The sequence below is a fragment of the Eschscholzia californica genome, unplaced genomic scaffold (assembly GCF_041429995.1).
Source record: "Eschscholzia californica isolate CP2 unplaced genomic scaffold, dmEscCali1.0.p SCAF_6, whole genome shotgun sequence".
In the NCBI taxonomy this organism is placed as follows: Eukaryota; Viridiplantae; Streptophyta; class Magnoliopsida; order Ranunculales; family Papaveraceae; genus Eschscholzia; species Eschscholzia californica.
In genome coordinates this window covers 40,919,753-41,038,698 of record NW_028238483.1, presented here as the reverse complement: position 1 = coordinate 41,038,698, position 118,946 = coordinate 40,919,753, and the positions used below count along the sequence as shown (strand labels likewise).

At 35.4% G+C, this 118,946-nt stretch overlaps 19 protein-coding genes and 1 pseudogene across 29 annotated transcripts; 14 read left to right on the top strand and 6 right to left on the bottom strand.

Annotated features, from left to right (window-relative positions):
* Positions 1–1,889: 1,889 nt before the first annotated feature.
* On the bottom strand, positions 1,890–3,437 carry LOC147534941 (ethylene-responsive transcription factor ERF014 pseudogene; annotated as a pseudogene). The gene has a single exon (XR_015227310.1). The product of XR_015227310.1 is annotated as an ethylene-responsive transcription factor ERF014 pseudogene (transcript).
* A 4,178-nt stretch (positions 3,438–7,615) lies between these two features.
* LOC147534940 (transmembrane emp24 domain-containing protein p24delta3-like) lies at positions 7,616–11,635 on the top strand. Its single transcript, XM_086646162.1, has 4 exons — positions 7,616–8,492; positions 10,090–10,302; positions 11,007–11,083; positions 11,188–11,635. Exons 1-4 carry the CDS (start codon positions 8,280–8,282, stop codon positions 11,330–11,332), a joined length of 648 nt encoding a protein of 215 aa, XP_086502288.1. The 5' UTR covers positions 7,616–8,279; the 3' UTR covers positions 11,333–11,635.
* Positions 11,636–17,068: 5,433 nt separating this feature from the next.
* On the top strand, positions 17,069–21,054 carry LOC147534939 (WAT1-related protein At4g08300-like). The gene is made up of 7 exons (XM_086649052.1): positions 17,069–17,520; positions 17,827–17,889; positions 18,568–18,684; positions 19,395–19,632; positions 19,868–20,026; positions 20,222–20,373; positions 20,566–21,054. The coding sequence occupies exons 1-7, from the start codon at positions 17,309–17,311 to the stop codon at positions 20,810–20,812; spliced, it is 1,188 nt and encodes a 395-aa protein (XP_086505178.1). The 5' UTR covers positions 17,069–17,308; the 3' UTR covers positions 20,813–21,054.
* A 1,312-nt stretch (positions 21,055–22,366) lies between these two features.
* MEE9 (maternal effect embryo arrest 9) lies at positions 22,367–23,255 on the top strand. Its single transcript, XM_086646161.1, has one exon. It carries the CDS (start codon positions 22,533–22,535, stop codon positions 22,983–22,985), a length of 453 nt encoding a protein of 150 aa, XP_086502287.1. The 5' UTR covers positions 22,367–22,532; the 3' UTR covers positions 22,986–23,255.
* Positions 23,256–25,469: 2,214 nt separating this feature from the next.
* LOC147534937 (ChaC-like family protein) lies at positions 25,470–28,351 on the top strand. The gene is made up of 8 exons (XM_086646160.1): positions 25,470–25,853; positions 25,941–26,017; positions 26,315–26,368; positions 26,941–26,997; positions 27,082–27,122; positions 27,214–27,285; positions 27,774–27,853; positions 27,963–28,351. Exons 1-8 carry the CDS (start codon positions 25,745–25,747, stop codon positions 28,040–28,042), a joined length of 570 nt encoding a protein of 189 aa, XP_086502286.1. The 5' UTR covers positions 25,470–25,744; the 3' UTR covers positions 28,043–28,351.
* A 692-nt stretch (positions 28,352–29,043) lies between these two features.
* Positions 29,044–31,161, top strand: LOC147534936 (uncharacterized). The gene is made up of 2 exons (XM_086646159.1): positions 29,044–29,174; positions 30,637–31,161. The coding sequence occupies exons 1-2, from the start codon at positions 29,125–29,127 to the stop codon at positions 30,875–30,877; spliced, it is 291 nt and encodes a 96-aa protein (XP_086502285.1). The 5' UTR covers positions 29,044–29,124; the 3' UTR covers positions 30,878–31,161.
* Positions 31,162–31,484: 323 nt separating this feature from the next.
* On the bottom strand, positions 31,485–34,994 carry LOC147534935 (G-type lectin S-receptor-like serine/threonine-protein kinase At5g35370). 2 transcript variants are annotated; one of them, XM_086646154.1, is made up of 3 exons: positions 32,565–34,760; positions 31,851–32,160; positions 31,485–31,775 (listed from the first exon to the last, which is right to left on the bottom strand). In XM_086646154.1, the coding sequence occupies exons 1-3, from the start codon at positions 34,683–34,685 to the stop codon at positions 31,654–31,656; spliced, it is 2,553 nt and encodes an 850-aa protein (XP_086502280.1). In that variant the 5' UTR covers positions 34,686–34,760; the 3' UTR covers positions 31,485–31,653. The 2 variants fall into 2 exon arrangements, with proteins under 2 accessions (XP_086502280.1, XP_086502279.1); XM_086646153.1 differs by having other exon boundaries at positions 31,485–32,160; positions 32,565–34,994.
* Positions 32,574–41,697, top strand: LOC147534933 (uncharacterized). The gene is made up of 6 exons (XM_086646158.1): positions 32,574–33,817; positions 38,836–38,989; positions 39,235–40,023; positions 40,121–40,258; positions 40,433–40,847; positions 41,006–41,697. Exons 2-6 carry the CDS (start codon positions 38,849–38,851, stop codon positions 41,569–41,571), a joined length of 2,049 nt encoding a protein of 682 aa, XP_086502284.1. The 5' UTR covers positions 32,574–33,817; positions 38,836–38,848; the 3' UTR covers positions 41,572–41,697.
* Positions 35,939–36,628, bottom strand: LOC147534934 (uncharacterized). The gene has a single exon (XM_086650153.1). The coding sequence runs from the start codon at positions 36,626–36,628 to the stop codon at positions 35,939–35,941; it is 690 nt and encodes a 229-aa protein (XP_086506279.1).
* On the bottom strand, positions 37,257–49,662 carry LOC147534932 (G-type lectin S-receptor-like serine/threonine-protein kinase At5g35370). 2 transcript variants are annotated; one of them, XM_086646157.1, is made up of 4 exons: positions 47,256–49,467; positions 44,877–45,626; positions 44,205–44,607; positions 43,277–43,984 (listed from the first exon to the last, which is right to left on the bottom strand). In XM_086646157.1, exons 2-4 carry the CDS (start codon positions 45,619–45,621, stop codon positions 43,345–43,347), a joined length of 1,788 nt encoding a protein of 595 aa, XP_086502283.1. In that variant the 5' UTR covers positions 45,622–45,626; positions 47,256–49,467; the 3' UTR covers positions 43,277–43,344. The 2 variants fall into 2 exon arrangements, with proteins under 2 accessions (XP_086502282.1, XP_086502283.1); XM_086646156.1 differs by lacking the exons at positions 43,277–43,984; positions 44,205–44,607; positions 44,877–45,626 and adding an exon at positions 37,257–37,870 and having other exon boundaries at positions 47,256–49,662.
* A 1,472-nt stretch (positions 49,663–51,134) lies between these two features.
* Positions 51,135–54,581, top strand: LOC147534931 (glycine-rich protein). Its single transcript, XM_086646152.1, has 4 exons — positions 51,135–51,282; positions 53,915–54,018; positions 54,103–54,250; positions 54,337–54,581. Exons 1-4 carry the CDS (start codon positions 51,264–51,266, stop codon positions 54,369–54,371), a joined length of 306 nt encoding a protein of 101 aa, XP_086502278.1. The 5' UTR covers positions 51,135–51,263; the 3' UTR covers positions 54,372–54,581.
* Positions 54,582–57,167: 2,586 nt separating this feature from the next.
* Positions 57,168–59,648, top strand: LOC147534930 (flavonol synthase 1-like). The gene is made up of 3 exons (XM_086645706.1): positions 57,168–57,968; positions 58,555–58,882; positions 59,240–59,648. The coding sequence occupies exons 1-3, from the start codon at positions 57,490–57,492 to the stop codon at positions 59,450–59,452; spliced, it is 1,020 nt and encodes a 339-aa protein (XP_086501832.1). The 5' UTR covers positions 57,168–57,489; the 3' UTR covers positions 59,453–59,648.
* Positions 59,649–61,804: 2,156 nt separating this feature from the next.
* LOC147534929 (flavonol synthase/flavanone 3-hydroxylase-like) lies at positions 61,805–65,625 on the top strand. The gene is made up of 3 exons (XM_086646151.1): positions 61,805–62,596; positions 64,133–64,460; positions 65,193–65,625. Exons 1-3 carry the CDS (start codon positions 62,115–62,117, stop codon positions 65,403–65,405), a joined length of 1,023 nt encoding a protein of 340 aa, XP_086502277.1. The 5' UTR covers positions 61,805–62,114; the 3' UTR covers positions 65,406–65,625.
* A 4,544-nt stretch (positions 65,626–70,169) lies between these two features.
* LOC147534928 (uncharacterized) lies at positions 70,170–74,042 on the bottom strand. Its single transcript, XM_086646150.1, has 2 exons — positions 72,641–74,042; positions 70,170–72,573 (listed from the first exon to the last, which is right to left on the bottom strand). The coding sequence occupies exon 2, from the start codon at positions 72,546–72,548 to the stop codon at positions 71,289–71,291; it is 1,260 nt and encodes a 419-aa protein (XP_086502276.1). The 5' UTR covers positions 72,549–72,573; positions 72,641–74,042; the 3' UTR covers positions 70,170–71,288.
* Positions 74,043–82,927: 8,885 nt separating this feature from the next.
* On the top strand, positions 82,928–84,643 carry LOC147534927 (flavonol synthase/flavanone 3-hydroxylase-like). 2 transcript variants are annotated; one of them, XM_086650739.1, is made up of 4 exons: positions 83,024–83,423; positions 83,454–83,617; positions 83,696–84,023; positions 84,232–84,643. In XM_086650739.1, the coding sequence occupies exons 1-4, from the start codon at positions 83,106–83,108 to the stop codon at positions 84,442–84,444; spliced, it is 1,023 nt and encodes a 340-aa protein (XP_086506865.1). In that variant the 5' UTR covers positions 83,024–83,105; the 3' UTR covers positions 84,445–84,643. The 2 variants fall into 2 exon arrangements, with proteins under 2 accessions (XP_086506864.1, XP_086506865.1); XM_086650738.1 differs by having other exon boundaries at positions 82,928–83,617.
* Positions 84,644–84,996: 353 nt separating this feature from the next.
* Positions 84,997–87,538, top strand: LOC147534926 (ubiquitin-fold modifier 1-like). Its single transcript, XM_086649342.1, has 4 exons — positions 84,997–85,212; positions 85,300–85,397; positions 85,842–85,874; positions 87,339–87,538. The coding sequence occupies exons 1-4, from the start codon at positions 85,148–85,150 to the stop codon at positions 87,413–87,415; spliced, it is 273 nt and encodes a 90-aa protein (XP_086505468.1). The 5' UTR covers positions 84,997–85,147; the 3' UTR covers positions 87,416–87,538.
* Positions 87,539–90,395: 2,857 nt separating this feature from the next.
* LOC147534925 (uncharacterized) lies at positions 90,396–93,200 on the top strand. The gene is made up of 2 exons (XM_086649595.1): positions 90,396–91,857; positions 92,357–93,200. The coding sequence occupies exons 1-2, from the start codon at positions 91,122–91,124 to the stop codon at positions 92,983–92,985; spliced, it is 1,365 nt and encodes a 454-aa protein (XP_086505721.1). The 5' UTR covers positions 90,396–91,121; the 3' UTR covers positions 92,986–93,200.
* Positions 93,201–96,549: 3,349 nt separating this feature from the next.
* LOC147534924 (uncharacterized) lies at positions 96,550–102,803 on the top strand. Of its 2 annotated transcripts, none has more exons than XM_086647970.1 (3): positions 96,550–96,924; positions 99,152–99,210; positions 101,553–102,803. In XM_086647970.1, the coding sequence occupies exon 3, from the start codon at positions 101,566–101,568 to the stop codon at positions 102,586–102,588; it is 1,023 nt and encodes a 340-aa protein (XP_086504096.1). In that variant the 5' UTR covers positions 96,550–96,924; positions 99,152–99,210; positions 101,553–101,565; the 3' UTR covers positions 102,589–102,803. The 2 variants fall into 2 exon arrangements, with proteins under 2 accessions (XP_086504096.1, XP_086504097.1); XM_086647971.1 differs by having other exon boundaries at positions 96,731–96,924; positions 101,110–102,803.
* A 586-nt stretch (positions 102,804–103,389) lies between these two features.
* On the top strand, positions 103,390–106,186 carry LOC147534923 (uncharacterized). 4 transcript variants are annotated; one of them, XM_086647966.1, is made up of 2 exons: positions 103,390–103,662; positions 104,729–106,186. In XM_086647966.1, the coding sequence occupies exon 2, from the start codon at positions 104,908–104,910 to the stop codon at positions 106,009–106,011; it is 1,104 nt and encodes a 367-aa protein (XP_086504092.1). In that variant the 5' UTR covers positions 103,390–103,662; positions 104,729–104,907; the 3' UTR covers positions 106,012–106,186. The 4 variants fall into 4 exon arrangements, with proteins under 4 accessions (XP_086504092.1, XP_086504094.1, XP_086504095.1 ...); XM_086647968.1 differs by having other exon boundaries at positions 103,423–103,662; positions 104,779–106,186; XM_086647969.1 differs by having other exon boundaries at positions 103,655–103,770; positions 104,779–106,186.
* A 253-nt stretch (positions 106,187–106,439) lies between these two features.
* Positions 106,440–118,601, bottom strand: ESP (separase). 3 transcript variants are annotated; one of them, XM_086646147.1, is made up of 27 exons: positions 117,784–118,601; positions 117,444–117,630; positions 117,250–117,357; positions 116,640–116,774; positions 116,487–116,530; positions 116,244–116,355; positions 115,988–116,113; positions 115,106–115,420; positions 114,910–115,023; positions 114,484–114,705; positions 114,250–114,357; positions 114,037–114,165; positions 113,577–113,942; positions 113,385–113,471; positions 112,701–112,955; positions 112,496–112,619; positions 111,722–112,402; positions 111,316–111,553; positions 111,027–111,129; positions 110,431–110,631; positions 109,354–109,409; positions 109,029–109,258; positions 108,682–108,922; positions 108,199–108,586; positions 107,595–107,834; positions 107,331–107,418; positions 106,440–107,148 (listed from the first exon to the last, which is right to left on the bottom strand). In XM_086646147.1, the coding sequence occupies exons 1-27, from the start codon at positions 118,470–118,472 to the stop codon at positions 106,616–106,618; spliced, it is 6,120 nt and encodes a 2,039-aa protein (XP_086502273.1). In that variant the 5' UTR covers positions 118,473–118,601; the 3' UTR covers positions 106,440–106,615. The 3 variants fall into 3 exon arrangements, with proteins under 3 accessions (XP_086502273.1, XP_086502275.1, XP_086502274.1); XM_086646149.1 differs by having other exon boundaries at positions 116,244–116,360; positions 117,784–118,579; XM_086646148.1 differs by having other exon boundaries at positions 108,682–108,901; positions 117,784–118,579.
* Between the last annotated feature and the right edge of the window lie 345 nt (positions 118,602–118,946).

The following is a 118,946-nucleotide window of genomic DNA, read 5'->3' as shown; positions in this document are numbered from 1 at the left end:
CCACAGGTGTAAATAACGAATATGAAGATAGTGATAAATGATCACAAATTCCATGGTCGGATCTGATCAGTTGAAGTGTCTCCATACCAACATTTAAGTTCTTACCAGAAATGAAAGTAGTGTGCTGTCTCCTCATTTGAAACACAAAATCCAAAAGGTACCAAATACAATGTATGTACACTTTTTTTTTTTTTTTTTTATGATAAACTAAAACACAACAAAACAATTAGGGTTTTGGTTGGGTGATCGGCATTCACATGTAACCCTCAATTATTCTTGTTCCTTAGTCAAACATGGTCAACTAGCTAGATCACTCATCATCTACCCAACGACCTATGTGAGATGAAGAATGTATCACTAATTAGGGTTTAAAAACAATTATCAAATGGATCTAAAATTTCAAATCTTCTGTAATTACAGTTGTAAAAAAACCATCCCACATAACCTAATTAGGGTATTTCAACAAAAATAAATAAATAACCTAATCAGGGTTAAAAAACACTCACTAATTATTCATTTCACTCGAGTATAGATGAGGTCGCTTCGCGAAAGACATTGCTTAGGACCAACGGGTCACACCACAGGTGCACGATCGATTTTGCACGCTCCACCCTTCGGCCCTTCACCTATCGGCTTGGAAGGCAAGCTACCTTGATCCGTCCTACTAGGGTTCATTGGTTGCAAGAGAGGAATCAAAGTTGACCCAGTCAAAGTCAAGGCTATTCTCGATATGCCATCACCGTCAACATAAAGAGAAGTTGGAGGACAGTCAGCTGGCTGCTTCTTGGCCACGCCCCCCTGCAACTAGATACGAGATACTTGATCGAAATTCTCAAATAGGAAATTGCATACCATTAGCCGATATACGTATAGGAACATGGGTACATGATATTGAATGTAATCCAGGTCAAGTCACAAAGCTTTTTTTTCCAAACCCTTTTCACACCTAGGACATGACATGGCAAATAAATCTACCTGTCAAATTAGTGAACATGTGGATTGGCCATGTGAATATTGTCATAAGCCAAGTGACAATCCAACCCTACCACACATTTCCACCAAAGAAAATGATGATAATTGAAATTTTAGATCTAATTATTATTGAAAATTAGATATATGAAGAGAAATTCATTTTTTCAAAGTATCCACATGGAGGACCCCTTTGATCTTCATGCCCCTCCTTATTTCACAAAGAAACACACTAAATTTCAACCCATAAATTTGACTTAAAAAGACAAAAAATAGTTATCTTGATAAAAACTTCAACTACTTTTGACAAAATAAATCAAGAACCCATATCTAGCAGAACCCTTTTGAGATTCTTTGTCCAGAATGAGATATAGTTAGGATGTATTCTCTAAATTCACCTCAAGTTTTGTTATAATTGGCCAAATTGATATAATGATATTAGTTACATGCTTTTTTTAGTGGGAAAATGCCTTAATGCCAAGCTGAGATGAACAGTCGGGATAAGTGTCGAACAGAGCATCACAGTTGTTTTCAGTGATAAATCGATTTGCTAGTTCAACACGTAATACTATAGAGATTAATTGCCATTTGTAACTGTGTATAATGATTCAAAATCACCATTTAGTGGATCCCGAATTTTTTAACTACCCTAGCGAAAGAGAACTATATACATGTTGAAATTTGTCGGGACGAAAAAAAATTAGACCACATAATAAGATTTTCTTTGTTTGTTATAATTTGCAATAATAAAAAAGTGACACTACATGTTGAATTTCTTAGTGATGTCTATTGAAATTTATTCAATTAATCGACTGAAATATCTCGAAATGTAGTACACAAAAACAAGGAAATTTATAGTATTTAAGAAAAGAAAATGTGTCACACAAAAACAAGTTAAAGTTTAACACAATAGTAAAATGTACATATGAAAAGATTTTCATCACTAAATTTTCCAATTTAATTGATGTGATTTTATCTCTTATTACAATGCAATAGAATTATAGAAGATGTAAAGAATTCATGAATAACAAGACTCTATTCTATCACATAATTTTGTAAGTTAACTTAAAATAATATAGATATGCAAACTCATAGTTCAACATACATTTAAAGACAATTAAACAAGTAATTGTATAAATTAAATGAATAAATATGAATTAATGTAGGTAGTCAGTGTTAGTAAAAAAAAAAAATATCCATCCTCTCCATAATCAAAACAAGAAATCATGAGATCCAAATAATAATGAAGCTTGTAGCGAAAAATTCTTCTCTCGCTGACCGATACTGTAACTGGTATTCCTGTGATTTATTCACTTTAGCGTGTAGGTACTGTAATTGGTATTCCTGTAATCGGTTTTCTAGCAAAAGTTCCATAGACGAATATCGCCTTCTTCATAGAAATCTTCAATGGAGGGAGACTTGAATGAAGGGTATGAATTGAGAAGTTGATCAAGAAACTTAGGTGATGGTAAATCACCACATAAATCCATCCATGGATCAATCACATGTCTTGATACTTCTTCTTGGGTTATACCAACACTAGTAGTCCTAGTACTCGTATTAGTATAATTATCCCAACATTTCATCAATGAGATATCATCGACATCGTGGTGATTAATCGTACATAATGAAGAAGATGGAGAAGGCGACGAGGATGTGGAGATTGATGGTGTTGGTGAGGATAATGAGGTTGATAGATCATGTAATGGAGGAGATAGAGAAGAATAAGAAGAAGAAGATAATGGTGTTGTAGGAGTGATGGTGGCATTGGTGGTGGCAGCTGCTGCAGCTGCTGCAACTCTTTGGATTGATTTAGGAGACATGGTAATGGAGTTATTGGTATGATCATGAAGAGAATGAGGAAGAAGAAGATGGGAAGAATTAGGGAAGTTGAGATTAGCTGAAGAACCTTTAAGACATAAAAGTGCAGCATCATAAGCCCTAGCAGCTGCTTCTGCTGTTGAATAAGAACCTAACCAAATTCTTGTTTTTTGATTTGGTGCTCTTATTTCTGATACCCATGATCCCCAACTTCTCATTCTTACTCCTTTGTACTTCTTCTTCCTTATTGATGATGATGATGTTGTTGGTATTGCCATGGATTTAGATGTTGTTGTTGATGATGATGTTGATAATGATGATGATGATGATGATTCTGATTTAATCATCTTTTCTTCATTCTTCATCACCATTGGTTTTAGGGTTTTCAAGATGATCAGAGTTTGAATCTTACTATTTAAAGAATAAAGAGGACTAATCTAGTTTGTAGACTCTTCTTGGTTTCTTGTGATAGCTTCTATTCTTCTTCTTGTGGTGTAACTACAAAGTTGAATGAGATAGAATGAGAGAGGAGAGTAGAGAGGGTTATTTATAGAGGTGGGAAGGTTGAGAAGTGTATGTAGTATCTATCTAGTAAGAGAGAGAAAGGGAAGTGTGTAGTTTCTAGAGAGAGAAAGTTAGCTAGTTTCTTCTTTAATCTCCATAGTACTACAAAGACTAGTATTAGTAAAGCTTCCACATGTACTTTAATTTGATGAAAATATTTTAGTATGGGTAGTCCATTAAAATGAACATCTCTTTTATCAAAATGACTTAACTGTCCTCCTTCCACTAATACAATTATAAATACACATTTTTCTATCATTTTATAGAAGCTAGATTCTTTTTCTTTCTAGATCATCTCAACTTTAATGCCTTTGTGACCATTGGATCAATCTTTTATTTTCTTTTTTGCGTCCCTAAAGTAATCTAAAACTATAATAAGATGATTATAGTAAAAGAAAGATGTGTATCATGAATAAGATCAAAATACATTATTATTTTTATTATTATTGTTAGAAAAACAAAACAAAAAAATAAATGTAACTTTCAAGCTAGCTATACAACTCTGGATCCCATGTGTGTGTCAAGTGAGAATGACAGAAAAGTTGAATTTAAAGTTCTACTTTGAAGCTTTAGAGTTTGAATTACTTGGATAACAAGAAACCCATTAAAAAGAATATCATAATGGTATTGATGCTCATCCTATTATGGTATAGTTCCTACTCATGATCTAATGTTTTTGGTTTTTCTTTTAACGTTTTGGTTGATTTACTTTACGTCAACTCACAAATGCGAGGCAACACATGAACACTCATAATTTTATCGGAAATCACACTCATACCGCATAACCTACAAAGTAAATTGACTTAACAAATTATCGCCCTTATTACGCAAATGGAACGCAAAATGACTAGTCAGTTGGAAATCAATGGAATTTCGATGGATAACACTAACAAGACTATTAAGTTACATAAACAAATTACTAAACATTATCTTACATCCCTATGCATTAGAATTCATAAAATAAATAACCTCATTTCAAGGTGAATTAGGCTTGATAGGCTTCAATAATAATAGAAAAAATGCAGATTACATGTATATTGTAGGTAATAGAAGTAAATATAAATGAGGGGTAAAGGAGTCATTTACACACTAGGGTATTTTCTATTAATATAAATATATTAATATTGTGTTTATGTTGGAAGATTGGAAGGAGATGGAAAAAGACATTGGATTCTATTAAGCAGGCAACTTCCAGGATTTGGAGAATGATAGAGAGAGAGAGATGATGGGAATGGAATGAGAGAGAAAGTAGAGAGAGAGAGAGAGAGAGAGAGAGAGGGCTATTGGGGTAAAGATAGATAGATAGATGACAGAAGCTAACTAACTAAAACACGCAGTTTTGACAACAAGGTTATAAAGAAAGAACAAAATTAAGCTCATGCTTCTAATTAGCTTAGCTGTTTCATCACTGTCCCCCAAAGGCCAAAGCTAGTAGAAAAAAAAAACAAACGCGTTATTTTTCATATTGTATTTTCTTTTTCTTTTTTCTTTTTTTGTTGAACTTTCATATTGTATTTTCTATTAATATAACTTGAGAGCTAGCTAGCCGTTTTCCATATTCTCTCCCATCCATGCTTACACATGCCTCGCTTGACTTCTTATCCCTTTTATAACACACTTCTTTTCTCACTCTCTTATCCCTTTAACTTTCTCTCTCAAAATCAAAAATGGAGTGGAGGGCCACATAAGTTAGTACCCATGCGGCCATGCATATGAAGGGTTCTTTTTAGACTTTTAATTTGGAAGTATTATTTTCTTGGTAAAATGGTAAAAGATATACAGTAGAAGGACATTTTAGAATAGTACTCAAACGATTATTTGAGTGAGTCTTTGTAGAATCGTAGCTCAAGTGATGACGTTACATGTTTATTTTTTACTCCAGACACAATATGTTATTATTCGGATTATACTCGAGCAAGAATCTCCGATCCAGTAACATTTTTCATAAAGTGTATTCATTTAGAAAGAAAATTTAGTTTGAAGTATATACATATATGCCATCCTCTTCCCATCTATTAAATTTTCGGGAAATGACAGAGTGTACAGTTCGGTGACCAGTAAAATGTCCATATTTCCTCGTTCAGTAAAATGTCTTTTAGTGAATCCCACGGTCACCCTAGCATCCCCCTAAATTTTCCATTCCAAAATGTTTACTATGGAATACTCTAAACCCCATAATTATGTATAGTTAGATCTCATCTTCAATTTGAGGAAGCATCCCAAGTATTTTTTTTGTCATTTTCTTTAGACCTAGGTGTTTCAAGAATTATTGGAAGTCAATTGATTCTTACGAATTGTTGTGTCATTTCATTCTAGCTACTAAAATATATTTAGCATGTGTTTCTTAGAAAAAAATGTTCTCCCTTAGTCACATTGGTATATGATTTGTCACATATTCTATTGGTTTATGTACTTCACGCTAATTCAAATGGCAATGTAGTTAGTGTGCTCGATTTAAGTGGAACGTGAAAATGAAAATTGTGCATAAACTTTTTAATGTAGATGAAACAATAAAAGAAGCACGATGTATTTTTAGTTCATCTATATCGTTCTTCAAAATTATTTCTTTTTTCAAATAAAAGCGTCTATTCTATTATTTATCTTTTTAAGACAAACATAAGAAGGGGAAAAAATCCTATAAGAACTAACTACATATATAGTTCAACAAAAAAAAAATCTACATATATAGAATGGAATGCCAATGGGAATGGACTATATATCAAAGTGGTAGTTTGTGGTGGAGGTACATCTATCCGTACCATAATCTACTGTCCTTATTAATTCTATCTATTTTATACTCCAACTTGTTATTGTTAAAGCCAGTTTAGAAAAAAAATTTCTCACTGAAATCGAAGTCTTCCTAGATTTCAGTTTCGAATAAGAAAATCAAAATGTATGAGATACTGGTTTATTGGGTTCACATTAAGTCTTTCATGATAAGGAGTAAATGTTTTGATATCTTATTTTGCTCTTATACCGTCCTTAACTTGTGTGTTTTATAGTAGGAGTGATAATACAATCACTTAAAGCTTAGGTCTATTTGGGAGAAAAACTCGAATCAAAAGCTGACATTTTCTCACCATTTTGAAAAGAAATCCAAATAAAATTCACCTATCAATCTGGACCGTCAATTTATGCTTCTCTGCCAAATTAGTTTTGACTTTCGTTGCTAGATCACTTTTCTTTACCCTTTATTATAACTAGTAAACTCTTTAGTCTCTTAATTCAGAGTTCTATTAATTAGTACATTTCAGTTTGTACTTTGTAGTTTACAATTTGTTCGCGATATATAGTCTAGTTGTAACCCATGTCGATGAAAATGTCACTCAACCAAGTTATGATAATCTTGTGTTAAAGTTTTTTATTATCTAACTCAAAATCAATTAACAATGAGCGATAAAAACCAACTTATTATATTCTTAATTATAAGAGTACATTTTGTCCACGTGAGACTATTCTCATGTCTTGACATCCCATTTTGAGGGTGAAGTGTCTCCATTTATGACCCATACCCCATTTTCTAGCATCCCACTTCATTTCTACCCACATTCTCACATTCTGCATCCCACTCCAAATATTATCTATATATACTTCTCCCTATGTGAATATGAAAACTTGTATCCAAAGAGATCGTGAAAATGTGAAATATAGATCAAATGACAAAAATTTATGAATAAAATAAAGCAAGGAAACATGAAAAAATGAAAGATAGATGGGCCAATGTCATGAAAGGGTTTTGAGAGAAATTAAGGATGTTGGGGGTAAAGGGGCAATTCCATGTGAGAGTACTACAAAAAATAGCATCAGATTCTCTGTCTCTACTATTTCTTGTAACAATATCACACAAATATTATTGAAAAAAAACTCTATCTTTTGTTCTTTTTGAGTTTTTTTTGGTGGGTTTTATTGTTTTCATACATTTATTTATGCATATAAAATTAGAATAAATGAGAGAGAGAGAGAAGAAGATTCATGGAACTTAGACTGAAGGGCAAGGGATCACTTAATATTGAGTTTAGATTGGGATAAGGGTAGAGAAATTGAAAGTTCCCTGAAAGAACAATTTCATTATGGCCTTGTGGGAGGGGAGTAGTATCTACAACCTCCATATCCTTTTTTCTGATAGGTTGTTCAACATTTTAGCCCCAAAAAAAGGGAACATTATCTAACTAGTACTATTAATGGATTTTGTTGTTTATTACTACTAGTTTTTATCTTCTATTCTATATATACTTGGCCCAATCTCCTGCTTTTGGCACAGTAAAAATTTAGAAAAAGAGAATGGCTTATAAATTTAGTTTAAGAGCTGAGTGTGATTAAGTATGTGTGAGTGTAGTTAAAGAGTGTATGGACTTTGAGTCATAAGTGTTAAGTGCTCGTACTTTATCTTTCTTTCTCTCCACTACATCACTTATTCGTCTTCATTAAGAAGGTTGCCAACAGAAAGTCGTCCCGAACGACCAATATTATTGCTTCAAACAAACTTCTAAATGTCCCTGACCAGTTGATTTGAGCTTTAAATATAAATAAAAAAAAAATTGACAAATTTTGAATTTTAAGTAACATTGAACCTGAGGCCATCAACCTTATTATCCATAGGTCAAATTGATAAAGAAGTTAGCTTCATTGCTAGAGGAGCGCTGTTAAAAGAGAGGGTCTTTTAACAAAAACAAAAAAAAATAGGGGGGCCTATAAAACTGGAGGGAGGAACATTATTAGTTAGGCAAAGATTACTAGAATAAAAATTAGATCTTCAGGATCCAAGACGGTCAACAACACCACGAGCACAAGTTGAAAACGTAAGAGTTGACAAACTAGAGATCTGAGACAAGGTTGGTTTTCTAGACTAGACTAGAGAGAGAGAGAGAGAGAGAGAGAGAGAGAGAGAGAGAGAGATCAAAGACTGTGGGGGGGCTTTAGAAGGAATGGCGAAGGAGATAATCATAGGAAGAAGAACGGTGCTTCTATTCTTGAGTCTTATTCTTGTACTTCCGTTAGGAGGGCAATCAATTTGGTTAAACCTTCCGAATTCAGGAACCAAATGCGTCTCTGAAGAAATTCAAACAAACGTCGTTGTTGTCGCTGATTACATTGTCATCTCTGAAGAACGAGGTCACAGCCCTACTATTTCCACCAAGGTTTATTATTTCTATCTCTATTCATTACATTGTTATAATCCTTGATTTGTGTGTGTGTGTGTTTATATCCTGTTGAGTTCTAGACCTAATCTGTTAGCTAGGGTTTGATGATTTTGTTTGGAATTTTAATTTGGGGATTAATTTTTTAGGTTTTAGAGTAAATGGGTTGTTGAGGTTTTAGTATTAGAATTATTGGTATTGAAAGATTGGATTTTTATATGTTTTGGGCTCCTAAAGAAGCTATGTTCATCAAGTAGAAAAGGGGTTTTGCTTGTGGAGAGCTAATTTCACATATTTGAACCCCATTATTATTTAGAATTAGGTTAAATAGGTTTTTGATAACGGTACGAATATTGACACATTGATCTTCAAGGGAGAGAGAGAGATTTGGAGGTGTGGTGCCACGCCTTCGGAAGACGAGGAATAATGCGATTTTGTATTTGAAGAGGAAGTTATCATATAAGGTTTTCGTTTGTAGTTGAGGCTCTTTGGTGGCGGTATTATTGGTTTATCTCTTCTTCCATTGTTGGGCTCTTTTGACTTCCTTTTAGTCTGTTCTTTCTTTCAAGGCGTCTTGGGGCTATGATATCGTATTCTTACCGTCGACTCTTCTAAGTCTTTTTTAGTTTATACTTTCTCCGGAGACAGGTTTTGGGCCTTGTGTCTGTTGTATCGTATTTTCCCCCTTGTGAAATTTTGTTATCATTACTTAGTTTCAGTATGTCCATTCATCGTTTCAAAAGATAAGATAATGTTTAAACTCACTTCCTATAGTAGGATATGTACACTACTCATCATAGACAAATCATAGGGTTGTATAGTCTTTTAACTGAACCCCTTTTATTTCAAGTGCAAACGAAGCATCAATTTGCATAAATCTCAATAACATTTGCCTTGGGAAAGCACTACGTGATCGAATTACTATGTGACACAGTTAATGTTTCTGCCTTTAAGGTTTTGCAATATTTGAATTTTTATCAAGGAGTATTTTCTCATCTTATGGGAAATAAATATTTGCCGCTGCAGGCGCTGCTATAAAGATTGCGATAACTGTTAAGCCAATAAGACAAAGTTTGTGGTTGTCAATCCATTTTCTTCGATGTTTCCATTGATTTTGTTAAACCCGGTGTTTTAAATCTTAAAAAACTGAGTATATAATGTGGACATTCCTTTTTAAAAAATCTTTGTCGTATTAGACTCTCCAATACTTCTTTACTCGCATGAAAACTTGGATACTCCAATTACTTCATGAAATTACTACCTCAAAAAAAAAAATGGTTCCCTTAAGTTACATGTTAAACACTGGTTTTCTTAATATTTATTTAAATTCTAATTCAGGGTAGAAAGTAGTTGCACATATGATTCATTTAGGACACAGATGTCTTGGTTGTGATTCGAGGGAATGGAATGCCTTTGCAAAGTACGAACACCCTCAAATATCAGTCCTTGTGGTATTTAGGAAAACCATCGACTCATCAACATCAAATTTTGTGTACAAAATCAGTTCCTTGAATAGTGTACTTGGAATTTAAGAACCTGTAATGATCTCATTGAGTCTTCTTGGTAGTCAATTAAGCTAATTTTTTTTCTTTTATAGGTTACATCTCCTTACGGTAACACTCTTCATAGTAAAGACAATGTGACCTATGGTCAGTTTGCATTTACAACAAGTGAGGCAGGTAACTATCTAGCATGCTTCTGGGTGAATGAGCATAGCCAAGGAGTCGGAGTAGCAAGCGTCAATCTTGACTGGAAAATTGGTATTGCAGCAAAGGACTGGGATTCAGTTGCAAGAAAAGAAAAGATTGAGGTGAGTAGGTGACCCTTATAAAAGTTCAAATATTCTTTTCATATACCATAAACTAGTACTCTCTTTCATCATCTTTTACTTATTTTAGTCCTGGAAAAAACCTAATTGGTTATAGTTAGGCACCCATTTTCATTGGGTTCTCAATCTGTAAAACACTAGATGTCTATACAGCTTGGGATTTGAAACTGAAGTTTTCTGTAGCCAGACCTTCCGGACTTCGGGACGTAGCATAACACCATATCTTATATATTGTCTATGCCTTTTGGGTGGATATGGCGCCTAGTAAGACAGGGAAATAGAGAACCTGTGGTATGGTCCAGGGCAAGCCGCAAGCCCATGCCAAGGAAAAACTTTGTATAATGTGAAACTACTAGTCGGCTAAGGTGGTGTCCAAATCAAGGACTATATGGCTGATATTGGGACAGGTGTCATCAGCCTGCAATCTTAGCGTTCTTACTCTCCAACTTGAATTGATGTATGGGATTAGAGAATGAGAGAGACTACCCATCTAGGTTCAGGGTTGGGAACTTTGGCACGTTTAGAACAGGGGACACGGGTTAGCATTGAACAGTCTTGGAGTGCCTTGCACTATATACCATTATCAGCATGCGGTCTATATACTTAAATTGCATGTATTACGTATGCGTACAAACTTTCACACATCATCTCCAATTTAAAAGCTGAATCATTTCTATTGTTTGTAGGGTGTTGAACTTGAACTAAGAAAGCTCGAGGGAGCAGTGGAGGCCATCCATGATAATTTACTCTATTTGAGAACCAGGTAAGGCTTTTGTGCTCATATTTGATAAATTTGAGTTATCTTTGATATACATAGTAGTATTATAACCTCTGGTTTGTTTACAAATAATTTTGTCGATAAAACAGGGAAGCAGAGATGAGAGAAGTGAGCGAAACGACCAACGCAAGAGTAGCGTGGTTTAGCATCATGTCATTGGCTGTCTGTATTGGTGTATCGGCATTGCAGCTGTGGCATTTGAAGCATTTCTTCCAAAAGAAAAAGCTTATCTAGGTTCTTTCTTTAGTTCTCAATTTTATAACCTTTTTTCACTTCTAGATTTTCTCATACTTCTTTCCTTCTAAACTCGCAAAAAGAAAAGCTAACTTTCATAACTGCATTTGAACCTGTTAGTAAAAACTTACAAGTTCATTTAGTTTGTTTACTAAGAACATATTTATACATCTTGTTCAAGAAAAAAAAAAGTTTGGTTCACATGAAAAATCAAACTTTGAGACAATAACCACATGTTAGCAAAAAATCAAATATATATGTAATAAGGACATAATTATTGTTGGAAGGACAACATTTTGCTTACTTTATCAATCCCCTCATAACTAATTTGTTTTGAATTGGATTCCAATAGACCTAAAAATTCTTGATCTTGGTGGAGGGTGTTAGTGGTGGGTGGTAGGATCTAGTGGTGGTTGGTTTGTTTTTGATGGTGGATGGATTTGATTTATTTGTTCTTCCATTATAAACTATGGGTAAGAGGTAAATCTCTTGGCTAATCCACATTTTTCTTTTTCACTCTACTCTTTAGTATGGAGATATTTTTTTCATTCTCCAAAAAAGAATTTTTTTTTTGTTGAACATTAAAAAGGATTATTAGATCATATTATTGGGGATCTAGTTATTTCTTGTCTTTCTTTCATTTGTGAGTCATGCAACCATTACATGCAAATATTCTATCAAAAGTTTTTGCTTCAAACTGTTTCAGTTCTCATCAGAAAACTATTTAAAATAATAGTTGATATGCCACTTCATCTTAGTGGTACATGAGCAAGAGAGAGAAAGAAAAGAGAGATTAGAGTAGTAGATAAGGAATGCATGAAGTATAGAGATTTTTTCATTCTTTTTAAAGAAGTATTTGACCAGTTCAACAAAAAAAAAAAGTATTTGATCATAAAGTATCAAGATGTGTTTTATAAAATACTAATTCACCATTTTTTTTATAAACACTAATAAAAATGATAAGTCTAAGTATAAAAGTAAATTTTGTACACCATTTATACCCTTACTAGGGTATAGCCCGTGCCCGTAGGGCACAGAGTTTTCTATAAGTATTTTACGTTAAATCATCGACATATGTTTTGGTCATTAAGAAATTTTCAAGTGGTCAACAGTTGGTAGCCCAAGTGGTTCCAAGGTGTTGACATAAACTCCAGAAAGCCCTGGAGGTCCCATGTTCGAATCCCAGAGAAGGTGGAATCTTTGGTTATTTGAATTGAGAGGGTGTAAATAATGTTGTTGGGCTTTAGGCCATGTCTTGTTGGGCTATAGGCCCGGTTCTATTAGTGTTTGAGTGGGCGGTTATCGAGCTTATCACATCTATGATGTATCAAGTGCCGAATGTAACGACATACGTAAATCGTAGTCGACTTTCAAAAAAAAAAAAAAAAAAAAAATTTCAAGTGGATAAAACAAAAATGATAATTGTAATAACGTGAAATTTAAAGAAAGAAGACAAAAGAAAGGTGAAAATTTAAAAAGAGAGGAAATAGGGAGAGAGAGAGATAGTGTGAGATTTTATAGGAAGTGGGTAGTTTATTTTGATTTTATGTCTTTATCTTTTAAAATGAAGGGTCGTGATTTACAAAAGAAAATTGTACGACCGAGATTTATAAACCAAAGTTCTGTCATGGCACCAAAACGTATGTCATCTGTTATATAGATTATACATGGCCAGCGCTTTGGGGAAAGCTAAATAGTTTCCGGGGTGTGAAGACTTGGTCAAAAATTGGTCAATTTTGTTTGACAATTTTATTTTGTAAATTGTTAGGGGAAAATAAAAAATCTCCACCTCACCTCTCTCTCTCTCCACCTCACCTTATCATCTTCACCGGCGAAGGTCGCCGGCCGGTCAATTTTAAAAATTAAAAAAAAAATCTCTCTCCTCTCTCTCTCTCTAAAAAGAATTTTTTTTTTTTTTTTTACTTTAAGACCTAGATCTGGTATGTTCAGACCAGATCTAGGTTCGTTCTGTTCGTGAGGAACAGATCTGTTCCTCACGAACAGACCAGTTCTGTTCTGTTCTTCAAGAACAGACCTAGATCTGGTCGTTCTTCACGAACAGACCTAGATCTAGTCGTTCTTCACGAACAGACCAGTTCTGTTCTGTTCTTCAAGAACATACCAGATCTAGGTCTTGAAATAAAAAAAAAAAAGAATTTTTTTTTTTAGAGAGAGAGAGAGGAGAGAGAATTTTTTTTTTTTTTTAATGTTTGAAGGTAGCCGGCCGGCGACCTTCGTCGGTGAAGATGATGAGATGGAGGAGAGAGGTGAGGTGGAGAGTTTTTTATTTTTATTTTGAACCATATTCCCCATAAAATATGTTTCCCCAGAAACTTTTCAAAATTTTGCATATTCCCTTTAAAATTTCACACCCCGGAAACTATTTAGCTTTCCCCAAAGCGCTGGCCATTATACATTTATACCCCATTTGGCGGGCTTTCTCAAAAAAGCTTAAAAAAAATACATATATATATAAATTAGACAAAGACAAATGTTTGAAACTTTCTTCTAAATAAATTGGGATTTTTTTTTGGTGAAAGAATAAATTGGGATTTCAAATAGGATTTAAATCTCACTCTAAGAAAAATTTAATACAATATTAAAGAATATACTACTATTTTTTATGCAATTTAAGCATCATAAGGCATGGGGTTCCTCCCTTGTGTTCTTTTTTGCCTTATGCAGTATGCATGAAAATATTCTACCAATAGTTTTTGTTTCGAACTATATAAGTTCCAACCCCCAACTATTTCAAATAATAGTTGATATATGGCACTTCATCTTTAGTGGTAGATGAACAGGAGAGAGAGAGAGAAATATATTATTCCTTATAGTAAAAAAAAGAAGGAATGAAGTACTATTTGAAGTGTATATTATGGACCCACTAACTACACCATTGATGATCAATACTATATCTTTTTAGTTCGATTTGAGCTGAAACAATAATTGTAGCTTTCTTATCCAATTCCACAAGATGGCCATATATGCCTCTAATATGGGCAATGGTTTCATCACTAGAAAATGATAAACAAATAAGTTTCGACATATCATTCTATCAAATTATGATTTGGTAAAAGAAACACTCTCAACAGAGCAAAAATCAACTCGTGATTTCCTCTTAATGATATTCTATCAATTCCTATCTTTTGTGGTTGGTTCATATCTAATTTTGAAGATAGTGAAAGGATACGGGGAAATTTGGGGGTCGGGCCTCTCCAACAAAAATCACTAGCTTTCCATCAGAAAGAAAAGATCACTAGCTACAACTATCTTTTTAGGTGTATAATGTAATACCTTCAATATTATACCTTTCACCCCTCTTCAATCCATATGTATAATTACATTTCTCCTTTTCTTTTGGAAAGGTAAAATTGTATTCCAATTGCTGAGGAGCAATGAAGTAAATTACAGGAGATCAAACTAGATTGGCAAAAAAATCTTGTTTTATATATGAAGGCATATGATGTGTAGTGTGTAGGTATTGCTTTTGGCTCCCAAAATACACACCAAGGCGCCTAGATTTTTGCTTGTGAAGGGGCACCAATAACACTAGTAAAAAGCGCCTATAAGACCACCCATATATTAGTACATATAGAAGGCGGGTCGATGTACGGAAAATGTCCTACCAAATGTACTTTCCATCTAAAAAAAGGAAGATGATAAACTATTGGGTAATTTTAAAAGTGCACACAAAGTGTTATTGAGGCCCCTTCTCTTAATAAATAGCTTAAAACTTACATAAACTACTTTATTTATACCCGAATTCAATATTTTTGGATTTGCACATCCATGGATTGTTTTATATATGAAGGCATGATGTGTAGTGTGTAGGTGTTGCTTTTGGCTCCCAATATACACAAGAAGGCACCTAGATTTTGCTTGTGAAGCGGCACTAATAACAATAGTAAACTACCTTATTTATATCCGAATTCAATATTTCTGAATTTACACATTCATGGGATAGAACCTAGAACCTCTGCATTGCAGAATATACACAGTGACCAACTAGGCTACCGGTGGTTGGCCTCTCTCTCATTTGTTTTGTCTAATTTGTAAGAGTAATGTTAGAAAATGTTAAAAGTCAAAATCTACCGAGACTTGAACGAAATCAACTCTTTTTATTTTCGACTCAATTCTTCCTCTCATTAGATGAATTACTTTGGTCAGGAATAAGTTTACTCTACTAGTCTTTTATATCGCAATTTATATTGTGTGTGTCGTCTAAATGAAAAAGTAACTTAGGCTTATTTTGGATCAATTCGATTAAGAGAATCCAATCCAGATTATAAAATAAAATAATTGGAACAAGTGTTGTTGATCATTTTGTGTGTTGATTGCTGGAATACACGTCGGATGCTTCTTTTAATTTTCAGCCACAACTATCCATAAAACAAATGTTTCTTTTTGTTCCCAAACAAACAAACTTTTCTTTCCTTTTCTTAATGGGTGTTTTTTCTGGTGGCTGCCTGGTTCTAGTCCTTTTGAATGGTACTACGGATTTGATACTCCGCCAATCAAAATCATGACACGTGTCATGTAATATTTGACCTATGACTTTGATGTCATGGCATATCAGCTAATTAGGTTTGGAAACACCACAATCAAATGGTTGATGCGGTAGTCCCAATCATGCTCGATCCTTACGATCAGATTATCAGTACAAGATACAAATAAGAAATTTCAGATAATATCCCTTTGGGCGATAGAATTGTCTAATTTATAGGTAAAATCCTCGAAAACCTATTGTTTCATCTATGAACGGTTAAATACTTTTTTTCTCTATGGAGAAACAACATAAACACTTACACTAAAAAGGACGAAAAATTATTCATCACCATTCGATGATAGTAATATGTGTGAGCTACCTAGTAGTAAAACAAGTAGGAATAGCACTAGAGCATCACCTAATATTTATCTACCTTGAATCCATTTGACTTAAAAATCCATGACAGATTATCTTGTGAACCAAGTGTCATGGTGATGATATTAGACAAGCCACTAGATTATCCTACATGTCTTATTTAGCATATGGTGTAACAAAGTTTGGTGTTTTAATAACGGAATTAATAGTATTAATGTTGTGAAACAAAAAAACCAGACAGACTTTGCACAAAAATAGTATGTAGCTTGCAGTTCAATTTCGTAATACAGTAGATCTGAATTATAGAAAACGTGAATCACCACAAACCATATAAGATTTATGTTCAGATTGTGCCCCGTATTATTTGAAGTTATTATAGGTTTGATTAATTCCATAATCAAAGAGAGACAATTAAGGTTGGAATCCAAAGATGAGCGCACCAAGAAACAAACCCTATGTTTGTAAACAGTGCCTTGTCTCATTATTTGCATATTAGCACCCTTAAAACACTAACCAAAACTACCACAACATCACTATCAAGTGAAAGCTACTCCAAATTAAATTTAATTGCATCATCAAAGAGCACTAAACCCTAATCTTATTAGGTGGTCAAATTGATTTACACTTTCATATCCCACTTAACAAAAAATATGATATGAAAAGAAACCCATCTCTCTCTCTCTCTTTCTTTCTCTCTCTCTCTCTCACACACACACACACACACACAACAGAAGACAAGAAGATTTGAATCTTCTTTTTCTAATTAGAGTCTATCATGAAAGTAAGATGATTCTTGTTGCTTGTGAAGTGGGTGGTGAATTGAAGTAAATGGATAAGGGAATCTAACTATGGGTGTTTGCTTGCTTAGACTATACCAAGTGCTTTGATGAAATGGGTTCTCTTTCTATACCAATAAATTTATCCATATATACATACTATCATATATTTTATTAATTTTGTTTTCTTCTTGAATTGAATTATTGCATGCTTTCCTTTTTGGTATAAATAAGAAACACCCACCTTACAATTTCATTTGTAGCTTACATTTATTCAAGAGTAAGAGTAGTACTATAGTAGAAAGAGAGATAGTTGTAGAGAGAGCTAGCTAGAGAAGGATGGGAGACCAAAAAACAGGTGAAGTTATGTATGTAGCTTTCAATAAGATCAAACCTTACTTAGCTATGATTGCATTGCAATTTGGTTATGCTGGTATGTATATTGTCACCATGCTTTGTTTGAAGCGTGGAATGAGTCATTACATACTCGTTGTTTATCGTCACGCCGTTGCTACTATTGTTGTGGCTCCTTTCGCTCTGTACTATGAGAGGTAACTTTTCAACACACTCTCCATCTCTCCACTCTGAAACACTAGTTCTGATACTATGTTAGAGTCAGTTCGGTCAAACCCTGATAAAAGACGAATTTGTAGAGAAAGATCGGATTGTCTAAGTAACTTCTACTTTACAAATCTAAATACTCAGATGACGTGGGATAATTCTACGGATTTGTAGTTATCAATAACATGCATAATTGATGGAGTAATTATTTTTCTTGCTATCATATGCATGGACACATAATTTATTACTTGTGATCTTGGTCAATCTAACTTTGTTGAATCTATTGCTTTGGGCAGGAAGATTAGACCAAAGATGACCTTGTCTACCTTCTTAAAGATATTGGCTCTGGCTTTTCTTGAGTATTGCTCCTAATCTCTATTACTCAAAATTTTGAAATATATATTCATTATTGAGATACTTGACAAAAAATGTTGTATATATTTCAATTTTCAGTTTCAATTATCTGAAAAATATATCTCATAGGTTAATAAATAAGCTAAATTCAAATATTAAAACCATAAAAATGATTCAAGTAAATGAAGATTGACAAGTAGTTCTACTTTTCACTTTTCATGTTTTATTTTTATCCTTTTGAATATTTAATCTTTATTTTTTCAATAATAAGATTATACATGTACGGATGTACCGGTATCTGTTAATAATTATTCTAAATATTGGAGAATAAATAGTATTAGTATATTACTAGAACTATAAAATAAAGTAGTGGAATATCCATAGGTGCCTTGATCGGTTGATGCACCTAAAAGGCCGTTATCAAACTACTATGACTATCGCTACCACCTCTACCACTATCGTCAATAACAACGAATACAAAGTTATATAAATACTGATCGAGTTTGGACCTCTAATGATCCTACTGGAATGAGATAATAAGAATTCCTATAGACTTATAGACGAGACATCCCCAAAGCATTTATATATATATAAACTATGACTTAATGAATTGGCATATACTTTCTTGATAAAAATTGAAAGAGATTTAGTTGCACTAATGGTTGTTTAATGATGAATTACAGGCCAGTGTTTGATCAAAACCTGTATTATGTGGGAATGAAGTATACATCAGCAACCTTTGCTTCTGCAATTGTTAATATTCTCCCAGCTATCACTTTCATCATGGCAATTTTGTTTAGGTAACTTTATTTACCGAAATTATATATATATATATATAGATGGCAATCCTGTCACATGAGAGAGCTATCTGCAAGCCTAACCCGTGGGCGACTTGCTTATAGCCCTCTTACGGGAGAGGGTTGTATGTACAGACGGGTCATTCCGTCAGTATACATAAGACTGACTGCCTTTTAACTATCACATCTCAGTGGAACCTAGTACCAATGATAGAGTATATGTGGACCAATATATGAATCCATAAAATTACAAATCAAACATGAAGCTTTGGTTAGAAGGGTGTTAATTTTTTTAATACACTAAAACAACAAATTTATAGTGGGAATAATTCTTACCTAGGTTCTCTCCCCTTTCCCAAACTTAATTGTCAACCTTTTGACAAAAGATATTTGATTTTGTTCATATAAAATATTCAAAAAGCTCATAAATATTTTATTTTTTTGGAAAAAGGTACATTTCATTATTAGAAAGAAGAGTTACAAAAGAAAAAATTTTGTGCAACCAAGATGGTTGCAATGAAAAATTCCCAAAGAAAAACAGAGGACAAGATAGCAATAAAAAACAGAGGACTAAGTGATGAACCTAACACTAAAAAGCTCATAATTTCTATAACTCTTTGGTATCTCAAAATTAATTCAACTGTGCTATATATTTCAAATCTCGATTTTATAATCGCATTTAACCCATGATTGTTCTTCTATCTTGGTATTAGGCTAGAGAAAGTGAAGATAAAGAACATACACAGCATAGCTAAGATTGTGGGAACCGTTATTACCTTGGGTGGAGCCATGCTGATGACATTGTATAAAGGTCCTATTATGAACTTATTTGGCTCAAGAATTGCTCAACACGAAAACACTTCTTCGGGTGACAACAATCACAATTGGATCGTGGGGACCCTAATGGTCATTAGTAGTTGCGTTGGCTGGTCCGGTTTCTTCATATTACAAGTAAGTATTCACACGTATGCTAAACGTACAAATAATTCATAAATGAGAGGTGAATGTGTACAAACGTCTGTCACTATCACATGAAAGGTGAGGTTGGCGGGTTGGGTGGAAAAGTCCGCTGGAACCAGACATACAAGCCCCTCATGGCTCATGTGAGACGTGCAAATATATATAAATGTAGTGCGGTATTGGTTCTATACTATTATTGAAGTTCTTGTGTAACTTGGTGGTGCAGTCTTTCACACTGAAGTCATACCCGGCAGAGCTGTCTCTAACTTCACTTATATGCTTTTTCGGAATGATTCAAGGAGGAGCAGTTGCCCTAGTAATGGAACATCACCCTAGTGCTTGGGCATTGGGTTTTGATTCAAGAGTCCTTGCTCCTGTTTATTCTGTAAGTTCAATTCTATTCTCCCATTAATTAAAATTATCAAAGATGTTACTTACATTCACATTTCGACTTGAAAATGTCTTTCCACGTGGTCAGGTAGTAATAAATGTTTTTTTTTTACTGGGGACTAGAGTTTGAATCTTACCGTTTTTTTGTCACAACATTTGATCTCTATTATATGTGTGTTTGGTTGTACAGGGAATAGTTTGCTCGGCGATAGCATACTATGTACAAGGAGTAGTGATAAGAGAAAGAGGACCCGTTTTTGTCACAGCCTTTAATCCTCTCTGTATGATCATTGTTGCTGTTTTGGGTTCTCTAATTTTGGCTGAACAAATTCATCTTGGAAGGTATGTACAATACCCCTACTCATTTTACACCCAAAATCATTAACTTTGGCCTAATCATTAGCCTAGTATCCAATCTCTAACCTAGCAAAACAGGCGAGGAAATACTAATCAGAGTATTTTCTAGTTTGTAGTTCATCTTTACAAAAAATTACACATCTAACCATGTTTATGTTACTATCGGTGTAATTACAGTGTAATCGGAGCCATAATCATCGTTATTGGCTTATATTCGGTTATATGGGGTAAAAGCAAGGATTATAAAGGTCCATCATCTTTAACAAATAGTGATGAGAAATTAGGAAATGGAGATGATCTTGAATTGCCAATTTCAACAACAAGAGGAAACAAGATGAAGACTATTTCAACATCAACTAACAACAACAATGAAATAGATAACAAGACTGAGATGATGGTGAACCCAATCAAAGCCACCAAATAAATCAGAGATCATAAAATCAATGTTCTATCTCCTCCCATTGCCTCTAAATCAAATGAAGTGGTTGCTATTTGTTATATTTGGTGTTGAGGGCATTTTAGTATTTCATTATGTATGTATATATTCTATATAGTACTAAGTATCTTTAAGAGCTCTTCATCAAAAAAAAAAAGTATCTTTAAGAGGAATACCCAAATGTTGTAACTACCTCATTTCCCATCTTAATGCCATTATGTGTTATGAAATGTTGTTCGACTATACTTAGTTATTTTTTCAAATTTCCAAAAAAAAAAAAACTCTTTAATGCTTGTTGTTATAAGTGCCAACCCAACCTGCGTAAACCTTTGAATACGAACTCATTTGACTTATTGTAAGCTACATATGGTTGTTCATGTAGCACTTCTCCGGAAATTCTAAACAAAGAGATGCATCGACTATTGAAGCTATTCAACATTACTTGTGGGATGAAAAATGATAGTCACCTTATAAGTGTGAGGGCTTCATCTCTTAAGCTAGTTTTTAGGGTAAGAGTCGGCAAGAAGGCCCAAGACCACCTTCGAATGGTACCATCGGGTTTTACCAGATAGCCATCCAGATCCAAGTGTGTGAAGTAAGAGGTTGTAGAAGGCCCAAGCCCACACTCCCCTAACCATGGTCAACAGATGTTGCCTCTGCAAGCAAGAAGAACAAAAAGAAATGAAAGAGGAAAGTTCTATAGGCGCCTCCATTTAGCAAGTTGTTTGGGAAACAGCAGATACCCTGGTAAAGTTGTGGTCGGTCCATTTGGAAGTAAAAGGACAAGGGAGGCCCACCAGCCTTTGGCCCACCATTATCAATCAATGGTGGGTGGTAAATTTGTCAAAAGAAAAGGTTCCTAGACAGTAGTCGTTTAAAGTCATCATCTCGAGGACCCCCCACTCATTCAGAATTCCAGCTGTTCGTTTGCCAGAACAAAAAAAAAAGAAAAATATGAAAGCTCTCATCTCTTTCTTGTTCCTCAAAGATTCTTCCACTATGCTATCCAAATTCACATTACAATTATACTCCACAAATTATTTAACTAATCTGCTATAGATTTTCACCTAATATGAGATGACAATTCTCAAAACTAGTTAAGAAAAAAAAAATCATGACAGGTCGTAAGCGAATTTTGTATACTTTTCTTATGAGATTGTTTTTAGTTTGTAAGGGACTACCCGACACTTAATCACATGTAACGTTTTTTTTTTTTTACTTTAAACAGATGTTTTTTGTTGGGTATACATATGACCTCTACATTTTTTTTACTTTTGAGTCTCCAAAAACGTGATGATTGTGCAATACTTTTTTCTTGAATATGACTAGTCTAAATCTGAATCGTTTGATTCAAATAGATCAAAATCAACTCAAATTTATTAGCAATTTAGGCATTGAAACGTCTCAAGCCAGATAAAACTAACATCCTAAAATTTGACTCGTGTCAAATCAGACATCTGATCAGATTTCAGGCTTGACGAAGAAAAACACTAAGTAAACGTAGGACTATTATATATTACCTGTGGAAATGGTATGCATACATTGGTCCACATAGGAGATTGGGGGTTGGGTATTATAAGTAACCCTCACACCAGCCTACCCAATCAGATCATCTAAACAAAAACCCTAGCTTTACATACAAGTTACAACACACTTTAACTTCTAAAAACACAACAACAAGAACCAAAGAAACACACTACAAAGAAAAATGGAAGCTCTCCTCTCTCAATTCTCCTTCTTATCAAACCAAGCTTTAGAAGATAAGAACTTTGATCCTTCAAAAATTGAAGATCTAATGAAACTCTATGAAATTGAAGCTTATAACTCATGGGCAGCCATGGAAACTCAACTTCAAAAAGAAGTTCAAGAAGCTGAAATCTCCATGAATGATGCCGAAAACTATCTTAACTCAGTGATGGAAGATGCCATGGATGAATTTCGACGTTTTGAAGAAGAATTAAATCGTACTTCTAAAGATGAACTTGATAGTCTTGTTCGTGTCGCCGACAATGCAAAGAAGATGGGTGATTCTATTGAAAATGCAGCTACTTTCGCTTCGAAAAAGTATATGGAAGCTGCTCTTGTTTCGGCTAAGGCATCGATGAGATCGGCTTGGAAGGGTCTTTCTTCTAACTCCCCTAAAAAGGTTCATCCTTCTTAATCAAGACTTAAACATTTCTCAACTAATCAATCAACAAGAGAGTGTCCCTACCTATATATATATAGATGATAGATCTATATAGAAATAATTCACTCTTGTTTGATACTTGATTTGTATGAAAAGTACTACATATTGGTGATGGTGGTGTTTGTTTAAATTCAGTTGTGGGTAAGTTAGATTAAGTACCAAAATTGGAGTAAAACCAGAACCATAAATCAGGGTTAAATTCAGGAATGAACTATATCCAAAAATTTATAATGTTATTGTTCATTACTATTTGTATTGAAGTTCATTAACAGATTCAACCATCATAAATTGTATTGACCTTGAATCATTCTTTTTGAAGAACGGTGAGCGGAACACTACGGCTGCCTCTTCTTCTCCATGTTCCAAGGAATCAACGTTTTACGTTGTAACAAACACAAACATGGGGTGTTTGTTTATCGATTTGTCTTGTCTTAACGAGACTCAGATGAGCTATGTCAAAAAATAATAAGTGCCCTTCGTAAAATAGGTTTTTTTTTTTGTAGTTCCAACCATTCAACAATGTGTTTAACTATAACACATTATAAGTACTTTCTACTTCGTATTGTCCCGATGAATTTATATCCGTTATAACTATCATACTATCGATTATATAATGTTAAATAACTATTTTACATCACTGATAAGAATTAGAATAATGTGACTTTTTGGTAGAATTATTCTTACCTATCAGATTAAAAAAGTATACATATCAATATGCCCTTAGTCCTTAGATAATGTTTATATTGGCCCAAAATCAAAAGGAACAAGTATAGAACCGTGTGGAGAGGCATTTCATAAACAGATCAATAGTTTGGCTTTGCTCGCATATTTCTACTAGTTTCACTCTCTTAGGTTGTATGTGTGGGTTCGTCTAAATTGCTCGCATATTTCTACTAGTTTCACTATCTTGGGTTGTATCAGTGGGTTCGTCTAAATTGCAACCGGTAATTTTAAGTCTGATGTTTTGAAATTAAGAAAAATTTCTAGAGTATAAAATTCGAGGGAATTTTTTTTGTTTACCCCACACTCCTTCCGTGCCGTTTCCTCTCTATCTTTCAATCTGCTAAATCTCTTTCTGATTTCCGTTTCTTTACTCTATGCTCAATTATTTCTATTTTTATCTTCACTGTTCCGATGGAGATAAGAAGTTCCTTTCCAGGAACCCCCTTAGTCTCGAGTGAAAGGGGAGGGTTTTGCCTGAGACTAGGGGTGAACATCGGTTGGATAATCGACTTTTTGAGTCTATCCATAGTCCGATGCAAAGGATTCTGTTATTGTAAATCTCAATCCGAACCAATCCGTTAAATAACCGAACCAAAGATGAAAATTTTGCCAAGAATAAATTATCTCACAAACCCTCAGACGAAGGGGTTCCGGCGAAGATAAAGAGAGAGTCAAACTTTTGTAGAGAGATATGAGAGAAACTGTGGTAGTGGTGGTGGTAGTAGTCAGAGGTGACGGAGACGAGGAAGAATTGGTGTCGGATATTTTTCACCAAAGATCTTTATACCACGAACTATCATCTTCTTTATACCACGAACTATCATCTTGTTTCTTCAAATATTGACCAAAAATTAACCGTGAAAACATTAGCAAATTTCTTAAATATTCGGTAACTAAGACAAACTAGACATGGTTACAACCTCATTTCTTGCTCGATTACATCGTCCATTTTTTAATATTATATGTTAGAGAACAAAATAATAGAGTACAGCTTTAGAATTGTTCACAACCAACTGAGCTATTAGTGAATATGGGAATTTGAATGGTGTAACCCAATAAACATTCGTGCATTTTCAACGACAACAAAAACTTTATGTAGTGCATTTAAAATTCCAAATACCTTTGGTGTAGTGGTATGACATCCCTCTTAAGCACGTGATGTCTTGGAATTGAATCTCGGTAGAAGCAGATCATCACCAAGATTTATCTCATGTAATTTAGGCACTAAATAAAAGTAGATGTATGTCGGACTTTAAACTCTTTATTGTCGAGTTTTAGGCCTCTTTAATCTTTGATTTACTTAGGAGGTTATCGTGTTTATCACATCTTAATGATGTAACGACTAACATAGATCATAGTCGATTTCTCAAAAAAAAAAACATTAGTGCATGTAAAGGCTATAGACGCCCATCAAAATTGCTGTAAGCGCCCCCGGACACTCATTTTTTTTTTCTTTTTAGAATTCGACTACGATCTACGCTAGTCGTTACAAGACATTGATGCATCATGGAGATGTAATAAGCACGATAACCGTCTAATTTAAACGGATAATGAAAGAGGCCTGAAGCTCGACAACAAAGAGGCCTAAAGCCCAACAAATTATTACATTATTTATAGCCTAAATTATATAGGATAAATCTTGATAGTAACTGCTTCCACCGAGACACGATCCCACGGTCTAATGGACTTGAGAGGGGTGTCCAACCGTTTGTTACACCAAAGAGCAGTTTTAGAATCTCCGGTGCAACAATATTACTACGGGCAGCAAAAACATCCTCTTCATTTCCCCCCAACATCTGTCGATCCGAGTTTGGTCTATTTTCCTCTCTCTCTCTCTCTCTCTCTAATCCAATAGAAACGAGAGAAAGATCTTAATAAGAGCCAGTGAGAGAGAGACTGTGGTCTGTGGGTGACTCTGCGAGTGAGTACTCTCCCTCTCTCTCTCTGGGGAACTTTCGATTTTTCATATCAAGCACTAAAAATTGAAACTTGGGAAAAGAATAGGAAAAATGGTGTTATGGGTATTTGGATATGGGTCTTTAATCTGGAAAGCTGGCTTTCATCATGATGATCGTCTCGTTGGTTTCATTAAAGATTATCGCCGTGTCTTCTACCAAGGTATATATATATATATATATATATCTCTTTCTCTCTCTCTACTTCCTGGGTGATTTAGTGTTTGGGTTTGGTCTATTCATCAAACAGGTAGTACAGATCATAGAGGAACACCAGAATACCCAGGAAGAACTGTAACACTAGAACCTCATAAAGGAGAAGTCTGTGTAAGTACTCCTTTCAATTACTTTTATCAACAAACTTCTTCTTTCTTATTTTATTTGGTGCTTCATAGTTGTATAATTTTGGTTCAAATGGATTTGACCTTGTTAATGGGTGGTTTCATATTGGAACCATTTTAACTTTTGGTTCTTGTTTGTTAACTCATATTGGTGCAATTTTTAATCTGTTTTGTCAAAAAGGCACAACAATCTGTACTTTGTCATTGAAGTGGTAATCTTTCATTAGATATGGCGAAGTATATAGTTTATACATATACTTTATCTATTGATTTTGAATGACAGTGGGGAGTTGCTTATAAAGTTACAGGAGAGGAGGATAAAAAGAAAGCATTATTGGTAAGGTTACTAGCTTTTAATCTTGAAATAGTTCGTCGCTTGTTTCATGTTCACTTTATATGTATACTACTTGACTATATCCTCCTCGCCCACGCTGATACTGTTGCGTCTTGCTTAAGCGGATTATAACTTCGAGTTTTCTTGTTCTTTAGCCGGGAAATGACAAACTATTTAGTCATGGTTTATTTTACATGTTGCCAATCTCAAGATGATTAATAGTTCATAAATTTTACTTTGAGAAGTTTATCACAATAATGGTATTGAAATTTGAACATGATTTGATGAACTTGTAAAAACCCAATATAACTAAAAGCGAATTTCTCAATGGATTGTGAGGCATCTTTATGGAGAGGGAAAAGAACTTTTTTTCCACTTTTTTGTCAGGGACCATTTCTTTCCATTGAGATTTTATTTTAGTTCACATTGAAGGATTCCCTAATCTCAACAAGCGAACATCTTTTTTGTAGTTTGAGTTAAGATACCGTTGTCATACAAGTTTCCTCAATCTTAGCCGATTTAATGGTTTCATTTTTCTGATAGTATTCCACCTTCTGTGATGGTCCATTTTGCAGCATTTAGAAGTGAGAGAGAAGCAATATGACGTGAAGACTTACGTCGACTTCTTTACTGTACGTATTCAAAGTTACTTATATATATTTAACATGATTTTACTACAGGTTTCTGTTCTTACCCAAATGCAAATTATGTTTCAGGAACCAACATCTACAACTCCAACCATCAATGGAGTAATGTTGTAAGTAGAACAAATGACGAATCAATCTATAACATTCTCATATGTGTTTGCGATGTACAATGATGCTGATTTTGGGTGCCTTCTCATATAGATATATAGCATCTCCTGATAAGAAGGCGAATGTGAACTATTTGGGTCCTGCATCACTTGAAGAAATGGCCAAGTATGTATATCGTCTACTCCATGCTCTTTATTATACCATTTTTTACGGAGAACTAATATTTCCGCCGGAGTTAATACTTCTTATGCCCAACTTTTCCGCACTCCGCCGTTCATAAAAATCAATAACTAACATGAGCACTTATAGTATGGGTCTTGGTATCTTATATTGATACAATGTGTCGAAGTACACCGAAGATGCAGACGAAATCTCACAAGATACCTAGTGGATGACTAAGAGTATCTGACACAAGTATCCTTGTCTGAAACTTAAGGTTTTATCGTTCCATCTCATATGGATTCTGAATCAATTTAGCACTTAGAATGATCTGAATTTTCATTAGGATAATCTTTGTAAACACTTATCAGAACATAGTCACCGGTATAAACGTAGTTTATCTTCAACTAGGGTTGAAATATCAAGCTACTTTTGTGAAGAAACATCCTAGTCATTGCACCTAAATACCTAATGCAATTTTTCTGCTTGTGCAGCCAAATTGTGACCGCAGAAGGTCCCTCAGGACCTAACAGAGACTACTTGTTTCATCTCGAAAAAGCTCTTCTTCAAATGGGTACGAACTTTTTTTTTCTATTTGGAGGATTCGTGAACTTAAACGTAAAGAAGATCGACCCTTTTTCTTCTGTGCTCTTGATCAAAATCTTATTTGGTTAACAATGTAGGTTGTGAAGACAAGCATGTTATAGACCTCGCAAATGCAGTTAGGCGAATTATTTCAGAGAAAGAGCCAACAACTTTATGATTCTTTGATCGCTTGGAAAAGATTCACTTGACAAGATATCGGTTATATGATTTATTTAACCAAGATGAAGAGACGGTTGATATATTTAAGCTCCACAAAGATGAAAACATGAAATACAAGGTTTTTAGCATCGATTAACATTAGTTGGCTACTTTCATGTTTTCCAATCTTCATAGTTTGGTACCTTTAACATACAATTATGTACTCGAATTATACCTCAACTTTGCTTCGAATCAACCTCAAGACTTCAATCTTGTGGCCTTATTATAAGAAAAGTGTAATAAAGTCTATAAGATTGTTTTCAGGTCATTTTGAAGTAACAGTTGTATATTCTATATTTTGTTTGGTAGAGAAGTGGTTGGAAGTTTCAAACTCTTTGGTACTTTCCGAGATGTCAAGAGATCGAAGCTATCTAAAAGCATTCAGTTCTAACGTATTGACGAGGGCTTGTTCTCAACTCATAGGTATGGCATTGGGGAACCATGTTCGTCGGTAGGCCTTTCTTGGTGGAATTTATCTCCATTAGGAGTACGAAAGTACAAGGAACTTGATAACAAAATCAACATAACCATATCGCTTCCACCTCTACCGAGCTTTCATGAATGGATATTAGCTGAAAAAATATTGCAGAACAACTTCATTAAATGAGCTTCGTTATGAATCTTTTTCAAAACGATGATTTCATTAGTTATAAAAACGTTTAACTAAAATAGGGAAAAAGTTTTCTATTTTAACTTGAAAAATAAGCTAATTTTCTTAGAAAATCCGACTCGTCTGGATCGGAACCCCTTGACTCGAACGAACCCAAAGTCAATCCAGATCTGTCACTCAAACTAGTCGTCTGGATTGGAACCCCTTGACTCGAATGAACCCAAAGTCAATCCAGATCTGTCACTCAAACTAGTCGAACAATTCAGACCTCAAGTCAGATCTAACTTAGAAAAACAAATACCACCTAATTTGGGTATGGAATGGGAAATTGTGGCTTCCTTTTCACAAGGGCATCTTTCGCAACACTTCTCCTAAACCCTCAACAGTCAAGACTCAAGAGAGAGAAAATTTAGAGAGAGAGAGAGAGAAAGATGGGAGGTGAACAAGAGGTTAAACATCTCGAAGATTGCTCTGTCTCCAAGTGAGTTTCCTCTCAATCTCTATTTCATTTGCCCTAAATAGATTCAAATTTCTGTTTTCCTTGTTCTCCCAGTAAGAGATTTACTTTAAATAAGCTTTCTTTATTATTTTCTTCAATGGATTACTCTGAGATTCATCCAATTAGGGTTTTAATTGAATTAACTCTAATTATAATTGACTGAACTGATTTTCTAGTGTATCCAATGCCATTGGGCAGTACATGAATAAACTGTAAGGAAATTTGATCCCTTTTTAGGTAATAATAATGTGTTTGTAAATGATTTCGATTTTAGACTGAAAGAGGATAGAGAAGAAATAAAACATTTACAAGTGTGAAGGAAAATGATGTGCTTAAGAGTATCGAATTGTTGATATTCCTCCTCCCCAGTGGTTAATTTATTGCAATGAGAGTGGTTCAAGGGCTAGTAGATTTATACGACCTGTCGAAACGTGAAGATATATTCTCCTGCGACGCTAGTGAAGCTAATTGTCTTAGATTCTTAGTTCCCTTCAATTAAATCTATAAGAACAAACACAACCCTCCTTCTTAGAAGTTAGAACCCATTTTGGCAGACCTTGGGCCAGGAAAAGGAAAGTGTCCCAGTGGTCAAAAGCGGAGGATTGCAAAAATACGTTGAGATGCTAGTAAGAAAGAGATGTAAACTTTCTTGGTTAGAATCATGGATGATTTGCAATATATCAGAGACAATAGGTATCACCTGCTACTAACTTTACTAAGGAATATGTTGTATAATGGAGTTAGGAGCTACCCTACCTATCACGAGTTACTCCTACGCCAACTAACTAGGTAACACATTCATGTCGTGTGTGTATGTGATTTTGTCCCATTAATATAACGCTGATGTCCACAAAATAGTCGTCCTAGATCCGTGTGGGAAAACAAATAGTTTAGTTAGGGCACTGTTTGTTATAGGTTGGAAGGGGTGACAGATAGATCAAGGTTTTTGAAAAAAAATTTGTGAGAGGGTCGATAAAGTTTTTCCGATTTCTTTGCTCCGATCAATGTTAAGTTTTGGACTTGGGTCTGGGTGACAAAAGTGACGGCAATATCAAAATTGCTGAAGCTTGGTGTGTCACAATTGTGAACCATGGAGATAAAGTTTTTTCTTCAACTCAGTGATCGGGAGAACAGATTTTCATGTCCTTGAAGTATAATATAAGGTTGCTGATTTTCTGATGAACTTTTTTTTAGGCTAATTGTTTCAAATTTTCCACTATTGAAATTTTGAAACGAGGTTTATTTGGATCATAAGGTGGAGAGGGTGGTTCTTTTCATTTACTTCACCAATTTGCAAGTATTCATAATTTTGGGCAATTGAGTTTCGGGCTTAATTATTATATATACCTAGAGAACTTTGTGATTTTCTTAGAAATCGTATTTGTTTCAAAATTGAAATTGAATAAACATTAAAAGGTCTTCATCTTTTATTAAATTTTTGCAGTGCTTTGGGTACATGGGTATTTTCAGTAGCAGGAGCTTTGTTAGCAATACCAGTGGGGATAAAGAAGAAATCGTTGGCACCGTTGGTGTTCTTCGGGACAACCGGTACCATGCTCGATATCATCATGGGTATTACTGCTTGCGAAAGAGAACATGCCGAACACCAAATGAAGCTTCTAGAAGAACAAAAACTTGCAAATGAAGCTACTACTCTTGTCGAATCACCAGGAAGTGATTCATGATGATGGTGGCATCGATCTTCCCTATTCACTTCCAGGTACAACTGATCTTTTCAACTTTCACATTCGAGCCAAACGAATGGTACTTCAGAAAAGAATAAGCTCTCTGTCCAGTGTCCACCAGTTGCTTTCGTATTTAGGAAACGACTTTTTTTTACATTATGCTTTCGACCGAGTCTTCCTTTAGTTCGGGTTTTGATTTCGACAATGATCTTTGTTTAATGCATGAATTTTGTGTCTTCAAGAATTGGATTTGATCAATGATAATGTGATACTGTTCAAAATCATAATCTTCTTTTCTCTACTCTCAATTAAGACTTAATCACTCGAATCTATTATCCATAAAAGAGTAATAGTAAAAATAAAATTTTGAAAGTAAAGACTATACACCATAAATACTGTTTAAAAATAGTATTACATCAACTAATGTGAGATTGTCATATTTGATCAATAAATTATATACTTATTCATATTCTAATAGCAACCTGGGTTGCACGAAATATTATTAGTATTATAAATAAGTATCAAGTCAATCCAAAGATTTTCATTGTTAAAGACTTGATCAAAGTTATGGGTCTTAATAATTGATTTATGTGATGTCACGAATAGATTTTGACAACTAGTATACATTATATAATATATGTATCAAATAAAAGATTCACTTTGATATAATCTCAAAACTGAAATTCATATATATATATACAATCCTAATTTACACAAATTATCACTCAGTCGAGAAAAAATACTAACAAAATCGTAACGAAGATTATCATATTTTCTTACCTTGGACCAGAAATCTGCTGTGATGAAAGGTTAGAAAGAGCTAAGCTACTAGTAGTGGCACTAGATGGACTAGTATTGTTTGGTTGTTCATATAGGACTGTGAATGGATTATTCGACCCTGCTATAACAGATGACTCTGTAAATCTTCGACCATAAAAACGTAAGAAATTTAACGATGAAACCCTAGGCTCACCTAGAGGAGTTGCGCCTTCTAACATACCAACGACATTGGCCATTGTTGGCCTTAAGTTTGGATCTTCATGAACGCAACATAATGCTACTCTTATTAGCTTTTCTATTTCTTCATTTGTTGCTCTTCCTTCTAGTCTTGGATCTGCTAGCTCTATATATCTCTTTTGTTCATGCATTTCTAATGCTAATAAAGGGAAGTAAATAGCTCCTCCTGATCCTTCACCACAACCTTCACTACTCTCGTCATTTTTCGAAGGCCTTTGTGATTTTAAGGAGCAATTCTTCCTACCACTCACAATTTCTAGTAGCACCTGTATTCACATACAATAAAATGTTTAGTCTAGGTGATGCTTGTTTTTTTTATTGTTTAAACCCGAGTATTGTAAATTTGTAACACAAAGAAATAATATCAGACAGTGAAATCTTAATTCAGATTTATTTCATTTGACTCAAAGAGATTTTGAGGATGACTATTGTAAATTTGTAACTCAGAGATTTTGGACTGAAATCTGGATTTCAGTCAGACTCATTTTAAGTCTGAATCAAGGGATAAATTTTCGTCTGACTTGGTTGAAAATACTATTTTATCCTCAAAAGAGCCAGATTCAAATGAGCAGACTCTGAGAAGTCTGATCCAAAATAAATGAAAAACTATCTAACTCCTTGATTGTAGACATATTCAAGATATATAATTAAGGGTTAAATCTTATAGTACCATGCCATAGCTGTAAACATCGGTCTTGTCACAGATAACAGAACTCGTCAGCCACTCTGGTGCTAGGTATCCGCGAGTTCCCCTCATTGTGGTAAAGTGGCTAGATTGCTCTGGGTTTAGAAGCTTCGACAACCCGAAATCAGAAATCTTAACCTGGAAATGATCATGTAAAAGAATATTTTCAGGCTTGATATCACAATGTATAATCTTATGTTCACATCCACTATGTAAATAAGCAAGTCCTCTAGCTGTTCCAAGAGCTATCTCGACTCTTTCTTGCCATTCTAATGGAGGTCCTGCACCAAATAGCGTCCGATCGAGCGAACTACGATTCATGAACTCATAAACAAGTAACCGTTTTTGTCCTTCGGCACAAAACCCTCTCAATTTCAGTAAGTTTACATGATGAATTTTTCCGATAATGGCAATTTCTGTACAGAATTCTTTGTTTCCTTGAACTCCTAAATTGTTTATCTTTTTCACTGCAACAAGAGTTTTATCAGGAAGTGTTCCTTTATAGACGACACCGAACCCACCCGAACCAATTAGTGTATTGAACTTATCAGTTGCCAGTTCAAGTTCTTCGTAACCGAATCTTACTGGTAACCCCGGAATCGAAATAAAATCATCAAATTCGGCCGATGAACTTCTTGATTTCATTCGACCTAGTTTTATCGACTTTTGAGTCAAAAGTCTCTGTTTTCTCTTCCAGAATACCACACCAACCACAAATATGATCACTAGAAAGAAAGCAGTTGAAGGTAATAGTACTAAAGGAGCTAATGGAAACCTTCTTCCTTTATCGTCACCACTATTTGTTGCTTGGGTATCTCCCATTATTGTCTTAATAAACCCTATTTGATTGTTATCTGTATTAGTATTCGATAATAAAGATCCTAATTGGTTCTCGATTGGATAACAAGAACGAGAATTTTTTGAGTAGAAAAAACCTAAACAAGAACAATTCTTGGAACAAAAATCTTCACATTCAGATAATCCAACATGGAGAATAGTAGGATTAGAGAACTGGTTGGAGAAATAGTTGATTCCGGAACTTAATGGAATATATGAAATAGGGTTTGATTGATTACCGTTAGAGCTAGAATTGCAGGAAGAGGGAAGAACAGAGTTCGAATTCATCGGTAAACAACCGTTTGATTTTGAATCAGAATGAAAACCAGAAGGACAAGAACAAGCTGAATTTGTCGACCCGGGAATATCAGTACATAATCCAATTCTACCACATATATAAGGTAATTGACAATCATCATCTGGTTCATTAAGTTCTTGAATTGGATTTCCTTTAGTAGTAAAACTGAGAACTTTAATTCTTCCATTACTATCTAATTTTGCAATTCTGAAATCAGATTTACCTAAACTTACTCGAATCACAATCACCGACGAATCACCGAAAAGAAAAAGACCAGTCGAATTTAACATCAAATAATTCACCTGAGAATTCGAATCTCTATAAGCTTTCGTACTCATCGATAATTTCCAGTATAATAATCCATTCCACTGAAGAACAGCATCGGAATCCGTAATCGAAAACCTAAAATTACCCATTGATAAATCTCCATCTTGAACAGAACTAACTAAAAACCCCCCAATTTTCAGTTTCTGACCAATCACAATTGTATCAGTAGGAAAATCAAAACTTTCCCAAAGAGAATTATTGGATTGATCAAGTAAGATTAAATTACCAGTTTCTTTAAGTTGTAAAGCTCTAACTGGTGATTTTAATGGCGGAGTTGACCATTTGAGATTTCCATCTTGATCAGAGATGGTAATTCCAGTTTGGGTAAGTTTTAATTTACCTGAATTTGAAATTGGGGAATTTCGATTAGCTGACCAAATTAAAGAATTTGAAGGAACATGAACAATAGAGAAGTAGAAATTTTTTTGTTGAGAACCAGGATTGAGAATTGAAGCTTGAAAAGTTCCATTAGGAGAAATTAAAAAGGACCCAGAATGGTCAACGTAGAAGAGATTTGAAGCAGTGAAATTAGGGTAGATGAATTCAGTAGAGAGAGGACCAGAGAAGGAAGGAAGTGTGTAGGATAAGATGAAGATGGTGTAGGATAGGATGATATAATTGAAGGTAATGGGTTGTTGACCCATGTAGTAGAAGAGTTGGAGAAGAAGAAGAAGAAGAAGAAAGAAATAGTTAGAGAGAGATGGGTAGAGAGAGAAAGTGTTTATGGAGTTAAAGAGTTGAAATTTCAGCCATTAATGGAAGATTTGGATTGATGATAGGGCGGCCCAATAGTAAGGTAGTTGATGATTGAGACAGTTTTTTCATATTTTAGTTGACTGAGTCATGATTTGTTACTTCCGGGAGTTGTTTACTGTGAAATGAAGCAGAGCCCAATCCAGTGATTCACCGCAGGCTGTGGTCTGTGGGTGGGAGTCGGCCTACTGCCGACGGGTAAATTCTTTGTCGCGGTGGGCGGGCTACATGACAACTGACAGGCTCTCGTACTTGAGACTGGTTTGTTAATTTTAGCAGGTTCGAGTTTCTGGTGTCCACGAGCTCATCATTTGGACTTGAGTCAACCTGAAGAGTATCAAATTTTCACGCTTTGGTATCGTTTGGCACCACAGAGTAGGAAGTATTTTTACTAATAGTAGGAACACTTTTACTTTAAAGGAGTACAAAATCGTTAAAGCTTGTTTAATGATTTAACAAATAGAATAGGTCAAATAATTAGTGTCATAACAGACCGTGGTTTAGTATTATTATTTCTTTTTTCATTAGGTACTTCCTTATATTTTAATCACAATTTTGGTGATAGTGGTAGATGTATTACTTTAGTATTGGTTGCGGTGGTAGAGGATGGGAACAGTAATTTAGTTATGGTTGTGGTGGTGTTAGGGGTGAGCGTGTGACAATGGTGGTGGTGATTGTGATACAGGTAGAGGTATTTGGAGGGTGGTGGTGCCGGTGTTGTTGGAGGTGATAGTGGTCGTAGTGTAGTAGTTATGTGTGGCTTGAGGAACAACCAACACATTCTTGAGAGAGAAAGTGTGATTTTTATGTCTAAAGGCAGAATTACCAGTTTTAGTAATGATCATACCTTGGCCATTAGCTGTAGAGATCACCTCTTTTCCCTTATAGGTTGAATTAGAAGAAGTTATGTTAGATGCATCTGGTGTTATATGGTGTGAAGCACCAGTTTCAGCAAACCATGGATTTTCCCCCGAAATGTTGGTTGAAGCAAGCATAGCTGCTAAATTATTTGGTGGATTGCGACCTTGATAGGAGAAATTCATGTGGTGATAGCATTCAGCAGCAGCATGTCTCACCTTGTGACAAATTTGACAAGTAGGCCCATCACCATTAGCACTTCTTGAAGCTTGATGAGCATACGACTTCATCTGATTAGACCCATGACTGGAAGTACAATTCTTTCCTTGAGAAGATGAACTTGAGGATTAGTAAACAATGCTTGATTAATATTAAACATAAACCTCTTTTGTCTTTCTGAAATAGTGATTTCTTCACTAATAAGAAGATTTTGAAGTTCAGTCACTGAAACAAGAGGTTTTCTTAACCTAATAGCTATTGAGAAAGAATCATATTCATAGGGAAGAACTCTCAGGATACTTACAACTAGTTCAGCACTAGAAGCTGGGCTACCAGCAGCAGCAAAAGAGTCTGAAATTTTCTTTACCTTTGTAAGAAATTCACCCATCTTTTCATTATCCTTTTTCAAATCACGAAGATTTTCTTGAAGTTGAAAGATATGAGAAGTAGAAGCTGAAGCAAAGGAATCTTCAAGATTTTGCCGTAACTCTTGTGAAAAACTGTTACCAACAACATTAAGAATCAGTGAACCAGATAAAGTAGAATTGATCCAAACCAGTAGAGTCTGATCTTCTTCTATCCAATCGATATACTCTGGATTGATTGCCTTCCTCTCATTATCCAAGAATTGATCTGGTTGAGGACGTGATCCATCGGTTAGATATAATACTTTGTATTTCTTGAGAATCGACAAGAACAGTGATCTCCAAGCAAGATAATTATCACTTTGAAGCTTGATTGCAATAACATTTCCCATGGAATTGATAGTTAATGAGGTGATTTTAGGATGGGGATCAAAGACAAGTTGTAGAAGATAGGAGCTTCGATACCATAGTAAATTTGATTCCCAGTAAATCCTTCAAAGAGATTACATGAGTATTTAAAAAGTAAATGTAACAAAAATTTTAAGAGGAATTTTCAGAGGAGAGCGTGATTAGACCTCTGGAGCTCTGATACCATAGTAAATTTGATTCTCAGTAAACCCCAATCAAAGAGATTGTACGAGTATTTAAAAAGAAAATGTAACAAAATCTTTAAGAGGAATTTTCAGAGGAGAGCGTGATTAGACCTCTGATACCATAGTAAATTTGATTCTCAGTAAAACCCAATCAAAGAGATTACATGAGTAATTAAAGAGAAAATGTAACAAACTCTCTAACAACTCTAACAGACTTTTGTTCTCTCTCTCACTAACCATAACTAACAAATAACAACCTAGATGAAGTTATCATCCAGTGATGTGCGAGTGGCCAATGCTCCATCCAACCGTAACCAACCAAACAACCATGAAGCATTCGTGATACAATGAGAGTGTGACGGATATGTAATGTCCAGCTCCAATTAGAATTATGCTCTATTATAGTATACATTATATAATATATGTATCAAATAAAAGTGTCACTTTGATATAATCTCAAAACTGAAATTCATATATGTACTATCCTAATTTACACATATTATCACTCAGTCGAGAAAAAAATACTAACAAAATCGTATCGAAGATTATCATATTTTCTTACCTTGGACCAGAAATCTGCTGTGATGAAAGTTTAGAAAGAGCTAAACTAACAGTAGTGCCACTAGATGGACTAGTACTGTTTGGTGGATTATTTGATCCTGCTATAACAGACGACTCTGTGAATGGTCGACCATAAAAACGTAAGAAGTTTAACGACGAACCCCTAGGCTTGCCTAGAGGAGTTCCGCCTTCTAACATACCGATGACAGTGGCCATTGTTGGCCTTAAGGTTGGATCTTGATGAACACAACATAATGCCACTCTTATTAGCTTTTCTACTTCTTCATATGTTACTCTTCCTTCTAGTCTTGGATCTGCTAGCTCTATATATCTCTTTTGTTCATGCATTTCTAATGCTAATAGAGGGAAGAAAATAGCTCCCCCTGATCCTTCAACACCACCTTCACTATCTTCGTTTCTCGAAGGGCTTTGTGATTTTAAGGACCAATTCTTCCTACCACTTACAATTTCTAGTAGCACCTGCAAATATCACATCCAAAACAAATGTTTAGTTTAGGTTGTTTTTGTATATTATTTTAGAGTCCATGGGTATATAGACCAAAATCATTTTGATAATAGGTTTATAGACCATTCCTCTTAGATTATGGATTTTTAGTCCTTTTACAAGAAGGGCATAAAGTATGGATAATTTTTTGGATATTACCCAATGTATCCTAAATCTAAAAAACCCGGGATATTTGAATTTCCGAGGGTTTTGGGAAACTTTCCCAAAACCGCCGGGCGTGATTTCGGGCGTTTCTAAAGAAGGCGAAACATAAAGTGATAACTATCCCTTCATAAATACATTTTCTCTCTCTAAAATACCCGATTTCTATTTTCATCCAATTTCTTCAGAAGATCGAAACGATAAACCCTAAATAGATCAAGAAACCCCGAAAGTTTATATCATTTCATCTTCTCCATTCATCTTTTACATTGAAGAATCGATTCAGGTGAAAAGGTAAGCTGTAAAGTAAACCCCTTTTCGTTATAAAATCGATTGAAAGCGAAACGAGAGGTTCTTTCAGTTTAAATCGTTATAAATAGTTGTTGCATGTCAGTTTAACTTCATATTGAAGAGGATTTGTTGATTTTGGTAAAGATTTCTCTGTAGATATGATGTTTGTTTTCGGTTTAAAGGAGATTAAAACAGATTTAGGGTTTTTTCGTTCGTTATTATTTAAAAAAGGGGTACAAAATCGATTTTGTCTCATGAATAATAGATCTTTAGATGTTTACAAAGAACGGATCGACATTAAAATCTTTTGTTTTACTTGAAAAACCTAAATATTCTTTTTAAACTTTTATTTCTGTTTAATAATAAGATAACTTTGTGTTATAAAAAACATATAATTTATATAAAATTAAACAATATTTCTTAAAAATGGTTTAATGAAATATTTGATCTTGGTTTAGGGTTTAATGAGATGTCCTTTACATTGCAGCAATAGTTTGATAATGGCTCCAAAAGGGAAATCTAAAACGAATGTTACAGAAGAAAAAAGCACATTAAGAAGGAGTCCTATGAAGAGAAAGGCCACTGTCGAAGAAGTAGTTGTTAAGAAGAAATCGAAAACAAAAGAAACATCAGTATCTGAGGTAAAGTATCTGGAATTTGTTGTAATTTATTGTTATTTTGAAGAAAAATTGATAAATTATGATTTACATACATATATGTTTTTTTCTTTTAACAAATTATGCCTAGTTTGATGTACAAATTTGGGATATAACTTTAAATTATTCATTCTGTCTAACAAATTTCCAATCATGTTAGTTAAAGTATGCATACTTTAGATGATTAATGGCTGACAGTTTACAATTGTGTTTTTTTGTCGTATTTGCAGGCTGGTGGTAGTTCTAAAAGTTTGAAGATTAAGGACAAAGGAAGCTCTAGTAAGTGGATTGATATAGTAGGTGAACAGAAATTAATACCGGTGCAAAAAACATCGGCACTATTCAGATACACTCTCAGCAAACCAATAGAGTTAATCAATAGCATACGTTCCTACATGACTGAAGAAATGAAGGAGGAGATTAGCAAAACTCCTTTCAGTCAATTGTTTGATGCTATGGCAGAAGGTACGATATTAAGGGAGAATTATACTAGTCGTCCTACAATTGCCATTTTGGATGTTCTTTGTCGATATAAAAAATCGACAAAGAAATTTGTTATTGGGGGTAAAGAGTTAGAATTCAAACCCGAAGATGTATCTTTGTTGTTGGGAATGCCAATGGAGGGTTCTGAATATGAGGCATTCCCTAAGAAAAATGACCTAGATCCTTTGAAGTGTGCTTTCTTGAACAAATACTTCAAGGAAACACTTGAAGCATCAAGAAACAAAAATATGGGTCTCTCAAGTGCTGTTGTTGGGAATGCACTTCAGAAATGCGTAAGGAACAGTGAACCAGCAATAGAATTTGTTCAACTTCTAATTATGATGTTTTCGGCAAGCTTCCTATTTGCTACTTTGGCTGGTTTCACTGTATTGCCTAGTATTTATAAGAACATCCAGTCTAGAAGAGCAATCAACAGGGTGTCATGGCCAAGAGCCATACATTCATATATGATGGAAACGATCGAGAAGCATTCAGAAGACCCCACCAAAGCATCTGGTTGCTTGTTACTGTTGCCTGTGAGTATTCTTTTTTTAATTAATTTGTTATTTAAATAGCATATTCTTTCTTATAAAGTATGAGTAATTTTTAATACTTTTTTTTTTGTTTCTTTAGTTCTGGGTGTGCATGCATACTAATCTGTATGCGAAGAATGCACTGAATGAAACAAGAACCCCAAGGTTCTTGAGGTGGTCTGTTGATGGATTCAAGAATGGAATGGAAAATGAATTAGCTGGTCTTGAACCTGAGGAGGTAAAACCAACTTTTTATGTGAACTTTTATTAATGAAAGTTTAATTTCTTTATAAATATATTGTATTTCTTTTTCCATTATATGTGATTTATCATAAATTACATATAATTTATGATAAATTATTCGAATGCATCTAAAGAATACCCTGTGATTTATGTAACTCTTTACATGCAGGTTTATGAGGATGTTGTGGATGATGTGAGTGAAGAAGAGAAAGAAATGTTGAAGTTTACAGAAAAGGTAGTTGTGGATATACCTTTTGATGAAGAGTTGAATAGGGTGGAGATGATGGAAGCCCTAAGTAGAGAAGTAAGTAATCAAAGAGAAGAATTAAAGAAAAAGGATGAGGAACTTGAAAGTTTGAGGAATGAAGTAATACAATTGAAGTTACTTCTAAAGTCTGAAAAGAGGGAGGAATCATTGATGGATGATTATCATAATGAAGGAATGGGTCAAGATAATGGGGACCAGAATGAGGATGTAGATAATGTTGGGGAGAAAGAAAATGTCAATGATGAGATGTCTGATGGAGTAGAACATGATGATAAAGTACAGGAAGATGAAAATGTGGAAGAACAACAACAGGAAGGTCAGTATTTATTCATACTTTTACTTTTGTCTATTACTCATTGTGGTAAAGTATGCATACTTTACATAAAATATAATTATCACAGAATAAATGATATAATATTTATATGTCAATTTCGTGAAAGTATCCATTTTTTTTTATATGATTGTTGTTTTCAGTTGATGATGGAAACGTGCCATGCACGGCCATTGTGTTGGTGCCTAATGAGGAAGAGAAGCAATATAGTTCAACTCCCAATTTTGATTTGGGAATAGATTTCACAAATGCACCCGACTTCACCGACGTTGTTCAAGTTGCTCAAGCCTATCAAGAGAATGCTGAAACAGAAAGACTCATAGATGATGACTTTGTCGAGACTACTCCAACATCAGTAAAGAAGAAGAGAACAAAATCAAAAGCTATTAAGGGTGGATCGGACAGAACAGTTGATGGGGGTGAAACACCTAAACAGAATTCTCTTATTAAGAGAATCAAACAAGCTCCGAGAACAAGGAAACAAACTGAAAAGGCCGAGCCAAAAGAAAAGGCCGAGAAAGAAAAAAAGAAGGAAATTGGGAAAAAGGAGGTAGTCAATGTTGAAGAAGAAGATAAAAAGGGGAAGGGAGTTTCGATTGATGATGATGAACCACTTAGCAACTGGAAGAAGAGCAAAGTTTGGAAGAAAGTGAAAGACAATGAGAAGGGTCTGCTTGAGGAGTTCAACCAAGGAGTGAAGATGAAGTAATGAATTTGAAGTTCTTCGAATCATTTTCAATATGTTATGAAATGTTTTGTTGTTTGTGTTACATTATGATGATTGTAACAAACATAATCTGATATATCTAATATAATATAAATATTTTGCTATAAATTCATTTCTTAAACTAACAACAATTAACATGCAGAACAATTGTATGGGAATCAAATCTAACAAGTGATGTTAGAGGAAGAGAGGTGAATTGGCTTATGATGAACTGTGAAACCGATGCTCAGCTTATAAATTGGTGGTCAAAGCATCTATCTTCAAAAGTTTTAAAAGGGGCTGGACAAGTTTTCGTTCTCGCATCTGAATTATGGGTAAGTTTTAATTACAGAAGTCATAATTTCATAATAGAAAAGTTTTGATGTGTATAAATTACATGTTTTGTCAAATAAAAAGGTTTGCATGATAAGAAAAATATGTATACTTTATTAGGTTCAAGTGTTTTGTTTGTTGTAAAGTATGAATACTTTATAGCAATGTAGCTGTTTTGTTTTATAAAGTATGTTGTTTTTATTTGACAGACAATGATAAATTGCAAGTCAGCCCAGTCAAACATAGACCCCCACCTATCCGGACGGTTATTAAAGGAGGCTGAAAGAGGGCTTATATCTTATATAGTGGCTCCAATGTGTCATGCGATGAGTACAGATGTTAGTAGGGGTATTCATTGGACTTTGTTAGTATTTGATTACTTTGATCAGTCTTGGACCCATTACAACTCGTTGTTCTTTGACATAAAGCTACGTAAACAATGTGAAGAAAATGCTGCAAGATATGGACAATACATATTAGATGTGCTTCACAAAACAAAATATGTGAGTCCTGAATTTAAGAAGAAATGTAAGATTTCGAAGACGCCGTATGATCATCAACAAGGAGAAAAGTAAGTACATAATATTTCACATTTTTATGATTACTGTAATGCATACAGATAGTTACATAGTTTATAAATTATTTTGTGGTTTCATACTAAATGTTATATCAATGATTGACAGTGCGGATTGTGGACTATTTGTTATGCTTCATATGGATTTAGTATTTATGAAACATTACAAATGGGCAGTACCGGATGAATACCTTGCAAGAGATTGGATTGAATTAGCTCAGCGTAGAAGAGCGGAAGTGACGTACGAGCTATTGAATGAAACCAGAGATTTGTGGAAAAAAACTTTAATATAGTTTAGATTAAAGTATGGTTTTATGTTTTGAAATTTAAAATAGTTGTAATGAATTATAATTGCCAGTTTGAAGTATAAAATATTTTGATGGGTGGAACTGTAATTTTTAATTAAAATTTCATATTTGTTAAAAAATGTCTGAAATATATCAAGTTTCTTCCTTTCATTTATTACAGAAACATGAGTAACGTTTTGATAAATAACGTGTTATGTAGTAAACACGTAAGAAATATGAAATAAAGTACGGACAACATGAGACAAAGTATGAATATTTAAGAATAAATAACAGTAAATTTATGAAACAAAACAAGAACTTTTAACCAGAACATTTATGTAAATTTAAATTCTGTAAAAACTTTAACCATTTTGCACCAAATACATCAATTGTACTGTATTTTGTGTAATTGGTTTTGCTAACATATTAACCACATATGTTAGGCAAGTATAACCTTCATGTAGAGAATAAACTTCTGATAGAGAATAAAGATAGAATAGTGAAACAAAACATAGGAAAAAAAGATTGAATATTTGAAAATTATGTGGATTGAAAGTGTTATGTAACATATATTTAAATACATCAGATGCTTACCCTACATGTTTTCCGATTGTGGTATGAAGGTTGCTTACACCTACCACATATCCTTAATTTTCTTGGCATATTTCCAGAGCTCTCGATCCGTACTGTTCTTGGACGACCTGGTCTACGACTAATCAACGGTGGGAGAATTTTGGTGGCTTCATCAAAAATCCTTGGTTCATCAACATTGGATATAGGCATTATATGTTCCTGGTAAGTCTTCACATAAGACTCCGTTGTCCAAATAGGATCGTAAAAACAATCTTGTTGGTCTTCAGACAAGCTTTTAATACACAACATTGCGTGTTCACAAGGAACACCATCAACTTGCCACCTTCTACAAGTACAAGAAATCTGTAGAAGATTAACACAATGAGAAGGTTCTGAGTAAACCTCGAATATAAATGGGGCAGCCTGGGCAATATTACAGGTTGCAGCACTATCATGTTTTGCTTTCAACAAATCAGTGATGGTAGGACACAAGAACGTCGTCCATTTTTTAGACAATTCTCTTGCTGTGTTCATTTTGTTCATTATATGAATACGAATTGCCTCCAACATTGCTGTAATTGGTAGTGCACGAGCATGTCGAATCTGATTGTTAAAGGATTCTGAGAGTTGAGATGATATCGCCGTGTATCTGTATCAAATAAAACGTATATAAATTTTAAATATTTCATTCTGAAGTCGATAATTTTTAACAAAAAGAATACATACTTTTCAGTAAACTATCGGAATGCGGTGTAAAATACATGTTATTTGTTACTTAAAGTCAAAACTGTATACGGTACAATATGTACTGTCAACATAAATTATCAATATAGTAAATGAAATGAATACACAAATTTATCAGATCGTACCTTATACCGGGAAAGAAAGCATCTGCCCAAGAGGCAGGGTCTAAGGAATTAAAAAATGCTGCAACTTTTGAACCACCCATTTGTATCATCTGATTAATAGTTGCGTGATATTCAGATTCGGGGAGAGCTCTAGCAGCCTTGAAAATTAATGTTTGGAAGAATTTTGATTTTCTAGCTGCATTTGCCAATCTTAAATTCAGATTGTTCCTTAGATGCCATACACAGAAGGAATGGTGTGCTGTCGGGAAAATGTTCTTGACACCGTTGATTATACCATTGTGACGGTCTGAAATAAAGATATACGTCTTTTCCATATTCAGAGCATTCCGCAAATGCCTTAGAAACCAGTCCCAATTTTGGTCATTCTCAACATCAACAACAGAATATGCTAACGGAAATAGACCTGTAAGTTGAAAATATTTTAGTGAAAGTATGAAAATTTAAATATTCATAAAGCATACTTATGTAAAATTATCTTATTGTATGATAAATTTACAGTAATGTTCATACTTTAAAGTTTGAAACCTAAGTAAAATATGCATACTTTACGTATGTTTTTGCATACTTAATTGCAAATGTATGATAATGTACATAAAATTTTGAAAAATGATGTTGAGAAAGGAGATACTTTTTTAGATTAAATTGATGAATTATAAAATGTTCAGAAATTACCATTGTTACCGTCTTTAGCCACAGCAGCCAGTATGCAACCGTTAAAACGAGTCTTGCAAAATGTACCATCCACATATAAAACTGGTCGACAATATTGAAAGCCAGCTATACAAGCATGTGGTGCAATGAAAATTCTTTTAAATCTCCGAGACACATCGTCAACTTCAAGTTGTACTATGCTGTTTGGGTTGGTACGTGAAAAGGCATCAGCATACCATCTAAGTTTTGCATATGAGTCTCCTTCTTGACCAAATGCTTCATTCATTGCTACTTTCTTCCCCTCATAAGTGTAGTAATATGGAAGTTGGACAGCGTAATCTTTCAAGAAGTCTTTTTTCAGACTTGCTGTCGAACGATCCGGGCTTCTTGTAACATCATCTAAAATAAGTTTCCCAACAAATGAACTGTTTAGTTTGGGTTTCTTGGTCTTCTTAATGAAATCTTCACAGTCATGTTTCATTTCCATGTCTTTCAAAATAAACATGGATTCGCATTTCAATGGCGCACATCCATGTACTCTCCATTTGCAATCTTCAACAGGACATACAGCAGTTACCCGCTTCGAATCATTTTTAATAAATTTAAAATCATGGCCAGTATTTATACTATATTGACGAAGAGCAAATCGAAATGCTTTAGCACCCCCGGGAAATAATTGACCAGGTTCTGTAAACATTTTATCCCAACCATCAGATTTTAATATCGTCTTCTTGCTTTGTAATGATGAATCTGCTTGAATCTCCATCTGTTCTGTAAAACATAATTATTGATATTGTAAAACAGACAAATTGTTTAGATACGAAAACAATTCAAAATGTAAAGAACAAATTACGTACTTAGATCTGTATGTATGAGAATATCATTCATTTGTAAATAAAGTACGCATACTTTGTCGCATGTAAAATTGTAATTTATACCTATTACAACATTTTATAGACAACTATGTAAGAAAGTATGCGTACTTTGTGATAAATTTTATATATGTACATGTTATTTACAACATAATATTATTAAAAAGTATATATAATGTAACGTAAATTATACATAATGTATACTACATACCAAGTGTTTTCCATACAGATCTGAGATTAAATGACTGAAATCTAATACCCAACATTACCTGTACTATCAGTTCAATTTGATGTGAAGATAATATTAGATGTGAAAAATCTAAATATTTGAATGAAAACATCAGATCTAGATTACATGGATTCAATAAAAATGAAACAGAGATATCAAATACATGAAATAACACTTTAGTTATGGAAAATTACAGCAATACAGATTCATTTTAAATGATGAATGGAAAAGACGATCATTTGATATTTATGAAATCTTCAATATGAATCGTTAACTATAAGCAAATGTACATAAGATGTTAAACCTGAATAGTTGTGGCTAGAATAAAGAGAAGATGAGTAAAAACTCTAAATGACAATGGAGTTTGTGATGATGGCTCTTGATTGAATACTAATCAATGGAGTTTTTTACAGCTGGGCGAGAGTTTAATGAAGGTTTAATGATGATTTCATTTTTAGAGAGGTAATGGGAAAGTTTCTGGATTTCGGTTACGGAATTATAGAGAGAGAGTTGTTAGTTACATAAAGAACGTGATTGGAGAGAGAAAGTTGAGATAAATATGGAGAGAAATCTAATACGGTTTAGAAGGAAAATCACGATTAGATATTAACCGAAGGTTAATATAGGTATTCCATATATAATAAATATTATATGGATTTGTGTAATCTCTCTAGATGACACTAAAAGGACCGGATATCTATTAAGATTATTATTTAGGTTTTCAAATCCTTTTTAGGATTATAGAGGATTAAATCTCCTATTAGGACCCTATTTTTGGTCTATAGACTCAAAAATTAATTATTTTACGAATCCCAGTCTTCTAAATCTAGGTTGTTTTGGTCAAGGGCCCAATAGTCAGTTCAAGTAATATCAGACAAATCCTAATTCCTAATTCAGATTGATTTCATATGCAATTGATTTCCTATCCAACTAAAGTGGACCCAAAATCAATTCAAGTTTAGCCATTAAAACTAGGCAGATACATGAGTTAAATAAAAGGACCAACCTTCTGAGATCTGACTCGAGTCAATTTAGATTTTGAGTTAGATTTCATAGGAGAAAAACAAAAACCACCTAAAGATAATGTTTTGGGTTTCCTATTTCTGACTTGTAAATGTGACTCGAAGTTATTTTTGGACCAATTTCAGTCGAACTCATTTTTGAGTCTGAATAAAGGGATAATTATTCATCTAACTTGGTTGAATTAGACTGGGGGGAGTTTAATCCGAAAAGAAAAACTAGCTAAATTTTTTACATTCCTAGTCATTCAAGATATAATTAAAAGTTAAGTCGTAGTACCATGCCATAGCTATAGATGTCGGTCTTGTCACAGATAGCAGAACTCGTGAGCCACTCTGGTGCTAAGTACCCGCGAGTTCCTCTCATTGTAGTAAAATGGCTAGATTGCTCTGGATTTAGAAGCTTCGACAACCCGAAATCAGAAATCTTAACGTGGAAATGATCATGTAAAAGAATATTTTCAGGCTTAATATCACAATGTATAATCTTATGCTCACATCCACTATGTAAATAAGCAAGTCCTCTAGCTGTTCCAAGAGCTATCTCAACTCTTTCTTGCCATTCTAATGGAGGTCCTGTGCCAAATAGCGTCCGATCAAGCGAACTGCGATTCATGAACTCATAAACAAGTAATCGTGTTTGTCCTTCGGCACAAAACCCTCTCAATTTCAGTAAGTTTACATGATGAATTTTCCCGATAATCGCAATTTCTGTACAGAATTCTTTGTTTCCCTGAACTCCTAAATTGTTTATCTTTTTCACTGCAACAAGAGTTTTATCAGGAAGTGTTCCTTTATAGACGACACCGAACCCACCAGAACCAATCAGTGTATTGAACTTATCAGTTGCTTGTTCAAGTTCTTCGTAACTGAATCTTACTGGTAACCCCGCCATCGAAATAAAATCATCAAAATCGGCCGGTGAACTTCTTGATTTCATTCGACCTGGTTTAATCGACTTTTGACTCTGTTTTCTCTTCCAGAATACCACACCAACCACAAATATGATCATTAGAAACAAAGCAGTTAAAGGTAATAGTACTAAAAGAGCTAATGGAAACCTTCTTCCTTTATCGTCACCACTATTTGTTGCTTGGGTATCTCCCATTATTGTCTTGATAAACCCTATTTGATTGTTATCTGTATTAGTATTCGATGATAAAGATCCTAATTGGTTCTCGATTGGATAACAAGAACGAGAATTTATTGAGTAGAAAAAACCTAAACAAGAACAATTCTTGGAACAAAAATCTTCACATTCAGATAATCCAACATGGAGAATAGTAGGATTAGAGAACTGGTTGGAGAAATAGTTGATTCCAGAACTTAATTGAATATATGAAATAGGGTTTGATTGATTACCGTTAGAGCTAGAATTGCAAGAAGAGGGAAGAATAGAATTCGAATTCTGCGGTGAACAACCGTTTGATTTTGAATCAGAATGAAAACCAGAAGGACAAGAACAAGCTGAATTTGTTGATCCGGGAATATCAGTACATAATCCAATTCTACCACATATATAAGGTAATTGACAATCATCATCTGGTTCAGTAAGCTCTTGAATTGGATTTCCTTTAGTAGTAAAACTAAGAACCTTAATTCTTCCATTACTATCTAATTTAGCAATTCTGAAATCAGATTTACCTAAACTTACTCGAATCACAACTACTGATGAATCACCGAAAAGAAAAAGACCAGTCGAATTTAACATCAAATAATTCACCTGAGAATTGAAATCTCTATAAGCTTTCGTACTGATCGATAATTTCCAGTATAACAATCCATTCCATTGAAGAACAGCATCAGAGTCCGTAATAGAAAACCTAAAATTACCCATTGATAAATCTCCATCTTGAACAGAACTAACTAAAACCCCCCCAATTTTCAGTTTCTGACCAATCACAATTGTATCAGTAGGAAAATCAAAACTTTCCCAGAGAGAATTATTGAATTGATCAAGTAAGATTAAATTACCAGTTTCTTTAAGTTGTAAAGCTCTAACTGATGATTTTAATGGAGGAGTTGACCATTTGAGATTTCCATCTTGATCAGAGATGGTAATTCCAGTTTGGGTAAGTTTTAATTTACCTGAATTTGAAATTGGGGAATTTCGATTAGCTGACCAAATTAAAGAATTTGAAGGAACATGAACAATAGAGAAGTAGAAATTTTTTTGTTGAGAACCAGGATTGAAAATTGAAGCTTGAAAAGTTCCATTAGGAGAAATTAAAAAGGACCCAGATTGGTCAACGTATAAGAGATTTGAAGCAGTGAAATTAGGGTAGATGAATTCAGTAGAGAGAGGACTAGAGAAGGAAGGAAGTGTGTAGGATAAGATGAAGATGGTGTAGGATAAGATGATACAATTGAAGGTAATGATGGGTTTTTGACCCATGGAGTAGAAGACTTGCAGAAGAAGAACAAAGTAATACTACTAGTTAGAGAGAGATGGGTAGAGAGAAAGTGTTTATGGAGTTAGGATTTGAAATTTCAGCCATTAATGGAAAAGTTGGATTGATATTGATAGGGCGGCCCAATAGGATGATTGAGACAGTTTTTTTCATATTTCAGTTGACTAGTCATGATTTGGTACTCCTAGGAGTTTTTTACTATGAAATGAAGCAGAGTCCAATCCAGTGATTCACAACACACTCTGGGTGGGAGTCAGGTGGCTGCCGCCGACCAGCAAATTCTTTGTCGCGGTGGGCGGGCTATATAACAGTTGGCAGGGTCTGGTACTTGAGACTGGTTTGTTAATTTTAGCAGGTCCAAGCAGATAGTGTCTTCTCATTGGGTTTCTGGTGTCCACGAATGTTGTATTTCCGGGGTATCTTCACACACTATATTTAAATGAAAAATTGCTAGAAATCAAAATGCAAATTTAGATGTAAATGATAGAAATAGCCGAGGCAAGTTGTGACGGAAGTATGGTCGTGGTGGTGGTATAATGTGGTTGTGTTGTATATAGTGGTGTTCAACGGCTGGCACGGCCTATAATGAGTCAGCTTTCTGGTAGTCTGGCCCAGCCGGAGATCAAGCCCGGGTCCTTTTATTGAAGGAGCAGATTTGCTCTGTCCTGAATACTCCTGGTAATGTCGTGACTCGGGTCAGGTCGGACCTACACGGGCTAGTTTAGAAGAACTCTGCCCCAGCCTGGGCCCAAATCGACTTTGGGAGCACTTTTTTATAAGATTTCAGTGCTATCACACCTGCCTTCAACTTGAGGAGAGGGCTGGTAGGAAAATTTATTCTCTCTTGTTTTGCCTAAATTTAGAGTGTCCTCTTGAGTTTTTCTAAGTGCCACATAAGCAAATAAATTAGTTTTAAACTAAAATATATGCTTTTAGAGCTTCTCTTTAGTGTTGCGTTGGAGAAGGTTTTGGAATAGATTGACTCTAAATGGCTAAATAAGAAAGAGACCATTTAGAGGTCCATTTTTCACACTTGACGCGTAGGATTTTAGAGTTTTCTTGAGTCTTGCATTGGAGATGCTCTAAGGCACATGAAACACATATATGACACTCATTGTTTACTAGTAAATACTCTTTCTATCAATGAGAGAAATGCTTTTTTGAACTTTTGGAGGGAGTACTGTAGAGGATTCTCGGATATGGTCATTCGAGAAGTCCCTCTGAGGACGACCCCACACAATCCTTACGAGAGGTAAAGAAGCGTCTACGAGTAAAGCACCTTATCCATATATACGCTTGCTACTTACGCTCCGCCATCCATTCTAAGTTTAAGAACCTAGATAATAGTATCCCGATCAAACTGTTGATGAAGGACCGCCTGTGCACGACTCGACGAAGGGCCGCCTCAAAAGCCGAGGACTCGGGCACAGGAGGCCCAACCCATTTGACACCAGTGGGAACTAAAAAAAGTAGAACTTTTAAGAAAAACAAAACATAACTTGGTTGAAAGATTATATTACCATTAGTGTTTTAGTTTTCTTTAGGTGGAGGCTTTGAGGTATAAAAAATAATCTCTGGGACATAAAACAGCAACCTACTGCTTCCTGTGGGATTATCTCACAAAACCAATAATACCGACTAAACTAGTGTAGGTTAAACCAACGTTAGCATGGGTGAACGAAAAACATAGAAGAGGTCGTCTCTACTCTGTTCATTCACCAATGAAAATTCTTAAAACACGTCTTACCGGGACCCACTCCTTCCGTAGCCTCCCTCTAGAAACGAAACAAAACAAAACCCCCCATTTCCATTTCCATTTCTAAAAACAACACAAGAAAAATTTCACAAAACACGCAGAAGAAGAAGAAGAAAAACTCATGGCTTACGTCGAGAATGGTAACTAATTTCACTCTTTCTCTAATTCATTATCTGATTGATATCTCAATTTTAGGTTTTATGTTTTATTTCTTCATCTTTTAGGGCTTGTTTTTATGTGATCTTTGTTTCTCCAGATTTATTAGGGTTTCCTTTATATGCTTATTAATTTTGTTTCTCTCTCTCTCTTTTGGTGCCTGGGTTATGAGATTAGGTTAATATATTGCCCTTTTCTTCACCTATTTATTATGATTGATTATAGAGCTTAATTCATCGTTTTTATATATTGAGGATAATGTCATGCTGATTTGTGTGCTTGAGGTTCCTCAAATGTTAGAGTATTTCCTGATTAGAGTTAATTCTAGAGCTATAAATCTTGTTGTTATACTAAATTGCTTAGTATTCTTGTCAATTACACCTGAGAGTTTGTCAATTAGATGTTAGGTTTGGGTTTTAGCAAATCAGAGATGTTCAATCAAGAATTTTAATAATGGTATTATCCTTTTCCAACTAAACTCGGAACTTGATGTGAAGTCTAAGTAGTCGGTAGCAGAATTTTTTGTGTATAGATCGGCCTATATGAGCGATATATTGGATATCCTTGGGTATCAACTATATTGAGGATCAAACTGGGGTCCGTTTGACGTGGATTGCCTTGGCCATAGATATTTATCCTAATGGAGGCAACATGAAATATTTCTGAAGTGCTTTCTCTTTTGTCGTAAAGTTTCGACTTCCTTGTTCATGAAACCCGGGATTCATATATCAGACTTGAGATACTTAGACATATTCACTAGGTTTTTCCTTTCGCTTTATCCAGCAGTTTCTCAACCTTTTATTACTAAGTGCTTTAGATACAACCGTTAAAATCTTCTTCCGTCTTATTGCAATGATAAGGTAGTCAAGTTTCCTTCAATTGATAGGAATCTTTAGTCCTAAGAATTTATATTTAAAGAACTCTGCACATTCGTTGTTTCTTCTTGGGAGTGAAACTGAAATTTTCTTAATGTCCAATCTACCGAAAGTTAGAATCAGTACGTAAAATCGTTTAATTAAAACTTTTGAAAAAAAAAAAAAAAAATCGTTTGATTTCTTATATCTGATGGAATAGGAACTCGAGATATATCTTGTCTCTCATTTGATAGTCTCTCTTCTTTGAGTACATTAAGAATTAGTTCCAATGCCATCATCTAAAAGAACATTTGGATCCATGTGATAAGATACATATGTTTTTTAGTGTCGTTAATCTAAGAGGTCATTTGCCGCTCCTGCATTAGGCAGATACCCAAAACCCTATAGCTCGCTTTCTGGAGTCTTTTTTTCTTGCGGCACATGGGTTGTAGTCTTCCTGATAAGTCAAGTCGTAAAACTTCACGTCTCTATGATATAATTGTTGAAATTTTACATACATATGTTAAATGAGAATATATGAAACATTATCTAACAATTGGGTAATACATTCGGAAATTTCTGTTCCATACGTAAAACTCTTAAAGACTGCACAATAAACATAAAGAAATCAATGGGTAAACATGAAGAGTGATATGTCTTTGAGAATTTTTGTTATGTACTACTTGTAAGTTTTAACCACATTCTTGCTGCTTTTTTAGAAAAATATATATTCCTTCAAATTAAAAAATAAAGCAATGCATGAATTATTGGCTTCTGCGAGATATCAATCATCATGTACTACTAAAAGGTTTAGATTTGCAGAGGATTGGAATGGTTCTCCTTGTCACTGTCGTTCACACTTAAGTAGATTGGATTTTTGATGAATTTACCTCAAACTTTTTTGTTAAACTAGCACGGCACATATAGTTCCATACTATGTTGAAAAAGTCGGCAAGGGGGACTAGTCGGCGGACTTGGGACTAGGCATAGTCGCTAGTAGTCGTATTTACACGGGACTAGTCGTAGAATATAAATATATAATTATATATAGGTATAAATATAAGTATTTGGTCTTAATGAAGTATAAACACTAAAAATTCATCCCTAAGAAGCACACATATAATTATCAACAAGTTCTACAACATTAATGAAGTATAAAACACTAACAACTAACATTTATTTGAGTTTATAGAGAAAAAGAGTAGAATATGGGTTGTAAAAAGAAATAGTAAAAAAGATTGAGAAGATAGAGAAACTTGGAATCTTGTTTGGAGAGGAAGAAAACTTCAAAATTACTTCAATCTGGTTATAATGATATTTGGAGGGGAGAGGAAGGGTGAAAAGCCGAATGAGCAAATCCTAAACCACCTTTGTCGATTTGAGCAAAAGAAAAAAAGGCTCCGCTAAATAATCCCGACTGGCCCGACTAGTCGACTCGGTCCTAGTCGGACCAAGTCGGGGATTCACTCGGAATTCCACGGGACTAGGGTTTTGGCTCCTAGTCGAGTCGGCAAGATGGGGACTGAGGAGTAGTCGGGGTGTACTCGGGGATTAATCCCGACTTTTTCTTCATAGGTTCCATACTTGAGCTAATTGGAAATAATGGTTTGTTCGGTTCATCCTTGTTGAAATACACCGTATTTGATTCAAATTTGAGCTATTTGGGTTTTCCAAGTTATGGAACTTGTGAACTCGGTGAAACTTCTATGATCCAGATCTTAAAAACATTTCAATAATCTGTTTTCATTCTATCTGTCCCCAGGTGTTGTCAAATCCAAGCGATCGATATGGCGATTGAGCACAATTACTGATTTCTTCAAATCCATATTCAATATCATTGCTATGTTCTTCATGACAATGTTTTCGGTATGTTATGGATTTCCTAGTCTAATGATATTATATTCAAGAAAATGTTTATATTATTGTTTTCTAATCTATTGAGTACTACAGATGGAGAAATCAGACGCTTATAAGAAAAGCACAGGTTATGGGAAGAAATGGGACGGGGGCGGTCCTGGTGGGCCTGGAAGGGGTCCATATGGTGGTGGGCCACGTGGACCTCCTCGTGGATTAGACAATGTTCGAGGAATTGACCACAGTAAGTTATTGTATATTTTTCTTGATCCTACTTTCTCCCTAATTTCTCCTAAAATTTGAGTGAGTGTGATTTTAATCAACTTTCAGGTTCTCTCCCTGCTTGTGGCTCCTGCTGCGGCTAATATACACTGGACTGGAGTGAATCTGTCTACATGTTTGAAATGGTTTTCGTTGTTCTAATATCGACAAAATGCTTGAATTGGAAAATATAATTAGATGTTAAGTAAATGAAAATATTATCGTACATAAATGTAGCTTTCTTTTGCTTACTGCTACTTTTGTCTAAATCCTCTTAGTTCGGATATGAATATACTAATGATCATTTTTCATTATCTTATGTGTCTCTAAGGAAGTCTTATATATCATGAAAAAGATTGTCTATTTATGCAACTGTTGCTCATTGAAAAAAAAAAAATTTAGTATTGTTTTATCAATATAATTACTCTAATCTTTTTCCCAATTCAAATAAACCAGGCCAAGATATTAAGGTGGCTGACTTAATAAGATATGAGAAGATGGTCTTGTCAATCAAATTATGTTTTTCTGTCTTCAAATTGCAAGATCATTACCAAGAAAGATTCTAAAGCCAAATGATTTTGTTTGCTTATTTTGATTTGTTGGGTAGATCAAAAAATGTAATAGTGGTCAAACATTTATAAATATTCTTCTTTAAGGATTTTTGTATCCTAACTCAGCCCTTCTGCATTAACAATTTTTTTTACAGGAGATTCAAGAGTTATTACATTATTACATGTGGATAGTATTATTTAGTATGTTTACTATGTGTATTCAACTTTTCAAATTTGTTTGTTTAAACCACCCAAGTGCAATGTGCCTGAAAGACTTGACTTAATTTTTGATTTTTCAAATGTGTTTGAACTTATAAAAGTTGTTGGCTTTTCAAAATTTTTTTTAAAAAAATAAGTTAATATTTTTAAATTTTTGTACTATTTAAGGCTACACTAGTACCCCTTCCCTAAACCATTGTAAAATAGCTAGTTAGGGGATAAAAGCGTAAAACCTATTGGGCCATCCCAAACGTCCGACGGGTTTGGGTGCTCTGCTGGTCCAGATCCTATTAGTTTGTCGAATTCAAAATCAACGGAGCTGAGACTTGAGAGAGAAGAGTGACACCCGCTAGCTTGGCATGTCTTCTATCAGAGCTGCCTTGCCTTGTCTTTTATCGGAGTTGGACTGGCTGATAATTAAGCACCACTAGTTTTATGTGATAACAATGAAATGTTTGACAATCAAAAATTGCAATACCATTTTGTTTTCGGAGGCCTTTTTATAAAGAGAAAGAAAAGTAAAATACGGGTATGGTTTAGACCTGGCCGGATACGAAAACAAAAACCAGTAATTATTTGGTAAAATGAGGGGTAGAGTTTGAGATTCCTACCAACCAAAACCTCTAGAAGAAATAGTGTGAGGTTTGTTTGTAGGTACCTCTCCACATTAAAGTTAGGACCATTAATACCCCAAATGAAGATCCTAGAGTTGTAGTACAATGTAGTTGGTGGTGCTAATAAGTGGATCGGATTACTCCACATTCTCCATTTTTGACCGTTTAATCTATCTACAACCTAATTCCCTCTCTCATATTGACATCATTTACTTTTGTTTTAATGAAGTGGGTCCCTCTCTCACATATGGGATCCACTTTAATTTCCTCACTACTCGTCAAGCTAATAGAACAATATTCTATTTGATGCTTGTGAAAACAAATGAAACACAAACAATTTCACCCAAGAGGTAGAATTAGAAATGGAAATGTATTATGACATTGAAGATAGGGTTTTGTTAAAAAGAAGTTTAGTACTCTACCTAAACTCATATTAATGTTCTTTTATCAGTTCAGTAGAATTGAAAATACAATCTCGTTTTAGTTAGGCGTATGTTTGAACACGCAAAATTGTAAATAATATTAGTATAAGTATGAGTAGGCATAATCGATTTCAAAATGATCATGGAACAGAATGTGGTAATCACATATCAAATAGGAAGTTGTTGCACTCATTAGCATTAAGGATGAACTCAAAAATAATTTGTATACTACTATTTTTAGAAGACTTGTGAGAGCTCAAATAATTATAAACTTTTGTATTTATTCGGGTTACGAAATATTGTTAAATCAGCCAGAATAGATCATTATGTAGATGTTCTTTCAAACCCTATGAAAATATTGCATATATTATATGTTTACTTTCATTTTTTTATTTCAAAATTAGGAAATATTAGAATGTTGCAGTATATCTTTTTTGGGTTAAGAACCAAGAAAGAGTCTTGAACTTCAAATATTGAAGTCTAGAAATAACATTTCTTTAAAAGTCATAGAAGTATTCCCAAGTAATATGGAGCCACCTACCTCCAAAGTTTAGTGATTAAAGTTCCACATACTTCAAACCTTGAGGAGGTTAAAAAACAAAAATGCAGTTGCATTTCCTAATCAGTCACAGGACATACTTTCTCTACCAACAACTTAATTTTCATCCTACAAGTTTTAGTATGCTACTATTATTGTTCATTTTAATGTAATTTGAGTGTTATCTTAGGAAACTAAAAAAAATAAAGCAGATTTCGAAAAAAAATCATGTTTACAATAATTTGTTATTTACATGTGTATTACGGTAAACCACATAAGATTTCTGACTTAAGTATGTCCGATTTTATTTATTCCCTAGTATTTTTCATGTAATTTTAGATAGGAACATAATAGTATCTGATATTATTTATGCTTAAAATACTTATTTATCAATACTAAGTTATAATTTTAAAATAGTTCCTAGATTAGCACCAGCACATACAATAAACATAACCAAATAGTTCAAGAAGTGTCTTTATTATATTTAAGATTATAACTTAGTATTAATGAATAAGTGTTCAAGCATAACTAATATCACATGTTTATGCGTTTCCACGTCATCAGAATAAAAAATTATGTATTACGAATGCACATCTGGAATTGTTTTGTGTAGAAAAAAATAAAATCTTATAAGAGATGAAGTTTCTCTCTATTGCCAATTGATTTTGAGTTGAATGAGATGATAATCGACTTAATATGTCTAACCATGCAGGCCTATAAAAGAGGTGAAGTAGTCCTTAGAAAGGGAGTTGAGTTTTGGAGAGTAATTAGAGAGGGAAAGAGTCCTCTTCATCCCCTCCCCATCACCACAACCAACAAGTAAACCTCATTCAATACCTTTTTGTTTACTTTAGAGAAGAGGAAAAGAGTTTATAACAATGGCAGAGGTTGAAAACAGAGTACAATCAATAGCATCATCTCTAACAGGAAAAGCAATTGATAGTATACCATCAGAATTCATTAGATCAGAGAAAGAACAACCAGCACTCACAACTTTCAATGGACCAATTCCTGAAATCCCAGTAATTGATCTTAATAACCCAGATGAAAAAAACTTGGTCAAATTGATAGCAGAAGCTAGTCAAGAATGGGGTTTCTTTCAAGTTATAAATCATGGAATACCCATTGAAGTTATTGAAAAATTGCAGATTGTTGGTAAAGAGTTTTTTGAGTTACCCATTGAAGAGAAAGAAAGTTATGCTAGAGCTCCTGATTCAGATTCATTAGAAGGTTATGGGACTAAACTTCAAAAAGAATTTGAAGGGAAGAAAACTTGGGTTGATTATTTGTTTCATAATGTTTGGCCTCCTTCTCGGATCAACTATCAATACTGGCCTAACAATCCATCTGCTTACAGGTATACTTCCTCTCCACCCAGATCCATTTACCCGACCCATTTTCGTCATAGTCCCACATAGCTAACCAGAGTGTCCGGAGCCTGAGCTATACTGCTATAGGTGTATGTTCAAGCTTGGTAAGTGTCGAGGTCTTTTGAACAAAACCCCGTACTTGTGTGAGGTGTCTAAAGCAGGGATGATATCGATAACTGCTAGGACATGGACCGTCACAAGTTTCGTGCAGATCGTATCCATTTGCCTACATCTAAACCCATTTTAAGCATATTCGTGTCTATAGTTATATCTATATTTGCGGTAGATTTTAATGAAACTCAAAATAATAAAATGTCCGTCATGATTACTTTACGCGGATTCAAACATTACAGTCTGTGCTCGAAGAATTTGTTGCAGATTTTCATATGATATACAATCAAGTTTTATTACATGAAACGGCATCACGTCTAGATATACAATTATTAGATCAGATTAGACTTTTAATTTGATTTGGAACTCATCATATTGTTTTTCTAGAAATTGATCTATAAATGTTCGAGTCATTTGACACTTTATAATTTAGAATAAAGTGATGTGATTTTATTCTTGTAGGGAAGCAAATGAGGAGTATACAAAGTGTTTACTAGGAGTGGTAGATAAACTATTCAAGTGTTTATCTCTTGGATTAGAAGTTGAAGGTCATGCCCTAAAAGAGGCACTAGGTGGAGAAGAATTGGAATATTTGCTTAAAATAAATTATTACCCACCATGTCCTCGTCCAGATCTTGCCCTAGGAGTGGCTCCTCACACAGACATGTCTGGTATCACAGTTCTAGTACCAAATGAGGTACCTGGTCTTCAAGTCTTCAAAGATGATCATTGGTTTGATGCCAAGTACATTCCTAATGCTCTTATTATTCACGTTGGTGATCAGATTGAGGTAACCCTAATTTTCTTTCTTCATTAAACGGATTAGTACATTAATTTTAAATTTACATTAAAACTTAACTCGGCTGGTTAGCGGTTAGCTTTAAAATTGAAGTAGTCTATCAACAACATTACTTTATTTGGGAAACTCATATATTATAGGAAAAACCCGTAATCTGTACATACAACTTTCTCACATACCACAATTAGTATTTTGATTGTTTCATAAGGTGATAACTACAAATTATGTTTTCACATGAAAGAGTTGTATGTAAAGACATAGCGGTTGGTTGTAGGCATTAATTTCTTTTTCATAACTCCGTCTAATCGTTATATTTGATAAGAGTAATAAATTGATTTGATTAATCAGATACTAAGCAATGGAAAGTACAAGAGTGTGTATCATAGAACAACTGTGAACAAGGAGAAATCAAGGATGTCATGGCCAGTGTTTTGCTCACCACCAGCTGATAAGGTTGTTGGTCCTCTTCCTCAACTTGTCAATGAAGAAAATCCAGCCAAGTTTAAGACCAAGAAATACAAAGATTATGAGTATTGTAAACTCAACAAGCTTCCTCAGTAGTAGGTTTTATATTTAGACAAGAAAAAGATGGGTTTTTTCATGTATGTTTGGCCCATTGTTTTGAATTATGTATTGGACCTATTGATTTATCATGCATTAATATTCTCCAGATATTTCTCCTTTTGTTGTCTTTTCAATGGAGCACAACCTATGATGGAATAGTTTTTTATTATTAATAAAAGGAGTACTTTTTTAATCACTTGTATTTGAGAATTGTTTGATGGAGGATTTCTTTTTGTAAGCAACTCATTTAAGAAATGATTTAGAAAAGTTTGATGTTTGTGAGATTTTTGTTTTCCAACACCACTCATGTATATCTTCAAAACCGAAAATGGGTGTTAAAGTGAATTGATTTAATGTGTTCTATCTTAAACGTCAAAGTTTGAGCTCTATAGTAGATTTTTACACCTATAACTGAAGTTCTTACGAGTAATTGTATCACATGAATATGTACGATTATTTGTTCAGGTCAAAAATCAGAGTTTAAGTTTACGTATAAGACCATTTTTCAAATTTGATCGACCTTTATATAATATCAGGGCAAAGTTACTCAAAAATATTTGCTCAACAGAAAAACAAAACCTTTATTTCTGTCTGAAGTAAGTTAATGAAGAGTCTCACGGCTTCTTAACAATTGATATTGTTTCACTTCGTCACTTTTTTTTTTGATGAGATTTCACTTCGTCACTTATTACCTTAAATACTGCAGTGAAAGAGATACAATCTCTCAACAAGAAAATATGACCTAATTAACACTTTGGGTTATCAACAATTTATCTATTCAAAAATAACAATTTTCGCCTTAAATTGGGTTAATGAATCGGCTCATTAACGTCTTCTTAATAATTGACAGTGTTTGGCTTTGTCACTTATTATCCTAAATACTGCAAGGGAGAATTAGAATCTTTAACCAAGAAAATATGGCCTAACTAACACTTTAGGTTTATCAACAATTTGTCCATTCAAAAATAACAAATTTAGCCTTCACTGAAATCTTTAGACCTAAAAAGAACAAACCTACAAAAGCTACCTAGCTGAGGCCTGAAAATGAGCCACATTAGAAGCCAACTTGAAACGGATGCATATCTAGTAAGTAATAATAAAGTATTAGGTTGTATACCTTTTCATGTGGTTCCGGTGATGCTGGTACGAAAAATTGATATTCACGATATCCATTTAGATAAAAGAGAATAGAGTCATTTTTTTTTTATCTCCTACTTTGTGGTAAGTTTTCTTTCCATCTCCTTTTTTTCGTAAATTTAATTTTAGTTTCCAATAACTCTGTTAGTTAACTTTTTTTTTTTTGTTGAACACTCTGTTAGTTAACTTAATAAAGATATCGTAACTACTATTCTTAAAAATGTAATTTTAAAATTAAATTAATTAGAAAACATCAATTAATTTTATTTTAAAAATATATTTATAAGAAAGGTATTTATGACATTAATTAAAAAGGCGAGGCCAAATTCCAAGTTATGAACTGATCACAAACTAATGGGCAAGAAAAAACTGTTATATCAGCACTTGGAGAGATTAATTAACTCAAATTTAAAAGGGTGCTTCTAAAGGCACCGGGCCAAAAGGCTGTTAGCATCCGGAAATTTTATTTTCGCGGGTCAATGGCCATTGACCCGAGTTCTCTAAAAGCACCGGTTTTAATGTGGGTGATGTTCACGGTTCACATATTCACAAAAAATGTAAAGAGCTTTGATGTAAAGAGGTAGGGACCTTTTCAGATTCTGGGACCCGTACAACCTTCTCAAGTTACTTAGATGTTGAGAAATCATGGCTACTTTTCTCCAACAATGTGTAAACTGTTACTTAGATTAGGATTCCTCTATTTTACCCAGCTTTATATATATATTTAGAAGGGTTTCATTCAGCATTTTGTGTCAATGGTGTTTATTTTCTTTTGCAGGATTTGCTAGGACTTGAAACAGGGAGATGTCTCGTTTCTTTGATGTGGTATGTTTTACTTTTATCCTAAGTTCAATCATTTATGCGTTAACAATTAATGTTTTCTGGTTATTAACAGGGAAATACTAGTGACGAGGAAGAGTCGAGGAATGATTACAAAGAAGAGGAAGATGATATAGATGGTCCATCTGATAATGCACAGGGAGGCACTGGTGTTGGAAGATATCTGATTAAGAATGACGATGATAGTGATGATGATGAAGAGGTTAAGGTTAAGTTGGCTTTGACCGGTGCCTACATAGTTGTACGGTGCTAACAGAGAAAGGAGCAGTTCGGTTTGGTGCTAATAGAGATGGATGCTAACAGCCTTTTGGGCCGGTGCCTTTAGAAGCACCCAATTTAAAAATGTGATGTTCTCCAAACTACTTAATCTCTGGAGTTAATTATGGATTAACCGCCAAGATCTATGATTAAAGTGGTTATTCTGACACAAGTCATCTCCTAAATTAGACAACCCCAAATTAAAAGACAAGTTAATTAATCCAAACCCCATTTCAATGGGGTCCATCCATTAATAATCTTTTATGGATCTCCATTCATTCAACTCACTCATCTATATTTAAACCCAACTTCACCTTTCTTTCTATCTTCTCCATATCCCAACTTCCTTAGCCATAAAGTACCATAGTTTAGAGAGAGAGAGACAAAACTAGATAGCAACCTTCTTATATCTTAATTACTACCAATGGGTGAAGTTGAGAATAGAGTTCAAGCAATTGCAAATTCTCTATTATCAACTAAACTAGATGATAATATACCATCAGAGTATATAAGATCAGAGAAAGAACAACCAGCACTTACAACATTTAAAGGACCCATTCCTGAAATTCCAACCATTGATCTAAGTGACCCAGATCAAGAAAACCTCGTTCGAATTATCGCCGAAGCTAGTAAAGAATGGGGATTTTTTCAAGTTATTAATCATGGAATACCAAGTGAAGTTATAAAGAAATTGCAGAATGTGGGTAAGGAGTTTTTTGAGCTATCAAGTGAAGAGAAAGAGGTTTATGCTAAACCACCTGGGTCTACAAGTATTGAAGGATATGGGACTAAACTTCAGAAAGAAATTGAAGGAAAAAAAGCTTGGGTTGATCATTTGTTTCATATCATTTGGCCTCCTTCTCGAATTAACTATAAGTTTTGGCCCACTAATCCTCCTTCTTACAGGTTAGCTCCTTTACCCGATCCGAATTTTTCTTACCCGACCCGACATATATTAGCTCTTACCCTTTCATTCTTATTTTCTCACATCTTAGTTTGCATGAAAACCATTTTCTTTTGCCAAATTTAAGATTTTCAATTTGAAGTTTCTGAATTTTGAAAATTGAAATGGGAATTCTTTAGATTAATAAATGCTTATTATTGTCTGAGTCAAGTAACAATTAATAATATTTATTCTTTCAGTACAAAATATCTCAGTATTTCCGTAGTTACATGTCTTGATCTTCTTACTATAGATACGAAGACTGAACATATTAGATTTATAATCTTATCGTTTAAATGTGTATTTTTTTAGAGTTAATTCCTATATGGCCCCCTACTTTGTGACCAGCTTCCTTTATGGCCCTTTTTTTTTTCGTAAATTCAAATATAGCCCCCTATTTTCAAGGAAATGTCATTACTACCCTTTTTAATTCTAAATTTAAAACATTTAAAAAACGTTATTTCCACCTCACCCCTCTCTCTCTCTCTCCACCTCATCTCTCTCTACAACTCACCCCTCTCTCTCTCTCTCTCCAATTCACCTCTCTCTCTCTCTAGATCTCCAACTCACCTCTCTCTCTCTAGATCTCCAACTCACCTTCATCTTCTCCGATTAAAGTCGCAGGCCGAAAATTTTTTCAGTCGGCGACCTCCCAAAAAAAAATTTCTTTTCCTCTCATCTCTCTCTAAAAACTCCGGCGAAGGGGGTTTTCCTTCGTCGGAGCCGTGAACAGACCGATCTGCTCGTGAACAGACCGATCTGGTCTGTTCACGGCTCCGGCGAAGGGAAACCCCCTTCGCCGGAGTTTTTAGAGAGAGAGAAAGAGATGAGAGGACTTTTTTTTTTTTTTGAGGTCGCCGGCCGGAAAATTTTCCGGTTGGCGACTTTAATCGGAGAAGATGAAGGTGAGTTGGAGAGAGAGAGAGAGAGGTGAGTTGAAAAGAGAGAGAGGTGAGTTGGAAAGAGATATAGGTGAATTGGAGAGAGAGAGGGGTGAGTTGTAGAGAGAGATGAGGTGGAGAGAGAGAGGGGTGAGGTGGAAATAACTTTTTTTTTAAATTTAGAATTAAGAAGGATGATAATGACATTTACTTGAAAATAGGGGGTCATATTTGAATTTACGAAAAATAGGAGGCCATAAATGAAGCTGGTCACAAAGTAGGGGGCCATATTGGAATTAACTCTTTTTTTTAAGAAAAAACACAATTTATTCTATTATAAGCATATCCGCCTAATTTTCTTAATTTAGTATAAATTTTGGTTTTTAATCATCAAATTTGAAATTGAATAGCTTCTCAAATATCTCCAAACTAAGTTCCAAAAAGTTCTCTTTTAACATATTTGCTTACTAACAATATATTTCTTTATTTTATTTAGGAAACAAACTACAAAATGAAAAGTTTTAAATAAAAAAATGAAAAAGAGGATGAGAAAGAAGTTTTTTGTTCAAATTATGTATTTATTTTTTACTAATTTATTTTGAATTTTTTAAAATGTAGGGAAGCAAATGAGGAGTATGCTAAGTACATGTTGGGTGTGGTGGACAATCTTTTGATGTGGTTATCACTTGGATTAGGTCTTGAAGGTCATGTCATTAAAGAAGCTATTGGTGGAGATAATTTGGAATATCTACTTAAAATAAATTATTACCCACCATGTCCTCGTCCCGATCTTGCCCTAGGTGTACCCCCACACACAGACATGTCTGCCATTACAGTCTTGGTCCCAAATGAAATTCAAGGCCTTCAAGTTTTCAAAGATGATCATTGGATTAATGCTAAGTACATCCCTAATGCTCTAATCATCCATATTGGTGATCAAGTTGAGGTAAGAAACTTATGGTGTGTTTGGATGACGGAATCATGAATCCGCGGATTCATGAGTCCTTGGGATTCATGATTCCTTGGGATTCATGATTCCACGGGATTCATGATTCCACGGATTCATGAATCCAAGTAATATTTTTTGGCTTGTTTGGCCACTAAGAATCCTATGATTTATTATTATTTGAGTATTTTTAAACGTCTTTATAAAAAATATGATTTTTGAAAAAAATAATGATTTTGAAAAAAAATAATGATTTTGTAGAAGGAATTATTTTTTTGTTGATTTTTAGTTTGAAAATTAGGTTCATTAATCCAAAATCCTAGCAAATCCTAGGGGTAAGGTGGGATTTTGGTCCATACAAATTTTGAATTAGGAATCCTTAAGATTCAAGAGTCCTAGGATTCTTGGTAGACAAACAGACCAAGGATTCATGATTCCTACCAAATTCCACTTTTGATAGGAATCCTAGTTAGGAATCCTGCAACCAAACACACCATAAGGTTTTTTTTTTGGTGAACAAAATCTAAGGTTGTGTTCGAGTGCAGTTTGTCCACAAAAGAAAAATACTTTTTTTCTAGAAAATTTCTAGAGATTTGGTACTTTGTCAGTTTTCTAAGTGTTTGTCTAGTATCGTCCTGGAAAAACCGTGAAAAGATTAATAGACAAAGTCTGCAAAAAAATAGTATATTTATAGTGATGTGAAGTTTACGAAAATGAATTGAATATATGCAGATCCTAAGCAATGGAAAGTACAAGAGTGTGCTCCATAGAACAACTGTGACCAAGGAATTCACAAGGATGTCATGGCCAGTCTTTTGTTCTCCACCACCTGAGATGGAAGTAGGTCCTCTTCCTCAGCTTGTTAATGAAGAAAATCCTCCCAAGTTTAAGACCAAGAAGTACAAAGATTATGAATACTGCAAACTCAACAAGCTTCCTCAATAAGGAACTTTGGTGTTTAGATATATATTGTGCACCTAAAGTTCTTACGATAGTATAATTGTGCAATATGTATGTAAAATGATGAATCACGATCATTAGATCCTCTAATGTATATGTTATTGTTCGTATTTTAACCATGATAATCGATTAGGCAAATCATAATCTTGTTCTTGATCGTTGAATGGACATATTGTTAATAAGTTTAAAAGAACTATCTTTTCTATTTTAGTTTTTTTTTCATTCTAAGATGAAAAAATAGTCTCTATTTATGAAGGTTCACTGAAATGAAGATGAAAAGAGATATAAACGAGGCAAAAGAAAATACTAGTAAGAATAGATTTAAAAGTTTAACTGTATATCTTGCATAGTCCAAAATATTAAGGCCAACGTTTTGGAAAAGCAGAAAAGTTTTCAGACGAAGGGTTCCGGCGAAGGGAAACCCCCTTCGCCGGAACTATCAAAAAAGAATGGAAAGGGGAAGAAGAGATAAAGAGGCAGATAGAGGAAAGGAGAAGAGAGAGAGAGAGATGTTAAGTTTGTGGGCATCCAACTCAAAATCAATTGGAAATGAGTGGAGAGGACCTATACTTTAGATTCTTGGTTGCTAGTTACCCATTCTCCCATGTGGGACTATTCTCACACGCCCCCTCACGTGTGGGGTTCTTTGAGCCTAACACGTGTGTTTTTTTCTTTACGAGTGACGTGGAGCACGTGTGGCTTTTAAGCCTATCACGTGTGTGCCTAGCTCTGATACCATGTTAAGTTTGTGGCCATCCAACTCAAAAACAATTGGCAATGAGTGGAAGAGGACCTATACTTTATATTCTTGGTTGCTAGTTACCCATTCTCCCATGTGGGACTATTCTCACAAGAGAAACATGTTGTCGCCTCCCATTTCCGGCCGGCACCTTCATTCCTGCGATTTGAGGGGGAGTGTTTGGTTTGACTTGTTTCACCATGCCTTTACTCATTTACTTTAGGCGTTAGCCCCATTCCCCTTGATGATGCAACTACTAACTCTCTAGATAACCCTTTTGTAAATGGATCCGCTAGGTTATCTTTGGATCTTATATAATTTATAGTTATGATCCCTTCAGAGAGAAGTTGCTTAACGGTATTATGTCTCCGACGAATGTGTCGAGACTTACCGTTGTACATCTTGCTTTGTGCCAGTGCAATCGCTGCTTGGTTATCGCAGTGTATGTTGATTGCAGGCACCGGCTTTGGCCATATTGGAATATCTTCAAGGAATTGTCGCAGCCATTCTGCTTCTTCCCCTGCTTTATCTAGAGCAATGAATTCTGAATGCATTGTTGATCGAGCAATGCACGTTTGTACCTAGATAACTGGAGATCCCACGATCTAGGTTCAAAGGGAAACTGAAGCTATATCCTGACTCGACAGTAACACTGTAAGAGATCTCTATCTCTTACCCATTCCTAGGATGACAACAGTGTTACCTGCATTGAGAGGTTAAGCATTAAGCTTTTAATGAATCCGAAAACTTAGAACTTGATTCTAACGTGAGGTATAGCAGGATACCTTATTACGGATAACCTATATGTGTGTGAATTGATGCCGGTTCTATGGGAAGGTCGTCTAGGCCGACTTCTCTAAAGCACACACGAAATCGGGAATGTTCAGGGCCGAAATGAACACAACCGAGAACCTAAGTAAGTAAGGAATTAGCTGTGTGATAGCTATTTTGGATTACAATTCCCAGGACTCAGTTCAAGACGTAAAGTTCACTGCCGTCCTTGTAGACCTTGTAGTTATTCACTAGGAAAGGTTCAAAGTCGAAAGACTACCTTCTTCCGATGCAGCGAAGTTCCGCTTATGAGCTCTGTCAGTGTCAGTCTGTCAGTATAGTATGTCTGCATATATCATAGCATAAAACCTCAAATTTTCATTCATGTGGGGGATTGTTGGAATCGGAGCCAATTTTGGCTCGACCCGACTCGTCAAACTCAGAAACCGGACGCGCCATTGCGTTCGTCTCGTCGAGCTCTTAAATTTAGAGCAAAGAATTACTCGAATCCGATTCCGGATGAATGAGAAATTCGAGTTTGAAGTTTTGGTGAAAAAACGGTTAAGTCAGGGTCTGAAACGTCAAACGGGACAAGTTAGATCAGGGGTCGTTTGAGCGAATACTGATGGGCCTAAAAGGTTACCCTAAAAGGTCGCCACCCGCAAGTATACGGGCGTCAAGTAATAACCCGGTAAGACCGGGATCGATCCACGAAGATAGGAAGGTGATTCGAATATCGAGAAAGTCTAGCCCACCGGTCTAGGTGTCAACCACTAACTCAGACTAAAATGAAAAGATGATAATTGGGATTTTGATTGATTTATAATAAATAAACAAATAAAACGATCTAATCTAAAAGTGAGAGGTGAGAGAGATTCGGGAAAAATGGTCGAGCAAGAATAAAGTGAGGAGGATACTTCGATCCACAAAATCGATAGTGACTAGTACTAATGATCTATAAGCGTGAAAAGTTAGTTAACTTCACCCATTTACTTGGATTGGTCAACGAACTCTTGGTTTAACTCAGATTCCAGTCCATGAACGGTCTAAAAATCCGGAAGATTTTATCATTAAAAGCAATAAAACTCTTGTCACATCAAAACATGTATCACAAGTATCCGACTACAAAAGCTAGCTAGACATGGTGGAACACATAATAAACGAGAAGAAAATAAAGAAAGACATGAGTTAAGGTGAGAATCTCCCTATTCCGATGAAGCACGAGACTAAGATCGACGGGAAATATATGCGTTGAAGTGCTGTCGATCTCCCTGTAAAAGAATACAGGAGTCCCTTTAACAGAATACAATAGGTGTCCTCTCAACCTGGACTTGACCTCCCCTTAATAACAGTGTCTTCTTCTTCCTCTTTCTCACAAACCTCAAACCACCATGAAAGCTTGGTGAAGCTCTCTCTCTCTAAACTTTCAACCCAAAACACAACCAAAGATCAAGAGCATCAAGCCAAAGAAGTTCCAAACGAAAACCTTATAGTTTCCGGCCAAAGTGATGGCCGGAAAACTACAACCAAATCCGGCCAAGATATTTCGAAGTTCCGGCCAAGAAATTCTGCTATCCCGAGCTGCTCCTCAGAGATCACGAACCGTCCCTTGCTTGAGCCGAGCTGATGAGGTTCGTCCGTTCCCGTCAATCCCGAGCTATCCCATGTAAATCCGGCGACTTCTTGTTGCTCAAGCTTGCTGCTGTCAAACCGAGATGAGAGGCCGAGCTGCCTTCACGAGTGCTCTTCAACCCGATTTCTTGCTGTGTTCAAGCCGTGCCCTTGATGTGCCGGCCGGCCAAAGCTATGGCCGGCGGCTGCTTCTTCTCTCTCCCTTCTTCTCACTCTTCACCCCAACTCAAACCCTAAAACTCTAATTGAGAAGAAGCCCCCACTAAAATCAGACTTTCTATTAAAAAATAGAACCTAGGACCATCTTGACTTTGTCTTAGTCTATTTTGACTTAGACCTTAAAGAGAGGTGCTCCTAAAATTTCAACTATGTTCTTCTTCTTTAGGCTATTGGACTTTGAGTTTGGGCTTTTAAGAACCAAAGGTGTGCCTGCATAATTGTTTCTACTTCTAATTTTCAGAAAAGACAAAAATGTCTTTCGGTTTCTTTCCTCCGTAACTTTTCCGTCCCAACTCCGATTCGACTTCCGTCTTCGCCGCCGGATTCACCATCGACTCCACTTGCCACTTAACCTCTGATCTCTGCCAAAATTACCAAAATACCCCTGGTCTCTCTTTCCTTCCGGTCTCTTCCACATGAGATAAAAAAGTGATAAATGCTCCGTTTTATTCCGAATGAAGCGTCAAACTCCAAATAAGGTACCTACCAAGAAAAACTTATAAATAGTTAGAAATAAAACACGAAAAGAACTAACTCATCGAAGTTAAGCGATCCAAATGTGGCATTTTAACGCCACATCAAACATCCCCAAACTTAGAATTTGCTAGTCCTCTAGCAAATAAACTCAAAGTAAAATCCTAACTCACTTTCGGAGGAATCCCGATTGCATTTAGCGTATGCAATAAGCCGTTAAACCCCTAGGTTACCCCTAAAGGACGAGTGTCGTCTCGTGAGGGTTTCCAGAGAATATACCCACAAAATTCAAGATTTCAAAGACATAAAAGAGTTCAACATCGATGTAAATAAGATAATGACAACTAATGACACACTCAAGCATGCTAAACAAGCGAATCAAAATCGATAAACGCATATAAATGTTAAAAGTCTCCTCACTAGTAATCTCATCCTAAAATGTAAGCTTCCAATCATAATGAGCATCATCTAAGTCTAAAGTCACAAAACTTCGATTCCTATCTTAGTACATTTCGCCTCGACTTTAGCCTCACGGTCATACACTCTTAAACATGAAATCACTCAAAAATAGATAATACGGTTCACTCTAATGTGTGAGCATGGAATAAAGAGAAACTCAACACATACAGAACAAATGAGGATAACAAGTTTTAGAACGAAATGATCTCTAAAGAATGGAAATAACCACTAAAATGGAATGGGGAAGTTCACTCACCCTTCTCACCCACTATACCCTCTAACAATGCTTCCTAAAGGTCAACGGATACAAGTAATGAAATGGAAGTGATGACAACCCGAGAATGTCGACGTCTTCAATAAAAAGAACGCTCAAACAACTACTAAATTTAGCTTTTGCTTTGAACACTTTATTATTCACAACACTCACACATAAAAACACAAAATAACAAATAAACTCTTTTTTTTCTTTTTTTCTTTTTTTTTCACTTTTTTTTTTCTTTTTTTTTTCGTAACAAAACAAATACTAACACTAGTATTCTCAACAAACAACTTTTTTTTCTTCATTCACACTTTGCTTTCACATTCTTCTTTCTATAACTATCATGCCTTCATTCTCGGAAGTAAGATGATGAATAGGTGGTGGAGTATCCGTTTCCCTAAAGTTGACACTATTATCGGGTTTCATGGACTACAAGAGTAAGGTCGCTATCCTGATGTCACTCCTAGTGGCTAAGAAAGTTGAGCTCATGAGATCGTCTAAGCTCTTTTAAAAGTTGCGAGGTTGAGTAGCTCTTCATTCTACTCGGAGTTAGCGCAGAAGAGTACACTCGAAAACAATATAAAGGCTCAGATATCTCACATGGGTTTAAGTCTCCACTAATGACTAGTATAGGTCCCTCAGAAATGTTTCTTCTTCCTTAGGATGCTACTCACATGATCAGACAACAAACGCTAAAGGACTCGACATTCATGAAAAAGACTAAGAACATGCATAACATTCATCAAAACTGAAACACATGCATCAACATACTTAAGCATACCACTAAAGTCATATCAAATCTACCCAAAGATTTTCAAATTTGGTCGAATTATTGAACCCTCTTGTCTTTTGAAACCCTATGGTCATGGCTAAAAGTCATACCCCATCCCCAAACTTAAAATTAACATTGTCCTCAATGTTTCAACCGTATACTCACCAAAAGATAAGACATATTAATTTAAAGAGAAGAATGGAAAGATATTACCATAGCCGGAGGAGATATGAGATACTACTACCGAGACTCGTGTATGAACAGGTTCCAAGTTGATGTCGAGCTCGTCGTCATCCCCAAACTTGGAACAAACCATGTCTCAGAAGCAAAACAAGTAAGAAATGCTCCTATGATCAACAAGAGATATGAGAATAAAGCACAGAAGATCATGACCATAAAAATGACCACTAACGCGGGTAAACACGATTGCATTGAGCTATGCAATTAGCCGTTGATTCTCTTGCTTTCGCAAGAGCACGAGTTCTGTCTCGTGGAGGGTTTCCAGAGATGATACCCACAAACATCAAGACCCATCTCAATCAGTCAAAGATCATATAATAAGAGACGGAAATTTTGGGGGTCAACCCAAAGAAAGCTATATGCAGGTGCTAATCGTCTCACAAAAAGATAAAGGATATGAAGTGCACATGAGACGATAGAAGAAAACAAGCCATCCCCAAACTTAGTGGGTGCACAGTCCACTAAGTAGGTATAAATAGAAGGAACGACAACAAAGAAATCATCAAAAGGATCGACATACATGTGAAGAGTCAAAATATCAGTCAAAGGCAAAAAATCATCCGGAAGCTTAGTGGACAGAATATCCACTATGTCCATAGACGTCTTTGGAAAGACGTCTGAAATGTCCCAAAAGGGATCAACAACCGAGTTTGAGATCATGTGGAAAGTCGAACTAGACTCTAAGGGTAAGGCAATATGATTGGGGACCAAGTCAAGGTCCATGGTTTCCTTAGGTAAATAGTCTGACAAACTATCCAACATGTCTCTAACTACTACGTCATCAATATCCTCAAAGACATCTGCAGCCTCGCAGTCAGTTATAATATCAGGCCTTCCTAGCATTGCATCTAAGACTGACTCCTTACAAGTGTCAAAAATTGGATAGTTCGGAATCGTGTCATCCTCAAACTTGCTCGTAGAGCCATCATCCTGAACATCAAAGTCTGGTATAGTCCTATCATCATGAGACAATAAAAGTTGAGGTAAAGACGAAACAAGGTCATCAATATTTTCGGGCTCTTGGGTCCTCTCAGTAGATTTATCGACATTTAACTTAGTACTAGGGTTAGACGTATTACCCTCGTCATCGTACCTAGTACCCTCTTGAGTTTGGGGTGGTGAAACCCCTTCCTCGTCGACAAATGACTGCGACTCGAGCGTCTCTATCTTTTGAGTTAAGGACTCAATCCTCTGCTTCGTTTGAGTAGCAAATTGTGACATCATCTCAATAAGACGACTCTCGGACTCTGATCGAGATCTATCTTCAAGAGTCTCCTCATAACAAGGCTCACCAGTGTAATAAAATGAAGACTCTTGATAATAACTCCCTCTGTATATACTAGGATCATACCTGCCTCTAAAGTCATTGGTCTCAGAATAGTGTGGACTATAAGGTCTCTCATACATATTTGGTGTCGGACGATATCCATCACTAATCTGACCATCTCTATACATCTGTCGGTATTCTGCTAGTGTCATACGAGATCGATCAGGTTCAGATGGTCTATTCCTCTCACTAATCGGATCATCTCTACACATTCGTTGATAATCTCCGAAGGTCATACCAGGTCGATTAGGCTCAATTGACCTATTCCCCTCATTAACCCGTCGGTGTTCTCCTAGGGTCATACCACGTTGGTTAAGCTCAGCTTTACGCAACTGTTGGTATTCTCTTAAGGTCATATCAGGTCGGGTAATGATGGAACTCTTCAGATCAAGGTCATCATCATCATCATGGAATGACCAACCGTTAGAATAACGTGCCATGATCTCACAATGTTCAAGGAACAACACAAAAGCTATAAATGTAAACTACCAACCAATTACACACAAGTAGAAAGAAATAGATAGAATACGATACTAGCGAATGCTCCTCTCGTTTCGTTCTTCCTTCTGATTCCTTTCTTTTCCTTCGCTCCTATGTTATTTTTTTTCGGCTTTTTCCTTAGAGTAGTTCCTGAAAATAAGAAAGAGTCAGAAACTACGAAAATAAACAAAAACGTCTAAGTTAACAAATAACACTAAACTAATGAACAAAACGAACAAACAATATCCAAACTACTAAACCTATCCCCGGCAGCGGCGCCAAAAACTTGATGGGCCTAAAAGGTTACCCTAAAAGGTCGCCACCCGCAAGTATACGGGCGTCAAGTAATAACCCGGTAAGACCGGGATCGATCCACGAAGATAGGAAGGTGATTCGAATATCGAGAAAGTCTAGCCCACCGGTCTAGGTGTCAACCACTAACTCAGACTAAAATGAAAAGATGATAATTGGGATTTTGATTGATTTATAATAAATAAACAAATAAAACGATCTAATCTAAAAGTGAGAGGTGAGAGAGATTCGGGAAAAATGGTCGAGCAAGAATAAAGTGAGGAGGATACTTCGATCCACAAAATCGATAGTGACTAGTACTAATGATCTATAAGCGTGAAAAGTTAGTTAACTTCACCCATTTACTTGGATTGGTCAACGAACTCTTGGTTTAACTCAGATTCCAGTCCATGAACGGTCTAAAAATCCGGAAGATTTTATCATTAAAAGCAATAAAACTCTTGTCACATCAAAACATGTATCACGAGTATCCGACTACAAAAGCTAGCTAGACATGGTGGAACACATAATAAACGAGAAGAAAATAAAGAAAGACATGAGTTAAGGTGAGAATCTCCCTATTCCGATGAAGCACGAGACTAAGATCGACGGGAAATATATGCGTTGAAGTGCTGTCGATCTCCCTGTAAAAGAATACAGGAGTCCCTTTAACAGAATACAATAGGTGTCCTCTCAACCTGGACTTGACCTCCCCTTAATAACAGTGTCTTCTTCTTCCTCTTTCTCACAAACCTCAAACCACCATGAAAGCTTGGTGAAGCTCTCTCTCTCTAAACTTTCAACCCAAAACACAACCAAAGATCAAGAGCATCAAGCCAAAGAAGTTCCAAACGAAAACCTTATAGTTTCCGGCCAAAGTGATGGCCGGAAAACTACAACCAAATCCGGCCAAGATATTTCGAAGTTCCGGCCAAGAAATTCTGCTATCCCGAGCTGCTCCTCAGAGATCACGAACCGTCCCTTGCTTGAGCCGAGCTGATGAGGTTCGTCCGTTCCCGTCAATCCCGAGCTATCCCATGTAAATCTGGCGACTTCTTGTTGCTCAAGCTTGCTGCTGTCAAACCGAGATGAGAGGCCGAGCTGCCTTCACGAGTGCTCTTCAACCCGATTTCTTGCTGTGTTCAAGCCGTGCCCTTGATGTGCCGGCCGGCCAAAGCTATGGCCGGCGGCTGCTTCTTCTCTCTCCCTTCTTCTCACTCTTCACCCCAACTCAAACCCTAAAACTCTAATTGAGAAGAAGCCCCCACTAAAATCAGACTTTCTATTAAAAAATAGAACCTAGGACCATCTTGACTTTGTCTTAGTCTATTTTGACTTAGACCTTAAAGAGAGGTGCTCTTAAAATTTCAACTATGTTCTTCTTCTTTAGGCTATTGGACTTTGAGTTTGGGCTTTTAAGAACCAAAGGTGTGCCTGCATAATTGTTTCTACTTCTAATTTTCAGAAAAGACAAAAATGTCTTTCGGTTTCTTTCCTCCGTAACTTTTCCGTCCCAACTCCGATTCGACTTCCGTCTTCGCCGCCGGATTCACCATCGACTCCACTTGCCACTTAACCTCTGATCTCTGCCAAAATTACCAAAATACCCCTGGTCTCTCTTTCCTTCCGGTCTCTTCCACATGAGATAAAAAAGTGATAAATGCTCCGTTTTATTCCGAATGAAGCGTCAAACTCCAAATAAGGTACCTACCAAGAAAAACTTATAAATAGTTAGAAATAAAACACGAAAAGAACTAACTCATCGAAGTTAAGCGATCCAAATGTGGCATTTTAACGCCACATCAAATACCACGCGCATCCAAATCTGTGGGCACATTTCGGGACTGATCTAACGGTGGGCGTTCCACCCGAGTTTTCTAGCCAGATCCGACGTCCCAGGGTCCAACCGACTCCAATATTCAGTTATTCTTTCTGTTTAGTCCCTCCTTTCGAATGGATACATCTTTTAACCCAACAGACACTATACACCTATTCAATTCCTATATAAACCCATCAAACCCACTTCATTTTTCATCAATTCAATTCATTCTCTTCTTCTCTTCCCTTCTAACAATTAGAGGTTCTGGTTAGCCTAGAATATCTAATTAAAGAAGTATTTTCTAGAGGTTCTGGTTAGACTAGAATATCTGGAAAAGGAAGAAAGAAGTCTCGAGTGAAATTTGAATTTCAGAAGCATCTAGAAGATCATCCGCATTAGTCCAAGAGCTCATAACACTGACAAAGGTTCGTCCGCTTTCAGAATATAGAAGTACCATCTTAAAATTCTGAAAGGTTAGTCGTTGTATCCCGAAGGCATTCACCCTAACGTTTGGTACTGTTACGGGGGTGTAAAATGTCTTAAGGAAAGAGAATTTATTCTTGCCTCGACTACATTATTTCCAAGATATGGCAGCCCCTCCCAGTGTAAACACATATCCACTGGTTGACTTAGTGTCGTCGGTATCTGATATGCAATTTGCATCTGCATGTCCCTCTAAGACTGCGGGATATGTGGTATAATGGAGTCCGTACTCCTTCGTCTTTCTTAGATACCGTAACACTCTCGTTATGGCGTTCCAATGTGTGTTATTCGGGTTACTCGTAAATCTACTTAGCTTACTGACTGAGTAGGCTATGTCTGATCGAGTACAGTTCATTAGGTACATTAGACTTCCAATAATCCGAGAGTACTCTAATTGTCTTACTGTATTCCCTGTATTCTTCATTAAGTGAATACTTGGATCTATCGGAGTGTTCGCCATTTTTAGGTCATCTTTGCTGAATTTTTCTAAGATTTTCTCAACGTAATGTGTTTGAGATAAACTTATCCCTTCAGCCGTCTTGGAAACCTTAATTCCAAGAATGACCTCTGCTTTCCCTAAATCTTTCATATCGAAAGTTTTCGAAAGCATCTTTTTAGTTGTATTAATGACATCTAAATTAGTTCCTATAATTAGCATGTCATCTACATACAGACACAGAATAACACATCCTTTCGCAGTGATTTTTGTATAGACACATTTATCACATTCGTTGATCTTGAATCCGTTTGATAATAATGTGTCATCAAATTTTAAGTGCCACTGCTTTGGAGCTTGCTTTAGCCCATATAGTGATTTCACTAACCTACACACTTTCTTTTCTTGACCTGGAGCTATGAACCCTTCTGGTTGGTTCATATATATCTCTTCTTCGAGTTGTCCGTTTAAGAAAGCGGTTTTCACATCCATCTGATGAATTTCTAGATTATATAAGGATGCTATAGCTACTAACACTCTTATTGAGGTGATTCGACTAACTGGAGAATAGGTGTCGAAGTAATCTAACCCTTCTTTTTGTCGGAATCCCTTTGCGACAAGTCTTGCTTTGTACTTGTCTATAGATCCATCGGGTTTCAATTTTCTTTTGAAAATCCATTTGCAGCTTAGAGGCTTGCAACCTGGTGGGAGGTCTACTAGCTCCCATGTATGATTTTGCATGATGGATTCTATTTCACTATTAACAGCTTCTTTCCAGAATGGAGCTTCTGGAGTAGCCATTGCTTCTGTGAAAGTTTGAGGTTCATTTTCTACCATATAGGTTAGAAAATCAGGACCAAATGTCTTAGCTTTCTTTGTCCTTTTGCCTCTTCGAGGTTCGAGTGTTGTTTCCTCGATTTCCATATCATCTTCTTTAGATGTTTCTAGATTTTCCTCTTCCTCATCTCTTACACGTTTTCTACTTTCAGATGAGACTTCTGAGTTCTGTTTGAAAGGAAAGATGTGTTCAAAGAACTTAGCATCTTTCGATTCCAGAATGGTGTTTACGTGTATACCTTCGATTTCAGACTTCTGTACTAGAAATCTATAGGCGCCACTATTTATTGCGGGCCCTATGTATACACAGTCCACAGTTTTAGGTCCTATCTTGACCCGTTTAGGAGGAGGAACTAATACCTTTGCCAGACACCCCCACACTTTCGTGTATTTAAATGATGGCATCCTTCCTTTCCATAATTCATATGGAATTTTACCGGTTTTTCTATGGGGTAACTTATTTAATAAGTGATTTGCCGATAATATCGCCTCCCCCCACAAGTTCTGAGGTAAACCAGAACTTATCAAGAACGCGTTCATCATTTCCTTTAATGTTCTGTTTTTCCGCTCTGCTACACCGTTTTGTTGAGGTGTATAAGGAGCCGTTGTTTGATGAACTATGCCATTCTTCGCACATATTTCGGCGAAAGGAGATTCATATTCTCCACCTCGATCACTTCTCAAAGTCTTAATCTTTTTATTAAGTTGAGTTTCCACTTCGGTTTTATAAAGCTCGAACTTATCGATTGCTTCATCCTTACTTCTTAGTAAGTAAACATAACAAAACCGAGTGGAGTCATCGATAAAGGTGATAAAGTACTTTTTACCTCCTCTGGTTTGAACCATCTTTAAGTCACAAATATCACTGTGAATTAAGTCTAGAGGTTCTGTGTCTCGTTCTATTGATTTGAATGATGTCTTAGTCATCTTTGATTCTACACATGTTTGACATGTTTGTTTTGAATCAATTTCGACTTTCGGAATTAACTCTAAGTTCATTAATTTCTTTAATGACTTGTTATTCACATGTCCTAGTCTTTCATGCCAAATATTAAAAGACTCAGCAATATAAACGGAATTATTAATTTTATTAATAATAGACGCCTTTGGCGTTACAGAGGTTACATTTAGTTTAAATAACCCCCCACATAAGTAGCCCTTCCCAACATACATCCCATTCTTAGACAAGACGAAGTTGTTTGACTCAAAGACTAGTTTGAACCCATTCTTACTTAGAAGAGAACCAGAAACCAGATTCTTTCGGATATCTGGAGCATGAAGTACATCGTTCAAAGTTACTTCCTTTCCTGAAGTGAACTTTAGTATGATCTTCCCTTTTCCTCTGACCTGGGTGGTTGAGTCGTTTCCCATGAACAGGGTTTCTCCTTCACTTATTTCGTTATAAGAGGAGAAGAGGCCTTTGTCACCACAAATGTGACGAGTTGCTCCGGTGTCGACCCACCACTCTCTCTGGTTGTTAACCAGGTTGACTTCAGATACCACTGCACAGAGGTTCAAGTTCTGAAGTTTCTCAGTCACTTCTTCGGCTTTAGTAACCATAGCACATAGATTCTGAGTTTCGGTATCTTCTATCAGCGAGGCTTGGTCATTCGGCTTCTTATGTCTTTTGCCGGTTTTGGAACGACAATCCTTTGCCGTATGGCCTCGTTTGCCACAGTTGTAGCATTGGCCGAACCTCGTCTTTTTCTTCGGCTTTCCTCCGTCCTTAGACAGATGCTTACGCTTCTTACTTGGACTAGTCTCTACGACGTTCACATTCGAGAGTCTTTCAGAGTTCTTCTCGGCAGTGCGACTGTCCTCTTCGATTCGAAGCTTTAGGATGAGTTCTTCAAGGCTCATATCCTGATTCTTGTGGCGGGGATAATTTTTGAAGTCTTTCCACCCCGTGGGTAATTTTTCAATCAGAGCTCGGACCTGGAAAGGTTCATTCGTTATCATGTTCTCTGCCTGTAGTTCCTGTAGGAGACTCTGCAGTTCCTGGACTTGGGTCATAACTGGTTTTGAATCAGTCATCTTGTAGTCCAAGAATCGTCCTACGATGAACTTTTTGACACCCGCCTTTTCAGTCTTATACTTATTGATAAGGGTGTCCCACAGTTGTTTAGACGTTTCTATAACCGAATATAGATTATAGAGTCCGTCATCTAAACTGTTCAGGATATAGTTCTTGCACAAGAAGTCTTCTTGTTTCCATGCATCTATTTCAGCAGTACGTTGTGCCTCAACCTCTATTTCTGCATGGGTGGGTCTCTCTTCGGTTAAGTATTTAACCAGACCTAATGTCGTTAGGTAGAACATCATCTTCAACTTCCATCGGTTGAAGTCAGTTCCCTTGAACTTCTCTGGTTTTTCCCCATTGTTTGTGTTAGGCGGAATAACTCGTAGAGTGGTTCTTGTTCGTGCCATTTCCTTTTCTGAAACACACAGAAAGTATACCAAATTAATATCTTATAACCAGAGAAATAATCGCTATAAAATGTCTTAAGATTGTTGTTCTCTGGTTATTAATCGATAAGTCGATTTCTCTCTGTCTTGGCTTAATTTAGACAGAGTTTCCTTTCTCTAACTTATAGAGAGATAAACTAATAAGGAATAATGATTATTCCTTCTTTCGGACTAACCGAGATAGGTGTTAATGTAGTCGAGGCAAGAATAAATTCTCTTTCCTTAAGACATTTTACACCCCCGTAACAGTACCAAACGTTAGGGTGAATGCCTTCGGAATACAACGACTAACCTTTCAGAATTTTAAGATGGTACTTCTATATTCTGAAAGCGGACGAGCCTTTGTCAGTATTATGAGCTCTTGGACTAATGCGGATGATCTTCTAGATGCTTCTGAAATTCAAATTTCACTCGAGACTTCTTTCTTCCTTTTCCAGATATTCTAGTCTAACCAGAACCTCTAGAAAATACTTCTTTAATTAGATATTCTAGGCTAACCAGAACCTCTAATTGTTAGAAGGGAAGAGAAGAAGAGAATGAATTGAATTGATGAAAAATGAAGTGGGTTTGATGGGTTTATATAGGAATTGAATAGGTGTATAGTGTCTGTTGGGTTAAAAGATGTATCCATTCGAAAGGAGGGACTAAACAGAAAGAATAACTGAATATTGGAGTCGGTTGGACCCTGGGACGTCGGATCTGGCTAGAAAACTCGGGTGGAACGCCCACCGTTAGATCAGTCCCGAAATGTGCCCACAGATTTGGATGCGCGTGGTATTCGCTCAAACGACCCCTGATCTAACTTGTCCCGTTTGACGTTTCAGACCCTGAAACTTCAAACTCGAATTTCTCATTCATCCGGAATCGGATTCGAGTAATTCTTTGCTCTAAATTTAAGAGCTCGACGAGACGAACGCAATGGCGCGTTCGGTTTCTGAGTTTGACGAGTCGGGTCGAGCCAAAATTGGCTCCGATTCCAACAGATAGTTGAGACATGGCCATTAAATACAGACTCATCTACGGAAAAATATCAAGTTACACCCATGTATCAATGAACTCTGTCAAGTGGTGGTGCCAACAACCCTAGCTGGTTGGTTAACTAATTTTCTTTTTATTTTTGTTGCAAGGTTTTTTTTTTTGTTGAAAATTTGGTTAACTAAGTTGGTTTCAATCTTTGATATCTCACATTCCCAATGAGGTTCATACTCTTTAAAATATGGTGATCTTCAAAAATAAATTGTCTAGGTAGTTCGACAACTACTAACCAATTGTGATTAGAACTAACTAAAAATATACACAGTTTTACCTTCAAAATTTATTACAAGTCAGGACATTATTACACATGTTATCAACATTTTATAACAACATAATTATATATGTTGTCAACAATTTATAACAACATATTTGTATACTAGGTGTCCACCGCGTCTTACGGACGCGATAGATCCACTTTGGCTACGCCGTTGTTGATGTCTTACATCTTAATGTCGAAGAAAATGTAATTGGAAAATATTGAACAACCAAATGACAACAAAGTAAAAACTACGTAAGAAATTACTAATATAGAAGAATCGATATAAGAAAGAAAACAAGTCAAATAATAAAACTTTGATCATTATAGATGAAGATGATTAAAAATAATAAAAAATGGGTATGATCTCTCATTGAAGTGAAAAGTTGCTCGGTTTTGATAAAGAGAGATAACGAGGGGCTCCACTTATCTCTCATATCCAAGAGGTAGTTATTGTGTTTTGAAAAAGAGAGAACTAAGAGCATCTCCAATGTAAGACTCAATCTTAAAATCTTAAGTGCCACCTAGGACTTTAAAGTTTTTTTTGAGAAAAAACCTCTCCAATGCAAAACTCAATTGAGATCTTAAGATGATGTGGAAGCATTAAGTTTTAAGATGTCTCAACTAGAAACTCTATTTTTGAGATCTCTTTTGAGAGTCTTAAGTGTCCTAGTCATCAAATTTAATTTTTGGACCAATAGAAAGTTTTCTTTCTCAACCACTTTTTTCTATTAAATGTATGTGTGACATGTGTATCTATTAGAGTTTTTTAGAGTGTTGCATTGGAGAAGGACTTGAATTAGAGATACTCAAGTTAGCCACATAGGAAAAAGAATCTCAATTGAGACTCAACACATAAGCTAAATAGAGTTTTTTTTAAGTTTTGCATTGGAGATGCTCTAAGGGAGAACAGAGTTAGTCGTGTGTTTAGGACCTTTAGTGGGTAGAAGAGAGAGAGAGATTTGAAGAAGACAAAATGGGGGAAGTATAAGGTGGGTTGTGACTCCTTATCTAATTGAGTGACACATGGATATGTAGTTAATATAACTTAATTTTGAATCAATTTAAGTCATTTGATCAATAAACTACCAATGAAAATCTGTCTGATGATATCTCAGAGATAAATTGACGGTTCGCCTATAAAAAACACCATTACGTTTTATATAATAGACTAGGATACAGCACGTGCCTCCGGCGCGAAACTATTTTGAAACACTGAACGCGTTTGAATATATACAGTCGGTGAACATGAAAAAATGAAGTCGGGATTTATTTCGTAGGAAGAACTAAAAAATGATACGTCTTAAAAATGAAGTAATTATTTAAATAAAATTATGTTGAAGAAATTAAAATTTAACATGTTATAAACAGATTTATGTTGCCTTATTCAACTAATCCAATTCAAATCCTTATTTTCTAACCATTTTTTGTTCTTTTATTTTCGATTACATAGAGTAAAAAGAGTAATCAAACTACTTATCTCTATATTGTTCCAACTTCGTAGGATGTTTTCGACAAAATCTTCAAATCATCAGCTTGAATCAATACGCTTTAGTGGCAATGGTTCAACACGTACAACAAAGGTGAATTCCAATCTACATCAAAGACTTCTTGAATAATAGATGTTGTCAACATATAAAGATAAAAATGGAATTATAGAAAAAAAATTATTGTGGTCTTGTTAACAACATAATTATATATTGTTGTCAACATTTAAAAAAATGTTCAAAAAATAGGGTTTTTTGCATTATTATTTTTTGGTAGGCTTTTTTGTTTTACATATTGGGCCCAGATTTTGGGTTTTTGATGCATTCTTTCTTGATACTGTTTCCCTTCGTCACTTATTACCTTATAGTGGAGAGTTACAATCTTTAAGAAATAAATATGACCAGATTTCAAACTTCACTTTGAATTAGGTTGATGAAGCGGCTCATTAGCGGCTTCTTAAAAATTGATAGTGTTTCGCTTCGTCACTTATTATCCTAAATACCACAAGGGAGATTTACAATCTTTCACCAAGAAAATATGCCCTAACTAACACTTTAGTTTATAAACAATTTGTCTATTCAAAAATAACAAATTTAGCCTTCAATGAAATCTTTAGACCTAAAAAGAACAAACCTACAAAAGTTTTTCTAGCTGCAACCTGAAAATGAGCCACATTAGAAGCTAGCTTGAAAGGACAGATACCTAAGAAGTAACAAATAAAGGATTAAGTCGTGGACGTCTTCATGTGGGCTCATATGATGCTGGTACGAGAAGTTGATATTCACAAGATCTACTTAGATAAAAAATAGTAGAGTTGTTTCTTTTTTGACCTCCTACTTAGTAATCAGCTTTTTTTAAGTCTCTCATTTTCTTAAATTTAAATTTGACTCACTTTTTATAACTCTATCACTTAACTTTAATAAAGATGACACCGTTAATGAAGTTAATTATGGATTAGCCATCAAAATCTATGATTAAAGTGGTTTAAATTAGGTGGTAATCGTGCTTATTACATCTTCACGATGCATCAATGTGACTAACGTAGTAGACATTAGTCAAATTCTCAAAAAAAAAAACTTTTATGGATCTCCATTGGTTCAACCCACTCGTCTATATTTAACCCAACTTCGCCTTCTTTCTCTCTTCTCCATATCCCAACTTCCTTAGCCATAAACAATCTTCTTGTATCTTAATTACTACCAATGGGTGAAGTTGAGAATAGAGTTCAAGCAATAGCAAATTCTCTATTATCAACTAAACTAGATGATAATATACCATTAGAGTATATAAGATCAGAGAAAGAACAACCAGGACTTACAACATTTAAAGGACCCATTCCTGAAATTCCAACCATTGATCTAAGTGACCCAGATCAAGAAAACCTCGTTCGGATTATCGCCGAAGCTAGTAAAGAATGGGGATTTTTTCAAGTTATTAATCATGGAATACCAAGTGAAGTTATAAAGAAATTACAGAATGTGGGTAAGGAGTTTTTTGAGTTATCAATTGAAGAGAAAGAGGTTTATGCTAAACCACCAGGAGAGAAAGAGATTTATGCTAAACCACCTGGGTCTACAAGTATTGAAGGATATGGGACTAAACTTCAGAAAGAATTTGAAGGGAAAAAAGCTTGGGTTAATCACTTGTTTCATAATATTTGGCCTCCTTCTCGTATTAATTATAAGTTTTGGCCCACTAATCCTCCTTCTTACAGGTTACCTCCTTGACCCTACCCGATTTTTTCTTATTTTCTCACTTCTTATTTTGCATGAAAACCATTTTGAATATGTAGGGAAGCAAATGAGGAGTATGCCAAGTATATGTTGGGTGTGGTGGACAATCTTTTGATGTGGTTATCACTTGGATTAGGTCTTGAAGGTCATGTCATTAAAGAAGCTATTGGTGGAGATAATTTAGAATATCTACTTAAAATAAATTATTACCCACCATGTCCTCGTCCTGATCTTGCCCTAGGAGTGCCTCCACACACAGACATGTCTGCCATTACAGTCTCGGTCCCAAATGAAATTCAAGGCCTTCAAGTTCTCAAAGATGACCATTGGATTAATGCTAAGTACATCCCTAATGCTCTAATCATCCATATTGGTGATCAAGTTGAGGTAAGAAACTATGGTTGTGTTCGAGTGCAGTTTGTCGACAAAAGAAAATTTCTAGGGATTTGGTACTTTGTCAGTTTTCAAAGTGTTTCTGTAGTATTGTCGTAGAAAAAAATTCAGTCTCGTGAAAAGATATATAGACAAAGTCTGCAAACAAGATAGTATATTTATAGTGATGTGAAGTTTACGAAAATGAATTGAATATATGCAGATCCTAAGCAATGGAAAGTACAAGAGTGTGGTCCATAGAACAACTGTGACCAAGGAATTTACAAGGATGTCATGGCCAGTCTTTTTCTCTCCGCCACCTGAGATGGAAATAGGTCCTCTTCCTCAGCTTGTTAATGAAGAAAATCCACCGAAGTTTAAGACCAAGAAGTACAAAGATTATCAATACTGCAAACTCAACAAGCTGCCTCAATAAGGAACTTTTGTGTTTAGACATATATTGTGCACCTAGAGTTCTTATAGTAGTATATTTGTGTTATATGTATGTAAAATGCTGAAACACTATCGTTAGATGTATATGTTATTGTTCGTATTTTATCCATGATAATCGATTAGGCAAATCATAAATCTTGTTCTTGATCGCTTAATCACACACCTTTAATAAGTTTTAAGAACTATCTTTTCCATTTCAGTTTTTTTTCGTTCTAAGATGAAAAATAATCTCCATTAATGAAGGTTCATTGTAGATGAAGTGAAAAGCGATGTAAAAGAGGCAAAAGAAAACACACACAAAAAAGAAAAAACTTAAATGATTATGATTACAAAAAATAAAAAAATAAAAATTATTAACAGTCAATGGATGGGCATCCGGAGTCTGGGTTGTGGGTGCTCAGGTAAATCGAAGGCTTTCGATTTAGCTAGTAGAGCCTTTGCCAAAAACAAAACTCCATACTGGTTGGCCTGGAGCCCTGGATCATTACGTGCACATACGAATAAAGAATCAAACTTGAAGTTACCAAAATAGAGGGACAAAAATGAAACTGATCATAAACTCGGGGGGCTAAAAAACATCCCAGAAACAAAATACCATAACTTTTTATATAGTTCTTAAAACAGTCCTCCCTCGCGACCACTTCTCTCTAGAAAAAAAACCAGAGAGGCTCCTCAAACTCTCGACGATGTCGGGTGGGAAAGTATCATTCAAAGTCACTCTCACTTCGGATCCTAAGCTACCCTTTAAAGTGTAAGTTTAAATCAATCTAGGGTTTCTTTTTCTTTCTCAATTCAATTTTGTTTTCATTCCTAATCTTCAATTTCGTTTGTATTTCAGTTTCAGCGTTCCAGAAGCTGCCCCTTTTACTGCTGTTCTGAAATTTGCTGCCGAGGAATTCAAAGTACCTCCCCAAACTAGTGCCATCATCACTAATGGTATTCTAATCTTCACCTCTCTTTAATTTTGCCCAAATTGAATTACCCTTAAATTCAATCAAACCCTTTGTTCTGTTTTTGAGAGATTTTCATTGAAAAACTAGTACCTTTTGATTTTTTAGGTTTAATTATGTTCTTTAATCGATTCTCCTTGCTTATAATTCATAAACAGATTATTGGGATTTGATTATCAAAGAGTATTTCATGATTTGATTCATAAAAATCTTGAGAAAGTATGTATTCATATTCATGTAGAAACCCCAATTAGGTCAAGATCAATTTTTCAAGGATGAACTTGCAGTTAAATGTGAAGAATTTGATTACTTATTTACTATTATATGCTGGTCTTGCACGAAATAGATGTTCTCGACTACATATTTCTTGTTGTCGAATTGGTTTTGTTGTTCGTGTATCTGATTTAGGTATTTTGGTTGTTCTTTCTAGATGGTGTAGGCATCAACCCTCAGCAAAGTGCAGGTATATGAAATGTCTAACTTTTCTTTAGAACTAAATGTCCTTCTATTCTTTCGTCGGATAAATTTATTCAATATTTCTTAGTATGTGGAGGAAGCCTATCACTTGTTATAGCTTGTGTCGTCATTCGCAAAATTTGTTTTCGCCTGTTTGCTTGTTGTGTCTGCACATTTTCTTGTTAAAGTAATAGGGATGTGAATTGGTTGTAAAAGAATAATCTTTGCTTCACTATACAGAGAGATATGTTTATGCCTCTACTCCACTCTCTAGCTTGTTTTAAGGGCCAATGGTGTTATCAATATCATCATAAATGTATAAGACGTTGATCAAGGCTACAACACACAAAGAAATTCAACGTTTTTGGTGCTATAATATTTTCTTGGATTAGCATGACAATTTCTACCAAAACCCAAGTTGATTTAAGTAGTTATCAAGAGTAGTTACAGGATTTTGGGTCCTCTTCAAATGTAGGAAGAAATTATGTCTGAAATAAAAGTGTGAGCTTACCATGAAATAAAAATTGGTTTTAGTTTTTTCCTTTTGGTGCCTCTGTGGCTCTGTATGTTTGTCTGTGGGAAACTATCAGTAGCCTTCTGATGTTAACACGCAAGATTTTGGTAAACTGAAAGCGAAAAAAAATTGAACTCTACCCTCATCTCATGCTTCTCTGCCTAAAGAGATTGGCCAGATTCGTACATATGATGGGGAAGATATGTGCAATTCAAAAGAAACGAAACTATGGTAGTCTTGTAGATGCTTGTAGATGATAAACAAGGAATGGGCAAACATATTCTAGAGTTCAAAAAAAAATCTTAGTGATGAATACCGAGTGTGAAGTCTGAAACACGACTCGCATTCGTTAGTTAGGCCAACCGTGATGATGTTGATTGATAGAATAGTGTCACTGAGAAGTGTGTGCAACGTTAATATATTACCCTACAGAAGTTAGTCAGTCTCTTTTGAATCCTTGACTATATTGACTACATAGTTTGTTCGTTGTGTATTCTGAGAATTCTCCCCGCATCTGGTCCCGACGAATCGAAATTAAACTCGTAATGTGTTAATTGGTAGGTCAAGAGAGTGTGATAATCCTTACAATTGTTTAATTATCTAGTGATGTTATGATATGATTTTTTTTCACTTTTGTAGCTTCACGTCTGATTGTTTTCATGATTTCCACCTTTTCTCCTCCATATATGTCGTATAAGTTGTATTTTCTCTTGGCTGAAAATGAAATAGCTTGTTTGGTTTCATATTTTTATCTCTTTTGACTTTCTTCATCCTGAATATATCAAATCCACAAAGTGTTTCTCTTTACCTCAATTTTGCTGTCATTTATTAATTTCACGTATATATATATTTTTTCTTCATCACTGCTGAAACCAATTTAGAAGCTTTGGCTCAACTGTTCTTTTTCCTCAGTCTGACTGTCCGAGTAAAACATGAATATTCTCTGTATTTTTGCAGGCAATGTCTTCCTGAAACATGGCTCTGAACTCCGTTTGATTCCTCGCGACAGGGTCGGGGCTTCTGCATCCGTTTAATTAGGTGATGTATTGTCATCAATGAATCAAACACTACACCCTGTATTTCCTTTTGATATAGCTTGTCTGAATTTAATAACATAATAATGATAATATTATCAATACTATGAGAATTTGCAATTAGATCGAGTAAGTTCATCAGAGTTAAACTTAAAGCCCATTATACTCTGTGTTTGTACCTTATATTTTATAGTTAGTGTTTCGTAAGTGCTAAACATTCTTCTTTACCACAGTCCACAATCACCCTCTTCTAAAAACCGAAGTGTCCGAAAAACTTCATCTTGAAGTGACTTTTATGTGGGTCATACGAGCCATATAAAAATGACAGACTTGAGTTAGGGTCTGAGTATGGATCTTATTGATTTTGTCTGACTGTTAACTTCAGGATTTTCAAATAAACGGAGACAAAAACTAGTTCTAGAAAGAGGGGAGTGGAATTTTAGTTGGTGAGAGACTGAGAGCTTCACTGGGGGTTGCCTGCTCACCGATGTGTAGGAAAGCTTGGTTTCAGTTCGAAATGTTGGATAGAAATACACAACCACCGCCTTTTTCTTTGAACACGTTTATCACGCTTCAGCCTGAGTTTAATGCGAGTTTTTCTTTTTATTGACAAGAGTTCATATTACTATCCTTCTTCAGCCTGAGTTTAATGCGATGAAGATGAGAGTGCAGATGAAGATTAGAAGATGAAAAACAAACGAGTAGATTTTTAGGCTTTTAGCCTCAAAGTTAAGTAATAGTCAATTGGGAGTCAAATGTGCTTGACCAAAGTATCCAGCTTAAACTCAACATTTTTATTTTATCATTTTTATGCGTAAAATTACAGAAAACGACGAATTTCCCCACGCTTTCGCAGTACCATCCCCTTCCCCGACAACTAGAATAGACCACCAAACCCAAGTACATTTCTTGGTGCCCTTCCAATAATAAGATTTCTCCCCATAAACTATACCGACAATATAACACATAGAGAAGAGATTATCAATACATTTCTCTTCTATCTAAACCGTGGGTTACTCCCAACCGTTAGATCATTCTATTTACCTCTGGAAAATCATATTTTCTTGAAAATAACCACAACCTAAAGAAGACAGTAGAATTTATGATAGGTACAAGTCAATAGTTGTTTAGGACAAAAATTAAGAAAAAGTAATTAAAAATGTTTAACTAGTTCAAAATAGTGCTTCTTATATGCATCTAATTTCAGAAAAAAACTTTATTTTAATGTTTTAAAAAAAAATTACGTATTTTCAAACGATACATAGCACTACGAGAAAGTAATTGGAAAATATTTAAATCCCTCAAAAATCAAAATAATGTTTGTTATATGCTTTTAGTTTGGGTGAAAACTTAATTTGAGTGTTACAAAAGATTTGATGTTTCTAAAGAAAACCTAACACTAGTAGAAAGAAGTTAGTGCTTTTTCTTAATTTTTCGCACGTGAGTCACAATATCTAAATTAATGTCAGAGTCAAATTTTAAGACGTTTGTTTTTCGTTTGACTCACGAAGTCTAACTAGTGTGAGAGAAGGCTTTAGATTGATTTTTGATTCACTTAAGTCTGATAATTTAGATGTAGATGAAAAAACAAGTTCTTTTTTGTTGAAAGAATGTAAAAACTAAGTTGGATTCAAATAAAAAAAAAATACTCCTATCAATTAAGTTGTTTGATACTTTCTCAAAAAAAAAAATTGTTTGATACTATCACCCAATATTGAGAGTTGGAGTTTTATCTTATTGTTAAGTTTGCAATCCACTTAATCACACTAGTTAACAAGACGAGAAGAAACAAAGTCGTCTCCAAATAATTCACCTCCTATCGTAACTCAGATATCTGTCATCTAAAACAAATTTTCCAGCAAAAAATGTCAAACGCATTTACTATTGGTGTTGTTAGCGATGCACTACTTAGTTATATAATGTTTTGTCTTCTCACTATTCATTCCTTAATATTAGTTTTGTCATTTCCATACTCAGACCCACGCCCAAACAAATAATCTTATAACTTCTTGATATTTGTGATGTGAATAAAATACTAAGAATAGATTTAAAAGTCTAACTGTATATCTTGCATAGTACAAAATATTAAAGCTTAAATTCCTCAAAGACAAATATGTGATGACAAAATTCAATGCTGATAGTTGAGACATGGTCATTAAATACAGACCCATCTAGGGAAAAAGATCAAGTTACACCCATATACCAATGAACTCTGTCAAGTGGTGCCAACAACCCTAGCTGGTTGGTTAACTAAATTTATTTTTGTTTCAAGGTTGGTTAACTAAGTTGATTTCAATCTTTGATATCTCACATTCCAAATGGGATTCATACTCTTTAAAATATGGTGAGATCTTTAAATATAAATTGTCAAGGAGTAGGACAACTACTAACCAATTGTGATTAGAAAAGACTGAAAATATGAGATCCTGACGGTACAAATACCCAATTTGCTTGCTTGTTTATGAGTGGTATATTGATATATGTTGTTGACTCACATGGTGCGATGCTCCTATCTGTGGTCAATCTACACAACAACCATCTAGCATAAAAACTTGCATATATAAAAGAATTGTTCGTCTTTAAACTCAGCTTTAACTTTAATTTTTCGGAGTTATAAGTACATTTTATATGTGTTGATTGTATAAACAACTTTATATTAGTAATTAAAGCCTACTCAATTGAGAGTTTTGAGACTTTTAAAATAATGGAAGAATCTTAGTAAAGCTTCAACTTGATTTCATGCTCTTTTTCACTAGCTTGATTTGGAGGTTAAAAAGAACCCATCACAATATTTGAAAGAGAAGTATTGATGGGAGAATGTTTCTCTAAAGAAGATCTCAACCGTTTATATACTACAAACTATTTCTCTCATGAATAATTTGAAATTCTACCATTGAAATAATATATTCATCTCAATTCTCCAAAACTTTAGATATAAAAAAGTAATACATGCAATCCTATATAATAAGGATACATTTAATTTTTCTTTTTTATTTGATGATTTGTAATTCATTGAGACTATTTCGACCTCCAACATACTCTATATTTAGAAAAAAAAAACCATCAAATTCGGGTTAAGTGGAGTATGTGTTAGTGACACAGGGCACATGTGACATGATTCTATTCTTGTTGGTAGAGGTTTTTGTGTTCTTCTTTGGTCACCCCATAGTCCCATACTAGCTAGTATACAAACCTTATTTAGGTGAAGGGGAAAACAGAGTCAACAAATTAAAGAAGGATTGATTCCTTCTGTCCACCTTAGGGCAGGCATTACTCTCGAGTAAAATTTGAAGGGAGGTCTTAAATGTGTTAGATTTTTGTGCATATAATCACAAGAATTGAGAGTGTGATAATTACCTACTAATTGTCTTAATTAATCGAATCTTTTATCATTCTCTGTACCCATCAAAAAACACCCTCACTCACCACCCCTTTCCCCCAAAAAATCCAAAATCACAGCTCCTCACTCTCTCTATCTCACTCACTTGTCTTTCTCTCTCTCTATCTAACTTCTCTCTCTCTCTCTCTCTCTCTCTCTCTCTCTCTCTCTATCTAACTTCTCTTCCTCTCTTCTTATTAACAACCTTCAGTCTCATGAGATGGTATAAACTAGCCCTAAAGAGACAAACAACAAAACAGAATTCCCACCTTTTCAGCTCCAAAAATACTACTAAATATTATTCACCTTCAACTCTCTCATCAAATCATGCCAGAAACTAAACACCAAAGGAAACCCACCAAGAAAAAACATCAAAAACTATCACCCAAGATAGAGAAATCACCACCACCAGCATTGCCATCACCACCACCACCACCACCAGCACAACCATCAGCACCACCACATCAAGAACAACCTACTTGGGTAGCAATGAAAAGTATATTTTCATGTAAACATCTTGAAACAAAAGAAGAACAAAAAACAGAAGAAACCAAAGAAGGTAAAAGTAAGAGAAGTAAGAAAATGGTTTGTTCTGGTTCATTTTGTAGTAATACAAGAGTAATGCAAAGACCTGATTCAGTATCACCTCAAGGTTCTAAAAAATGGGGTTATTCATCTTCATCATCTTCTTCTTTTTCATCTATAAGTGGTTGTAATGGTGGTTCTACTTCAAAAAGATCTACCCTTAGTAAATCTTCTTCCCCTGTTTCATCTGAAATCAATAACAACAACAACAACAACAATGGAGCTTCATCTTCTTCTAATACCACTACTACTACTACTAATTCATCTTCTTCATTATCTACCCGTTCATCTGGATCTTTTAGAGGAATGCATTTGAGAAGATTTTCAGGTTGTTATGAATGTAGAATGGTTGTTGATCCATCTATTTTGGTTTCTAGAGATCCTTCTCTTAGAAATACTCTCTCTTCTTGCCCTAACTGTGGTGAAGCTTTCATGAAAACTGAAGATTTGGAACTTCATCAGTCTATTAGACATGCTGGTAATAACTCATCTCTCTCTCTCTCTCTCTCTCTCTAACACACAAACACATACCCAAATCTAACATCTTGATACCCAACCCAAAAAGATTACAAATTTGACTACCCATTTCACCAATCAATCTAAATCACTAGACTTTTGATACCCAAACCAAAAAGATTACAAATTTGACTACCCATTTCACCATTTAATCTAAATCACTATAACTCTTGATACCCTAACCAAAAAGATTACAAATTTGACTACCCATTTCACCATTTAATCTAAATCACTATAACTTTTGATACCCAAACCAAAAAGATTACAAATTTTTTTTTTTGTTGTTGAAAAAAAAAAAGATTACAAATTTGACTACCCATTTCACCATTTAATCTAAATCACTTTAACTCTTGATACCCTAACCAAAAAGATTAAAAATTTGACTACCCATTTCACCAATTAATCTAATTGATTTGTTTTTTGTTTTGGGTGATTTCATTTTTTCCTTTTTTTTGTTGCAGTATCTGAACTTGGACCAGAAGATAGTAGCAAAAACATAGTAGAGATTATATTTCAATCAAGTTGGTTAAAGAAACAAGCACCAATTTGTAAAATTGATAGAATTCTCAAAGTCAATAATACTCAAAAAACTATAACAAGATTTGAAGATTACAGAGAATCCATTAAAGCAAAAGCAACTAAGCTAATGAAGAAACACCCAAGATGTGTAGCAGATGGTAATGAACTACTAAGGTTTCATTGTACAACTTTTGTTTGTTCGATCGGCATTAATGGATCGACTAATCTCTGTAATTCAATCCCACAATGTAATGTTTGTAGTATCATAAAAAATGGGTTCAAGATTGAAGGAAACAGCAGCACCACCACTGGAGGAGGAGGAGGGATTTGTACTACTGCTACTAGTGGAAAAGCTCATGATAATGCTAAAATTAAGTCGGAAAACGAGAAACGAGCTATGTTAGTTTGTCGGGTAATCGCAGGAAAGGTGAAGAAGAATCAAGATGGAGGAACAGAAGAGTTTGATTCAGTTGCTGGAACTACTGGAATTTACTCTGATTTGGATGAACTATTAGTGTTCAATGCTAAGGCTATATTACCTTGTTTTGTTGTGATCTATGGAGGATTTTGATGGTTTCTTTCGATATTGTATTGTATAGGTCACTAGACTTTTTAAGGGAGTCTGAACTCGGAACGCCTCAAACCACTGACCTTGAGGTCAGAAACAAAGTTCTTGACCACTCCGGCCGAGAGTCTTTGGCTTTTTCATCTTAGTTTTTCATGTTTGTCATGTAATCTTTGGGTTTTTAATTGCTGTTAATTGAATGTAATTTCAATTGTGCTCAAGTACAACTTGTTTTATGTCTTCATGTTTGCTTTTTGATTTTGGGTTTAACTCTTTTTCTATACCTACTTATTGTATTCATCTTTTATGAAGTAAAATGTCCAAAAATATCTAAGTTTACTTAGGGAATTATATTGTTCAAGGCCCTCCATTTGACATCTTGTCTTTCACAAACGCTATGTTTATATCTTGTTGTATTCTATGACCCGCTTTCAGAAAGACTCTATTTATATGATTCTATTACTCGCCTTCAGAAATGTCGTATTTATATGTTGGAGCCCCGCCTTTGTAGTTGAGTGTTTTTTAGTGACAAAGGAAAAAAAAAATTACATAAAAATGTGTCATAAAAACGAATATGCTAAACTATCCTACACATTGCATATGCTGTAGTATGAGATTACATTGTGTAAAATAGTACATTTGGAGTACCCCATTTCATTCTATCATGCCCTTACCTTCTGAATCTGTACTCCTGCGCTCTAAGATGCTCGATAGCCTTTAACAATCCTATGTGAAAATAATGTTTGTGATCATGATGAAATCTATTTTGTCCCTATAATTGAGTATAACTAGAATGTAAAAGTAAGTTAGATGAATTGTTAAGAGACGTGATGAAGGAAAATTGTGCAGGAATTAGGTCCTCCTCAACTACAAGAAGTTGGCATGCATTTATGGTGAAGATATGAATGTACTTATCTTCCAAAGTATGGGTGTATGTAAATGAAATTCAACAATTATATTTATATATATATATATATATATATATATATATATATATATATAGTTTTGATAATCTAGCTAATTTTAATCCACTAGTACAGGGTGGAAATACAAGTAAGAACGAATCCAAATTTACCTTTCGAAACAAAAGAGAATGAAAAGAACAAAATTCTCTCTGTTAAGATAACATCAAAAGATGTTTAGATGAATAACTAATTTTGAGAAAGTAAAGATTAGTAGTCCATGTTAGGTTTGGCATGAAAAACATAAGTTTGGAATGTCAAAAAGTGAGCAATCACATAAACAACCTTAACATCAAATCTGTCTCACAAATATCATCTTAACGGGCTACTCTAGCAAAAGAAATATTCTACGCTCCGAGTGTGTCTATGATGTAGCACCAAGCAGACTGTTAATGTTACGAGAATACAGTGTGGTGTGGATCAATCGGAGTAGGTGTGCAAATAGGTCTTTGTAGAATGATGGTTGAGCGATTTGATTCCTTATTTTTCTGAATCAACATACATCCACAAACTCAGACTCACTTGTCATGATCTTGATTTTGATAATACAAATTTTAATTATAAGAGTGAAGGTGCTATAATTTACTTGCAGATTTTAACAATTGAGGTGTACTTCAATGAACCTAATCTAGTTTGAGTTTTAACTTTATTAAATTGAGGGTACATTATTATGTTTGGAGTAGTAATATATACTCCAAAAAGGAACAGTAAAAAGATGTGCACATAACCTGAAAAAGCTTAAAAGAATAAGAATAATAACTACTCCATTGGTTTCTTCAAAAAGAAGATAGGTAGGTCATAAATTATAAGGACTCATAACATGGAAAATAAGTGATTGCCCTAAAGTTTTAGGGTTTTTGATGGTAGAGTTACCTTACATATTAAAAGCAGTGTAAATAGCTACTAATATAAATGGCAAAAAGAGAAATCAATATGGGGGACTGAGGGTGGGATTGAGCCTTCTTGCATTCAGTGTGGAGAAGTTTGAGGACCATTAGCACCAACCCTAGCTATCTTTATTAGGTCAGAGATCAAAGTTTTATGGACCACTTTTACAAATTATATTTGGGTTGGGTGTTTTTAATTATACATGCCATTGCCATACTTGTTTACTATATTAGTGAAAGGTTTGTATAACTTACAGAGAGGCCAGCTACATCGTTTAGACGTACTCTTGATCGACTGATCGTGTCTGAGTAGGCAGATATACATCTCTAGTGGGTTACCGCTAATGCGTTAGATGGTTCATATGAACTAAAGACACTCTTAAACACTAGTTTGAAACTACCCAATGAGGAAGAGAAAGAAGATTGACAAAAATAAGTAGTTGGGGCAAGAATGGGCTTTTATGGCTTATTTTTAAGCTTCGAAAATAGAATTTTACGAAACTAAACTTTGGGTATTTTTTGTCCTCTTTTTCTTTCGATGACGGCCTAACAACCTAGAGTTGATATTTCCCGCAAAAAGTGGACGGGCTTAAATGTCTTCGTCTCTTTCGCTTTAGTGTCTCCCAACCTAGTAGATAATTCGAGGCTTGTTGCTACAATTATGGTACTTGTAGCATCTTCAGTGGAAAATAACTACTTAGTAATTTGGAAGGAAAATTTCTCCTATTAGTAAAAGTTAAAAAAAATGATGGCTACGAATAATACTTTAGAAATAGATCTAGTGTCTACTCGGAAACTTTATCTACCCAGTCTCCAAATTGGTTGTGCAAGAGGTTCTTAAGAAACTAAACCATGGAGGAATATCCCTAGTCCCTACTCATTGTGGCCCAAATGAATCATTTTGGGCCTGGCCCACCTGGCCCTGGGACATCGGGACGTAGTGACAGATATATTACTGTTGTTATCATGCGTTAATCTGTTGTAGATGAACCTTAGAACCTAGAGGGGCGATCTTTAGTTGCAGTGCCATACTGCTATGACAGTCCCGACTAATATATAAAAGAAAAAAGACTGGACTTGACAGACCATCGATGACAACCTTAGTCAACGCTAGCTAGATGTGTCAGAGCCACATAGTGTGCCTTGGGCTCTTGGTGGCTGCAGACTTGAGCGGAGTACACGTTTTCTTTCAATATTGTATCTATTTGTGGAGTTTAACGGGCTTGAACCGACTGTGGACATTAAATATTACTAATACGTCCACATCCTATAGACTCAAATGCTTTGCATGTTTGGGACAACATAAAGAAGTCTAGGAAAATCTAAAGGCGAGTTCCCTTTTTTTCTTTAAATGCAACCCTTGCGCCCCCACAAAATATGGCTCTCAGTGTGTGGCGCACCGCGCACCATTAACAAGAAAGGGGGGGGGGGGGCTCTTGAAAGTTCTCCAACAATGATATGGGTGCTTTTAGAGCTACTTTGGACGTTAGCCACTCGCAACTGAATCCTACCCATACTCAACTGCTTTAGTGTTTGTGTTTTTCTCGAATGCTTGAATCTAAATAATCAATTATTTGAATCTAAATATTCTGTCTCAAATTGACACAAATCGTCCCGAATAAGTTAGACGATAAAAATAAACAATTAGAAATGTAACTCTTAGACCTTGACTTTCAATCGTAGCCCATATTTAGCTAATCATGATTTAGATTGTGAAATTTGTGACATTATTTTTTTATCCACAGTCTGTTAGTGGCTTTTTCGTCCAAGAACAAAGAGAAATGACATAGATGAAATTGACCAAGGGAAAATCGGGAAGGGAAGCCAGTTTGTTTAGGGAGCCATTTTGGTTAGTTGGTCATTTTTAGGTGGCTAAAATAGAATTAACCCTAAATCCAAACCAAACGTGGCCAGACCCAAACCCCGGCAACCCTTTTTTTTTCTTCTCCAACTTCTTCATCTGCCAATAGAAGACGAAATCGCGGAGGTCAGATTCAGAACCATCCGCTCTCTCTCTCTCTCTCTCTCTAACTCCGACTTCTCTTTCGATCGATTCCATCCTTCTGTACATCTTTGGGTTTTAGATGAAACTCCAGGTAATGTTTTAACCTCTCAACTTCATATCTAGGGTTTTTATTATAACCTAGTTTTCTATTGTAACATTTAATATTGTCTTTTCAGTTTCATTCTCTCTCTAACTATTTCATCTTTTGATTTTTCATCCTGGGTATTGGGGTTTTTCTCTGTACTCTTCATCTATGTAATAAAGTTTGAATCTTTTGATACTTTCCAGCTTATTTCTTATCCTTAGGTTTTGGAATTTTATTCATAATGTTTCAATTTTGATATTGAATGTGTTAAGTTACAGTGTACGGGGTTTTCATTTTGATTTATTTAGAGATATTTTTGTGGATCTCTTTATTTAAAGAAAGCAAAAGACAATTATGTGTTCATTTTAGTTTTTCTTGGGGTTAGAGGTCTGGGCAAGAACTAGTAACTGTTAGATTGTTCCGTAAGTCGCTTTAACTTACTTGTTTTTGGATGGGTTGATTGCTGGTACGACATTGTTGTTTAGGTTTCTGAAAAAGGTTCAATTTTGGATAATAAGGATTGGCTTTTATGGTAACAAGATTGAATTGAATTATTTACATCCTTCTTGAAGGACTGAATTTCATTGTTGTAGACTCGTAGTATAATCAGTATGTATTTAGATAGATAAATGAAACTCTGTCGTAATACTAGTTTATAGTGAAAAGTCTTAATTTGTAGGTATTATTTTATCATAACCATCGTTCTGCATTTTGTGCCTTGGAACCAATAACACAGTCTCTCATTTGTAGGATTTGCGTCCATTTGATTATGCTTTGATTATGATGTATACGGAGACTGTACAATTGTCTACTTAGTTTAGTGACTTATGACTAAAACTGATTGGTTGGTGACCTAATAATGAGGTTTAGTTTTGTATATTCAATTTACATATTTGTTTTTTTTTGCTCGAGTAAAGCATCATATTTTTGCCTCTACTCCAAAGTCCAAGCATAGCTAATGTTCACCTCCCTAAGGTGACATTTAGGGAGATGAAGTAGAAAGTAGAAACCCTTCAACTTTAAGTAGAGCAGTTTGGCATCAACGTGTTTTAAAGTGAATACATAAAAGAGCTAATTTGGTGATGTTTGTGATACATACAATTACTGATTGCTTGGTGGAGAGGTGTCTACAATGAGGTTTTAGGCTAGCGCTTAGATCATGGGTCATGCACCTCTCTGCCTTAGTCCCCGTCAGCTCATCATGTATCACTATTTCGACATAAATATTCTCCATTTATGCATACTGCAATACAAAACTATTTTTGGTAAATACTCAAGAAATTTTCCCGTGTAGGAAGCACATTTTCTGTTAGTTGGTGCTTATGATGCCTCAGTGCGCCTAGACGGTGCCTTTGACAATAAAATTTTGGTGATGTGATAGTTGGGCAGGAAAAGATGTTAAATCTGGTGATGGAAGAGTTATGTGGCAAAGACCGCAGTTATGAACTTATGATAATGATGGGTAGTAACCTAGTAAGGGGAGGTGTTTATGTGGCGAGGAAGTGGTTCAGAGTGGTAATGCCACAATGATAGTGCAGTGATTGTTCTGATGTAGTACTAAGGTGAAAGATTGTATTTGTGACGAAGTGGTAGTTAGATTCCAGAGGCCGTGAAGTGGCAATGAGATGGTGATATCGGGATGTTGAAAACACCCTAGGTGTACTCTTTGAGGTGAGGTGAAACAGTGAGAGGTAGTTTGAAGGTTTGAGTTGCTTGGGGCATTCAATATGTATGATTTTCCCTGTGGGGCTTAAGCCTTGACACAATCAACAATTATATAATGGTTTCATAATGTAAATTTCTTACCTATAATAAAATTAAAGAAAACACAATAGGGATTATTTTAGGGTTTTAGCTCATAGGGAAGTAACAGACCAGTAAAACTACGTTGTGCCTCCACATTCCACTGGTCAGTAGTGGATGTGGGCGTCTGGGCAACCCTGATTTTTTTTAGTTTCTCAAATTCAATTATTGTTAATCTCGATTATCGACAGTTAGTGATCTTATATGTAGTTTGACTTGTTATACTACTCCTTGATATTTGCGTTACATCATTTACATGTCTCGTCAAAGTATAAAATTGTTCAATGTAATGCAATTAATGGTGCTCAATTTGTCGGTTGTCGTGAAATGTACTTGTATCCATCTGTATCTCTATCTTAACTCTCTCTCTCTATATATATGGTTCGCATTGATGGTTTTTTATTGATGGTGTTATTGGATAATGTTTCAGCTTTTTTAGGAAGCATTCAAACATTTCCGAGAAGACGATTTCTTTGCTATCCCTATCAGGTACTTAGTTATAATCCACTTGAGTAATGCTTTTGCGGATTAGTTTTTATGTACCACGTACTACCCTGTCAAGGCGAACTATCTTATTTGCTTCCCTGTTTGTATTAAGACATTAAGTTTTGCTTTTTGTGTACATATTACTTTCACTCTTTGAGAAACAAAATAACCCTTTCATGAGCTACTTACATGCTTTTCCTTTAGCTGCTTGAATGCTTTTTGTAGTTAGAATCTATGTTACCAATTTAGTGGACTGTATTATTTTCTTTCAATAACTAGGGTGGTGTGGATTTTAACAAATTCAGATTAGCTGCTCAGCCTGTTCTTGTACATTTAGGAACATTTATAATCTATCTAGTGACGAGAAGTGGGAAGATCACGTACCTTTTGTAGTTGAGATCATATTTTTTTTATATGCATGACACACTTGTTATCAATGAGTATCTCTAGGTAAAGTTCAAGATCTTTCAGGGATTTAACCAAAAAGATGATGTTTGATACCCACATCATTCCCATTTTTCATCTGCTTGTTTTCTCATGTCATATTTGAAATACACTGACATTCTGTTTCCTAGCATAGCAATTGAGTCACTATGAAGCTAGTTTTTTTTTTTGGAAACGAAGGAAAGAATAATGTACACGTGATTCAAATAGAGAAACCACAATCTCAAAAGAAAAAAACTGGACAAAAAAGAGAAACCATTCATGCCCAGAAGGAATACATAACATTAGAATGTTTCCATAAGGTCTTCTTAGCTGTAGACTGGATCAGTATAAGAATTTTTTCTTGCGTATTTCTGTCCTCTAGACCAATTGATCAGGGTCCTCTTCATCATACAAAACACGGACAGTCTATCCATTTATGTTACAATCCTTCAAAGTTGCTTATTTCTCGATTTCCACATGCACCAAAATGCCCCCTGTGGTATTATACTCTAGAGCGAAAATCACAACCTTTGCCACCTTGACATGTGTCCATTGAAAGGTCGTGGATAGGCTTAAAGGCACCAAGGCGAATAAATTCAACTATTATAGATACATCTTCAAAGTACTTGCGTTTTATTCCTGGACATATAACGGTAGAATTGGGTATTGACATCATATCATTTTTCATATACTTGCTGCCCATATCCTTCTTTTTTGTTTTGACAACTTGGGCTATCATGCTTCTCGTGTCGGCATCACTCATTGTTATCTTTCACATCAATCCTTAGTTACTTATTTCGTAAATGTTGTAGTAGGAAAAAAATGAGGCATCCTAGAATTGAGTCAGTTAACTAGGCACACCTATTGGGCACCTGGCGAACAAGGGGATTGACCTGATGCTAGATGACCCCCTTGCGCACTAGTCGACTTGGTTCCGTAGGTGTGCCCAGTCGATGCTTTTGACGACATAAAGTATCGCATTAGTTAAAAAATACATGGCTAGTCCTAGATGCTTGCCTCAGCTCACTGAGATAAGGTGATAACTGCACTTGCTTCGCTCTTAAAACAAAATGTTTAACCCGCTAATTGAAACCTTTCACTCTGCTTCACTTTTCATCCCTGACAACCTTGTGTAGAACTAGTGTAGCGTATCAATGCTTGTAACAAGGTTCCAAGCTGATGTATAACCTGTTAGCGGAACCTTCGTTAATAAATTACTCAATTACGAAATAAATAATCATGTTACAAATCTTCGTCTAAACTACTAAACTCGTACAAAGATGATTCAAATCTGAACTCCAAGCTGCCTAATCTACCATGCTAAATATAGGGGAAATATATCCCTTCTCCTTATGGTAGTTCACAGTAGGTAAGTGCTAAGAAATAAAAACTCTAATTTCTAAAGAAAGAGAACTCTTAAATGCGTTTCTAATAATATGGTAACTAATATTTCGACAAATGTGGAAAATACTCCAGATAAACAAGAAAGCGAAAAACGAGCAACGTCGTTGGAGTTGAAAAATGGAGTCCTACCTCAGTTGGGCTCTGCTCCTCATACTCGGCTTATGTCATGCAGCTAGCTGATGTGTGTTGAGGCAGATTTTTCTTGGGCATGACATTTTCATCATCTCATGTCGTTTTACAAGACATTGAACATTACCATGGTGTCTCTGATCTGATTGCACTTCAATAAATTATTTTTGTTATTTTCCTACTGTTATGCCTCTAATATTTGCACATGCAACATAGCAATAAACCCCGATTAACTAATACGTACAAAGCAAGTGCAGAATCCTTTAACATCAGATGTATTTATTCGGTAATAAAGGTTATCTGGCTGAAACTTCTACAATAGGTTCAGTTTACTTCTTTCTGTTTGACTAGTCTGATTTCTTAATGTTTTATTGTAAAACTTTCAGGTTTATTTTGAAAATGACTACCAACACAAGAGTCAGCAGGCGTAGGGTTCTCTCTCAGCAAGACAAGCCCACCCCTTACCCATTGCCATGCTGGAATGTTTTGGAGAAGGAAGTCCACCACCCAAAGAAAAAAGTATCTGCCGAGAAGAAGGATTGGGAAGATGCAATCTGTTCAGTTTGCTTGGAGTTCCCACACAACGCCGTACTTCTCCTTTGTTCCTCATATGATAAGGGTTGTCGTCCCTACATGTGCGCTACCAGTCATCGCTACTCCAATTGCCTTGACCAATTCGAGAAGGCCTATGCCAAATTAATTTCAGATGGAGAAAACTTAGTAACTGCTGGTTCTGAAAAATCGGAATTGATGGAGCTTGCTGCATGTCCACTCTGCAGAGGTCAGGTCAAGGGGTGGACAGTGGTTGAACCAGCGCGCAACTATCTTAACGCCAAAAAGAGAAGTTGCATGCAAGATAATTGCTCGTTTAGTGGAACGTATAAACAACTCAGGAAGCATGTGAGGAAGGAACACCCGTGTGCAAGACCACGAAAGGTTGATCCAGCACTAGAACAGAAATGGAAAAGGCTTGAAAATGAAAGAGAACGTGATGATGTGATGAGCACCATACGGTCATCTATGCCAGGAGCTATGGTATTCGGAGACTATGTAATAGAGAATGGAAATTATGATGACTTTGAATCTGATGGTATTGATGACGAGGGATATGGAGGTCTTGACATGGGGATTGATGAATTAAACGATATGTTACTCTTTTTTCATTCACTTGGATCAGGTAGAAATCGGAGCCTCAACTCACGCATTAGTAGGAGGCGCGGAAACCTTCGTGGTAGTATTGGAGTTCGAAACCCTCCTTCAGTGGCAGCAGCTGCCGCAGGTGGTGCAGAAATTGCAACGTCCGATTCTGCTTCTGAAGATGAATTCCTGGCAAGGGAGGCGGGTCGGCGGCGAGATAGGGTGGTATTTCTTGGTAGGCCAGAAAGAAGACGGAGACAGAGGCGTCGAACCAATAGGAGTTAAACAAACAACAGAAAGGTAGTTCATAAGAAAAACGAGTGAAGTTCATTAGGTTTTATTTAGCACTAAAAAATACATGGGTTTAATGGATTTGCCTTGTGATTTATTTGAATTAATGTGGAAAGATTTTCTTGAAAATTGGGGGAGGGGGGGGGGGGGGGGGGGGGTGATGGGTAAATTAAATGGAGAAAATGAAGAAAATAGACATGTGTTGCATATTTTTCTCTGCCCTAATGATTTATTTCTTACCAGATGAAAATTAAAATGATATTGTATGCTTCTACTATCTGCTACATGAGTTGAATATCAGGCTCTATCTGATATTGGGGATAGGAGTATACCATCCATCTGGCATAAGCTACCTTAGCTCCCTCGATAGTTCTATACAGTATTTCCATAGAAGTACTCGCATCCGTAGCTCCGTAATCCCTAGGACGTCTAGAATGATGTCAGAATTTTCTTTCTAAATCGTGGTCGTCCATACTGACTACTACTATAAATCATTAGGCCAATTGTTAAGCATAGTATCACAGTTGTAACAAATCTGTCATGGGTCATGTACCAAAATCTCAACTTCTCTTCTACTTGTTAGTCGTTACAAGAGACTGTTCAGCCATGGGCCAAGAAATTAAAAGAGCTTCATTTACACATCAATTTTGTTACTTCAAAGTTTGATGTTTTCTTTATCAAACTCAATCCCATCCGCACATTTTTAACAAGATGTGTACGTGTACAGCTTAGATTGAAAACTGATAAGTTCAACAGCAAAAAAAATAAACAGCAAAATTACTCATCTAAATACTTGGGAAAATTAATCGATTAACCAACTCATCCCCCACCCCCACGCAACTTCCGCCTAACTATATATACATGAAGATGAAATTGAAGAAGATGAAGCAGAATACCCATTTTCAAGATCAGATCAGAAATTGAAATTCTGAATTACCCATTTCTCTTTTTTCCCTCCAATTTTCATATGCTTCTTCGATCTTCTCGCCGAAATTTATGAACATTTTTATCTCTAAATTCATATCCATTAATCTAATCTTATATCTCGGATTATTGATTTATCTTCAGGTAATGTCAACCCCTCAATTCTAGTTTTCTTCAATTGTCAACTTCATTTCTGTTCTAACATCTCTCTCTCTCTCTCTATACTATTCCTTTGGATGATTAGTCTTTCAGGTATTGTTTGGCTTGTTAGTATCTAAATTTTTAATCTTCATCCATCGATCTGATTTACAAGTTAGTTGATTTACTATTGATTTTTTTTAATACCGGTGTGCTTTTGATCTAATTACTTAAAATGCATGTTCAAATTGCTTATTTTTCTCAGTTGTTTAAATTAATGGGAACAAATTGAATGCATTTGGGTGTCTTCTAATCAAAATGGGTATTGATCTTATTGACTTCTGAGTAGGCAATTGATCTATGAATTTTTCTTATTTTTACATGTTTGTGTTATGGTAGATTTAGTTAAATCATAGCTTACCCTTCATCACTTTTGATTTTCTTCACATTATGTTTGTGATTCAACATCCAATTGGTGGGGTTTGTGTTTTTACCTAGGAACATCCACAATGTAGATTTCGATTGCTTTTCGATAATTCACTTGTTGGCAGGCTAATCAATAGGTTAATTTCTCATTTCAAGGATCTACTTCCATGTAGTTATGGTATAGGAAGATCTAATGATAGACTATTTGTAGACCCCTGTTGACTTTGATGGAGAGAAGAATGAACTTGATGTCGATTTATTAAACTCGATAAAGAACACTTAGAACAAGGGATTATCTCTTATGGGGTCATAATGTTAGATCTTTAAGTTGAAACTCCTTTTTTGTTACTCATCTCGGCGAAAAAATCTCAAGCCTACTGACTACCCGATCCTAATCCATCACTTTTCTACTAATATGATCAATTGCAATAGGAAATCAATAGTTTTCTTTTCTTTTATGTTCCAAGTGGAGTTCATCTTTGTTTGCATTACTCATTGCTAAATGAGATTTATTTTGTTAGGATAATCTGTATTAGTGTATTAGTGTGTATTAGTGTCTTGATACAAATTGTGCAGTTTATCTCCACATACATTAGTATTTGATTTGTCGGGCTAAAACTGATGTTAACATTGAATTATTTTTCAGCTTTTCTAGGATCACCAGGAATTCTAAGAAGTCGGTTTCTTTGTTATCAGGTAACAAAAGCTCTTTAGATTAAGAAGAACTCATTGATATCGCAAGAAAAAGCCGCCTTGTACGTTGAGAAACATTGATCTCTGAGGAAAAACCGTTTATCTGACTGCAATTTGAGTTGTTTCTTTACAATGGCAACTGGTAAAAGGGTAGGCAGACGCAAGTTTCTTACTCGTCATGACAAAGCAACTCCCTACCCGTTGCCAAGTCGAAACAATTTGAATAAAGAATCGGAAGATGAAGAAAGTAAATGCTCTGAGGAACCAGTTGAGAACAAAGACTGGGAAGAAGCAAACTGTTCAGTTTGCTTGGAGGTCCCACACAATGCTGTGCTCCTTCTCTGTTCCTCCCATAACAATGGTTGCCGTCCCTACATGTGTGCTACTAGTTATCGATATTCAAACTGCCTTGACCAATTTGAGAAGGCATATTCGAATGTTAGTTCCCAACAAGAAGACAACACAAGAAACTCTGGTTCTGAGAAGACTGGGCCGATGAAACTTGCTGCATGCCCACTTTGCAGAGGGCAGGTGAAAGGTTGGACTGTGGTCGAACCAGCTCGTGATTATCTCAATACTAAGAAGAGAAGCTGCATGCAGGAAAACTGCACGTTCTTGGGTTCATATAAAGAATTGAGGAAGCATGTGAAGAGGGAACATCGCTCGGTACAAAGAAGGGAAATTGATCCTGAATTGGAAAAGAAATGGAGAAGGCTTGAAAGTGAAAGAGAACGAGAAGATGTTATTAGCATATTAAGATCATCTTTGCCAGGAGCTTTAGTACTTGGAGATTATGTTATAGAGAGGGGAAACCATATTACCTTTGATAGTACAGATGAAGATGATGATGATGATGAGGAAGATGGATCTGATGAGGAGAATGGTGGTTCTGATATGAGGATTGATGATAACAATGCGGTTCTCTTTCAGCAAGGACATGGAACTCCTACCCTCAATACACAGGTGCAGCTTGGAAATTACCAAGCAGGCAGTGTAGTGAATGGACAGGGGGTGAGTAGTGATGGTGGTCGTGGCGGTGGAATTGGCATTTCCTCTCTCATACCAGCTAATGAAAGTGATGATGTGGTTTCGTCCTCATCTTCTTCTGACGGAGAAGAAGATGAAGATGGGTCAAGAGTGGTCAGTCGGGAAGAGGCTAGAGCATCAGGTATTGGGGGTTCGGAAAGGAGACGAAGGCGTAGAAGCCAGAGGAGATCAACAATGGCAGTAACTTGACAATAATTTATGTGAAGCTTGCTTGTGATGATTTTAAAGGAGTCATTTGTTCATTGGTTCTCTGTAATTTTCTTATTTCAATTGCATTTGAAGTTTGTAAATTGGAAGTTTCAACATGTAACTATTTTCTGTTGTTTAAATAAGAAACTAGATTAGAAATCAGAAAAGAATAAAATGTTAATTGTTAGCATATACATATCACAAAGTTAGTTTGTCAACTTCCAAGTTAGTTAAACCAAAAGACCTTGCCTGTGCTGGTACAAAGAACCCTAGGTTGAGACAACTTGGGTTGGTTTAAGGAACCCTAGGTTAAAACAATTTGTATATAAGGTCACTTTCCAATGAAGTTGTCAGAAAAGTCTTAACAATTATTGGCTCCACTCTTATCTGATAAGAATCAAAGTTAAATCTCCAAAGAACCCGAAAAATGAACAGCATGTTAATTTGATTTGGGTACCTCTTATAATCGAATTTTACACATTTGTTCGACTGCCAAATGATAACTGACATCTATTACAACACCAACCAAAGTTTCTACATAATGAAGACACATATGGATATTGAGATATGCTTATAATACAACAAGAACTAGTTGGTATAAAGATCATGGGTCAAGGTCTATAAATGGAGCCAAGTTGGATCTTCGACGATCATTCTTTCTTATTCTTGTAGGGACACCGTAGCAAACTGGAGCTGCCCCAATCAAGAAAGGAAGTGTACAAGCTTCCCGAGCTTGACTCATAAACGATCCAATTGTGGGCCTATGAACTTCACGAGCTTCCGCTTTCTTTTCTCTCGAGACTTTCTTCTTCTCATTTCGCTTGCCATTGCTTATCTTCAAGGCTTCAAACTCTTTCTCTACCAAATTGCAAGTGGAATTATCGACCGACGAACTTCTTGATCTTTCTTCTAACCAAGCGTTTAATATTGCTTTCCCAAATCTATCGATATCTTTGTCAGTTACTTCCCATAGATTGGCGATGATGGCAGGAGAACCTGCTAAGAGATACGAAAGTACGACACCTTGTGGATTATAACATCCCTTGAGAGATAGAGATCCACTACTGCAGCCCATTAAAAGAGTAGCAGCACACTTTGTTAACTTCTGTATCTCATCACCCGATATGTATTGTGATCCTGAAGCACAAAAAAACACATCGAACTCCATCAAATATCATATTTAATGGATTGTAATAAAAAAGATTGATATTTCATTACTATCCAATAGTGAAATCAGATATCTAAGTACTCTAGTTGAATTGTTATACTAGTCTATGACAGTGCAGTAGTGTCCGCGTAGATAATTCGAGAAACCATACCACTTCCATGGCCGAAGTATATGAAGAGATCATGGTTTTTTAGTGCTACAACCAGCTCTTCTGATGCGGGCACAGTTCCAGCTTTTCCCTGTGACATAAAGCAAAAAATAGTACTATAATTCATGAAAAGAGAAAGGACAAAAGTTCTACATAAAGCAAAAAATAGTACTATAATTCATTTCTCTATTGCCCAAATTTTGGTTTTAGTGGTTGAAATTCAGTATGATTAACTTCATATACATACAGAGATGCCCAGAAAATTACCTCTAACTTCTGATCTCTGAACCAGTCCTCAAACTCAACCTGTGTGCGCCCGAGGTCACCACTGGGATTTAACAAATAGAATGCATCCAAGGGATCTATTGAAGGAAAAGCGACGGCAATCCTCCCAATCTGTTCTTCAGGATTGCAACTAGTATTAAGAACTGCAGAGATGCTACCGACAGAAGGCATCCTATAAGCTTCCTGTTTCCTCATAATAGGCAGATTCTCCCAAGGAAGCATCTGCATTTGATATAAGTCAAACCAGGTATGATTAACAAATTTACAGCCGAAAACAAGAGTAAAGATGACTTTCTTACTTCTTAAGTGCATTTTAGTATAGTGTAATTACTACAGGTTAAATTGCAGTACTTAAATATACTAATTAGATTTGTGTAGCCAAGTACAGCACTCTTTAGGCTCTCTATTTGGCTGCGGAAGATAAGACCACCACAGTTAATGCCCTTAAACCCACTACCAGCGACAACTTATGTGCTCTTACATAGAGCATGTTGATTAACAGAATTTACAGGCATTGGTATGAAAAGAACATCATAAGCATCTTTAATCGGACAAAAACAATGTAAGATTAAGACTGAAATTTCACCTGCACTTCAGAATCCAGAACCAGAACAACTGGTTCTCTCTCTACATAATCATTTCCAAGTTTACTGAAAGCTTCTGAGATGAACTTTTGGGCCGACAATGAGAGACCTTCATCCACATCATCCAACAAACCAAATTTTCTCCCCCAACATCCACCTCTACCCACATAGCTGTTCTGCAGGAGCAACTGAGATGCACATGATTTTGCTTCAGAGATGGACTCAACACCTCCAAGTATAAGTCGAAAAAGATTTTCATTGCCATCAAACTGACATGTACTTTTCAGATCAGCAAGAAGTTTTGGAACTATGGCATTTAAGCATTCATAGTTTGAAGGTTCACCCAGAAGCAAGCATTTCCAGGGACCCAACCATGACTCCTCAAGACTCCTGTACCCAACATAATGTATAAACTATAAACATGATTACATGCCTGATAATTGCTGCATAAAGCATGTGATAGAATACTTGACGAAATAAGAGACCTCAAGAATTTGTCAAGACGGTCATTAAGCTTCCTTCTCCATGTCCACCAAAGCAACCTGTTCTCTTGTGTGTCAACTGATGGAAGAATTGAAGATGATAAGTAACTTTCCTCCAGAATCATTTTGAACTGCGGAGCTACATCATCGACTACAGTGTACCCCCAAGGACATTGCCACGTTTTACTTGGATCCTTGTGCTCAGATATAGATCCCCTGTCATCTGTTGCATCATCATCTAGAGCTTTTGATGAGAATGATAAGAAAATTCAGTTTGTGTTCCAGATCTAAATTTATAAAAATAAAATATGAAACTAAAGGCCATGCCAATACTAAACAAAGAAAGAAACCTTCAAGAATCAAATCCACAGGCAGAACCATGACAATAGGTTGTGCACTTGAAGTTAATCGTGTTAGTAGAATCCAAGATGGAAAAGATGAATGAGAAGGCAGAATGCTCCCCAACAGGTCTGCAAATTCACAACCAAGCAAACTTATGCAAATTGTAGTGATGCAAGGAAGCCCGTGGAAAAACTCAATCACAAAATTTTCTAGGTCATCAACACTTTCTGGTGCGAATCTGCAATAATAATATGCAAAAGAAAGATGATAAGAAGAAAATATATTGTGCTACTCAAAATGTTGTTTTGATTGTTTAGTAAGACAAACTAAAACCTGAGAAAGTGGCAAGCTTCAGTTGTTTCGTCAGTCGAGCAAGTAGCATGAGAGCTCTGAAAAATGTCAAGCAGTTATTAAATATGACATAAATCTATGAATTAATAGAGTTGGGTAAAAAATTAAAGACTACAATAGTACCTACTAATCAATGTATGAATGTACTAACTTCTATTTGAGTGTAGATTTCGGTCTTTGTGAAAAAGGAATATTTCAATAGGAATAAATACAATTTTATAGAAATCTACTTAAGAAGAAGAAATTTGCATTAATACTTAGTAGAAGTGTAGAACAATATTTTGGATAATTTTGTGAGGGCCACACGTATACCTATGTAGGTGAACGTAAAAGTATGTTTATACACTTCTTTCCATAGCAAAAACCAAGGGTGATCTATTTGGAGGGCAACTATGGACGTTATTGCAAAAATAAACTAGAGATTTTGTGATCAAGACCTTATTCAAGAATGTTATCAGTAATACGATAAGAAAACTAAGATGTTCGTTATAAAATACAAAGTAAACCAATTATCTATACTTCGATATAATAGTCACAAAAAGAAGATAGAAGGGCATATATCATTTTGTAGAGAGCAGCCGAACATATTTGTTTCCGAACAAAAAAGAGGATGATGATGAAACCTAATTTACTTCTTCACAGTATTTAAACATAGAAATTGCAAGGTGATCACTTTTATAAGAGGTATGTCTATTTGTCCAGATATGTTCCGGTTTTCAATTGTTCTCCACTTCTCTTTCTCTAGCTCTTTGGGAGTTACTTTATCGGCAGCCAATCCAAAACGTTTGCGAGGATCAAGGAAATGGAAATAATTGTAAATTTAGTGAAATTTCCTTATTCTTTATCTCCGTCAAAATATTATAACTATTTATTGATTTCTCGTCTTCCAATCATATAATCCTAGTTATAATCAAGCATATCAAACACTCTGAACATAATGCAAATAAGTCAAGAATGTGCTAGTAAAAGGACTAATAGAAAATGAGTCTAAATATTCCTCCAGCACATAAAGGCAAAACTTGTATCATGCGTTCTCTTAAGAAATGAACAGACACATACCTGAAGATCCTTGACATGGCACATTTTCAGATGTGCACTTGAATTGGAAAGGAATTGGCGATTGAAGTAAGTACCAAGGGAAGCTTGGTGAAAATATGCAGCCCAATGACTTGCAGAGAGGCTTTTGCTAGAAGAAAGAGGGATAGAAAAAGGTCCACCGGAAGTTGAAAGTAAGAATATCACAGCAAGCAACCTAGACACCTGCAGTATAAACTGTACAAATTAAGACTCGACCTACTCTAGCAAGTAACTATTATACTAAGTCTGGGGTATAGGTGCTAGCTCAAACTTAGTAAGTGACTTAGTGTCAATGCCTTTTGGCTGGGCTAGTGAAGCCTTGGAAGGGAAAAAACCCCATACCCATGGGCTTGGGCTTGGGTGTCAAAGGCAGGAACAATATCCATAATTGCTAAGGCTTGCGGAGTTAGAAGCCAATCAGTCTGTCAGTTAATTGGTTAGTGAGTAATAGTATGGTTATAGAAACATTTTTGTATTGTTTACTCCACTAAGAAACTTGAGCTAAGTGAGAAATAACAGCTGAACAGCGGAAAACTGGAACTGATTTTGAAAACCATAATGAAAACAAGGTATATTACCTTCTGAAAAAGTAATGGGATCTCGCGACTGAGTATAAAGGCTTGCAACAGCCACGATACAATCTTTGGTATCTGAATGCTAGAAAAACCACAACAGCTGGCCCTGGTAAATAAGAGAAACAAAAACAGAAGTGATCGCTAATCAGACAGAATTCATGTAGTCTAGTGTTACGTATAGGCACTTGTTTGGAACTCCAGACATTTTCTTTAACAATCCCCAAGACATTTTAAACCCACATCATTTCTTTTATCAATGTTTATGTTCATGTACATAAATTACAATACATGCCTGGGACACATAGTTCGGTAATTCTTGACAGAAAACCAAGAGATGTTGAACAAAATAGCAGCACGCTCAGCAGCAAATACATCCCCGGGGCCTCCTTTCCCAATGAACTCGAGTAAGACAGAATGTAAAGCTGCAGAAGTTGTTTCATCAAGTGTCTTTCTGCAGTACAGCAAAGAGATGCTTTGCCAAAATATTTCATGTGTTTTATGAATTTCACCAAGAGACCTTGTACAATTCCCTGAACAAGATGAAGTCTGTCAAGTAAAGTCACTATTTTACATCGGGACTAAAATCTTTCATTTCCAGTTTACGTAGGAAAAGTAAAGGAAGACTAGAAATATGATCTACCTAAACATCTTAACACCAAAAAAATTCTCTAATGTCCTGTCCAGTTCATAATGCTTACCTATGTCATTGAGCAACCTCAGTTGAAGCCGCCTGCGGTGAAACTCCCATTTCATATAAATAAAATCTTTCATTCTCCCACTTTCCATAACTTTCACAAGAAGACACCTCCAACAGTTTTCATCCTCGAGCGTACATGCATCTGAGGATGGTCGAACCTGAAGTATATGTTCTGGATCCTTCACTTCTTTAACTTGTACACTCGTATTGCAAGAGGACCGGTGTCTCGAACGAGTCATCATTGGCAATGGCATATGAAGGGTTTCTCCATTTTTCTCCTTCTTTGACTGTTTTGTGACATTCTTAGATATTATAGATTTTTTTGTAACCATGTTTGAGCGTGATACCTCACGTTTACTCTTTTCGGAACATTTTTCTGACTGATTGTGATTTGTCTCCACCGAGAAACTGAGAGAGTTTTCCCATTCCGGATCATTTAGTTTCTCTATAGCAGATCTGTACAAATCGAGGGTCAAGGACATGCTCTTAATTGATAAAGTCCTCGTACCATCACCCAGACGGCTCCTTGTTAAATCTCCAATTTGCTGATAAATAATAGATTCCAAACTCAATTTGCATCGGTTGCAAGAAATTGTTGTGCTAGAATCCATCAGAAGTTGCTTAGCAGTGTTAAGTTCATTTTCCGCCAAATCCCAAAGCTGCTTCTTTTGATATATTTCCCCTGAGCGTAGAAACAAATTGAGAAGTACAAAAGTCATTATTATTTTAGCCAATTAAGGGTAAGTGTTGATAACAAAATACGTTATTTTAATACCTAAAGCTGATGTAAAGATAACTCTGAAAATAGGTAAGCTTTGAGTACAGGAAACCCGTCTGCCTAGCAAAAAATGAGCTTCAGCAACAGTTGCATTTCCAGTTGCTTCATGGATTTTCCCAACCTAATAATGAACGGGATGCAATGTTAATAGGAGACAAATATAAATTGTCCAAATGCCAAAAGAAATGAGAGTGAGATAAACCTGAAGAACACTTTCAAGATAACATTGGAGTATGTTCCACTGACTAATGGTACGGCCTTCTAAGGTCCATGAATCAATGGTGTGTGGCCATACTTCAGTAGCTACCGATTCTATCAACTGAAGATGAATAAGCTCATACTGTTGATGGGTATTCCTGCTTTCACTGGAGCTAGGCTGCTTCTCGAAGGTGCAACTAAATTTCTTCTTCAGGAGTTTGGTACGCAAGCTCAAGGCCTCTCTTGCATATGATAGAGCCTGCAGAGAAGATCATTAGGAGATGAAGGATGCTGACAAGTAAAAGAATGAGTTGTTTACAGATAGATATAGAAGCATGAATGACAATATTGTTCACTAAATAAATCAAAAAAAATTGTTCACTAACAGAAAAAGATTCACAAGTCATAATAGGTTTTAAGAAAATAATGTTCTTGCCTATAAATTTTAAATTCCAAAATCGTTGTATACACTATATACTGTATATTCTAACACTTGCGGCAACGAAAATATATCGTACAAATATGAAACTAGAGAATGTTAATAGATACTGCGATAACAATAAATAGAGAGATAAATTGATAACCCTGCATCTGTTGAGAAGGAAGTATGTAGGGAGAAGTAATTGATGTTAAGTATCAAATAAAATATATTTCATAAAAAAAAGTATCAAATAAAATATATAATTACCTTAAATAGTTGTCCAGCAGAAATGAATTTTTCAGATAGATCATAATAAAGATATCCAGCAAGAAAAGCTGAATTGATTCCACGACCCTATCAAAGGCAAAAAATCTAGGGTCAAGATACAGCCACAGGACTGCCGCAGTTTCCGAAAAAAGACAAGTACTTAAGTGAATCACCAACTTTAAGAAATCTTACTTTTGAAACAAGATCTGATGCGACTTCTTTTACTCTGTCGGCAGTAACTTCTTGTAAAGGACTTCCAGAATGATAATGGCCTATTTGGGCAAAAAATGAATTGGGAATCGATAACCCTTGGCAAACCCCAATTAGCAGTTCTGGTGAATCCTTTATACAACTTTTCCAGAAACCAATAGAGTTGGTAACACCAAAATAATGTTCAAACATTGAGAGAAATTCTTCATCAACTGGAGAAGTACAAAGTGCATGGGTAAGCCGTCTATCTTCCCATAGCATGGCCAAGCACTGTTCCAATGTATAATTTTTCCGTTTCAGAAATATGATGATCAGCTTAGACACGTCGTTCTGAGAATGCGAACTACCCTGAGGTTGTTCAATAGAATATAATTCATTATGTCATAATAATGCCAAGAATCAGATCCTTTTACTGTTACAATCATTGTTGATAATGTCTTACCTTTAATGATAAGAGATCAGCTACTGAACATAACAAAGATATGGGACTGCAAGTCACCAATTCACCATCTAAAGACCAGTTTATACTGGACCATTGCACAAGTGCATTATCAATGTCACTTAAGATTACCTATTCGAAACAAGGAAAGATAAAATAAGGCGTTTAAGAAGTATGAATTAATAAATAATTATTCAGGGTGATGTACAATATTACCTCAGATTTTGATTTAGCCTCCTGGAAACACAATGCACGTAAGCAATACGTAACAGCTAATTGATGAGAAACTTGTGCATCATGGCTAGATTCACACGACATGTTAATCTGTTTCACCAATCATGCTTTGTCAGCAACTGAAAAATACAAAGATCTACAGCCTATGGTTTTTCAATGAAAACGAAACAAAATGGAAAGAAGTGAGAAACAAAACAAGCTCGGACTTAGGCGTACAAGTGTAGACACAGCCTCTGATAAACACTGGATACAGCTATTCAGGCCTTCATTTTCACGAGTCCTTACTGCCTTCCCTTTTTTAACAAGAATTCTTGATTTTTGTAAAGGATAATCATCTGTAACATAGATATGTAGAAGGAGAATATCCATGATCTTCAATTGCATTTTCTGACTCAGATTCATGTTATATGCCTCGAGTTCTTCATATGCTAAAAGTTCCTGCGAGCAGATAAAATACAATTTTGTCATTCAAAAAATTAGTAGAATTCTAGGAACAGATCAACAAGGAGCGTGCGATAAAAATAAGTAAAATTCTAGGAACAGATTAACAGGTAAAAAAAATATGTGTGGGCCAAATTTACCAAAAGATCGAAATTCAGTATTTTATTAGTTACAAGAGGAGCATCATATAAGATCCCAAACCTGTTCCAAGATTATGCTCAAAGTCCTTTTTGACCACGCTGGAGAAGACTTCGACAGCAAAGAATAAAGAGTTGGCACATTATCCACCATCTCCTTACATTCCTTGTACATTATCTGAAAGACAACAATGAGAATAATCAGCACAAACAAATATGAAGACATGAGCACAAAAAAGTAGAAGTGATTGAACTAATACCTTTACCCACATCTTAATCAAAGTTGCAGGAGCACTCAAACTTTCAAACTTCTCTCTAGCAAGAGCCCACTGTGAAAGACTGTCTGTAATATTCTTGTACAAATTTGGACTTCCACAATGGTGGAGTGCGTCTAGAAGTGTTACATTTTTAACACATGCCTCAGTGACTAAGCCAGTAATTGTTTCTTCTGACAAATCCTGACTTTCTTTGGACAAATTGTCATATGTCCCTTCTGATGTATCTATGAAGTTCTTACAGAGAAGTGAAACACGGGTCCATAAAGCTCTACAACACACCTCTAAAGAAACTGAAGCCTGTTGACAAAATTTTGTTAACCATTGGTTAAAGCGAAAATGCAAACTGAGGAAATATCATCTCATAATTTAAGATGGTAATCTATTTAAGAAGACCATCTTCCTCATATTACAGACTGTGTTTTTGTTTAACGGAAAGACAAAAGGAGTAGAGGGGTTACTTGTAGAAACTATTACTAAAACATACTCGAAGGGTATAATAACAAAAAGACGAAGAGTAATTTATTAAAGATGAAGTACATGACTACATCTATGACCTTAATGAACTACTTACAACAAGGCGAGGATAACATGTGTATGTAAGTATATACTTAAGGGGAAAAGCCCTGACCAGGTGCGGCTAAGGGACGCTTAAGTCACTAGGCTGGTTGCGGACTCCGGCCTGACAGAGACACCAGAGTCCCAAGTGCAACTACAAAGAACAGGAGTGTGGTTAAACAATAAGCAAAGAACTCACCAATGTCAAAAGGAAAATAACAGAACTTCTCTCATGTAAATGGAATTTGAAAAAATACATCAGAAAAATAAAAACTTATATAAATTACGCAAATATGATAAGGGTCTTACCAGTTTGTATTGTTTAGTATTGTAGAGATCTGCACCAACATTAAAGATGGAAGAAATGAGAAATTTCATCTCCTTAGACTGAACCAGTCCCATTGACGCGATATTGTCAATGCAATCCATACTTTGCTGAAATACAAATTATGAATCAGAAGAAGAGCTGTTTCTTCCAGCAATAAATAATTTTCAGGTACTTAATGCTCAAGTTCATGATAATCTAGTGAAGAAAAAAGTGTAAGGCTTTCATAAAGAAAGAAACCTGAAAATTATTATTTCTGATGAGAGAGACAATAAAAGATGCTATTGCTGCATGAAGTAATGTAATGCGGCTCTCATAAAGTCTATCTTTCTCTGCTGCTTCAGATATATAACTTTGCTAGTACAAACATCCATAATAACAGATGAAGGCAATTAGTTGGCAATTATAAGAAACAATGTCTCATAAACAGTGAAATGTTGATAAGAACATAAGAACCAAATAAAAAAAATACTAAAGAGTTACCTTAAAATGGGAAAGGCGACATTGCACAAATGACGAAACATATCCTGCATATGCATAAGAAGAGTCAGACAAGTTTACACTTTACACCCACAAAAATATACACATGTATACACGTCTGCAAGAAGACATCAGCAGATGCCCTGAGTCATGCACCTGAATGAATCCGCCAGCCTTTTTGTATAGATATTTGGTGACACCGCTACCTGTATCCGCATTTGAAATTTGACATCTTTCGACACAAGAAGGTAGAAGATCAAGAAAAGCATTTACAGAGTACTCCACATTGACCTGTCAATGTAATGAACCAATGTCATGTCCAAAGTTCAAACTCATGTATGCAATAAAATTTCTAGGTTCATTGACATGCAACTTCATGCATGCAACATATGAGTAAATTGGATATACTAACATGATGGCAATATATTTTACTAAGAACATGCAGGATACGGAAATATGGTTGATATGGACATACAGTGAAAAAATACATGACTCTTTTATACATAAAGGAGCAGCCGTGTGTTACACTTTTCGACTATGTAAAACCAATAATATTAGCTACCCAACAACACAACATCAAGAAACTAAAGAGAATGTGGGATATAAACTTCATGCATGCAACAAGTATTATAATTATCTCATAAAAAAGGAGACTTGTAAGTTGTAATCTGTATTTAATCTGGTTAAGTGTTAACGCCATATACCCAAGATGTAGCTTGTCATGGATGTATGTCATGGATGTATGAGCATATTTTGAAGATATTACCTTACACTCACATAAGATGGAGTCCAGCAAACATTGTAATACGTCGAGGATGAGTTCAGGTTTACTATCCCATTGTGAACAGAGGGATGAACAAATACTGTGTGCGAACTGCATATTGAGCATTATAACATAAGATTTCACAAGTGATGTAATATCAACAGAAACAAAAGTCTGAAAGATTTATTCAACTTTACCGCAAGGGATTGATCCTTCGGATGTGACTTCAAACACTCGGTTAATGTTGTTAGACAAAAAGTTTGTAACATATCTTCTTCAAAGCATGTAATCTCCCCGAGCATGAATCGTGTACATTTGTAAAGATTCGTCACAATATCACGATGCCACCTTTCAAATTCCTTGGAGTTTAAAACACTAGAATTCCTAGAGTTGTACCAGCAAATCATTAAAACTATACTAACCCAACTCATCAAATGACACAAATTGAAAGGAACATAAACAATTAAGTTAAGAACAACACAACAACCCAATGTCCTAAAAATGTCAATGAATAAGAAATAGGTAGCGAATTTGCACCTGAGCCATGGTTTGATCTGATCAATCAAAGTGAGTATTCTTTGAAAATTCGCCTCATTCGAGCTCTTACTCTTAAAAGCACACTTGACAACAGTCGAAACAATCTCTAAAATCAAGCACCCAAGTTCAGGATCTTCATTAAAATGAGGAACTAATTGTCCCTTAATTTTCCTCCCCTTTACTAAAGAAACAGAACAAAGATCCTCAAGAAGTAAAACCCCTTCAATTTCTGCCTCACCATAAAACCCACAAACCTCTAAACGACGAACAAATTGACTCCTCCTAGAATAAACAGTTAAAGGTTTGCAATCCAAACAAGGAGAAATACAACCTAAACAATCTAAACAAATACGATAAACAGAAAACACTTCTAGGGTAATTTTCCCCTCTTCTTCATCTTCATTTCCACTTGGTTTTGGGGGTTCTGAGAGTCGATTTGATAAAATTTTAAGGGCATTTGAGATAAATTGAAAGAATTTCTTAGCTAATGGGTGAAGTAACTTTGGATCTGATTTCAAGTTCTTCTTACTCTTGACGTTCTTCTTAGGTTGAGATTTAGAACCGAAAGAACCATCCAAAGAGATGAAAGATGAAAAGGGTTGTAAGTAATCGATGAATGATTGAAGAATGTTTTTGTAATCAGAGGTTTCTAACCTATTGATTAGAGAGATTTCGGTACTGGACGCCATGGATATTGGTCTCAGAGCTCTCTCTCAGTAAATTCCTAGAGAGAGAGAGAGAGTTCTAGTCTTCTAGAGAGAGAGAAGGCGCGTAATTTCGAACTCGAAACAAAAATGAAATGGAGAACCCTCCGTTTTGATTTATATTTTGGGCTTACCGAGTACTGATATTATTACGAATTGTTGGCCCAGGAAAGGACGTTTAAAGGCACATACAGATATTACAAATTCCACTCATGGTATTAGCCCAGTCTACCCAACAAGATAAGAACTTTATGAACCCATCCAAATTCAAATACTAGTACACTCCATAATTTGACAAAAAAAAAAAGTTCAAGATGAAGGTCAACGACCAGCGGTGAATCATTATCATGTTGCGGACAAAAGAGTTATGAAATGGAAACAGGTTTCCCTTCGGCGGCATCCCTACCGAGGTCCTGCAAAGGGACCCTTTCCTTCGCTAGATTCCTAGATCCAGTGCAG

Excerpts from the sequence above, each read along its gene's own strand:
- LOC147534930 (XM_086645706.1), top strand. The coding sequence starts at position 57,490 with ATGGCAGAGGTTGAAAACAGAGTACAATCAATAGCATCATCTCTAACA. Across the intron at positions 57,969-58,554 it reads AACAATCCATCTGCTTACAG|GGAAGCAAATGAGGAGTATA; the intron begins GTATACTTCCTC and ends TTATTCTTGTAG. Across the intron at positions 58,883-59,239 it reads ACGTTGGTGATCAGATTGAG|ATACTAAGCAATGGAAAGTA; the intron begins GTAACCCTAATT and ends TTGATTAATCAG.
- LOC147534927 (XM_086650738.1), top strand. The coding sequence starts at position 83,106 with ATGGGTGAAGTTGAGAATAGAGTTCAAGCAATAGCAAATTCTCTATTA. Across the intron at positions 83,618-83,695 it reads ACTAATCCTCCTTCTTACAG|GGAAGCAAATGAGGAGTATG; the intron begins GTTACCTCCTTG and ends TTGAATATGTAG. Across the intron at positions 84,024-84,231 it reads ATATTGGTGATCAAGTTGAG|ATCCTAAGCAATGGAAAGTA; the intron begins GTAAGAAACTAT and ends GAATATATGCAG.
- LOC147534928 (XM_086646150.1), bottom strand. The coding sequence starts at position 72,548 with ATGACCTTCGGAGATTATCAACGAATGTGTAGAGATGATCCGATTAGT.
- LOC147534935 (XM_086646153.1), bottom strand. The coding sequence starts at position 34,685 with ATGGGTCAACAACCCATTACCTTCAATTATATCATCCTATCCTACACC. Across the intron at positions 32,161-32,564 it reads ATGTTTACAGCTATGGCATG|GTGCTACTAGAAATTGTGAG; the intron begins GTACTATAAGAT and ends ATGTGAATACAG.
- LOC147534931 (XM_086646152.1), top strand. Across the intron at positions 54,019-54,102 it reads TCTTCATGACAATGTTTTCG|ATGGAGAAATCAGACGCTTA; the intron begins GTATGTTATGGA and ends TGAGTACTACAG. Across the intron at positions 54,251-54,336 it reads TGTTCGAGGAATTGACCACA|GTTCTCTCCCTGCTTGTGGC; the intron begins GTAAGTTATTGT and ends ATCAACTTTCAG.
- LOC147534923 (XM_086647966.1), top strand. The coding sequence starts at position 104,908 with ATGGCAACTGGTAAAAGGGTAGGCAGACGCAAGTTTCTTACTCGTCAT.
- LOC147534934 (XM_086650153.1), bottom strand. The coding sequence starts at position 36,628 with ATGGGAAATGTTATTGCAATCAAGCTTCAAAGTGATAATTATCTTGCT.
- LOC147534936 (XM_086646159.1), top strand. The coding sequence starts at position 29,125 with ATGGGAGGTGAACAAGAGGTTAAACATCTCGAAGATTGCTCTGTCTCC. Across the intron at positions 29,175-30,636 it reads GAAGATTGCTCTGTCTCCAA|TGCTTTGGGTACATGGGTAT; the intron begins GTGAGTTTCCTC and ends AAATTTTTGCAG.
- LOC147534937 (XM_086646160.1), top strand. The coding sequence starts at position 25,745 with ATGGTGTTATGGGTATTTGGATATGGGTCTTTAATCTGGAAAGCTGGC. Across the intron at positions 26,369-26,940 it reads ATAAAAAGAAAGCATTATTG|CATTTAGAAGTGAGAGAGAA; the intron begins GTAAGGTTACTA and ends TCCATTTTGCAG. Across the intron at positions 27,286-27,773 it reads TCACTTGAAGAAATGGCCAA|CCAAATTGTGACCGCAGAAG; the intron begins GTATGTATATCG and ends CTGCTTGTGCAG.
- MEE9 (XM_086646161.1), top strand. The coding sequence starts at position 22,533 with ATGGAAGCTCTCCTCTCTCAATTCTCCTTCTTATCAAACCAAGCTTTA.
- LOC147534932 (XM_086646156.1), bottom strand. The coding sequence starts at position 49,370 with ATGGGTCAAAAACCCATCATTACCTTCAATTGTATCATCTTATCCTAC. Across the intron at positions 37,871-47,255 it reads ACATCTATAGCTATGGCATG|GTGCTACTAGAAATTGTAAG; the intron begins GTACTACGACTT and ends TGATATTTGCAG.
- ESP (XM_086646147.1), bottom strand. The coding sequence starts at position 118,472 with ATGGCGTCCAGTACCGAAATCTCTCTAATCAATAGGTTAGAAACCTCT. Across the intron at positions 114,166-114,249 it reads AGGCTAAATCAAAATCTGAG|GTAATCTTAAGTGACATTGA; the intron begins GTAATATTGTAC and ends TGTTTCGAATAG. Across the intron at positions 107,835-108,198 it reads TTCTGGATTCTGAAGTGCAG|ATGCTTCCTTGGGAGAATCT; the intron begins GTGAAATTTCAG and ends TATCAAATGCAG.
- LOC147534933 (XM_086646158.1), top strand. The coding sequence starts at position 38,849 with ATGGCTCCAAAAGGGAAATCTAAAACGAATGTTACAGAAGAAAAAAGC. Across the intron at positions 40,024-40,120 it reads GTTGCTTGTTACTGTTGCCT|TTCTGGGTGTGCATGCATAC; the intron begins GTGAGTATTCTT and ends TTGTTTCTTTAG. Across the intron at positions 40,848-41,005 it reads GGAAGAACAACAACAGGAAG|TTGATGATGGAAACGTGCCA; the intron begins GTCAGTATTTAT and ends TGTTGTTTTCAG.
- LOC147534940 (XM_086646162.1), top strand. The coding sequence starts at position 8,280 with ATGGCGAAGGAGATAATCATAGGAAGAAGAACGGTGCTTCTATTCTTG. Across the intron at positions 8,493-10,089 it reads GCCCTACTATTTCCACCAAG|GTTACATCTCCTTACGGTAA; the intron begins GTTTATTATTTC and ends TTTCTTTTATAG. Across the intron at positions 10,303-11,006 it reads CAAGAAAAGAAAAGATTGAG|GGTGTTGAACTTGAACTAAG; the intron begins GTGAGTAGGTGA and ends TATTGTTTGTAG.
- LOC147534939 (XM_086649052.1), top strand. The coding sequence starts at position 17,309 with ATGGGAGACCAAAAAACAGGTGAAGTTATGTATGTAGCTTTCAATAAG. Across the intron at positions 17,890-18,567 it reads TTGGCTCTGGCTTTTCTTGA|GCCAGTGTTTGATCAAAACC; the intron begins GTATTGCTCCTA and ends GATGAATTACAG. Across the intron at positions 18,685-19,394 it reads ATCATGGCAATTTTGTTTAG|GCTAGAGAAAGTGAAGATAA; the intron begins GTAACTTTATTT and ends TCTTGGTATTAG.
- LOC147534925 (XM_086649595.1), top strand. The coding sequence starts at position 91,122 with ATGCCAGAAACTAAACACCAAAGGAAACCCACCAAGAAAAAACATCAA. Across the intron at positions 91,858-92,356 it reads TCAGTCTATTAGACATGCTG|TATCTGAACTTGGACCAGAA; the intron begins GTAATAACTCAT and ends TTTTTGTTGCAG.
- LOC147534926 (XM_086649342.1), top strand. The coding sequence starts at position 85,148 with ATGTCGGGTGGGAAAGTATCATTCAAAGTCACTCTCACTTCGGATCCT. Across the intron at positions 85,213-85,299 it reads CCTAAGCTACCCTTTAAAGT|TTTCAGCGTTCCAGAAGCTG; the intron begins GTAAGTTTAAAT and ends TTTGTATTTCAG. Across the intron at positions 85,398-85,841 it reads TAGTGCCATCATCACTAATG|ATGGTGTAGGCATCAACCCT; the intron begins GTATTCTAATCT and ends TGTTCTTTCTAG.
- LOC147534924 (XM_086647971.1), top strand. The coding sequence starts at position 101,530 with ATGTTTTATTGTAAAACTTTCAGGTTTATTTTGAAAATGACTACCAAC.
- LOC147534929 (XM_086646151.1), top strand. The coding sequence starts at position 62,115 with ATGGGTGAAGTTGAGAATAGAGTTCAAGCAATTGCAAATTCTCTATTA. Across the intron at positions 62,597-64,132 it reads ACTAATCCTCCTTCTTACAG|GGAAGCAAATGAGGAGTATG; the intron begins GTTAGCTCCTTT and ends TTTAAAATGTAG. Across the intron at positions 64,461-65,192 it reads ATATTGGTGATCAAGTTGAG|ATCCTAAGCAATGGAAAGTA; the intron begins GTAAGAAACTTA and ends GAATATATGCAG.